Source organism: Mirounga angustirostris, unplaced genomic scaffold, assembly GCF_029215605.1.
Source record: "Mirounga angustirostris isolate CCGP_5_RB_7025 unplaced genomic scaffold, mMirAng1.0.hap1 SCAF_16, whole genome shotgun sequence".
NCBI lineage: Eukaryota > Metazoa > Chordata > Mammalia > Carnivora > Phocidae > Mirounga > Mirounga angustirostris.
In genome coordinates, this window is record NW_026991724.1 from 52104008 (window position 1) to 52222702 (window position 118695).

The 118695-nt window shown below is 50.1% G+C and overlaps 4 protein-coding genes across 14 annotated transcripts; 2 read left to right on the forward strand and 2 right to left on the reverse strand.

Moving 5' to 3' along the window:
• Positions 1-9115: 9115 nt before the first annotated feature.
• On the reverse strand, positions 9116-17622 carry BSPH1 (binder of sperm protein homolog 1). Its single transcript, XM_045890444.2, has 6 exons — positions 17550-17622; positions 13764-13784; positions 12352-12381; positions 10706-10837; positions 10206-10350; positions 9116-9330 (listed from the first exon to the last, which is right to left on the reverse strand). The coding sequence occupies exons 1-5, from the start codon at positions 17620-17622 to the stop codon at positions 10208-10210; spliced, it is 399 nt and encodes a 132-aa protein (XP_045746400.2). The 3' UTR covers positions 9116-9330; positions 10206-10207.
• ELSPBP1 (epididymal sperm binding protein 1) lies at positions 16114-44202 on the forward strand. The gene is made up of 7 exons (XM_045890416.2): positions 16114-16480; positions 29486-29579; positions 35085-35222; positions 38984-39130; positions 40179-40337; positions 42144-42308; positions 43604-44202. The coding sequence occupies exons 2-6, from the start codon at positions 29510-29512 to the stop codon at positions 42299-42301; spliced, it is 672 nt and encodes a 223-aa protein (XP_045746372.1). The 5' UTR covers positions 16114-16480; positions 29486-29509; the 3' UTR covers positions 42302-42308; positions 43604-44202.
• A 2087-nt stretch (positions 44203-46289) lies between these two features.
• LOC123855819 (calcium-binding protein 5) lies at positions 46290-94819 on the reverse strand. Of its 7 annotated transcripts, none has more exons than XM_054511486.2 (32): positions 94556-94819; positions 87642-87714; positions 85960-86049; positions 85187-85322; positions 83279-83402; positions 80735-80830; positions 78620-78724; positions 77407-77523; positions 77169-77244; positions 76453-76533; positions 76184-76240; positions 73803-73975; positions 73224-73390; positions 72764-72840; positions 71859-71950; positions 71548-71647; positions 70573-70658; positions 69700-69815; positions 68865-68960; positions 66789-66899; positions 65954-66025; positions 63684-63828; positions 63474-63556; positions 62044-62196; positions 59921-59974; positions 59221-59364; positions 57357-57449; positions 52560-52590; positions 51656-51799; positions 50703-50812; positions 48475-48622; positions 46303-46835 (listed from the first exon to the last, which is right to left on the reverse strand). In XM_054511486.2, the coding sequence occupies exons 2-32, from the start codon at positions 87656-87658 to the stop codon at positions 46810-46812; spliced, it is 3120 nt and encodes a 1039-aa protein (XP_054367461.1). In that variant the 5' UTR covers positions 87659-87714; positions 94556-94819; the 3' UTR covers positions 46303-46809. The 7 variants fall into 7 exon arrangements, with proteins under 7 accessions (XP_045746401.2, XP_064437278.1, XP_054367461.1 ...); XM_064581206.1 differs by having other exon boundaries at positions 50703-50809; positions 77407-77526; XM_054511485.2 differs by having other exon boundaries at positions 77407-77526.
• ZSWIM9 (zinc finger SWIM-type containing 9) lies at positions 94819-117815 on the forward strand. 5 transcript variants are annotated; one of them, XM_045891851.3, is made up of 4 exons: positions 94819-95025; positions 96101-96373; positions 103171-103483; positions 113360-117815. In XM_045891851.3, exons 2-4 carry the CDS (start codon positions 96111-96113, stop codon positions 115538-115540), a joined length of 2757 nt encoding a protein of 918 aa, XP_045747807.2. In that variant the 5' UTR covers positions 94819-95025; positions 96101-96110; the 3' UTR covers positions 115541-117815. The 5 variants fall into 5 exon arrangements, with proteins under 5 accessions (XP_045747807.2, XP_064437280.1, XP_064437281.1 ...); XM_045891852.3 differs by having other exon boundaries at positions 94885-95029; XM_064581209.1 differs by lacking the exon at positions 94819-95025 and adding an exon at positions 95297-95556.
• The last annotated feature ends 880 nt before the right edge of the window (positions 117816-118695 follow it).

Sequence of the window (118695 nt, forward strand, 5' to 3'; positions counted from 1 at the left end):
CATGATCAAGGTGCTGGCAGATTTGATCTCTGGGTGAAGGCTCTCTTTGTGGCTTGTAAATGGCCAGCTTCCTCCCTGTGTCCTTATACGGCTTTTTCCTCTGTGCTTGTATATAGAAAAAGAGATCTCTGGTGTCTCTTCTCATAAGGACATCAGCCCTATTGGCTTAAGGTCCCAGATTTACCACTTTACTTAACCGTTATTCCCTCCTTATGGGTCCTATCCCCAAATTCACATTGGGTGTTAGGGCATCAGCGTATATATTTGCAGTGCTGGCAACACAGTTGAGCCCCTAACACCCTGATTTATCTCTGCAAAAGGAGATTGTTGGCTGCAGCTTGTTGGAACCACAGGAAAATCTGAGATCATGGGCATGAATTGAAAGTCAACATAACAAGCAAAAGTGTCTCAATTCCTGGAAAAGTTGAGTCCTATCCATATGTAGACAACTGATAACTTACCTTCAATCGGTAGCTCTTGTGGAGTCGAGAGTTTCATGAGAACCAGAGATGGGGGGATTTGGCACGCAGAGAAGAGGAAGAGGATGCACATTTTGTTAAGGGTCCAAAACGCCTGGGTTTGAATTTAGCGTCCACCTCTTTCTCACTGTGAGATTCCGGGCACCTGGCGGAACGGATTTCAATCCTGTTTTTCTCATCCATAAAATTGGGATCATCTAAGTACTCTTTATTTTCCTCACCAAACCTGCTCCTCCTGCTGTCCCATCTCAGTGAATGACACAGCCATTCACCTGGATGCGTGGGTCACCCCTGGGATATCCCATCTGCCACCCTGTAGCCAGTCCTACGGACTTTAGCACTGAGATGGTCCTGGACCCAGCCACTTCCTGCTCCTGCCTATGCTCTCTCTTTCATCCAAGCACCATGATTCCCCCAGCACACCGCACAGCTGCCTGACCGGGCTCCCTGCTCTGCACCTCTGTGCCCCCTCTATTCTCTTCACATAGTAGCTAGAACAAGGTCATGTTGCTCCTGTGATGAGAACCTCCCATAGCCTCCACAACACTTAGGAAAAAAATGCCAAAGTCCCTGGTCCGTCTGACCTTGGACTTTCCCCATCGCTTGCCCAAACCAAGCAGCCTCCCTGCTATTTCTCCAGCTCCCCAAACAGTGTGATCTCAGGTACTGACATTGTGTGTCTGTCTGCAGAAACACCATTCCCAGAAGACATGGGCAGGACTTCTTCCCTCTTTTTCTTCAGATCTCCGTGATTCAGTGTCGACTGTCCTAGAAAGGCTGTTCTTTTTTTTTTTTTTTTTTTTTTTAATTTGAGAGAGAGTGAGCAAGACAGCATGAACAGGGTGGAGGGGCAAAGGGAGAGGGAGAAGCAGGCTCCCCGCCGAGCAGGGAGCCCGATGCGGGGCTCGATCCCAGGACCCTGAGATCATGACCTGAGCCACAGGCAGATGCTTAACTGAACAAGCCACCCAGGTGCCCCTAGAAAGGCTGTTCTAAGCCCCTCTCTCTAATGCAGTCCCTCTGATTTTGAGGAGCAGAGAGCCGTTTTCGGGAAATTTTGACAACGACATCCAGCGAACGTCTCTGGCACGTTGCTTAAGGCCGGGGGCCAAATGGCAGATTTGTCAGCACGCCCACATGTCCTCATGGTCACCATGTGTGCACAATACCATAGGAAAAAGCGTGTAGGTATTTATTTTGGACAGAAGCCATTTGGTTGGGTGGAAAATACTGTGAATCCTCTAGTCAGGTGAATCTGGGTTTGATTCCCACTCTGCCCCGGAGCAAAACCATCATCATTAGTAACTATTCATGTTAGAAACGGTGTTGGTGAGGGCGCCTGGGTGGCTCAGTTGGTTAAGCGACTGCCTTCGGCTCAGGTCATGATCCTGGAGTCCCGGGATCGAGTCCCGCATCGGGCTCCCTGCTCGGCAGGGAGTCTGCTTCTCCCTCTGACCCTCCTCCCTCTCATGCTCTCTGTCTCTCATTCTCTCTCTCTCAAATAAATAAATAAAATCTTAAAAAAAAAAAAAAGAAAGAAAAGAAACGGTGTTGGTGAATGTGCAGCGGCTTGATTCAACTCCTGGCTGGTCCTCGTACTAGCTATGTGACCCCCTATGCTTTGGGCCTCACTTTCCTGGCGTGTAAGCTAGACATGACAATTGCATCTAATTCATAGGAGTGTTGTATTACATGCATTGGTATGTGCAAAGCAATTTAAACAATCCCTAGCACAGAGTAAGTGCCATGTCAGTGTTTGCTTTGATCGTGGCTGTTACCACCACAATTATTACTGCAGGTAATAGTAACAAAGTTCTTATTTTAAGATGATCATTCTACAACCCAGACAAAACCTCTATCAGGTAAGCAATAGTGTGAACCCAATTTGTGGGTGGAAAAACCAAGGCCCCAAAGAGTTAAGTAACTTGACGAAAAAAGGTGGGGTAGGTTTCAAATTCCACGGTGTCCGATTCCAAAGTGCTCTGAGCCACTATGTGGCGCAATCTCTTTGGACAAGCCTGACAATGTTCAGGAAATCACGGTATAGTCCAAGCACGTGGAGGATGATGTTCCACTTAGGCAGAACTTAATTTTATACCTGGAACTTCAACCGTGATGGGCTCAAGCCTGACCCCTAGTGGATGCCTCAAGAAGAACGTGTGAGGGTTTGCTTTCCCTTCACCTCTTCACCAGTATTTAAGATTTGATATTTGGATGATAGCCATCCCAACAGGAATAAGATGACATCTCAGTGGTTTTGATTTGAATTTCCATGATTAGTGATGTTGAACACCTTTTCATATACCCATTGGCCATTTATATGTCTTCTTTGGAAAAACATCTATTGGGGCCCTTTTGCCCATTGGTACAGCCATTGTGGAAAACAGTATGGAGATTCTTCAAAAAAACAAAAATTGAACTACCATATGCTCCAGCAATCCTACTTCTAGGTATATATCCAAAGGAAATAAAGTCACCACCCTGAAGAGATACCTGCACTCCCATGTTCACTGCAACATTGCTCACAATAGCCCAAATATGGAAGCAACCTAAGTGTCCATTGATGGATGAATGGATAAAGAAAATGTATATATAATGTACATATGTATCATGCACCATTATCCATCCTTAAAAAAGGAAGTCCTGTGATTTGTGACAACATGAATTAACCCAGAGGACATTATGCGAAACAAAACAAGTCACACACAGAAAAAAAAATGTATGATCGCACTTATATGTAGAATCTAAAAAAGTTGAAATCACAGAGGGTCGCCTGGGTGGCTCAGTCGTTAAGCCTCTGCCTTCAGCTCCGGTCATGATCCCAGGGTTCTGGGATCGAGTCCCGCATTGGGCTCCCTGCTTGGTGGGGAGTCTGCTTCTCCCTCTGTCTGCCACTCCCCCTGCTTATGCTCTGCCTCTCTCTCTCTGACAAATAAATAAATAAAATCTTTAAAAAAAGTTGAAGTCACAGAAACAGAGAAGGGTAGTGAAAATGGGGAGATGCTGGTCAAAGGGTACAACTGGAAGACTTACTATAAAGCTAACTGATTAAGACAGTAACCAGGACAGTACAATATTAATGAAATGATAGACAAGTAGATCAATGGAACAGGATAGAATCTGGAAACAGATTCACATATATAGAGTCAGCTAATCTCTGACAAAGGAGCAAATGCAATTCAGTGGAGAAAAAGTAGTGTTTTCAACAAATGGTGTTGGATCACTGAGTTTGCAAAACAACTATCTGCCAGTGGACTGGTATCCAGAATACATGAAGAATTCTTACAACTCAGCAATAAGAAAACAAACAACCCAATTTAAAAAAAAAGAGCAAAAGATCTGCACAGATATCTCACTAAAGAAGACATGCAGATGACAACTGAGCTTATGGACAAATGATCAAGATCATGTGTCAGTAGGGAATTGCAAGTTAAAACAATGAAATACCACAACACTCCTATTAAGATGGTTAAAATCCAAACACCAACACCCCCAATGCTGGCGAGGATGTGGAGTGGCAAGAACTCTCATTCATTGCTGGGGGTAATGCAAAATGGTGCGGCCATTTTCGGGGTTTGGCGGTTTCCTACAGAGCTAAACTTGCTCTTATCATATGACCTAAATGAGTTGAAAATGCATGTCCAGGGGTGCCTGGGCAGCTCAGGTGGTTAAGCATCTGCCTTCAGCTCAGGTCATGATGCCGGGGTCCTGGGATTGAGTCCAGGGTCCTGGGATTGAGTCCTGAACTAGGCTCTTTGCTCAGTGGGGAGCCTGATTCTCCCTCTGCCTGCCGCTCCCCCTGTTTGTGCTCTCTCTCTCTCTCTGTGACAAAGAAATAAAAATGTAAAAAAAAAAAGAAAAGAAAAAATAAGCCATCAGACCTATTCTCTCTTTAAAAAACAAAAAACAAACAAAAAACTGAAAACTCATGTCCACACAAAAACTTGCACACAGAGGTTTACAGCAGCTTTATTCATAACTGCCAAAATCTGGGAGCAACCAAGATGTCCTTCCATAGGTCAGTGGATAAATAAACCAGTACATCCAGACAATGGGATATTATTCAGGGATAAAATGAAAGGAACTATCACGAGCCACATAAAAACCATTGGGGAACCTTAAATACATATCGCTAAGTGAACAAAACCATTCCTAAAAAGCTACATACCGTATGGTTCCAACTATATGATATTCTGGGAAAGGCAAAGCGATGGCTACAGTCATCCCTAGAGGAGAAATTCCACCCTAAGGGGAAAGGCGTCCTGGTGGGGATCAGAGAAAGAACTTGGAAGTACAGAGACCTGAGGTGGCTGATGGGGATGCTTTTGTAGGAGACGAGGGCAAACAGAAGGGAGAAATCCTTTGGAGGCTGGTTGGTGATAAGGGAAAGGAAGGGCACACTTTAGGACACTATGAAATAAAATAGAAGCCCCCAAAGAGAAGAAACCACAAACCTTCCCGCCATTGAGCGCCCCTCCTCCCCCGTAAAAAGCCGCCCAGGAAAGAAACAGCCTCTCATTATGTGGACGACAGAGGGCGCCCTTGAGCTACAAATCTTAAAAAACCATCAACCCCCGAGTGTGATATGCTACAAGGTGGCGGTCTTTGTGCGTGCGCGCGCGCACACACACCCCAGAAGCAAATGAAGCAAGGGAGTGAAATATCCTCAAATAAGTGTTTGGAGATAGGAAAAACATCTTGAGTTAGAAATTCAAAAAGTACTAAAATGAATTTTTAAAAATGGGGAAAAAATGGAACGAGCTGGAAATGGAGAAAAAAAATATAAAGTGTCCGAAGTGAAAACTAAATTAAAATGTGGCCAAGGGACAGTAGCTCTAAGTGCAGACTCAAGAAGGGGCATTTAAGAAAGGCCCAGGAGGATGAAAACAAGATAAAAATATAACAGGAATTATAGAGGCTGTGATTGAAATAAAGCAACTTACATGACATTTGTAATGCGTGTCCCTGAAAAAGAATAACAAGACAAAGGAAGAAAAATAGTATTTGCGATACAATCAAAGAAAACTATGCAAAAATAAAAGAAGATCAGAATCTACATATTAAAAGATCCACCACGGGCACCTGGGTCTCAAATGAACATTGGTTCTAGGATCTCAGAATGTGTATTCATTCTGAACAACAACAGTTAAACCTAAAATTTAGCAGGAAAATATTTAACTTAGGGTTAGTTCTCGAACTTCACAGCTAACATCACACACAACCATGAACACCTGAAAACTTTCCTTTAAGATCAGGAAGAAGACAAAGATGCCCATTCTTTTTTTTTTTTTTTTTTTTAAGATTTTATTTATTTATTTGAGAGAGAGAGAATGAGAGACAGAGAGCATGAGAGGGAGGAGGATCAGAGGGAGAAGCAGACTCCCTGCTGAGCAGGGAGCCCGATGCGGGACTCGATCCCGGGACTCCAGGATCATGACCTGAGCCGAAGGCAGTCGCTTAACCAACTGAGCCACCCAGGCACCCAAAGATGCCCATTCTCACCACTTCTATATTCAACATAGTGCTGGAAGTCCTAGCCAGAACAATTAGGTAAGAAAAAAGAAGTAAAAGGTATCCAAATTGGAAAAGAAGTAAAATTATCTCTGTTCACAGACAACATGATCTTATACGTAGAAAACCCTAAAGATCACACACACACACACACACACACACGGTTGGAACTAATTAATAAAATCAGCAAAGTAGCAGGATACAAAATCAACACACAAAATTCAGTTGCATTTCTCTATGCTAACGATGAACAATCTGAAAAAAAATTAGGAAAACAAACCCATCTACAATAGCACCAAAAAGAATACAATACTTAGGAATAAATTTAACCAAGGAGGTGAAAGATCTGAACACTGGAAACTATAAAATGTTGCTGGAAGAAATTCAAGACAACACCGATAAATGGAATGATATCCTATGTTCATGGATTGAAGATTCAGTGTTGTTAAGATGTCAATATGATTCCCAAATGATCTACGGATTCAATTCAATCCCTACCAAATGCCCATGAGATATATATATATAGCAGAAATAGGAAAGAGCCATCCTAAAATTCATATGGAATCTCAAGGGACCCTGAATAGCCAAAACATTCTTGAAAAAAAGACAAAGTTAGAGGTCTCCTACTTCCTGATTTCAAAAGCTACAGTTATCAAAATAGTGTGATACTGACTTAAAGACAGATGTAGACCAATGGAATAGAATAATTTGAAATTTTCTAAAGAGTACTTTTTCCAGCTTCCAGTTTTGATGTGGTTCAACACTCGTAACTACATTTGTGTTCTTCAAATTGCTGATAGCTTCAGAGCATGAAACAATGTCCTGCGTAAAATTTTGCACATAACTGCAGAACTGAGAACTGAGAACATCTCTATGGTTCTACATAGGAAATAGTAAGTGCTCCATGGAGGAAGTCAGTTCTGTAGAATGGTCCTATCACAAGATGCTCTTTCAATCCAAGTGGAATGTGTTCCAGGAGTCATGATGGAGGGCTGCTTACAGAAATCCATTCTCCCCCCATCATTGTAGCACAATGGGAGCTGGTTACATGGGGGGCGGCTACACTGTATTTGCCTGCTTCTTCTGCAGTTAGATGGGGCCATGTAATGACACTCCCTAAGTAGCTGCTTACCCAGGACCAGGGTAATGAGATGAATTTAGAACAACAGCTGCCGAAGGATCACCACTGGATTGACATGATAATATATCATGGCCACTCTCGGCAGCCTTTTATGTTGTTCCTTTTAGAGAAATGAATAGGGTTGTAACAATCTTTCATGTCTATCTTTGGTGCCATTTATCTCTGAAATTCCCAAGAGATAGAGCATTTCTCTTTGTGCCCCATTCTAGTAGGACACCAGCAACAGTGACCTCCGGTGTAATGGCTGATAGTCCAAGAGTGAGGGAACCAATGTGAATGGTAAACCTTTCTGAAAATATTTTTTCAAACTGTATCACTCCCAGGACCTGGGGAAATGATTGCAAGGCGTGTTTGGTATCTCACTGAGCCAAGAGCAAAGCGAACTCAAGTGAGGACTCTGTCTCATGTTTCTGGAATCTTCCACTCAAATTACTGGATCCCAGTGGTGGTCTGAGTCCTTGAAAATTAATCTTCACTCAGAACCAGTATTCAGGAGACCCTGGAAAGTTTATGTATTTCCCTTTCTCCTGGACACTAAACACTGTGCCCCGTTGGGGAAGTCTACTAAGAAGGCTGAGAGTGTATACCTGTGGTATACGGCTTCACAGTTGTCCAGCCTCCCAATCATTCAAGGGACATCGAAGCTGTGAACTGATTCATACCTGGACATTTGGTAGGAGATTGGCTCTTTGGCTCTTCCATGTAACCAATAGCAAGCTTTCAGCTGATTTTTTTTTTTTTTTTGATTTTTTTTATTATTATTTTTTTAAGATTTTATTTATTTATTTGAGAGAGAGAATGAGATAGAGAGAGCATGAGAGGGGGGAGGGTCAGAGGGAGAAGCAGGCTCCTCGCTGAGCAGGGAGCCCGACGTGGGACTCGATCCCGGGACTCCAGGATCATGACCTGAGCCGAAGGCAGTCGCTCAACTGACTGAGCCACCCAGGCGCCCCAGCTGATTTTCTTCCTAAAAAAAAAACACCCTATGATCTATTTATCACCACTAGATGTCTCTCTGGTCAACCACTCCCTACGATCACTGTGCACCTAAGGATTAATTGCCAACACCTGGGCTCAGTCACAGCGCGTTCTGCTGCTCTCCTGAGACAAGTAAGCCCACTTCAAAGACAGTCCTTTCTATGAGCATTCAAAGACTAGAAAAATAAGTCAAAAACATTCTTTTTAGGTTTCCTGTTTCTCATGAAAGATTACAATGAGTCTTCTGGGTCCACAAAGACAGTGCTTCCAAAGTTTTTGTAGGGGGCACCATGACCTACAGCAAGAATACATTTGAAAATATGATTTGGCAGATATACATGTATATGTTTTTTTATTGAATTATATTAACACACAACACTGTATTAGTTTCAGGTGCACAATGAAACGATTTGATATTGTGTTCACTGCGAAATGATCACCACAGTCTGGTCACCGTCTGTTACCATAAAAAGTTACAAGACATTTTTTTTCCTTGGGATCAGCTTAAAATATTAGAAATAATATTGGATACATATTGGATACACATGCAATACTCTCTGATTTCCCCTCCAGTTCTGCAGCGTTTTTATTATTTTTTTAAATTAATTTTTAATTTTTATTTTTTTAAAAGATTTTATTTATTTGAGAGAGAGCGCGAATGAGAGAGAGCACGAGTTGGGGCGTCCCAGGATAGAATTCAATTTTATAAATCTTTTTATTTATAGTACCTTTTAAAAATATTATTAATATTTAAAAATCATGGAGATCTATATATACAATAAAATTTGCTATTTTAACATTTTTAAGTGTACAATTCAGTGGCATTACTTATATTTAATGTTGTGCACTCTAAAGTAGATTACTGTCTATTTCCAAAGATTTTTATCACCCCAAACTGAAACTATATCCATTACACAGAGACTCTCTACTTCCCCACTCCTTCTAGCCCCTGGTAACCTCTGACTTACTTTCTGTCTCTATGAACTTACCTATTCTAGATATTTCATATAAATGGGACCACGCAGTATTTATTCCTTTGTATCTGGCTTATTTCACTCAGTATAATGTTTTCAAGATTCATCCATGTTGTGGAATGTATCAACTTCATTACTTTCTTTGGCTGGATAATATTCCAATGTTGGGATACACCACATTCTGTTCATCCACTCATCTGTTGATGGACACTTGCTTGCTTCCCCCTTTTGGCCACTGTGACTAATGCTGAAAAGAACATCAGCATAGAAATATTTATCCAAGTCCCTGCTTTCAATTAATTTGGGTATATCCATCCCCAGGAGTGGAATTTCTGGGTCACGTGATAAATCCTGCTTTGCGTTTTGACCTTAATACCTTTTTATATAATAAAAGTCATGACCATGGAAACTGTGAATTAATCCACTTGATTTGTAGTTTCTTTTACGTATTTATTTATTAAAATATATTTTATTTATTTATCTGAGAGGGAGAGAGGAAGCAGGGGAAGGGACAGAGGGAGAGGGAGAAGCAGACTCCCCGCTGAGCAGGGAGCGGGACGTGGGCTTCGATTCTAGGACCCTGAGATCATGACTTGAGCTGAAGGCAAACGCTTAACTGACCGAACCACCCAGGTGTCCCAAGGTAATGCATTTTTAATAGACTTTATTTTTTAAGAGCAGTTTTAGGTTATAGTAAAATTGAGAAGACCCAGAATTCCCGTATCCCCCCACACCCACACAGGTACACCCTCCCCCAAATTAACACCTCCCTCACCGGAGTGGGACATTCAATTACAATGGAAAGACCTACACCGACACCTCATTATCACCCAAAGTCCATAGACTTTTTTTTTTAAAGGCCTAATTTTACCCAATTAGTAAGTATAAGTATTAGTAAGTATAAGTCACTAGAAGAAGGTTTCCATATCAAAACTTCGTCATCCACAATCCATGGCCAAAACCCCAAGTTATTTACAGTTGGATCACTTTCAACTCATATCTCAGGGGGAAAAAAAAAAACCTTATAAGGAGGGTCTTATCTCCTCCTTTCACCAAAGAAACTGGAGATTATTTCCAATGAAAACGATTAGACCTTTTCGTGCCCCTCCCAGAAAATCTCACCATCAGTCACAGTATTTCCAAATCTTGTCCTTGTTATAATGCTGGGTCAGCGAACACCATTTTTTCCCAAAAGCGTCCCCATCTTCAGTACATTCCCGGTAGATCATGTGTCTGTACCAGAAGGGAAACACGCATTTTGCAAAGTCTACAGAGAAGAGAAGCAATCAGGAGAGGACATCTTTCTATTTTGTACCGCCTCTGTGCCATCCCTCTCATGCACGCGTGCGTGGGCTCACACACCCCATCCCATTCAGCACCATCCACTCTGCAACATCGGTGGGGGTTTGAGGTTTTGCTAAAAGCTTTCTTTTCAAGGTAACGTGGTTGAAGCTCTCATAATATGTCTTTGGTGCAATGTGATTTTCATACTGTCAGAGACCTGCACAAAGCTCGTTTTCACAATTTAATTGACTGCGGAGTCCCTTTACAGCGCCCCCTCGCGGATCTCCTTGAACAGAGATCACCAACCACCCTGGGGTGTTCAGAGGCAAGACACTTACCATCTTCAGAGCAGTATTTCCAATATCCTTGGTAAGTCTCATTTAGGGAACACCACTTGTGTTTCGTCCTGAACGTGATGCAGTCATAGAATATTTCATTTTTGTAGTGGAATGGAAAGAAACATTTGCCATCTAGAGAAAACAAAAATTCTTGGTCTTTCTCTGGGAGTCTTAGTTGAGATGTTACGAACTTACTTTTGACCTCCCCTGGTTGTACTGAAATGAGAGCCTCTGCCTGGGGTTCTGCTGAACATTATTGGGTCACCTAACAGCAGAGCTGTTCAACCCCTACTAATAAAGGTTTCTTGTTTTCAACCCTTACTCTGGTTCCCACTTTTCTCCATGATATAAACACTCTTGATATTTTGCTTAGCATTTGGCCCCCAGTTCCAGAAACCTATCCTAAGCTCAGAAACATAAATGTGAGACTTATCTATTAAACAATCTCCCCTGCATCTCTTTTCTTCACCTTCTTACACACACACACACACACACACACAATGTATATAGCCTGGTTTGTATCTATCCGTTTTCTCCATGCGTATATATGGACATTATGTATACATACCCATACATCCATACAACATACAGAGAGCCATACATATTATATATGGGCACGCATGCACAGAGTTTTTGCTCCCTCCTAAAATGAATCATAGTTTATATCCATAACTTGTTTCTAACTTAACCTATCACAAAAATCCTTTCCAACGTATCTTTTTTTCCCCCTCCTGGCCTCCATTTAAGACAGAGTTCAGAACTTTCTCTAGAATTGAACCCATCAGTCTCTTCCTCAATGAAGGACATCTCTATCCACCCACTTAAGCCAAAAAAGTTATCCAATGTATTCTTTTAACCTTTGTAGCTCTAACTCCTTTCTAATGCCAATTCATATTCTGTGATATGGATTTTGCCAAATTTACTCAGTATTTCCCTTATTCAGATTGTTTTCCCTCTATATAAAGCAGAAGCAAACTTTCCATATATGTAAATCCTTATGTACCGAAGCATTTATTTCTACAGAATGGAATTCCAAAACTAAGATTATTAGGTTAAAGCACATATGAATTGTTAACATTGTTGGGTATTGCTTCCTCAAAGGACAATAGCAATTCATCTTTCCTATCAATGTGCTGTTTTACCTGGATTTATTTACACAATTTTTAAATGTTTGCCTTTAAAACAGATGATTCCTGTCTTGCTTTAAAATAGATGGTGCAGGGTAGAATGAGCAGAGTCTGAAGTCAGCAAGCATCAGAAAAGATTATTTATTATTATTTGATGCATTCTTGGCTGACACCATGCTATTTATATTATTATAATTGTGGTTTGTTTAAATATCTGATAATACAGGGTGTTTCTCTAGCATGTTTTTTCCATAAGATTCCTAATTACTATTGTACATTTTTCCTATGTGAATTTTAAAACCAGGTATTTTCTGTTATATTGGCAGAAATTAAAGAATAGTGCTAGTAAAGTTCAGGGTGTCTTTATTTCGTGTTTTTCTTTACCTGTTTACAAATTGCTTTTATCAAATTTATGAAAAGAGAAAAAAATTTTATCAGGAAAAACCCTACTGATCTCCCCATTTTTACAAAATTAAAAGAAAATATACTTTACTCACAAAAGTTTTCTGATGAACTTACCTTTGACTTCTGGAAAGTGAATTATAGTTTCTGAAAAAGAAAATTTGAAGCTGATGTTTATTTCACTATTCTTATGTCTTCCAAACAAGAACATGGCGTGATCTATTATTTAGAATTTGCTTAATGTTCTTCAATATGATTTTATCATTTACTTATTTAAGTCCTGGACATTTCTTGCTGATTTAACCCCAAAGTGTTTTTTGTCATTGATGTAAAATAGAATGATTTTCTTTTCTATCAGTGTCTGACTGTTGTATATTTATCTTATATCCAGCCACAAAGCCAGATTCTTTTATTGAAGCTAGTAACTTTTACTAGATTTCCTAGGGGTTTTAAAGTATGAATCATACAATAATTGTACTTCTTATTTTCTCTGGTTAATGGATTATTTCCTTTTTGCAAATATCACATGCATTAGGACCCCTCCACCCCACCTCCCCAATGTCAACTAGTATTGGTCACAATAGACACATCTATGCTTTGGACAGATGGAATGACATTCAGGTTAAGAATGTTCATTTCAGCATGGCTGATAATACTTCTCCAAATAGAAATCAATCCCAGGGGCACCTGGGTGGTTCAGTCGTTAAGCGTCTGCCTTCGGCTCGGGTCATGATCCCAGTGTCCTGGGATCAAGCCCCGCATCGGGCTCCCTGCTTGGCGGGAAGCCTGCTTCTCCCTCTCCCACTCCCCCTGCTTGTGTTCCCTCTCTCGCTGTATCTCTCTCTGTCAAATAAATAAAATCTTAAAAAAAAAAAAAAGAAATCAATCCCAAAATACCAATCAGTAAGGGAATTTAAAAATAAAATATATAGCTTAAAAATTTTTTTGAGAGAGAGACGAGAGAGAAAGCGGGAGTGGCGGGAGGAGCAGAGGGAGAGGGACAAGCAGACTCCATGCTGAGTGCAGAGCCCGAGGTGGTGCTCAGTCCCACAACACTGAGATCACGACCTGAGCTGAAATCAAGAGTCAGGCGCTCAACCCACTGATCCCCCCAGGCACCCCTTAAATATATAGCTTTATAATACTGCAGACATTAACAAAGAGGAACATATAAATAGATATGAAAACATTTGCACTTCATCTTCATTTTCTATTTCATTATGTTCTGTAAGACTCCGTTTTTGCAAAAAAAGAAAATCATATTATGAAGTTGTATGGGATTATCTATTTGATCACTCAAAAATATTAACAGTAAAATTGACAGTAATATTATAATTACTTTCTTCTTCTTTTTCCTTAATTATCTTTAACATAGATTGTACTTTATCTTATATACGAGGACATAAAATAGTAGTTTCTCATGAAAAATATGATTTCTTACTAGGAAAAGAAGCACAATATTTAACAACTTTACATTTTATTGCCAAATTGAAAAAGCAACTCTAATAAAAGAGTTTTTATCAACTCACCTACAGCTGGTGGATCATCATCTGAAAAACACAATTTAATTTAATTTAATTTAATTTAATTTTATTTGTTTAAGTAATCTGTACACCCAACATGGGACTTGAACTTACAACCCGGAGATCAAGAGTTGCATGATCTGCCGACTGAGCCAGCCAGGTGCCCCGAAAGACACAATTTTTAGCAAATATTTATTTCACTAGATTTAGCCTTTAGACTAGAATAAAATACAAATATTTTACTAAATTATAATCCAGCAAGGATAATATTTTGAAGGAGATGCTTCACAATTTCAGTGGTGCTTATTTTCAGTAGTGTAATTGTGGGTGATTTGTAATTTTTCCTTTTGCTTTAACTGTATTTTCCGGGGCGCCATGTACCACGTGGTAACTATTTTATTTCAATGATAAAGGATTTGTCTCCTTACAATAATCATTATTACTTTCTGTCCAATGAGATGGAAGACTCATTCAAGTTTGCAATTGATTTTCACAAATAGAGAACTTACATCTACTAAAAATGGCTCTGGAATTCAAGTTTAGGAGACTCTTGCAATCTTGCAAGTATTGAAATGACAAGAAATCTCCCAGAAAGTGCTAAGGCATTTCATAATAAATGGACTGTCCATTGTTCGCAGATCTTCAACTGCTCTTCTCTGAGACTGGAAGAGAGACAGGCTCTCAATTGGTGTGTTTTTGCCTGTAAATGTTGAACTGGCAACCGGTACCAAACATGAAACTTTTATTTTTCCCGGAGCGGGAAATACGACATAAAGAAGGCATTTAGAAATGACTTACTTGTTCACACTTGTAAGTATGAAGGATTCCAGTGGGAGGACACATTCAGAATATAAATGGACAGTGCAGAGATGTAGCTAAAGAAATAAGCTTTCTCAGAATCTTTAGCTCAGTTGTCCCTAGCTAGCTGTGTGACTTTGGGTCCATGACCCAACCCCTCTGTGCTTCAGATTCTCTTCTACAAAATGAAGGCAATAACTGTACCTACCTCATGGGATTGTTAGGAGGAGCCTATGTATTGTGCATATCAAGTACTTAGCATACTATTCTGCTTAACACTAGAAATTCTGTCTGCCATCCATGGCGGGGGCATAGAAAATTCTTCTGAGTATGTGGGAATGTTTCCATAACACAATGGGTTAAAGGTTTTTTAAAAAAACCCTGACCTAATCATAATAGCAAAAAATTACAGAGTGCTCGTGCTGGGGATATAAAACAGTGCAGCTGCTTTGGAAAACAGCACGGAGGTTGCTCAAAAAATTAAAAATAGAACTACCATGTGATCCGGCAATCCCACTTCTGGGTATTTATCCAAAAGTCTTGAAATCAGAATCCTTTTTTTTTTTTTTAAGATTTTATTTATTTATTTTTTAGAGAGCGAGCGAGAGAGAAACAGCATGAGAGGGGAGAGGGTCAGAGGGAGAAGCAGGCTCCCCGCTGAGCCGGGAGCCCGATGTGGGACTCGATCCCAGGACCCTGGGATCATGACCTGAGCCGAAGGCAGACGCTTAACCATCTGAGCCACCCAGGTGCCCCTTGAAATCAGAATCTTGAAGAGATAGCTGTACTCCCATGCTCACTGTAGTATGAATCCCAATAGCCCAGATGTGGGAACAACCTGAATGTCCATCCCCAGATGGATGGATAAGGAGAATGTGGTATATGTGTGCCGTGGAAATATATTACAGAGAAATACATTCATTAAGTAAATAAAATTAAATTGTATCAAAAGAGAAGGAACTCTTGCCGCAGGCAACAATACGGATGAAGTTCGGGTTGGAGTCAGAGAGGTCAAGAGGGGGCTGGACTTCAGAGCCCCTGCTGGAAGGAGGTGGAACAGAGGTGGCCAGGAGGGTGCTCAGCTCTCGGCCAGTGGGGACCTCCGGGAGCGCCTGACTATCATTCCCCTCGCTCTCTGCGCCATAAAATAATGAAGTCTCTTGCAATGCAAGATTCATATTTTAGCACCAACCTTTGCTGAAATTTAGCTATCAGCCGGTGGGCAGTTTATCCCCCAGGAGCCTCAAATGATTAACAGGCAGCAGGTGACAACTCCAGAATTTTGGGTTCACGCTGCATGTCAGGGGCTGCCTGCCTGGACGGTCCTCCCTGCAAGGGACCCCACTGTCATGTCATCCCTGAGTGTGTCCCAACAACTCGTAACCATGGAGAAATTACACTTCGCGCACGGCCAATGCCTAGTGCTGGAGCAAGATCACTCAACCAGGCCCTCTGTGATGTCTTGCCAGGTCAATCACCTCCAGTCCCATGCGAGGCATGTAGGTGGTTGAGCTCGCATGGCTCATTTGTCTCCTCTCCGTCTTCCTACCAGCAGGTGGACTCATGAGTAGAGGCACTCTTGCCACTTAATCGCTCCATCACATGCACCTGGCGGGATCCAAACCTCCCATCTCTTCGCTTCTAAAATGCTAAAATGCAATGCTTTTCATGTTCTGTCTCCGGGATCAGAATGCACCTTGTTCTCGCTGGCATCTTACTGCCTGCAGGCTGGGTTGCCTGGGAATGTGGTCATTCATGCCTGCACCATGACAGTAGCCATGCGGGATGCTGTCAGTGGCTCAAAAGAAAGCCCCAGGGACAACAACGGGGCTCTCTTCACCTCCGGGAAGCAGACACTTGTGTGGGGAGATGGACAGCGTGAATAAGCAACATTTCCAAAGACTCAGAAGTGGGCTGAGCACCACGTAAGTGGAAAGACCACGCCTGGGACCCGTGGGTCTTCATTCACCAAGACTCTGGGGGGCATCGGGATAGTGTCATGTGGGAAAATGTGACCTCAGTAATTCAGGAGGCCAGACACTAAAAGTGGAGAAATTTTAGGACCGTCTTAACCAGCTTCTTGCCCTTATATTTTCTTTTTTACGTATGTACAAAAGTGATATCTCATGAAGGAATTGATGTCCGAGACAAAAGTGTTATTTTTCCATAAGCATGAAACGAATATTCTAACAGATAAGAAAGCAGTGGTCATAGTCACACTGAGGACATTTTTTTTTTAAAGACATTTGTCCACACTGTGCTTGATTTACTTTTCAATGCAGACATGTCCTGCAGAATACTTACACGTAGGACATGAAAGACCATCGTTTTGCAAAAATTTCACAAAATAACTGTTTTCACAGCTATGTGTGATCACCATCAAATGTGTAAGAAATGCCTCTGTGATGAAATTCCCTTCTTGTATTGTCATTTACAATTTTGGAAGGCCACATGATTTTGGTAAAGGAATAAACCAGACTTGCCAAAACTCAGTTCCATCTTCAGAGACTTGAATAAAGCATTTAAAATATGGTAGAGGCTCCCGCATCAGGCTCCCTGCTCAGCGGGAAGCCTGCTTCTCCATCTCCTACTCCCCCTGCTTGTGTTCCCTCTCTCACTCTGTCTCTCTCTGTCAAATAAATAAATAAAATCTTTAAAAAAAATAAAATAAAATATGGTAGGGGGGAGAAGGGAGATACACAGTTATCAAGTAACACGACTCTGTCAACAGGATTTTCCAACTTGCATTCTTATTCTTTCATTTTTATTAGTCAAAACTTCTTTTTTGCGTGTGTGTTTTTAAAGCTCACCAGTGGCTCATGTCTATTAAATGGAAATACTTGAAAAATAGAGAATCTTTTTCTCTCTTAAGGTACATGAAATTAGGATGGCTCTTACCCTCCATGGCATCTCAAGTCATATTATATATGGCAGAAGATGTGCAAGACTCGGTTTTTAAATGTCCACCCCCGACATGGTCACACTGCGACTCACCCTCATAGTCAGGACCGACCACACGGTGAAATCGGCAGACCCAGAGCAACAGGAACCCCACATGCAAGGCCATGTTCCTCCTCTCAGGAACTGCTGGTTGACCAGCTGACCCTCAGGGATTTTATAGCCAACACCGATGCCTCCTCCCTGTCCCCTCCTCCCTCCTCCTTTACTTCCTTCTTCCCTCCTCCTTCCCCTCTTTCTCCCCAGGCTCCTCCTTCTCTCCTCCCTTTCCTTCTTGTAATGCCCCTTCTCCTTCTCAGCTCCCCTTCTCCCTCCTCCTGCTTTTCCTACCCCTCCTCCCTCCGCTCCTCTCCTCCATATCCTCCCCTTCTCCTCCTCCTTCCCTCTCGCTCTTTCTTCTTCTCCTTCATCTTCCTTCCTCTCCCCTCTCTGCCCACCAAATCTTCAACTACCAAAATTTGTTGGCCATCTACAGCAATAATTTAAAAACTTGTCTAAATTCTTAGCCTCCATAGGCTCGAAAGAATGTTTTTCTCAAAATATCTTGTAAAATCTGATGCTTTGAGGTTTGATTAGTGAAAACAAAATGTATTAGGGTATCTCATTAAAAAATTAATATTTTTTATTATATCTAGAAAGAAAGATGGTTTCACATGGTTAACAGTAAGAGTACTAAAACTGTCATTATGCTTTTAATTTATGCTCATACTATTGGAAGGGTTCTGAAACAGGAGTTTTTGGAAGATGGGTGGCCTATAGGGAAGAAATACGATTCCTAAAGATTTTGCTTAATAGTATGAATGTGGAATACCAAGCAATTATGTAGATGTAGATACGCATCAACACTTAATCTCTACTATTCTGCCTTGTTTATAATCATTTAAGTCATCCCAATGTTTTACCCTAAAGAGACATAACGTTCTTCTGAAACTTAACTATCTAATTAACTTTCTTAATCTTCACATAAATAAATTCCCTTCTTCTATATGCCTGTTTAAAAGTTTTTAACAACTAATTTTTATATAAAATTAATGGCTCTTCCAAAGCTATTTTGTAACAATAACATTGATTATGATCACATTTTGCTTTCACAACAAATTAGACATAAAATTTCATTGACGTAATCTCTACATATAAAATACATAAGATTTGTTTGCTCCTTATGTCTAGAATGCATACTCGTATTTAAAGGCAAATATTAACATGAGAAATGAATCTGAAACCGTGGCTTGTTAGCATGTTTTGTATATTAAAGTGCATTCAGTGCATTTATTAACAATGAAAACAGCTGATGGGATCACAAAAATCATTGATCAAGTTGGCCATCTGTATGTCTTCTTTTGGAAAAATGAAAAGAAAAAAAACCTAATTGATCAAACGAGCATTCGGGGATTCCAGGTAAGATACTGGCTGAGGCAATTGGACTGGCTGGCCAAAGGCCAAGGTCCAAGTTGAATACAGATTTTAGCCAAATAACAAGACCAAAATCAAATTTTAGGTATCTAACTCATACCAGATGCCTCCTCGCTTTTACTTAAATTTGCATTTATCTGAACACTAATGCGATTGAGCATTTCTTCCTCTCTTGCTAAATAAGCCATTCAGCATTCATCTCCTGTTCATTCCCTTTGCCTATATTTTTACTGGGTTCTTTGCCTTTTTCTTATGATTTGCATGAGTCCCTCGAGTATGCTAGGTATTAATGTCAAGTCAGTCCTAGACACTGCAAACACCTATCCCCCTTGCCCCCACCTTAACCTCAGAGCATCCATCCTCTCATGCTTGGTCAGGCAGATGGGAGAGTGTACCAGAACTGAGGTTGGGTGTCTAGTCTCATAGCTCTGTCCATTACCAGCTGTGTGAGCCTGGTCCTTAACTTCCTCTTCTCTAAGATAGGGATAATAGTGTCTGCCTGACAGGGCTTGCTGGGGGAATTAAATGAGTCCCAGTGGGTGAAGGGCTGGCTAAGTGCCAGCTCACTGTTTTTTCCTTTGTACCTCCTCAGGGGAGAGATTTAGGAAAATTCTTCACCACAGAAGGAGGCAGGAAACTTTTCAGCCACCGTTGACACCAGGGTGTCAAGCCCATGATTCCTGGTGTTAAGCCCTGTTAATCTCTCGGTATATGGGAAGCTTGAGGAAAAGAGAGCCAGCCTTGGGCACCTGGGTGGCTCAGTTGGTTAAGCGACTGCCTTCGGCTCAGGTCGTGATCCTGGAGTCCCGGGATCGAGTCCCGCATCGGGCTCCCTGCTCAGCGGGGAGTCTGCTTCTCCCTCTGACCCTCCCCCCTCTCATGTTCTCTGTCTCTCATTCTCTCTCTCTCAAATAAATAAATAAAATCTTTAAAAAAAAAAAAAGAGAGCCAGCCTTGTCCTCAGGAAGGTGCCACCCTAAGCAGGAATGGATAGTACCAGGAAAGGCTTTTTGAAGTAGAGAGCCCTGCTGGGGTCCTAGCAAAGAGGACGGCAACTCGCTGTGTGTGTGTGAGAGAGAGTGGTGCTGGAAGACGCCCCAAGAGGGCTCGGGGCTCCCTTTCGATCATCAGTGGTTCCAATGCAGAGATGAGGTCTGTAAAGTTGTCGTTCAGTGTGTATAAAATTCAGCAAAATGAGTACGTTCTGGAGATGTGCTGTCTCTAGCTAACCTAGCGTCTATAAGCTGGAAACACTGTACTGTGCACTTAATAGTTTGTTAAGAGGGGAGCTCTCACGTTGAAGTGTTCTTGCACACAAAGCAAACACAAACACAAAGGGACAGGAGGGAGCTTTTGGAGGTGATGGACATGTTGTTACCTTGATTGTGGTGATGGTTTCACAGGTATATGCATGTCTCTAAACTTGTCATCAGACAGTAAACATGTCCAGTTATATCTCAATAAAGCTGTTAAAAAATTACAAATGTCAATAGGTCTGCGCTGGAGCCTGGGAGTCTTTATTCTTAAAATCTCTCCAGTGATTCCAATATACATCCCTATTTTAAAATAAGGGGAGGTTGGGGGCACCTGACTGGCTCTGTCGGTTGAGCACATGACTCTTGATCTCGGGGTTGTGGTTTTGAGCCCCATGTTGGGTATAGAGATGACTGAAGAATAAAATCTTTTTTTTTTTAAAGATTTTATTTATTTATTTGAGAGAGAGAGACTGAGAGAGAGAGAGCACATGAGAGGGGGGAGGGTTGGGAGGGTCAGAGGGAGAAGCAGACTCCCTGCCGAGCAGGGAGCCCGATGCAGGACTCGATCCCGGGACTCCAGGATCATGACCTGAGCCGAAGGCAGTCGCTTAACCAACTGAGCCACCCAGGCGCCCCTGAAGAATAAAATCTTAAAAAAACAAATAAAATAAGACATGGTTGAGAGAGAAAGAGAGGCAGGCTGATGGACTAAGAGAGAAAAAGAAAGAGGGAGGGGCAGAGCCAAATGCACCTATTTATGGACACACACACACACACACGTTTATATCCATGCACATGAGTGTATATATATATATACAGTGAGACATTCAAGTCAGAATGACACACAGAGACTGAACAAAATCCAGAGACAGAGAGAGATAAAGAGGAGGGAAAAGGAGACGACCCGGAGAGCAAAAGAGAGAGGGGGAAGAAAGATGGTACAGGAGAGTCTGGGAGAGAGTGGATCTCCATGACATAGAGAAAGAAGGAAAGGCAGAGACAGAGACAGGAACTGGAAGATGGGAAGGAGGCCACCATGTCAGAAAACGGAGACCTTAAACCTCTTATCCGGAAAACCCCCAAACCTGTGAGATGAGAACCTGGCACCAAAGTGACTAGAAAATGAGACCCCAGACCCAGTTGCTCCAAGTTCCACTTTCCCCACCCGTTTGCTGTATGGTTTTGGCAAGTCCCTGAGCACATCTGTGCCTCCATTTCCTCAACCTTAAAACCACGGGGTCCTATGCGTGATCAACGGTAATATTTGGTAAATCTCTATGGTGTCAGTCCTGAAAGATACCAAGACAGGGCTGTGGACTTCTTACAAAATTTTCAGAATGGTAGAACAAAATTTAAAAATGAGGAAAAATGAGATGAAGTGTCTCAGAGAGCTGGTGGTTTCGATTCACCCACGCGCCCCTTCTCACTAGAAAGTTCTAGGGCTCTTGGTCTCACATTATTCACCTAAAACCTGTCCATTTCCTTGTAGGAGCACTTTCTCCTCTGTTCATTAATATTCCTGCTCATGACCCCAGCCCCTGCAAGATCCTATTAATATACACATGATTGGATTTTATGGGGCTCATGGATATGCATGAGCTCATCTTGGGGCATCATTTACCATGCGGCTATCCCATCCAAACTACCCTGATTGTAACCACTTACAGAAAACCCTCCTTTGGGGAGTGGCAGTGTCTTTCTACAGACAGGTTGGGGCCAAAACGGTCGGGCCTGTCCTCAAATAATACAGAGATTTGGGGAGCACAACCTTAAAGAGGGCTCGTGGAGACAGCTAGGGCCAAGAAGGACTCTCTCAAAGGTACACCTCGACCTAGAAACTCGGGAGGGGTGTGAGAAGTGGGACGTGGGGGCCCCCACAGCAAAGGAGGATTTAGAGGAGCACTGTCCTCTGCAGGAAATATAAAATGAGCCATAAATATCATTGTAAGTTTTATAGTAGCCACATTTTTTAAAAAAATTAATAATAGGTGCAGTTTATTTTAATTATATATATTTTTAAAGATTTTATTTATTTATTTGAGAGAGAGAATGAGAGACAGAGAGCACGAGAGGGAGGAGGGTCAGAGGGAGAAGCAGACTCCCTGCCGAGCAGGGAGCCCGATGCGGGACTCGATCCCGGGACTCCAGGATCATGACCTGAGCCGAAGGCAGTCGCTTAACCAACTGAGCCACCCAGGCGCCCTATTTTAATTATATTTTTGTTGAACTGTGATATCCAAAATATTATCATTTAGCATATGATTAACACCAAAAAATTTAATGAGATATTTTATATGCTTTTCTTTTTCATACTTCATCTTCAGAGCCCAGTAAGCATTTCACACTTACAACATTGGGCAATGAGAACTCACCACATTTCAAGGGCTCAAGAGCCACAAATGGCTGGTGGCTGCCATACTGGACGGTACTCTGGAGCTCTGGGAAAGAAAGGCCAAAGAAAGCGGGGAAGGGGGGCACGGGGGCAGATTCCTTTTTCTGTTAAGAAACTCAAAGAGGTGGGTGAAGCCACCTCTGGATGGCTTCAGGCTGCACGAGCTATGTAAAGCTATGGAAGGCTGTCTGTACCCCAAGTTTGGGGAAAAGAGGTGGAAGAAAAGAGAACTAGCCTGGACAAATTGCCTATTAAGTTCCTGGTGGCCAACTACTATCCTCATGGTCCCATGCATCTTTGCACCATCCCTCTCAGGTAAGGCTCACTCTCCCTGTTTCATGGAGGAGAAAGCGGAGATTCAGACATCTTTCTGAGGTCCTGTCACTCTTCCCTCCAAAGGCGGCCTGAATACGTAATAGAAGGGATGCTTGTGTGTGTGTAAGGGGGTCTCACGCTGAGGTTTTGTTTCACATATGGAGTCATTCTCTGTTGCCAAGGAGTGGAAGGACTCAGTACTTTGAAACTACACTATGCCCGTGAGCTCCTGTAATACCCACAATAGTTTCCATAGTTGGATTTTTATCTCCACTTAACAGATGAGAACTTGAAAACTGGAGATCAGAGAGGTCAAATGATCTTCCCAAGGCCACCCAGTAGATAAATGGGAGAGGTGGGCTATGAACCATGGTCGGTGGGGCGCCATTCTCTTCTCATGGCTCCACTGTGACATTTTTGGCTCAAGAGAACCAGCAAGCTGGGGAGGTGGGCTAGGCTGCCCCCTGGTGACCCTTTTAGCACCTTAATACTACTTGGCGTGGCTGTTCCATGTTGGGTGACAGATATTGGTGCCCATGTCTCATCTCTGACTGTTGAGGTCAGAAATCACGTCCAGTTCCTCTTGGTAGTTGCCACTGTTCTATAGAGATGGTAGGGTTCTGGAATACTTATTAGATGGATGGATAAAAAAGTGAATGGTGAAAGAATGGATGGATGGATGGATGGATGATGAATGGGTAGATGGATAGATGGATGATGGATGGATGGATGGATGGATGGGCGGAAGGATGGATGGATGATGGATGGGTGGATGGGTAGAAAGATGGATGAATGGATGGAAGGATGCAAGAATGGATGATGAATGGATAGATGGATAGATGGATGATGGATGGATGGATGGATGGATGGGCGGAAGGATGGATAAAATTATATCAACAATGAAGAATATCATTAAGCAGAGAAAGTATTTCCTAAAGGTAACATTATAAAAAAATTATTTTAGTTATTTATTTGACGGAGAGAGAGATTGAGTGTGCACAAGCTGAGGGAGCAAGCAGAGAGAAAGAGGGAGAAGCAGGCTTCCTGCCGAGCAGGGAGCCCGATGCGGGGCTCGATCCCAGGACCCCTGGGATCATAACCTGAGCCTAAGGCAGACGCTTAACCGACTGAGCCACCCAGGCATCCCTAGAAGGTAACATTTTCAGAGAAGTTTGGAAGACAATAACAAAAAGTAAAAGAAAGAAGAAAATCATAGAACATTCCAAAATAAACTTACTTAATGAATTAATTACTGCAGGCCTAACAAGGTGAAGAGAAGACTGGCTAATACGATCATCATCATCATCATCAATTATCATTAATGGTCAACATTTACTGTGATCTTTCTCCATAGCAGACACTGTGCTAAGTATTTTATATCTTTTATCTGATTTGGTCTTTCCATAGGCTCTGTGGAGTAGGTATGATTCCTATTTTATGGATGAGTAAGTGCCTTGCTTATCGTCACTCTGCCAGCTACCAGTGAAGCATCCACGCAGGCTCTTAATCCCTGTGAAATGTGGCTACCTGGGGGCCCCTAGCACTGTGCTTTGCTCTATGCCTGTTTGCTAGATCTGGCCCATAACAGCTACTTCTGAAAATTAATCCATTCTAAAGCCAGCCATCTATATAGATTTTTAATTTCGTAATTTTATTTTATTTTATTTTTTAAAAGATTTTATTTATTTATTTGACAGAGAGAGACACAGCGAGAGAGGGAACACAAGCAGGGGGAGTGGGAGAGGGAGAAGCAGGCTTCCCGCTGAGCAGGGAGCCCGATGCGGGGCTCGATCCCAGGACCTGGGATCATGACCTGAGCTGAAGGCAGACGCTTAACGACTGAGCCACCCCGGTGCCCCTAATTTCACAATGTTAAATGGCCTCATATTGCTTAATCCAGGATGCTCTTTTTTGTTTTCCCAAATTTTGACAATCTGCACGTGAGTGTGTGAGCATGTTTGCATCCAGATACCTGTCCATATGTATATAATGTGTGCATATTTGTGTGTATGTGTATGTATACACATCTGTAATGTATACACACATATATGTATATGGATGCATATACATAATTATTATTTTTAATTGTGAAAGTCATACACATGTATGGTAAACAATTTAAATGGAGAGTCTCACAGTTGTCCTTAGCTGCTCATTCTCACTTCTCAGAGATCCTATCCATCAAAAATATGGTGACAATGGCAGGATGCCAACTCCAACTACCCCACGGCCCAGGACAAAGGGTCCTCCACAGCATTTGAATGTGCCAGTGCTCGGGGAATGACTTGGTCCTAACCTGAATGTTCCAGACGTGGGTGTCTGGCTATTACGGCTCACTTTACAGTTCAACCATTGTCTTGAACCACCCCCAAATATTTTCTATTAATATCCATGTCTTGATCCAAGGAGGCTCATTAACATTCCAGAATATCAGTCCGTCTCGGCTCCTTGCATTGTACAACATCCTTTATGGCACAAAGAAGCAAGCCATGCGGATACCTGGGGGTGGGGGGAGCATCCAGGCAGAGAGAAGAGAAAGTGCAAAGGTCCTGAGGTGCAAGGAAGCCTGGCCTGTACTGGAAGCACTGAAAAGCTTAGTGTAGCTGGAGCGGATCAAAGGAGAACAAGAGTGATAAAGAATGAGCTTTGAGGGGAAAGTTGTGGTATGGACTGTGGTTTGCATTTAAAAGTGATAGAGAATCGTGAATTAATGGATGCCACTTTCCCTCACTTTAATCTCTCCAGTGGCCTCCATTTGCATTTAGAATCTAAGGGAGGCTCTGCAGGGTCCTGCCCCATCCACCTCACCAAGCATCTCTCAAGCCTCACTCCTCCCTGCTCTGGCCCAGTTGTTCCTTAAATACACCTAGCTCTTTCTCGAATCCTGCCTCTTTGGCCCAGATGAGCTGCCACTGCCCCAGGCTCCCCTCATGTCTACATCCCACTCTTCCTGCAGGTCTGTTTCCGTGTCATCTTCTCAGAAGAGCTTCCCTTGGCCTTCTGACCAGAAGTCACCTTGCCCCAGTTATTCCTTATGGCAGCCTCGGTCCTCCTCCTTCGGAGCCACGATCATGAGCAAGAGTTCCGTGCTTGTCTCTGGTTTATTCCCTTCCTGTCGGTCTCCTTAGCAGATGGCCAGCCCCACGAAGGCAGGGCCAGGCCTGTCTCATAAGCTGCTCTCGCTCATCCCCTAGCCCTGCAGACCACGTACCGTGCGGACTCAGTAATATTTAAATGAATGCTTAAAAGCAAGCACCAAGAGAGGCCCGATCAGCAGTCCTGTGGACGGGACAGGGGAGAGCCTGGAGGCCAGGACATCCTTGACAGAACATGACCACTGTTTGGGGACTTTGTAGGAGCAGGAGAGACAGAGAGAAGGCGCTGGGTTCAAGAGCCCTTCAGGAAGTAGAAGCCATGGGGTTTGATGCCTGCTATCTGAGGGAGGAGAAAGCTTTACTCTTGGGGTGACGACTTGGGAGATGGGGAAGAACTGGGGGTGGGGGCCTTAGAAATAACAGAAATGTATTTCTCGTGGTTCTATTGTCCGGGAAGTTCAAGACCGTGGCACCAGCAGATTCAGGGTCTGGGGAAAACCCACTTTGGGTAGACAATCATCTTCTCACTGAGTCTTTGCGTGGTGGAAGGGGCAAGGGGCTCTCTGGGGTCCCTTTTACAAGGGCACTAATCCTACTCATGAGGCTTCACCCTCATTACCTCATCACTCCCGAAGACCCCACCTCCTACTGTCAACACCTTGGGGGTTAAGATCCCAACATATGAATTTGGGGGAGTCACAAACATTCAGACCATAGCAAACACAGTTCAATTAAGTTGTGTGTGGGGGGCGGTGCGGGGGGATATTTGGGGCTTTATATCAGGAGCCCAGTCTTGGAATCTGAGGTGATTGAGGGGCAATCTAGATGGACATTCGCCAGGGGGCAGGTGAAAATATGGTCTTTTTTTTTTTTTTTAAAGATTTTGTTTATTTATTTATTTGACACAGAGAGAGAAACAGCATGAGAGGGGATAGGGTCAGAGGGAGAAGCAGGCTCCCCGCCGAGCTGGGAGCCGGATGTGGGACTCGATCCCAGGACTCCGGGATCATGACCTGAGCCGAAGGCAGCCGCTTAACCAACTGAGCCACCCAGGCTCCCTGAAAATACAGTCTTGACACTCAGAAGTGAAATTTGTCTGGAGAGGTCTGGTACGAACGATGATTTCGGCTGACATTTCTGGAGTGCTTAACGCACGTGAGGTCCCACAGTAAGCCTGAAGACAGCATGGCGTAGCAGCCAAGAGCCCAGTTTCTGGAGTTAGGTTGTCAGTGGTCTGGTAGGAGCCCCCCCACTTTTGAGGTTTGTGATCCTCAGCAAGATGCTTAAGTTCTCTGTGGCTCCACTTCCCCAAATGTGCAATGGGGCTCCCACTAGGGCCCCCCACTTTCGGTTACTATCAGGATCATAATGAATTTAGAATCGTGTATAGCACTCAATGAGTATTACCTGTTATTTTTTTATGATCTCAGCGAATCATCATAACAAGTCTAAATGGTAGGTAGTATTAGTAATCCCTATTTTTAAAATATATTTTATTTATTTATTTGAGAGAAAGAGGGTGAGCAGGGGAAGGGGCAGACTCCCTGCTGAGCAGGGAGCCAATGTGGGGCTTAATCCTAGGACCCCGGAATCATGACCTGAGCGGAAGGCAGATCCTTAACCGACTGAGCCACCCAGGTGTCCCAGTATCCCCATTTTTTAGATGATGAAGCTAAGGCTTGGAGAATTTAAGTAACTTCTGAAGGTCACCCAGGTGGGAAATGGTAGAGTCCGGATTTCAACCAGGACCAGCTAGCCTCCACAATCAAAGGTGGGTCCAACTCCAGAGTCTGAACCACCAGTCGGAGTTAGTCATGAGCAGGTAGGCAGTGAATGAGACATCACTCAGGAAAAGCAAGTTTGGGGCATGGTGCTGTGGTTAAAAATAACAAGAGAAATCAGAAAATGCTCCCATATGTAGCAGGAAAGCCAAGTGAAAAGGTGTGTTCTGAGACCCGGGTGCTCAGTGGCGCCGCCTACCTGTTCGAGGACCTGAATCTACGGCTCTGGGATATTTTTTTCCTCCCCAAACCCACCATCCAGAGTTGTTGCCATCTGATGTCTCCCCTGAGCTGCCCTGATCTTTGCCTTAATTATTCATAAACAAAACTAACAATTTACAACGGAAACACACTTTTGCATCAGGATCTGCCTGGACCCTCGCGGCCTCCCCCAGGGGCAGGAATTAGTAACCTACGCTCTCTGCAGGTGAGGGAACAAAGACCCACAGATGGGAAGTGGTTTATGGAGCTTGAGAATTCTGACACTGGTGTAGACAGGTCTGTCGTTGAACCCGAGGTCCGTCACCTACCATCTGTGGTGCTTGGATAAGTTACTTAACCTCCCATATCTTGGTTTCGCTCTTCCGTAAACAGAGCTGATCATGCCTGCTCATCAGGTCATTAGAAGGTGGCATACAGTAGGCGCTCAATAACTGGTAGCCAGCAGAAGTGGTAATAGTAACTGAGTCTCAAGACAAAAGCAGACCACCGAGTCCAACCCTGAGTTGTTGTTTCTGTGGAAAATGGCATATCTATGTGTCATTAAGGAAATGGCAGAGAGGCAAATAGAAATTCCAGCTGGGGAGCATGGTAAATGCTGATCATTAAGGTACTTTCATATCCCGCTGGAGATGGGTATGATCCATGAGGAGGGTTTAAGGCTATGGTTAAGATCCCCATGACGAGTAGAGCCTTTGAAGCTATTTACGTGGGTTAGAATCCTGCCATTTCCTCTCTGTGTAACCAACTCAGACAGATCACTCGGCTTCTCTGAGCCTCAGCTTCCTCATCTGTAAAATGGGATTAAAATAGCTATCATTTCATTTGTGAGAACCAAGCGGCATACTGTGTGTTGAGCGTGTAGCCTGGAATACAGTAAATGCTCAACAAATGCAACATTTCTCCTTCCCATCACACCGACCCCTCCGTAATGACAGTATATATATATTTTTTCTTTCCTGTAAGAGTAAATTACTCTTCACTGCCCTCTAGGAGTATAAAGTAAAATGGCATGCATGACACCAAACCTGGGAGTTAGTGGAAGAAGGAACCCATAGGAGCAAAATTTTTGTCTTCCTGGGGCTCTGGGTGGCTCAGTCGGTTGAGCGTCTGCCTTCAGCTGGGGTCATGATCTTGAGGTCCTGGGATCTAGCCCCGTGTCAGGGTCCCTGCTCAGCGGAGAGTCTGCTTCTCCCTTTCCCTCTGCTCCTGCCCCCCACTTATGCACGCACTCTCTCTCTCTCAAATAAATAAAATCTTTAAAAAAATTTTTTTGGGGCACCTGGGTGACTCAGTCGTTAAGCATCTGCCTTCTGCTCAGGCCATGGTCCCAGGGTCCTGGGATTGAGCCCTGCATCGGGCTCCCTGCCCAGCGGGAAACCTGCTTCTCCCCCTCCCACTCCCCCTGCTTGTGTTCCCTCTCTCGCTGTGTCTCTCTCTCTGTCAAATACATAAATAAAATCTTAATAAATAAATAAATAAATTTTTTGTCTTCCTTCAGTCCAGAAAGAAGAGGCCTGTTGAGATGAACCCATGGTCCAGTTACATGTTGGGATGGATAACCTTCCTCCTCTACTCCCATGAGACAAGTGGAAGTGAGTATACTGGAAAATGATGGGGAGGATTTGGAAATTAGAAAGAGTGAATGGGTCAAAGCAAGGATTCCTGGATTCAGGTAAGGAGGAGATAGAGAATCATCTGCTCCTGGACCGCCTTGACCGCAGATAACTGAAAACAAGAAAAGCGAGACCCTGGATAAGCGGGTGGTCGCTGTAATGGACACAAGCACCTTTCATGATGCTCAGCACATGGAAGGGAAGTGCAGATATGTGAATTAAAAGGGGGGCTCTAGGGGTGCCTGGGTGGCTCAGTTGTTAAGCATCTGCCTTCGGCTCAGGTCATGTTCCCAGGGTCCTGGGATCGAGCCCCGCATCGGGCTCCCTGCTCCGTGGGAAGCCTGCTTCTCCCTCTCCCACTCCCCCTGCTTGTGTTCCCTCTCTTGCTGTGTCTCTCGCTGTCAAATAAATAAATAAAATCTTTAAAAAAGGGGGGGAGCTCTAGGGGCGCCTGGGCGGCTCAGTTGGTGATGCCTCTGACTCTGGATTTTGGCTCAGGTCTGTGAGATTGAGCCTCATGTTGGGCTCTGAGCTGGGCGTGGAGCCTGCTTGAGATTCTCTCCCTCTCCCTTGCCTCTCCCCCACCACTTGCGTGTTCACTCTCTCTCTCTCTCTAAAAAAAAGGGGGGCGCTCTATAATTCCAATGGATTGAGTCTTCAGACTCCAACCTAGACCCTCCACTCTCTTTCTTAAATTGTGGTAAAATGCTCAGAACATAAAATTTACAATATTTACCATTTTGAAGTGCACAGTTCCATAGAAGTAGATTCACATTGTTGTACAACCAATAGCCAGCGCTCTTTTCAGCCTGCAAAACTAAAACTCTGTACCCATTAAACAACTTGCACCTCCCCCTCCCTTCAGCCCCGGCAACCACCCTTCTACTTTCTTTCTCCATGAATTTGACTGCTCTGATGCCTCATGAAAGTGGACTCAAACAGTACTTGTCTTTTTGTGATTGGCTTATGTCACTTCGCATAATGTCCTCAAGATTCATCCATGTTGTAGCAGCTGTCAGAATTCCCTTTCCCTTTAGGGCCGAGTGATGTTCCACCGTGTGTGTGATCCATACATGTACACACCACCTTTTGTTTATCCATCCATCCACTGATGGACTTGGATGGTTTCTACATTTTGGCTATTGTGAATAACACTGCTCTAACCATTGGGTGTTACAAATACTTCTTTGAGAACCCACTTGCAATTCTTTTGGGGATATACCCAGAAGGGGAATGCCTGGGTCATATGGTAATTTTATGTTTAATTTTTTGAGGAAATGCCATACTGTTTTCCAAAGCAGCTACACCATTTTACATTCCCATCAACAGTGCATAAGGTTCTAATTTCTCCACATCCTTGCCAACACTTGTTGTTTTCTGCTAAAAAAAAAAAAAAAAAAAAGTAGCCATTCTAGTGGGTGTGAGGCTACGCTCTTAATATATCTAGGAATCTAAATCAACCACCCAAAGATCATATGGTAAGCACAGAAGCAGAACAAAGAGAGACCCTGATTATATATAGTTCACTCAAGCTAGGGTGAAACAATTCTCTACAATTAAAATCCTTTTCTGTCTCATGAGCCCTCTCCCTTGGATAGGCTCAAGAAACACTCTTTTTTTTAAAAGATTTTATTTATTTATTAGAGAGAGAGAGCATAAGGAGGGGGAGGGGCAGAGGGAGAAGCAGGCTCCCACTGAGCAGGGAACCCGATGTGGGACTCAATCCCAGGACCCTGGGATCATGACCTGAGCCGAAGGCAGAGGTTGAGCCACCCAGGAGTCCCTCAAGAAACACTCCTGTTTTCATGCCCTTGGATTCCACGAAGTCCTTTTTCAATGATCACATTCTATATTCCAGAGATTCCTAATATGAGGTCACCGGGCAAGCACCAGAGCCCATGAAACCCCAGATTGGTATAAAAAAGGGTGTGTATTTATCAGGATAGTGAGAATAGATATTGAAACAGACAAACTCCAAATTATAGCAGCTTAACACAAATCATTTTATTTCTCCTTCCTATAAAGTCCAATGAGGGTGCATCTGGTCAGCAGGGGTCCATGCACCTTCCACTGTGGGGTTCCACCATCCCCTAGGGCTTTAGGGTGTTCTGTGGATTCTTTACTTGGAGCTGATAGACAACGATCAAAAGTCTGATGATCTTGGATGAGAGTTTTTTTGGCCAGGAAGTGATAGCTGTCATTTTCTCCCACTTCCACTGGCCAGAACTCACAGGATGCTTAGCTGCAAGGGAGTCTGGGAAATGTGTTTTTTAGCAGTACATTTAGGAGGAAGATGAAGCTGGTTTTGAACACACAACAGTCTCTGCCATAGGGAGGTATGAGCATTTTCCCTGAGAGAAGGTCTGGCTTCTCAAAAGAACTGATGAGTCCCCAAAATGCTAAGAACCCACAGTTTATTCAGTCAGGGAACAATACCAGCTTTTTCAGTTCTTGTCTCATTCTAGTCATACCTTCCTGAGACCACACCCACATTCCTGTGGCAAAACTTGGCATCCCTAAGTCTCCTCTGCACATATTTATAGGCTAATTTATTTGATACACATTTATTGAGTGATTCCCAAATGCCAGGCACCATGCAATGGGCCAGAAACATAGCAATAAATAAAACTCATGCTCTATAATCAGAGAGCTCACAGCAAACAGGAGTGATAGACATGTAAACAGATAACTATATTCTTTAAATATTTGGTAAGTACATTTATAGAGATTGACTCAGAGTATTATAAGAGTGCAGAAGAGTATTGATCCAGACTGAATCAGGTTGTATGGTTGAGTAATGGGGAGTAAGGTTAGGAAGAAAGAAAAGAGCAGGATGAAGGGCATGAGCCAAATGCCAAAGACAAGAAAGAGCATGGAGGAAGGTCGAGGAAACATTAATCAGGCAGTGAGAACAGAGAGGTCAGCAGGGCCCAGATTATGGAGGATTTTAACCCAGTTAAGAAGATTAGACCATCTGCTGGATTACTTTGCAGATGGCTAATAGTATCTATTATGTGTTGGTTCTTACTAACAACTCCCAAGAATAATCTTAATCCTGTGTCAAGGGGGCATCTGCCTGCCCTCCCAGCATTGTACATACCGGTGGTGTCCATGACTGAGAATCATTGATGATAATGATGACGGTGATGGTGATGATTGCTAACATTTGTTGAGTAGCTCTTATAAGCACTTTCCAGATATTAACTGGTTTCAGCTTTATAAAATCAAGACCAGAAAGTTCTGAGACTCAGAGGTGGACCACGCAATGTGACTTAAGGGCCCCTACTTGCATCAACCCATTGGTGAAACTCAAAGCTGGAGGTCTGGCTTTTCCACCCTCTCCTAGTACATCCTTCATTCACCCTTATGGTGGCTTAGGTCAGATTATATAGGGTAGGAATCTGATCTAGAAGAGATGGGGGTACAAGGTTGAGGATAGAGAGGATGTCTTATTCATCTGTATTGGTAACAGACTAATTATCCCCAAATGTCAGTGGCTGAACTCAGTAGAGTTCACGTCAAACTCATCTAGCACTTCAATGTGGATGTTTGGTGGGAAGCCTTTTTGTTGTGATTCAGAGATGCAGGACCCTTCCGTATCATGGCTCCTCCATCCCCTAGAGCCTCAATGTTCTCTGCAGGGTCCTCTTTATCTGAGTTTCTCAACCTGGGCACTATTGACATTTGGGGCCAGATGGTTTTGTTCTGGAACCTGTGCATGGTAAAATGTTTAGCAACATCCCCAGCCTCTGCCCAGTAGATCCCAGGAGCACAGCCACCAGCTCCCCCTTCTCCCAGTTGTAACAACCAATATTTCTCCAATATTTCCAAACATTGTCTAGTGTCCCCTTCTCCTCGAGAACTACAGCTCTTATCCAGCTGGCAGAGGAAGAAAGGAGCATGGAGGTTTGCTTGGGACTTCTCTGAGCAAGGAAATGGAGAACATGATTTCCACCCACATTCCATGGGTTGTAACTGAGTCACGCGGCCCCACCTAACTATAAGAGAGGCCAAAAAATGGGTTCAAGCTAGGAGCCCAGAAAGAAAAAGAAGATGGGTTTTAGTGAGTCCATGGAAGCTTTGCCTCACCATGTTTGGAACATGAGCATGCACGCGCACGCACGCACACACACACACACATCCGTGTGTGCAAGCACATAAATAACCTATCAGAATGTCTTAGTCATAGTAAGCCTTCATTATATCTTTGAAGGAGGGAGAAAGCGAAGGGAGGAAGGAATGACAGGATGAAGGCAAAGAGAAAAGCTATGATCCTGGACCATTAGATATAAAATTCTAGTTCTCATTCTAGTTCTGCTCAAAAAAAAAAAAAAAAAAGGCATTAAGTTGAAATGATTCCTTATCTTACATGGGTCTTCACTTCCTTCTCCATGAAGAATTTGGGCTAGAATAGAATTTCTTAAGATGTGTTTCAGGGACCATTAGTCTCCAAAGCTCTCAAGGAATGGGAGGAAAAGGACAATTCAATATACTCCATACTCCTCTTGCTAATTCAATTCTCATTTACATGTTGACCCTTTTGATGAGTCCTTCATCAAAGAAACCCATTTATCTTTTTTTCATGTGGCATTTTCTGAACTTATTATCTTCATTCTGTCAGTTCTTTCTTAAGCATCTACTATGAGCAAGTCACTATTCTAGTTTCCGAGGATACACTGTATCAAGACAAAGTCCCTGCCCTCACACTGAGGAATGCAAAGGCCAAGGGTTGCATTTCTCCAACTTCACTCATCCAAGTACCACCCCCTCAGTATTTGCCACATCTGCACATCACCAGCAATATCATTTGCTCGACCTTCTTCTTTAGATGTGATCTCTTCTTCACTTTAACACCCTTATTTTAAAGAATAGTTAACATCAGCTCTGTAATCTGTAAAAATGCTACTACTTGCCATAAACAGAAATTGCAAACAAAAATAAATACTATGAAAACAAAATCCTGTTATTACATTCTACTAGATGCTATTGTCCCAATAAGGCTTTGAACCTGAGTCCTGCCCTCTTTTTGTTGTTGCTGTTAAAAAGGGAGATTATTAAGAATTAGAGACATGGTAGAGAAATACTAGCATTAAAATGAAGCTTTCTTTTTTGTGTCATCAGAAAGATTGAAAAGAGCATTGCAAAATGCAATTGCTTTTCAGAATTATTTAATGTGTGTCCTTTCATTACCTACTGTGATCTCATGACCTTTACCAAATGTGTTTTCTGTGACGTCGACGGTGCTCTGATGGTCTGGAAGAAAACTTTATCCTTGTTGCTTTCATGGTTTATGAGACTCTTTCCCTGTACTCTTGGTCTCAAAATAAACTGGACATGCCCTTGTACGTCACGAGAAAGCTGGATGCTAAGACTCCACGTGTTGCCTTCAGACCCCCCCGCCCCCGCCATGAGAACCAAACCAAGACTCATCCTTGGCTCATTCATTGTGACGAAGCCCCTTCGTTTTGTCTCTCTGTCTTCCAGATCAGAAAGATTCATGTGTCTTTCCCTTCACCTACAAGGGGTCTTCTTACTTTTCTTGCATCAAAACCAATAGCCTCTCCCCTTGGTGTGCAACCAGAGCCATTTATGATGGGCAGTGGAAGTACTGCATGGCGGACGGTAAGTGGCACCATGCTGTCCCCTCAGCAGGCCTCCTCAAATGATGGGTCACAAAAGAAAATGTGTGGGTTTGTATAATATGATCATATTTTTGGTTTTTGTGGTTTTTTAAATATTTTATTTATTTATTTGACAGAGAGAGACTCGGCGAGATGGGGAACACAAGCAGGGGGAGTGGGAGAGGGAGAAGCAGGCTTCCCATCAAGCAGGGAGCCTGATGTGGGGCTCGATCCCAGGACCCTGGGATCATGACCTGAGCTGAAGGCAGACGCTTAACGACTGAGCCACCCAGGCGCCCCAATATGATCATATTTTTGAAGACAAGTTATGATATATGTGTGTGTGCATAGAAATGCTGCGGGAGGCTAAACACTGAATACTAGTAATGGATAATAATGTTAACAACGGTAGTGTTGAAAATGGTGTTCTCTGCACCACCATATTTTTTGTCTCTTTCTTGATTTTCTAAATTGATAAAGAAAAACAGAAACAGTATAACAGAGAAGGGATTTGAGAGACTCTGTTTACTTTTTTTTCAAAGTCCAAGACATTTTTGCAATTGTATGATTTCTATCTTTTGTGCACAAAAGGCATTTTGTTTTAACCAATACCTTATTGTTGGACATTTTAATTGTTCCTACTACTAACCGGCTTTTGAATATTTAGGACTTACTTTTCCCTCTTACCACTGTTCTTGACTCCCTTAGATCAAATTCTCCCTTTGATAATAAATATAACATCCCTTTTACTATCCTGAAATAAAATTTATAAAGAACATTACCTATTCTAAATTCATAATTTCAAAATAAATCAACATAATTCCATAACTGCAGTATAGAAGTAAAATGAAGCAAATTGATAATAAAATAATTAAGCACGCATGATCATAACTAACCTAAAAGATATTAAAAAGTGGCCAGACACTTGTACCTCCAAGCAGAATCTCTTTGATTGTAAGAGCTAACAATGACTACAAAGAAGCCCCATTACACTGAAAAAAAACCAAACCAAACCTGGAAGCAATATTATCTCTGATTGAAAATATCGCTCCCGTTCAAACAATGTAAATCAGGATCAACTGGTTGAAACTGAATCTGAAAATTAGAGTGTTTTTTTTTAATTCTGGAAAAGAGGCCCCCGAACATGCATAAGATATACAAAAGGGGACAAAACTCTGCCCAAAGTGCATATACTAGGCACAATTATGGCCTAGAGAGTCAACAACCTGCATTTGATTAAACCTCTTTCAGCCATATCACCAAGGGCTCCTGAATAGATGAAGGTATGCTTTTTGCATCTCCTCCCTCAGCTCTGGCTCCTGAACCAAATACTGCTCTTTGGACCCATACTGGCGGGTATCATACTACTTGTGAATAGCTTTAGCATCTTAGCCTTACCCTTACCCTGACGTCTTCCCCTTACACAGCGGTGGAGAAGTGGTTTTTCATTGCTATTTCCAAGTAATGCCTCACAGGACACAGGATGCTTCTTCTCGTGAGTGCAATAGCGATATCAGAAACAGGTGTCCATGTCAATCCCTAACAATGCTAGCTTACGATATTCATATCACTTAGACATATGCTATTGTGCAGAGGCTTCTCTGCTCATTTGCATGCTCCCTCAATAAGGACAAGGTGCTGGGCGCCTGGGTGGCTCAGTTGGTTAAGCGACTGCCTTCAGCTCAGGTCATGATCCTGGAGTCCTGGGATCGAGTCCCGCGTTGGGCTCCCTGCTCAGCAGGGAGTCTGCTTCTCCCTCTGACCCTTCCCCCCGCATGTGCTCTCTCTCTCTCTCTCATTCTCACTCTCTCAAATAAATAAATAAATAAAATCTTTTAAAAAAATAAAATAAAATAAGGACAAGGTGCCACCACTGTGTAAATCAGAAAAACAGAGTCATCCCTAATTCTTTCCTTCCCACCCTGCATGTAACCCACCAACTAGACTTAATTTTGCCTTCAAAATAGATCCTAGCTTCAGCTTCTGGGAAGAACCTGCTTCCTCTGCTTCCATCCTTCTCCAAATCACCATCAACTCTGCCTGCCAAAATTTGCTAACTGGTCTCCCCAAATCCCCCTCACCTCCCTCCAACTGATTCTCCACACTTCAGTCAAAGAACCTTTTTTGGAATGTGAAGTCAGGCAATGCTACTTCCCTGCTCGTGTCCCTCTGGCTCACCTGCACACTTAGAAGAATATCCTGACCCCCGGATAGCCAATGCAATACTGAGAAAGAAAAACAAAGCAGGAGATACCACACTTCTGATTTCGGACTATATTACAAAACTATAGTAATAAAAACAATATGGCAGAGGCATAAAAAACAGACACATGGATCAATGGAACAGAATTGAGAGTCCAGAAATAAACTAAGGCATATATGGTCAATTAATTTATGACAAAGGAGCCAAGAATATGTAATGGGGAAAGGACAATCTCTCCATTAAGTGGTGTTGGGAAAACTGTACAACCACATGCAAAAGAATGAAACTGGACCCCTATCTTACACCATACACAAAAGTCAACTCAAAATGATTGAAGACTTGAACATAAGATGTGAAACCACAGAACTCCTATAAGAAAACGTGGGAGTAAGCTGTGAGACATCAGTTTTGGCAATGGTTTTTTGGATTTGACACCCAAATCAAAGGCAACAAAAGCAAAAATAAACAAGTGGGACTACATCAAACTACAAAGCTTCTGTATAGCAAAAGAAACCATCAGTAAAATGAAGAATCAACCACGGAATGGGAGAAAATATTTGCAAATCATGTATCTGATAAGGGGTTAATATCTGAAATATCCAAGAGAACTCCTACAACTCAATAGGAAGAAGAAGGAGGAGGAGGAGAAGAAGGGGAGGGGAGAGGAGGAGGAGACCTCTCACCTTGGTCTGCAAAGCTCTACATGACACTGCCCTTTCTATCCTCATCTTCTTCCACTCCCTTCCTTGCCTGCTGAGATCCAGCTATACTAATTGTCATGTTTCTTGAATATTCTGAACTCCTTCCTGTCTTTGAACTCTTCACACTTTCATTCCCTCTGCCTGAACCTCAATTCCCCCCAATTTTTGCATGGCTGGCTTCTCCACATTGGGAGAACCTCTTCTCAAATGCCACCTGCTCAAGGAAGACTTCCTTCATCCCTTCGTCTATGAAAACCCCTCCATCATTTCCAAATGACCCTGACTCCCTCACTCAGTGTGAGTAAATCCACCCACTACAAACATAATGTCCAAAACTATATTTGTAGTACTACATTTGTGATGGAAAATTCAATCTATCTATGGAAGTTGCAATAAGGCACCAACACCTAGATGATAATTTTATTGTATTTGACTTCTCTGATATTTGACTTCTTTTTTTTGTAATGGCAACATTCTTTTGTATGTCAAGGTCTTGACTTCATCTGTTGGTCATAAACCATCAAAATTCTTTGTCTTGATTTGATTCCTATATGTCTTCTGCTGATTCTAAGAGATTCGTTTTTAAGACACAGTAAAGTACGTTGTTTGTTTGTGCAGTATGTGGGGGCACCATGCTTGAGATTGGGAACTCTGTTGGGGAAGCTTTGAGGGTGAAAGTACAGGAAAAGGCTTTCTTTATGAAATGCTTGATGAGATGAATGAATAAAATCTCTTCCAGACTTGAAGCTTGTCCTGTACTTTGGTGGCTAATGGATGGATGGATGGATGGATGATTAAATGACTGTCCCATGAATGGCTGGAGAAAGTCAAACCACTCACGGGCTCCTTTCTGTACAGATTACCCACGATGCATCTTCCCCTTCATCTATCGAGGAAGGTCCCATAACAGCTGCATCATGGAGGGCAGCTTCCTTGGAAGGCTGTGGTGTTCCGTCACCTCCAGCTTTGATGAGAAGCAGCAGTGGAAATACTGTGAAACCAATGGTGAGGCACTAGAGCAGGGATGGGGTGTTTGGTGGGAAGGAAGGGAGATAGCAATGATCCTACTGAGGAGACAATGGCACAGGGGAGAGCAGAGCAATGGGAGTAATACTTCTAGGAATCAAGGGTCTTCTTGGAGAATACATTAGGACAACCACAGGAGACAGGAATGTCCTGAGACCAGGTTCCCCCGAGTCCCCATTGTCAGCATGGAAAATCCAGTTGTCCTAAGAACCAGAACCATGGGTTGTAGTCCTGATATTGGTTTTCAAGTATTTCTGTTGCCAGAATTGTCAATAAGCGGATTCACCAAGTGCTGGACCCTTCCTTAACATTTCATCTTAATAACCTCTTCACTTCTTAATGACCTCCATTCATTCTAGAGCCCTTTCTGTATTAGACTCTGATCCAGGACCTCTATATATAACCTCCCATTGAATCTTTCCACGGAAGCTCTATGAGATGCTATTTTTTTCCCTATTCAATAAATGGTCACAGTAAAATTAAGTCCCGCCCAAAGTCACACTCCTAGGTGATGTCGGAGTTAGGATTTGAATTCAAGTCCATATGGCTCTGATGCACGTGCTTTCTCACTAAGTAGTGTTGCCTCCATAGAGATGAAGATTCACGTGAGGCACCTATCCATGAGCATACTTATTCCTGTATAAAATCTTAATTGTGTTCTTCCCTTGGCACTCAAAAAATCCTAATCCCATATAAAACCTTAATTTTATCTTTGCCCTAGCTATCCATCACTTGTGTCCTTAACCCTACCAAACTTATCCTTAAATCTCACAATAACTCTGTTGATGAAGCCTGTGGAACACAAAGCCTTTGTTCAGGTAGACAGTAACTGTGTGGTCATTGACAGTTTGGGTTCTCACTTGTATGCAAAGTGGACATAATAACATCACCAGGAACTTGACTGGGCACGTTCAATGTTATGTTGCCTTTCATGAGATAAAACATGGCGCCTAGTTCATGTGTGATAAATGGAAGCTCTTTTCGTTGTCTCTTCTTGTCCCTGTGACCTTTCCATGATTATTTTCAGAGTATGGGGGAAATTCTTTCAGCAAGCCCTGCATCTTCCCCTCCATCTACAGAAATAGCACAATCTTTGAGTGCCTTGAAGATGAAAGCAACAAGTTCTGGTGCCCAACCACCGAGAACATGGATGAGGATGGAAAGTGGAGCCTCTGTGCTGACACTAGTAATCCGGGGAAGAGGACTGGGTGGACACGGGTGGATTCCTTCATTCATTTACTCAGCAAACATCTACTCCAGCCCTACTGTGTGCCAGACACCGTGCTGGGATGTGGGCATATGGTGATGAGTAATGCAGGGTCTCTTCCTCATGGATCTGATGAGCAAAGGGCATGTGATGGGCAAAATATGGGCTGCTTAAGATCCAAGAGAAAGAGGTCAGTATAAGATTTTCAAAATGTGAAACACCAAATACTCATTTGTACAAACAGAGTAAGCACGTGTTAAGGTTTAAAAAAAATCTGGGGTGCCTGGGTGGCTCATTTGGTTAAGTGTCAAACCCTTGATCTCATCTCAGGTCTTGATCTTAGGGTCATGAGATCAAGCCCTGCACTGGGCTCCACGCTGGGCATGGAGCCTACTTAAAGAAAAAAATCTATTAATAAGGGAACTAGAAGGATAGGTAAGCCAATTCAGGGGACATTATAAGAAATACATGAAATCAGTGAAGAGAAGAATATTGAGCGCAAGCAAGATTGTTAAGTTAGCCACAAAATCCATTAACATCTAAAGGGCAATCAAATCTTTGTGGTTATCTTGTCTACCAGACAGAAATTATTGGTATCTCTGTTGAACAAAAATCATTCACGATGTATCAGTCTTCTACAAGTTCCAGAGTTGGGGCCTCCAATCAACAGCAGGTAGTAAGTCAGACAAAGTTCTATTTCCCTAGAGCAGGGGTCTGTGAACCCCATCCTGCCTATGGGCCACATCTGGACCAATGTTTCTTTTGGCCCCTAGCCTAAGAATCGTTTTTACATTTTTATATTGTTGAAAAAATTCCGAAGAATGATCATATTTTGTGACAGACAAAAATTATATGAAATTCATATCTTAGGGCCCATATATAAAGACTGTATGAGGCATGAAGCTGAAAACACCTACCATCTGGCCCTTTCTAGAAAAAGTTTGCTGACACTGAGCTAGAGAATCAGGTGACCCTTAGGGATTGTTTAGACAATGCTCTAGGAGGACATGAAAAGGTCATGTGGCAATCTTTTGGTGCCATTGCGTGTTTTGGATAATTTTGCTTAAAAAGGAGAACAAACGTAGATTTGGTGGATGATCGGGGCAGAAGCCCTCAAGGAAGGAAAATAGACCATTTCTCTGTAAATATATTATACTATTTTCCCATAAAGCACATCCCAGAGCGCCTGCACTTCAGGACTGTGGACAGCTCTTCAGCACTGCACTTGGGCATTTTAAACACTTGTCTACAGCACGAGAGTTGCATGGAGAAGGCAGGGTGCAGCCTTGCTGGGCTTCAGCTAGGAACATGGGTGCTGTGTGTCCACACATGGCCGCAGAAGCCCCACCAGTATTGATTTGGGTTCCAAATAAATTTTAGCAAGCGGCGAATTCACACATTGAGGATCTGTGAGTAAAGAGGAGCCCCCGTAATATGTCCTCTCCATGCTTCCCACTCCACTCCCTGGTTCCCCTGGTGACATGACGTTGTCCTTCTCTCTCCCACTGCCAGGAACCCTTGTGCTTTCACTCTGCCTTCGTTCCCCATTCCACACCCCATTGAGCTAAACGCAACAAGCTTCCCAGGGAAGAAAATCTCTATGATATTTAGGGATTAGGTCAGCATTTATCTCCACTAATGGGAACCTCTGAGCAGTGGCCAAACAACACACCCACAGGCATTGTGGACCCAATTTTGATTTTAGGGTGGGCTCTGAAGCCTAAGCCTTCACCATACTGTAAAGGCACAGGGGTAACCACTGTCTTATCCCCTTCTTCTCCCTAGGAATTTCCTCCTTGGTTCCTGGCTTTCCCTGCCACTTCCCATTCAACTATAAAAACAAGAATTATTTTAACTGTACTGACAAAGGCACAAAGCAGAACCTTACGTGGTGCGCAACCTCTTACAACTATGACCGGGACCACACCTGGGTGTATTGCTGATGCAAAGGTGAGATGCGTAACATACCCGGGGCAATGCTGTGTCCTTCCAGCGGGGTGAGCTCCACGTCCCAGAGATGAGGTGAAGTGGGGGTGGGGGGAGACTAGGACAGCTTTCCGAATTAGAAGGAGGTGGGCGAACTCTTTCAGACCCAGAAAGGTATCTTGCCAAGTTTTAGGTCCAGGAGGTCTTGGGTGTGCAAGATAAGAAAATGGAATTTCTCAAACTGGAACGTAAGAAGAAAAGATGAGCTTGAGAGGAGACCACCAGGATTTCTCTGGTCCCCAGAGGACATGGCACCGGGTTGTTGATCTGCTACCCCCATCACTGAATAGCCAGAGGAGGAAAAGGTGGGGGTCACTTCTGCTCTCCATCGTGTGGGTCCCTCCCCCACCTCCACACATAAGTCTTCAACTCTCTCTGCAGGACCAACCTCACTCCCCCTTCCAGCCCTTTCCTCTGCCTTCAATATTCTTAGGCCAGTGGAAACTCTCCAGATCCCCTGCATGGGTCCACTGGCCTAATCACTCGGTGGTTCTGGGATTTAAACACAAACAGAAGCCCTTTCATCAGATGTGTGGATGGGGTGTTTCTAGAAATATTTGCCCTTACGAGGCATGTGGCTTATGGGTGACACCAAAATTAGTGACCCCTCCTGAATTTTGGCTTGGCCATGAAAATTATCTTCCCAGAACAGAGGAGAGGCAAAGGAGTGGGCTTGGGGCCCTGGGTACCATCTTAACAGGGTGGATATTTAAAAACACCCACAAGCTGGTGTGCCTGGGTGGCTCAGCCAGTTAAGTGTCTCTTGATTTTGTCTTGAGTCATGATCTCAGGGTCATGGGATCAAGCCTCAAGTCAGGCTCCATGCTCAGCACAGAGTCTGCTCATGATTCTCTCCCTCTCCCTCCTCCTCACCCCCCACTTGCACACACACTCTCTGTCTCTAAAACAAAACCAAAACCAAAACCAAAAATACCCATGAGTCATCCCCAGGCTGTGGCTAGAATGAAGAACATTTTTAGTGCCCTACTTCTGACTCCTGTCCACCAGAGCACAACTATCTTCTTCGGATCCCTCTTCCACCAAACCTATTAGTAGAGGTGAAGTTAAGGTGCTCATGGTCAGTGGCTTCCAGCCCCCGTGAGCCAGGTGAGGGGCAGCGGTGTCTAACCCCTCCTGGCTCTGCTGCCTCATCTTCTGATTCAGTCTTGAAACCCAATACAATACTTCTGTATTCACATTACATTTTGAGTCAGTGCATACCTATTACCTGAATGCTGGCTTATGATTCTATTTTCCAGGGGAGGACAAATATCTTCAGAGGAAGATGGACGCACCAAGTTTAGAACCTGCTTCATCTTTTTCATTGAGTCTTTCAAGTTTAATCGCTTTTAGAAACACCTTGTCCGCCATTTTGCTTAATCACTTGGTCCTTTGTGAAGAACAGAGGGGAAATGTGGCATAACCACCAATAAAGGAGCCCACAGTTAACCCCGGGGCTGCCCTTTGTGCTTCCTGGAATGAGAGATATGGTGAGGGACTGGAATGTGTGGTGAAGGAAGCGTTGGTGACTGGGTTGGTGAGTCTCATGGAGGGAGGTCAGATTCTCAGCCCAGGGGCCCTTGGAAGTTAACTGCAGCCTGCTCTCTCTTTCTGGGAGCCCATAGATTTGGGTGGAGCATTTATAGATACTTGTTAAATCATAAATAAATAAATTAGTAAGTAAACAGAAGGTAGAAAATTCATTGCACTTGATGTAATGAGCACTGGGTATTATATGCAACTGACAACTCACTGAATTCTACCCCTGAAACTAATAATACAGTATATGTTAACTAAAATGAATTTAAATAAAGAATTTAAAAAAAAGAAAATTCATTGCAAGACTACCTTGACTATTCCTTCCCCATGCCTGTGGCAGACATCAGTAATTAATTACAGAATCGGCTTCCCTGTGAGCCCAGATGCATCCTCATGTTGTTCTTCTCCTCCCTCTCTCCCTGCCCGCTCTCCCCCACCCCTCCTCTCTCATAAAACATTGAGCAACTGTTACCACTATCCCACACTGCACGCAGGCATCAGGGATAGGTTTAACCATTCAACCACATTTGGTACCAGTCTGATTGTCTAAAATGATGTTGCATAGACATTGGAGAAGCCCGACGATCTCATTCCGCTGTAGCTCAAGAACAACCAAATGATCAATCCTCCCTTAATCACATACAAACACGCCACAGGAAACTTGGCTCTCCTGCCCCCTGATCCCACGTGTGCCCCCCCATTGTCTCCAGCCTTCCCTCACACACTTCCTACCACTGTCCCCTCACTCAGTATACTCCAGCCACTGCCCTATTCCTGACTCCAGCCTCTGTGCCTTGCTTGTGTGGAATCCCCTTCTCCTTGACCTCCTGAAGTCATTCATAAAATCATTGTCGATAAAATGTTAACTTCGTAAAATATAAATAAAATTCAGTTTCTCAGCCTCACTCACCACATTTAAAACTCAGTAGCCACATGTGGCTAGTGGCTACCATAATAGTGCAGATCTAGAACATTCCATCATCACAGAAGATCCCATTGGATTGTGTGGCTGTAGAATACAAGCTCCGTGAGGTCAAGTACCTTATCATTGCTCTAGTTCCATCACCTGAAATAATGCCCGGCATAGAGCAGGGACTCAGCAAATATCATGTTGAATAGGTGAGTAGTGAGTGAGTGGGATGGACAGATGAACAGGTATATGGATGGAATGAGATGGAGCTGAGACAGGAGGCAGAAGCCATATTTTAAAGGATGATCTGGATTATGTCACTCCTCTGCTCAAAATCCTCCAAGGTCCTCAGACTGGCCTCTAAACATGCACGGTTTAACCCCTGATCCACCACCTACCCCTGTCCAGCCACCATGGCCTCTCACCATTCCTCCACCACAGTCAACTACATTCCTGCCTCAGGGCCTTTGCATTCACCCTACACTGTGTTGGAAGTGCTCTTCCCCTGGATATGCCCCTGGTGCTCAGTAGACTCTGATGACCCTATGTGGAATGGGGACTCCTCCTCATTCTCAGACCCCTTAAACCAGTTTCCTGCTCCATTTTTCTCCATATCTCTTACCATCTTCTACCATACTCATGTATTTTGTTCTATGTCTGTCTCCTCCCTTTATAATGTAAGCTCCCAGGAGGCGGGGATGGTGTATTTCATTCACCAAGGGAGCCCCATGTTTGGAAGTGTGCCCACAGTAAGCACTTCATACGTCGCTGTTGAATAAATGAAGTGCAGGAGGGAAAGAAGACAGGAAGGAAGGAAAGAAGACAGGAAGGAAGACAGGAAGGAAGGAAAGAAGACAGGGAGGAAGGAAGGAAGGAAGGAAGGAAGGAAGGAAGGAAGCAAGGAAGCAAGGGAGGGAGGGAAGGAGGGAGGAAGGGCAAAAGGAAATTTTAATTTTAATTTTATGAAACAAGGCTATTGAACCTGATGACCCTTTGTATATATCTACTTAGTGGGTTTTAAACGTGCGAAAAACCTGGCAGAAAGTGGGACATGAATCCTGTACTTCAGGGACCTTGTGTTCCTGGAGCATCCTGCCTGCAGATGGAGGTGAGGAGCAAGAGACCCTCCCATTTCAGGGCGCAGGTCAGCGTCAGGGTGTGAGGGCTGGCACAACGTCCCCCCTAACAGAGGCAATCTCCCAGTGTGCCCAGGGCGGACACACAGGGGGGCTGGGGTTCCCAGGAACGGTTTCCACACCACCTGGCTGAGCTGAGAATTTGAGAACTCCTCGTCCTCCCTCTCTTTACATGATGATATTTTGCAGGGGATTAACCTCCCCCCCTCCAGGGATCAGCTTGCTCTAAACCTTGGTAATCCAGATTTATGATTTAATTCAGTGGCCTGAGTATCTTACACAAGGAAAAGGAAGTAGGAGGCCGGAGGGAAAAAACAGACCGAGCTTCCGGGAAATCAACAAAACAGGCTAAGCTCACTTTGGAAGCCTCTTTAATTAACCATTTCCAAGCCCAGTCTTATCAGGAACCCCGTTTGTAGCCCCAAGATTGGCATGCCTCTCTCTTACTGACAGAAAGAAACTGAGGAGATCGGAAGCAACAACGGGGAAGGGTGGACTACAGGCTGAACTTTTTTGGGAGTTGGACCCAAGAGGACGCTGGGGAAGAGACTCTGGAGGGTCATAGGCATTAGGGATTACGCAGTCAAAAGATGTCATGAACCTTTGGAATTGGGGGAGCGGCACTGACCCTAGTCCCAATCTCATTTCCATACGTAGACTCTTCCTTCTTAATCTCATTCTAGAGAGGTGCCCCTCACCCCACCCCACCATCCGGGCAAAGCGATCACTTTCAGGCTAGCCTCAGCTCATGCTCTGTGGGGCCAGTCACCACGCACCCTCCCACCCTCTCTCCTGGAAGGGCCCAGGTGGGATTTGGTCCTCAGCAAGTGCTTGATCCACATTGGCCAGGTGGGGAGGGAACGGGGCTTCCAGAACCTCCTCAGCGAGACATCATCTTCACAAACTCTGCAAAGAAAAGTCCCCGGTGAGGCATCTATTTGTAAGAACAGCGAGCATTCACTTTTGAGGCCTTACTGCGTGTGTCAGGGGCCATGGAGGATCTTCAGGAAAGTCCTCGACGACCCCGTGTACCTTTTTCTTCATCTCCAAACTGGGAGTCACAGGACTACCATATACCTTCTATAGTCTTTCAGATGGTTAAACACGATCATGCTTATAGACACATGGACTGCTCAATAATAACTATGATTATCTGATTCCATCTTTTCAACCAGTTCTGGAGGAGTAAATATCATTTTACAGATGAGCAAACAGAGGCCAGTGAGGTTGACCAGTGCACCTGAGATCACGTGGATGGTAAGTGGCAAAGCTTGGAAGGAACACAGGGTGCCCCTGACTCTGCTCCATGACTCCATGCCAGGTGAACTCCAGGGCCCCACCCAGGTCCTGAGGTCAATCTGTCCCTCCCCTGCTTGGGGATCTGTCTCCTACCTCGTCCAGATTTCCAGTGATGCCCCCGGTACACCTGACCCTGGTGAGATCCAGCAGGCAACCAGCAATCATTTGCTAAGTTGCGGTCATGCAATAAATATCTACCAAGCTTCCCTTTTGGGAATGAGAGAACAGATGGTTCAGAGAACATCACTTACCCCCCTCCAGGATTTGACAGCCCGGGAGGTCAAACTCAACTCAAAGCAGCAAGGTCTGCAGTGATTACTCCCTTTGAAGGGAGAGGAGCAGACGATTCCCGAGGGATAGCTAAGACCTGAGAATGCACTGACGGGGAAGGTGCAGGAAGCGGAAGGAAGGTCAGGGAGAAAGGAACAGGATTTTGAGGACACAGAGCAGGGGCCAAGGGTGCCCCAGAGCACAGCGACTCAGAGAGAGGCTGTCGAAATGTGGAGTGGGTGGGGGGCAGACCATGGGTGCACTTGAATACTGGATTAAGAATTGAGCTTTTTGGGGCACCTGGGTGGCTCAGTTGGTTGAGCGACTGCCTTCGGCTCAGGTCATGATCCTGGAGTCCCTGGATCAAGTCCCGCATCTGGCTTCCTGTTCAGCAGGGAGTCTGATTTTCCCTCTGACCCTCCCCTCTCTCATGCTCTCTCTCTCATTCTCTTTCTCAAGTAAATAAATAAAACCTTTAAAATAAAAAAATTAAAGGGGCGCCTGGGTGGCTCAGTTGGTTAAGCGACTGCCTTCGGCTCAGGTCATGATCCTGGAGTCCTGGGATCGAGTCCCGGGTAGGGATCCCTGCTCAGTGGGGAGCCTGCTTCTCCCTCTGTCCCCCCCCCCGCTTGTGCTCTCTTTCTCTCTCTGATCTCTCTCTCAAATAAATAAAATCTTAAAAAAAAAAAATCTTGGGCGCCTGGGTGGCTCAGTTGGTTAAGCGACTGCCTTCGGCTCAGGTCATGATCCTGGAGTCCCGGGATCGAGTCCCGCATCGGGCTCCCTGCTCGGCAGGGAGTCTGCTTCTCCCTCTGACCCTCCCCGCTCTCATGTGCGTTCTCTCTCTCTCATTCTCGCTCTCTCAAATAAATAAATAAATCTTTAAAAAAAAAAAAAAGAATTTAGCTTTTGTCGTGGCCCCTGGGTGGCTCAGCGGGTTAAGCATCTGCCAGTAGCTGTCCCCACGCAATGTCACCTTCAAAGTCGACGGTACCGTCTCCGTTCACGTCGGCCTCCTGCACAACCTCCGAGATCTCTCGGGGCGTGAGCTTCTCTCCCAGGAGCCTCTGCATGGCCTGCTGCAGCTCCCCGAGGGTGATCTCCCCGTCTCCGTTGGTGTCAAACTGAGCAGAACAGAGCGATCACGTGATGTCAGCACAACAAGGGCACTGTTGACTGACCATTTACCGTGGGTCAGGAACTAAGCTAAGGGCTTTTGCACACGGCACACTGGCGTGTCAGCTCCCAGAAGGCGGGTCATCTGCACGGTCTTGTTCACTGCCCCGGGCCCAGCCCCCAGACAGTGCCTGCCACACGGCACGCATCGCATAAATATTGGCTGAATTAATTAACTGTTTTCAAGCCTCCACGCTGCACACCCTTAACCAATCTACCAGAAAGTCTCGTACGTTCTATGTCCCGAGCAGGGGACGCTGATGCTAACCTGGCCGAAGCCACAGTCATCTCCTGCCTGGACTATCATGCAGCCCCCCTGATTGGTCCTCTGGCTCCCATCGTGGTCCACACATCAGGGCCTTGCGTTCATGTTCATTTAAAACAAATCAGGCGCCTGGGTGGCTCGGTGGGTTAAGCATCTGCCTTCAGCTCAGGTCAGGATCTCAGGGTCCTGGGATCGAGCCCCATGTCAGGCTCCCTGCTCAGTGGGGTGTCTGCTTCTCCTTCTCCCTCTGCCCCTACCCCCTGCTTGTGCTCTCTCTCTCTCAAACAAATAAAATCTTAAAAAAAAAAAAGAAAAAGAAAAGGTAGATCCACCCACCCAAGGTTTTCCAAAAGGAATGTTTCCCAGTAACTGAATTGCATATTTGTTTTTAAATTCAAACAAGTTGAATTTATATTCTGTTGAATGTAAACGGAAATTAAATAAATAATCAAATTGAAACTAATCAAATTTAGGGGCGCCTGGGTGGCTCAGTTGTTAAGCGGCTGCCTTCGGCTCAGGTCATGATTCCAGGGTCCTGGGATCAAGCCTCACATCGGGCTCTCTGCTCAGCAGGAAGCCTGCTTCTCCCTCTCCCACTCCCCCTGCTTGTGTTCCCTCTCTCGCTGTCTCTCTCTGTCAAATAAATAAATAAAATCTTTAAAAAAAACCCCAAACTAATCAAAATTAGATAAAATGAAAAAAATGAGTTCCTCACATCTAAAACTAATGATGTAATGTATGGGGATTAACATAAGAATAAAATTAAAAAAAAAAAATGAGTTCCTCAGTCACACTTGCCATATATCGAGGGCTCGACATATATGGCCAGGGGCTGCATTTTGGACAGAGCGTTTCAAGATCCCAGGAAGTTTTGTTGGACCATGCAGCTCTGGGCCTCTATGTGAAGCTGGGACAGAAAAAAAAATCACACAGCTGGTAGGGGGAGATCTTCCTGGGACTTGGACCCATGTTTGCACAGCTCCAAAGTCTTTCCTTCCAAAGCCTACACTATTCTTTATTTTTGCCTCCTATATTGAAAGCTCTGAGGAAAGAGCTTTATTTATTTATTTATTTTTAAAGATTTTATTTATCTATTTGAGAGAGAGAGAGCGAGACGGCGTGAGCTGGGGGAGAAGCAGAGGGAGAGGGAGAAGGACAGACTCTGTGCTGAGCGTGGAGTCCGACATGGGGCTTGATCCACGACCCCAAGATCATGACCTGAGCCGAAACCAAGAGTCAGATGCTTAACCGATTGAGCCACCCAGGTGCCCCTGAGGAATGCATTTTATTAAGGGATGAAAGCGAATTTCAGCAAGACCCTTACCCTCGCTGGGTCTCATTTTCTAAGTGTCTCTACAGGTGGGTTAAACCAGATTATCTCTTTGCATTCCCCTCTGGGATCTCAAATTATTGGATTCCTTCTTCCCATTGTGGGCATGGAGATTAGAGGTCCTAACATGTATTCTGGGGATGGCAAGACCTCGGGTAAGATTTGTAAATTCCATGAGCCTCAATGTCCTCGTATGCGTAACCGTGGTAAGTGGCGGCTTACCCCTACTGTTCTTTATGATGATTAAACTAGAGAATATATGTAGGGGACCTTGTGCCTTGCAAGTGTTTGGAAGACGTCATTTTCCTTCCCTATAAATCCCATTATAGTTTCCAAAAAACTTGGTTTGGGTGGGTTCCGTCCACACTTAAAGACCAATCGTAGACCCCTGGGGTTTCCTTCAAGCACCAACACCATGAAACTCTTAACTCACTTCCTTGAAGGCGTCTCTCATCTCCTGGATACCGATCATCCCTGCTGTTTCTGCAAGCAGTTTAGGAGTCATGAGCTCCACAAAATCGTCAAAGTCGACACGGCCACCTACTGAGGACAGAAGAGGCAGGTCTAGTGAGATTCCACGTAATCAACCCCCATGACCTCGCTGGACCCTTCAAAATCTGTTCAAGAGGGAGACCTGCTCTGATCTCTCTGTCTTCTGAGAGTTTTCCCTCTCAGCCAACCCAGGCCCCAGGGTCCCTCTAATCCGAACCCGGATGGATGGGTGCGTGGGCGGAAGTCACTAGCTGTCCCTGTGACCTTAGGCAAGTCTCTTAATTGGTTCAGATCTACATTTGCTTGTCTGTTGGTCTGTAGAAGGGGGAGCATAAATTCAGTGGGAGCCAAATTGCTTCCAGATAGGAACACGATCCCATCTGTGTTCAACCTTGTTTCCTCTGTGGCACGCCTGGAAGCAAACCCCAGAGCAATTCTGTCCCAGCTTCCTTCTCGAAATGAGCTCTGAAATCCATCCCAAGTTTGTTTCCAGCAGCAAATATGGTTCCAATCTTGCCCTCTACTGATGCGTCTCAGCGGTCATGGTAGTGACCTCCATCGATCACCACTACTGGAGGCTAAGCCTGACCTGCATCAGCTCCTTTATCGAAATCCCACAAGGAGTGACATCACCTCTGCCTGACAGGTGGGGAAACTGAGACTCAAGAGTGGGAGCTGACTCCATGTTTCAAAAGCACCACAATCAGTAAATGATGGAAGTGGGTCTTGGACCCAGATCTGCCTCTAAGAGTCACCCTTTTATCCACTTCAAATGCTGTCTCCCTGAGTCCAGCCTGGATTGTTTGCTTCTAGACTCCTAGTGACCCCTACCCTCTTCCCCCTTCCACCATAGCCCACCCCCACCCCCAGTGGTTCTTCCAGCCCTGGCCTCACAGTTCATGCGGATTTGCTGGCCCAGTTCAGTCAGCTCCATCTCCGTGGGCATGTAACCCATTGTCCTCATGAGATTCCCCAAATCCTTACAGGAGATGAACCCATCTCTGTCCTTGTCAAACTCAAGAAATGCTTCCTGAAGCTCTGAAAATTAAGAGAGAAGAACTTTGGGGGAACCTGAAACAATCCATGGGGAAGACTTGCATCCCTTGAAACTATCAGGGAGGCACCAACTAGAGACTCTGCAAAGGAGAAGACATCTTTGAAAACCAAAATTTCAAAAAGGAGTGATGTATAAAATACAGGTGGAGATTGCAACGTGCAAGATCGAAATGTGCAAGAGGAATGATCCGTGAGACCGCAAAGTGACAGCACCGCGGTCCTCCAAATTCTGGGGCGACATTATGGGAAACTTCCAAACCACCAAAAGAAAAACCAACAGTTTTGATTCATCTTAAAACTCATGCTTGTGGGCGCCTGGGTGGCTCAGTTGGTTAAGCGACTGCCTTCAGCTCAGGTCATGATCCTGGAGTCCCGGGATCGAGTCCCGCATCGGGCTCCCTGCTCGGTGGGGAGTCTGCTTCTCCCTCTGACCCTCCCCCCTCTCATGTGCTCTCTCTCTCTCTCATTCTCTCTGTCTCAAATAAATAAATAAAATCTTTAAAAAAAAAAAACAAAACTCATGCTTGTGTCCCTCCTGGGTCTCTGAGACACTTAGGGATGGGCGTGCCTTCTCAACACTTTGGGAGACTCCTAAGTGACCATCAAAAGGAGTTCCGCAAAATCACGGCTGAGCGGAGGAGAGAGGGGTGTGAAGCTTTCGTGGGAAGGGTCTACCCTGAGATGCACAGAGAGCAGCCTAGTGGCGGATGACGATGAGGCGGCATTTGGGGACAGAGGTTACCTTCGATCTCATCTTGTCCCAGGGGTCTTTCCTGGAAAGGAATCAGGGGAGAGGGAATTTGGAGGAGGTCAGGGATCCAATATCCACTTCTCCAAATGCATCGTCCCCTCCCTCCTCCGAGAGACCCCTCCCCTTTCCTGTTTCTCCTCCACCTCCCCATCCTCTTCCTTCTCCCACTTCCTGACTCCTGCGCCTGACTGCTTCTCGCCCTCTTCCTCATCACTTCCCATTTCCTCTCTCCTATCCCGGAATCTTGATCTCTCCCTCTGTCTTTCCTGAACAGACATCCATCCCATTGTGCTGCAAGGGGCCAGGGCATCCAATCCCCTCCTTTCTCTGGGACAAGAAAGCGAGGCTTGGAATCACAGCTAACCCGCGCTCAGAGTGCCAATTTCGCCAATTTCGTTTAAACCCCAGAGGTAGGTAGGGGAGGTAGGACCAAACAGCGTTCCCATCTTACTTGAGAGGAAGCTGAGGAACAGAGAGATTAAGGAAACAACCTGAGGTCACACAGCTCCTAAGTGGCAGAGCCCCTCCCAGGGCAGGGAGACATTAAATCCCTCCCTCGACGTCAGGTGCAGCAAGTGCTGAGATTTGAATTCTGAGTCAAAATTCTTTCCACTACACCCCCTTGACTCTTGCCCCACCCACCCCATTCTTTCTCCCAAGGGTTAGAAGCCGTTTGCGTGGGACCAGTGTTCAGTGGCATCCAGGCAGGATGATCATTGGGTATGGGGCACGCCGCCTGGGGAACCCCACCCGCCTCTGGCCTCTCCCTTTATCCTTGGAGCCTTCCCCCCAGCTTCTCTTTCTTATTATCCCCTCCCCCGTCTCCCTCCCTCCCTCCCTCCGTCTCTCTGGTCGCCTGAAAGCCTAGCAAGGAAATGTAAGCCCCTTGGAATCAAAGCGACCTGACTGGACCCTGCCACTCAGTAACTGTATAAGGCAAGGGGCTTTGTGCCTCAGCCTCAGTGTCTGCATCTGTGAAATGGGAACGCAAGGGTGGCCAGCCTTACAAGGATGAAATGACAGCAGGAAAGCACAGCCCTTTGTGCAGGGCCGGGCCGGCCGCAGTGCCTTGGTTAAGTGGCAGCTAATGTCATCGTCGTCCTCACTCTCTCTGGGTGTCCACAGAAACGGATGGTGACGGACAGGGACATCCCAGTTGCCCTTTTATTGGTGGGTCTTCTCCCTCTCTCCTTTTTGCTGCTGACTTCTGATTTCACCCTCACCCACCTCACCGGCCCACGGAGCTCCCCGAATTCTACCTTCTCAGTCACGCGCCCCCGCCTGTGCCCCCCGCCATCGGCTCCTGGTCCCTTGCACCTGTCACGCCCCTTCTTCCCCCACACCCAGCTCCCTTTGCCCTGCCCTTCCGCCTTGTCCACCACCTCACCCGCTGTTTCTCAGCGATGCCTTTCCTCAAGAAGATGCAGGCGGGGCCCATGGGAAACTGCATGGAGGGGCACGGCAGGGTGCACCAGGCACCAGGCACCAGGCTCCAGTCGGCTCCCCCTCCTCCCTGGCCCCCTCCTTCCCGTCCCCCTCAACCTCCTTATCTTCCCTGGCACTCCTTTGCCAAGTCTTCCTGCCTCTCTGGGCCTCTCCCTCGGTCCTGGTGCCCGAGAGCTGTGACAGCTGGATCAGAAATCTCTCCCGGGGTTGGGGAGGGATCAGAGCTGTTCCTGCCTCCCCATCTGGCTTGAGTGAGGTGGAGGGGGCACCAGTCTCAGCCTCTGGCCTTTTATCCCCAGAATAGAACTGGATGGTTTCGAAACCGGGGATTAGAGCAGAGGGCACCCATTCATTCGCGTTCCAGTGAGCCTGCGGGGTTGGGAGGGGATCCAGACAGGGAGTCAGAGTTCAAATAGGGAGTGAGGGGGTGCCCACCGAGGGGCAGCGGGGCCCGTGTTGGGGCCTGGGGGGGGTGAGGATGCGCCGTGGGAGGGGAGCCCGGCGGGCCCTGCGAGAGTAGGAGCAGACTGAGGAGGTGCCTAATGCAGGTCCCAAGGATGTCCGCTCGCGGGGGCAGACCGCGTAGGGTGTGGACACGGGGTCAGGGTGAGAAGGGCGGCCCCGCCGAGCGGGATGGAGGTGCGGAAGGAGGAGTCTGTGGTGTTGGGTGGAGGCACTGGTTTGTACTGGTGGGTTTCCATACAGAGAGGGATATAACAGTAAACAGACATCACGGTGTGCACGGGGACGTTGGTACGTATGTCGTCGAGCTAAGAGGACACAGAAGCAGGGACACCTCTGGCTACCGGGGCTTGACTTCTAAATCCCATTCTCCACGAAAAGGAGCCAAGTCCTGGGAGACAGGGCTGCTCCCATGTCTGGAGCAGGACCAGCATGAGTCTAAAACCTCTTGTGCCGTAAAGCAAGGACACAGTTGTGGGGTCACGGCCAGGAACACAGAGGTCAGCCTGAAGAAGCTCCAGTGACCATATCAGGGGCAATTTGAAAATCCAAATAAATAACAACAGAGTATATAGGGTATCACAGGAAACCAGGAATCCATACAGACAGCAATAAAAAAGTGCCAAGCTTGACAATATTTATTTACATCGCACAAGGTATCCCCTCACAATATGCTAATTGCAAAGGAGGGTCACTTTATAGGGACACCGAGCAGACAGTACCTTAATGAAATGATTCAAATGAACATCATCAGTAACGTGACAAATCGAAATTATAAATTCGGTTCATGCGCAATTATGAATGAGTACTCCTGCCCCTGTCCCCTGCTGCCCTGCTCTGCACTGGGCCCATGGGAAACTGCATGGAGGGGCACGGCAGGGTGCCCTGCACACACTCCCCAGGACTCAGCTCTGAGCACCGTCTGCCCTTGATGGTTTCGACAAGTTCTAGAAGCATTTCACCAGGGGTTAGATGTTCTAGCTGCCCTCCCCCACCCCGGCCCGCTCGCCCCAGCCTCATCCCTTTACCATCCTCATCTCCAGCCATCAGCAGGATCTTGTCACTCCCAGACCTTCACTGCCTGCAGGATTAGGTTCCACACCCTCGAGGGGGCACGCAAGGCTCCCCATGAGAGGCACTCTGGGCACAGTGCCTCCTGCGGACCACCCGGACCAAATCCTGGCCCTCCATCTCTTCGATAGTGGACCTGGGGAAAGTAACTTACATCCCTGTGCCTCAGTGTCCCCATCCGTCAAACGGGGTAATAAAAATTCCTATCCGGTGGGATTGTCGAGTGTCTTTGGTGAGGACGTCCCTGCCCAGCCCTGGTGGAGGGCCGGGCAGCCATGGCTGCTCAGGGCGGGGTGTTCACAGGGGTCTGCAGGGGCGTGGGGAAGAAGAGCATGTCCCCGGCCCCCTTTCCTCAGGAAGACTGGGTTCCATGCCTAAGGGAACCACGAGGCTGTACACAGAGCCAGACAGACGTGGGCATCCCCAGACACACAGCACTCAATACCAGTGTTATTTTGCCTTAAACATGTTGAGTTTGGTAAATATGGATGCACGTTAATTTGCTAGTTCTCTGAGGTAGAACTGTATCAGTCAGAAACTCTTCTGGCTGTGAGAAACAAAAGCCATTTCACAGTGGGGTAGTCACACTGGGTTACGCATCGTAACTATTCCTTCACCCCGCACCCCACCCCAACCAGAAGCCCGCTGGGCAGCAGCTGGCCCCTGGGTCACCGGTTAAGAGAGAGTGGCTACTTTCCCTGAGTCTCCTGGCTTGTTCCTCATGATCACAAGGTGGTGGCCCAGGCTCCAACCATCACATCCACAGTAGCTGAGGCAGGCAGGCAGGCAGGGCTGCTCAGCCAGGTCTCCTTTTTGATCAGGAAAACCAGCACCGACTACATGCTGGGCATTGTGCCGGGGCTGGGGACCCAAGGATGAGCAAACCTCACGGCTCAGGCCCCAGAACCAGCAGTCCCCAGTCGGTGGGCGCCAGAGCTGGGGGGGCCTCACACAGTCATTGCACTGTCTCCCACGAGGCTGGGGCCCAGTGCCAGGCTGCTGGGTCAGAACCCCGGTGCGGGCCTGGGTGACCACTTCCCTGCTCTGCGCTCCCCCCCATCCGTGGAGCAGGGCCCCCCACACTGCCTGCCTGGCAGGGGCGCTGCACGTTACTCGAGTTAACGTTCACCGTCTAGGCCGCCACAGTCCCCTATGATAGCCACTCGCTGCGTGCGGCTGCTTACGGGAAAACTCATGAAAATGAAGTAAAATCCACAATGGCTCAGTTGTCAGGTACACTGGCCGCATTTCCGGTGCTCATCCTGCTTCCCAGCGTGGATGCAGGGTGTTTCCAGCACCGCGGAGAATTCGGGAAGGTGCTAGCACGCTGCCCGCCACACGCCACCCACGCGGGAGCTCCTGGAACCGTCCCCCCAGAGCCCAGCACACACCCTGACACGACAATGGGTGTTCAATATTTATTGAAAGAAATGAGCAAATAAATCCCAGGCTCCGCTTAAGCCATCCCCTCACACACACACACACACGCACACCCGTGACACTCCAAACCCACGCGGCCGCAACACCAGGTCCACCGAGCAACAGGACACCCCCGCGTCCCCACCTCCGCGCGCCCCGCCCCCAGCCCCTGGGCAGGCGGGAGCCTAGTAGAAATCTTCCGGGTCGGAGTCCAAGTCCGCGCCCTGCTGGTTCTGAATCTGACTCTGCTTCCTGTACAGGGAGGCCACCTGAGGACAGCAGGCGGGGGGCGGCGGTCAGAAGCCCCAGGGTTGCCCCCACCCCGTTCCAGAATCCACCACTGAGAGAAGCTGGTCCAGCCAGGCAAGCCCACCCCGGCTGGGGCCTCACCTGGGCACTGGTGGTGGCCTCCTCGGGCTTCTTGTCTTCACGGACGCGGATAAACCGAGGGAAGCGAAGGGAGATCCCCTTCTCACCATCCACCTGGGGGAGGGGGTGAGGATGGAGACCCTCCTGGGCTCTAGCCCCCAGGCCACTCACGGCAGCAGGTCCCTAGCCCGGGTCTCCTCCCCGTGCCTGCCCCTCCAGCCTCGGCTTCCTGATCCATTCAATGGGGCTAAGCATAAAGATTAAACTAAGGGAATAAAGCGCTTAGGACTGTACCTGGAGCATACTAAGTGCTTAAGGAACGCCAGTCCGGTAGCTGTGATCTAGGCTGTTGTTCTGTTCTTACCCTCAGGGCCAAGAGGCAGGGCAGTAGAGACGGGGTGTAGATTCGAGTACCAGACGGCAGGGTTCAAATCCCAGCCCCCAACTCAGGGGCTGTGTGACCCCGGCCCAGTGACCTCGGTGGCCGGGCTCTACCTCCCCAGCTGTATGCCGGGGACACTCAGTGCTTCGTGAGGACGGAATGGTGCGAGCAAGTGTGGGGCCTGTGAGCACAGCGCCTGCTTCGCACGGAAGCTCCGTAAACGCTTGCCCTGCCACTTGTCACCGGGGGACCCTAACTGCCTAACATGGAGCCTGAGTGAGAAATTTTAAGACAGAAATTCGATTTAAGAATGTGAATTCTGGGGGGCGCCTGGGTGGCTCAGTTGTTAAGCATCTGCCTTCGGCTTGAGTCATGATCCCAGGGTTCTGGGATCGAGCCCCACATCAGGCCCCCTGCTTAGCGGAGAGTCTGTTTCTCCCTCTGCCCCTCCCCTGTTCATGCTCTCTCTCTCTCTTTCTCTATCAAAGAAATCAATAAAATCTTTTTTTTTAAATTTATTTATTTGAGAGAGAGAGAGAGAGAGAGAGCACATGAGAGGGGGGAGGGTCAGAGGGAGGAGCAGACTCCCTGCCGAGCAGGGAGCCCAATGCAGGACTCGATCCAGGGACTCCAGGATCATGACCTGAGCCAAAGGCAATCGCTTAACCAACTGAGCCACCCAGGCGCCCATCAATAAAATCTTAAAAAAAAAAAAAAAAAAAAGAATGTGATTTTTGGGGTGCCTGGATGGCTCAGTTTGGCTCAGGTCATGATCTTGGGGTCGTGAGGTTGAGCCCCTCGCCGGGCTCTGCGCTCAGCAGTGAGTCTGCTTGAGATTCTCGCCCTCTGCACCCCCTACCCCTGCGCTCCCTCTAAAATAAGTAAATCTTAAAAAATAAATAAATAAAAATGAGTTCTGCCTTTAAATGGAAGTCCACTCCTCAGAAAAGTGCATGCTGGCTAGATTTTGAAGGGTCAGAAGAAATCGCGGAGGATGCGCATTTTTAATTCAAGATTTCTGTTCCGGAGGAGGGAGCGAAGAGCTGCTCTAGCACCAGGCTGACCCTTTAGCTGGTGCTGAGGGGTGAGCCACCAGAGAGATCAGCCCGGGAATTTTAAAACTTGGTAGCACGAAAATGAATTACGGGTGAGAAAGACGTGCGGCAGCTGAGGTCACTGCCCTGCAGGAAGTGTCCTAAAGCTCTTTATGCAGGAGAACTATGTTTTCAAAAATCGCTGAGGAGCCGAAGGTGAGGTTATGGTATTAAAGGAAACAATTTCACTGTTTACTTTCTACACATGGGGAATTTTTTTTTTTTTTAAATGGAGACTTTGACCCCGTTATCTGACACCCAAATAAAATGCGAGCTCAAGCTTTCCTAGTTACTATCAGCCCGGAGCACAGGCGTGGGCTCCGTGACCCCCTGCTCCCCATCTCCCATCTGGAAGGTCGGCCCTGGGTCCCTCCTGCTGCCTGCAGCCCGTGGTGCCCCGGCTACTCACCAGGCCCCGGGCAGCGGGGTAGATGGGGGACAGGGACAGATCGGCACATTTCACCTCCCACACGGCGCTGGGGTCCAGCCAGTGGTCGGGGGCCACGGCGCCGTCCGCCCGGACATAGGAGCGTGGGGTGGGCAGCACCAGGGCCTGCGGGGAACAGCAGTGGCGTGAGGAGGACAGGTCTCAGGTCTCAAAGTCAAGGCCAGGGTTGGGCAGTTGGGGAGAGAGGAAAGGAGGAGGAAAATGGGGGATGGGGATAGACATGCCTGAAGGTAAGAGCCTGGGCGGGGATGAGGGGGAACGAGGGGAAGAAACGAGACAAGAGAGCCAGAGAGAGAACCAAAGAATGTCATAGAGACAGAGGCACCAACACACAGGAAAGGGAGTCGTACCCCAAAACACCTGTGACCGTGCCACAAACACTCCCAGTTACTAGGGGCTTCCCCAGCCCTGTTGGGATTCACTCAGGGCTGCCTCAGGGACCCCTGCGATAGTGCCCTTCCCGTGACTCGCCCTCCGGCAGTGGAGGCTCCCTGACCCACATCCTGCGCTGGCAGCTGCCAGACCTGGGACTTGACCCTGGACACGTGGGGCTCCCGGGCCAGCTCCAGCACCTGCTGCCCCTGAGAGGGTGGGGGCCCAGAGCCCCGCACGCACACAGAACGAGCCGCGCCGGGAGAGGTGGAGAGGCCACGCCACTCACCTGGAGCCTCTGGTAATGCTCCTCCAGCTCCTCGTCACTGAAGCCAGTTCCGAGCTGCGGGAAGGACAGGGGACGTCAGAGGGTCGGGGTGCGGCCTGTGGCCGGGCATTTCCCCCCCTGCCCCCGCCCCTGCAGACCCGGATCTGTGCATACCGGAGGCCCTCACCCTACCCCAGCCTAACCAGAACCCAGAGACCACAGTGGAAGTGTGGCGGGGGGTGGGGGGGGGTTGCCGGGCGCAGAGCACAGGTGGGGAACACCTCTCCCAGTGGCATCCCCCCTCCCCCGCCCACCCGCTGCCCTTCACTTGCCAGGGCAGCCCTCACTCCGTCCGCTCTGCCCCCTGGCCCAGGTGCCGCTCCACTGGGCTCCCCCGCATCCCACCTGCCCCAGAACAGGGTGTCCTCTCCAATCTCCACGCCGCCGAGCATCTTCCCTCACCTACCCACATCGTCAAGCCTAACAACTCGCTGCCGGCAAATGTAGCGAGACGCACGTCTTCAAACTACGGATATAAAATGCTAACCGGAAAGCCCTTTTTGCATCGAGAGCCTTAAAGTGTCTCGGGCAGGCAGCTCTCTCAGAAAGCTGTTCTGGGTAAGCAGTGTAGATGGTGCCGGGTTGGGGCCCTGAGGTACTTGTGAATGGTTAAGACCACCTCCGTCACGGGTCGCCTGGGCTAATAAGCACTGCGTGCAGCGCAGATTCACTCGTAAGAACAATGCCGGCCACGAGGGAACCAGCCAGCCACAGGGAGCTGGTCCAGGACGCGGGGCGCACACATCTTTTTGAAAACTCTTCCACAAGCCTTTGTGAAAAATTCTGGGCCACTTCGCTAACGCAGTCAGAGGCCAGTCGAGGGAGGCCCCCTGACCGTCAGTTACAGGAAGAACCGGCCATTACAGAGGCCACCCCAAGCCTCCGTGGTGGGCTCCCACAGCAGAGGCCCCCACAGGGAAAGACGGACTCTGATCTCCTACGAGAAAGCGACCACCCCAGCAACTCAGCCCCCCAGAAACCATCCTCCCCCTGGACTGGTGCTTTTTTTCCCCAATGGCCTTTTGTTCAAAACAACCCCTCCCACTGCCTCCTTCTTCTCCATAAAATAACACTCCTCTCCTTCGTGGGAGGGGCCTATGGTTTCGCCACAGCTTGTGCATCCCGAACTGTAATTCTCTGCTATTTCTGAATAAACCCATTTTTGCTGGTAAAATAACGGATCGTTTATTTTTAAGCTTAACACATTCAAGTTGTGCTTCTAGAAGTCCTGAACACAAGGGCAAACACTCTAATGTTTTTTAACACTATGTTACTTAAATGTATCTGATGGTATTTAAAACATGGTATTTATAAGACAAAAAGCAGGAGAAAAAAAAAATCCCGACATACAAAGATCATAGCTTTGTAAAAGTATAAATAAGACATTCCCTCAAATCTTACTAGTGGTTAGCTCTAGGCACGGGAATTGTAGGTAATTGTTTATTCTGTTTCTGGGGCAAAAGCCTCACATTTGTTGGATCACGTGTATATACAGCTTTAATGTATATAGCTTTAAACAAAAACCAAAACCAATACATCTTTCAAGCTCCCCTGTGCATGGGAGTGGGCCATGGAGCAAAATTCTGACCCATGCCACAGAAGGTGCTCGCTGGCTGAGGCTGATGCGGGTGACACATCCCTCTGCTCGGGGCCTTCCTCCTTCCTGCTGCTTGGAGCGTGCATGGCCATGATGGCTGGAGCTCCTGCAGCCACATTATGAAGATGAGGTCGGAAGCACATGACAAAACCCCTGTGCGGGGAGAGAAGCCTGGGTCCCCAGTGACATCAGAGAGCCTGCCGCCGGCCCCCCCTTCAGACTTCTCATTACATGAGAGAAAAATAAATCCCTTGTAAGCCATCCTCATCTGCAGCTGAACTCAATTCCTGACATAGCTTTCTTACAACTTTTTATGATAGTGCATTTCTCTATGTGAAGCAAGAGTTACTTATAGGGTCAGAAAAAGCAAATAAAAACTAGAAAAAAAAATAATCCTACACAGGACGTGAGAACCTCTTAGTTCAGCCCCCCAGCACCTCCCACTCCGCAATTGAGTGGAATCTACTTCCCTCCTGCCTCCCAGCACCTTGCATATGGCCTGGAACTCCTCACTCTCCTCGTCGTAGGCAGCCAGCAGGAAGCCCCCATAGCGGCCGGCCCGCTTGCCACGGCCCAGGTAGGCACCGATCACCACGAGGTCCAGGGTGTCGCCCACACCATCGAGGTAGTCCTTCTTCAGCTGGGGAGGGAAGGCAGGAGGTGAGGGGGTGCTGCTGAGGCATGGACCTCCCTGCTGGAGGCTCATCGGTGGGTGGAGCAGGGTTGCGGTGAGTCTAAGGAGAACTCCCGTAGAGAAGACCAAGGATGGCCACCGGGCTGAGGCTGGACCTGGGAGGAGCTTCTGGACTTCCAGAGCGCATGGGAAAGAGACGACCCAAGTGGGAAGAGCCAGCGGGACTGAGGGGACAAGTTAGACGGAGACCTTGGGGGTCCCCCTTGGGTCCCCCCTCTCCCTCAGGACAGAGACACATTCCACTCACTCACTCCACACGGAGAACATTCATCATTTGTTCCAGAAACACTAAATGCCAGGCAGGACTCAGCCTTGAGGATGCGGCAGGGAAAGTGTCCTAAGACAGGAAAAGCTCATACCCTCCCAGCTGCTGACAGTTTGGTGGCAGAGAAAGACCACAGGCCGTTAACACCACCCGGGGAACCCAGCCAGCTCCACTCCAGCTCATCTCCTGCTGCAGTCCTCTCGCCCCTCTCCAGGCAAGCCTCCTGCTCGTGGGCTCCCGCTCTGCCCAGCACCGCCCACCCCCAACCATCCACCATTCACAGCCAGACAGATGTCTTGTGCAAAAAAGACAACCAGACCATGGGACTTCCTGCCTAAAACCTCCACTGGCTTCTCAAAACCCATAATATTTTACAACGACCCCCGAGGCACTGCATGATCTGAGACCTGCTCTCCACCCCAACCTCACCTCACACCTCAATCGCCTTGCTCCCTGCACATGCAGAGCTTGTTCCTACCTCAGGGCCTTTGCATTTGCTGCCCCCACCCTTCTCCTAGGTGTTCTGTCCCAGATCTCCACATGGCTGACCCTTTCCTCTCATCTGTGTCTCGACCCAAGCGTCCGCTCTGGAGAGGCCTCTCCCCACGACCAGAGCACTGTAAGATCCTCGCTGGCCCGACCCTGACTTGTTTTCTCCACAATGCTCATCACCCCCGACGTCATCTCCTTTATGTCGTGGCTGACTCCCTCCTTGCCAGCCCCACTCGACAGGGAGGGCAAGCTCAGAGAACAGAGACCTCATCTAGCCAGGGCAGCTCTCAACGGATTCCTGGTGAATCCATCCATGAGGGTGTGCAGAGGGGTGGTCTCCGGCTGGCTGGACTGCGAGGCGGCAGGGGCCAAGAAAAGGCTCCTGCACTCACACAGGGTGAGGTGGGGACCAGAAACCCAGATGGAGAGACGGCCGGATGCGGGAAGGGCAGCCGGGGCAGCTCACCTTCAGCCAGTTGTGGGATCTCTTGGCGATCTCGTAGGTGGCATCGACGTCCAGGGTTTTCACCATCAACCCCTCGCAGGAATCTGAAGGGACACACGGACGGGTGGCCTTCGTGAAGCCCTGGCCTGGGACAGCCAGCCGGAGCCGCAGGCTCCCAGTGAAATCTTGTGGGCTGGGGCGCACGTGGCGGTCAGCCCCAGACCCCCTCACCTTTCACAGACTGCTCCAGGAACTCGGCGATCTGCTCCGTGTCCTTGGTGTCCAGGGAGGTGGCGAAGACAAACTCGCCCTCCGTCTGCACGAAGTTCTCCCGGAGAAGCTGCCGGCGTTGGGAAAGCGGCTCACGCACCAGGGACTGGGGGCGGGGAGGGGAGGAAGGGAGCGGGAAGAGACAGAGAGGAAGGGACGTCACTGTGGAGGAGACGAAGCCCGAGCCTGGGAGAGACAGGACGCCCATGCGTCTCCAGCCACCACTCGGCTCCCGACGGAACGCCCCGCCAGGAGGAACCAGGCCTGCACGAGGGTTGTGAGAGCCGAAAGGACCGATTTCAACGGCAGGTCGAGAGCAGCGAGGGTGCTGGAGGCTGGAGCGGACTCCTGTTATCGTGGCTACGGTTCCTTGTTCAACACGGGTTGAACAGAGCTGGAAAGAAGCCGACGACCACAGGGGTGTAACATAAACGTGTTTCCGTTTTAATCCAGGGCTCGGCAACCCTGTCCCACAAAGAACCAGACAGTAAACATTCTTGGCTCTGCGGGCTACTCGGGCTGTCGCAACCGCTCACCCTTGGGCTGCCGGGCAGAAGTAAGTGGACGAGTGCGTGGTTACGTTCCCACAAAACCTTCTGTACAGACAAGACAGGCCAGTAGGCCTTCATCTACTGAGCCCTGAGGGAGACCGAATCCCTCGTGGGAAAACAGTGCTTGCTTTATACCGTAGAACAGGCTCCCCAACCTTCTGGAAGTTAATCCACGACCTGCGATCTTATTAACCACATCCTTTCATGTTCTGTACACGCTCCTGATGGACAGGCACAGCCCTGCTGGACATCACGCAAGCCAATTCGAAGCTGAATTTGGCAGGAAGCCTTGTTCTTACAAACTATCAGGCAGGCTGGGGAAGAAGTCCCCTAGCTCTCTCTCGCCATCCATCCCCGAGGGAGGTGTGGCTCTCCTCCACCAGGCCGAGGTGGGATACTTCCTCAGATGGGGAGCTCACTCCTTCTGTTCTGTTCCATCTCTGCAAGGGGATGGAACTTGTCTCAACAACCCCAAACTCACTCATTCTGAGTCTAGATTCACTCTGAGACTCTCCTAAGGGGAGACTCCAGAATAAAGGTGGTGATTGATCCTAGTAGTGATAAGGAAGCGGAGACTCAGAGAGGCTGAGTCATTTATCTGCAGTCGCACAGCCAGGAAGGGAGAGCTGAGATGTGAAAGCAGGTGGTCGGGCTCCAGATTCTTAATCCATGCCCTGGAGCAGCAGTTCTCAAACTCTCCAGTCTCGGGACCCCCTCACACTCTTGAAACCTGCTGAGGACTCACTCCAGAGATGTGGGTTATATCTCTGGATATTTACCACCGTAATGACGATGTATCAGCTACTAAATCACATGTTAATATTTGCTATACTGGGCGCCTGGGTGGCTCAGTTGGTTAAGCGACTGCCTTCAGCTCAGGTCATGATCCTGGAGTCCCGGGATCGAGTCCCGCATCAGGCTCCCTGCTTGGCAGGGAGTCTGCTTCTCCCTCTGACCCTCCTCCCTCTCATGCTCTCTGTCTCTCATTCTCTCTCTCTCTCAAATAAATAAATAAAATCTTAAAAAAAAAAAAAAAATATTTGCTATACTAGAAGTGAGAAATCTAGACATTTATTAACTCATTTAAAAATAACACCTCCGGGCGCCTGGGTGGCTCAGATGGTTAAGCGTCTGCCTTCAGCTCAGGTCATGATCCCAGGGTCCTGGGATCGAGTCCCACATCGGGCTCCCAGCTCAGCGGGGAGCATGCTTCTCCCTCTGACCCTCGCCCCTTTCATGCTGTTTCTCTCTCGCTCGCTCTCTAAAAAATAAATAAAATCTTTAAAAAAAAAACCAAAACAAAACACCTCCAATATGTTAACCCAACAATGTATTTTCACGAAATGTGCCTATGTTAGAAAAAAAATTAGTGAGAAGTGGGGGCATCAGTTTACATTTTTGCAAATTCTTCAATGTCTGGCTTTTCACGGAGCTGGGCCCTCCCGTGTGTGGCCGTCCGCATTCAGACGGCTGCCACACAGGAGAATCTGCCTGCACGGCTGCAGAGCTGGGGAAGGCAGGCAGGGCCTCACAGACTCCCCCGAGAGGGTCCTGGAGACACCCGCAGGGGTCCTCGGGCCACACTTTGAGAACCGCTGCCCGAGCGTGGCCACTCAGACCGCCGGCTCCCAAGCTCGCACACTGTCCCCATCTGCCCCCAGACATGCAGCCGGAACTCACCTGTCCATTGAGGTAGATGAGGTCGAAGGCGTACAGACACACCTGCACCTGGATCTCTGCCGCGTCCACCTCCTGGGTTGGGCAGAAAGGAGAGCAGGGGTGGGGGACGGTAGTATGAGGTGTGGTTGCTATGCCTCCCATCATGCCCCAAGCAGACACCTGTCACCTACCACTCTCCCCTTCTCTCCAGCCAATAGGCCACACACCCATGAGGATGACAATGCTCCTAGCTCTGGGCTCCGCATGGTGATGGCTCTCAGCTAATCCCAACAACCTCACTCCCCTTTGTCAAGTATTTGCTCTCCTACCCTCCCTTGTAGCTAATGGTGCTGACAGGACACAGTTCTGGCCAATGAGGGTAAAGAAGTTTGCTGGGGGGCACCTGGGTGGCTCAGTTGTATAGCGTCTGCCTTCAGCTCAGGTCATGATCCCGGGGTCCTGGGATCGAGCCCCGCATTGGGCTCCCTGCTCCGCGGGAAGCCTGCTTCTCCCTCTCCCACTCCCCCTGGTTGTGTTCCCTCTCTTGCTATGTCTCTGTCAAATAAATAAATAAAATCCTTAAAAAAAAAAAAAGTTTGCTGGGGCACAGGTTGGGGGGGGTCCTGGAACAGATCTTTCATGATAATACAGAGACACAGGAAAATGGCTCTTTCCCCCTTTGTACTTGGCATGCTGGGATGAGAATGCAATGGCTGGAGCTATGGCAGCCACACTGTAAAAGGCAGCAAGAACTGTATCCCAGCAGACACTCTATCCTTCTGGGGATGGGGCAGGGCTGGGAGGAAGAGGAGAAAGTGTGGGACTATGGCAGGCAGCGGAGGAGGGCAGAGGCTACCTTGCGTTTGCGGGTGGTAAGCACTTGGAATGGCTGGATCTGCTTCTTTTCCCGGTCCCAAGCCACGGCTTCCGTGTCCAGGATAAAGGATGTGACTGACGGGAGTTTAATCTGAAAGGTGAAGAGGGAGACCCAGGGATGCTGAGAGGTAGAGGATGAGGACAAAACACAGGTCCAGAGAAACAAATGTTCTTTTCCTTCCACAGCTCTGAAAATCCACCCATGAATTGATGCCAACTTAAAGATGCACATATGGATATATACCCTCTTCTTATTTCCCACAAGGAGGAGAAACACAAACTTTTCTGAGACTTACTACTTGGTCCCATAAGCTGGAAACCCAGTGGCCTTTGTCAGTTCCCCGTGAACTTGTCCACTTCCCCTCTGAAATCTCTAAGCCGCCCACAACTTACTGAGCCCAGTCCAGCCAAGGCCACATCATCCTACTGGTCTCCCTGCTCCTGCACGGACCCCGTGTCTAACCTGCTCTCCTCACAGCAGAGTGCTCTGAGCAAACCCCAAAGCTGATCTCAGTGCATCCCTGCTAAAAACCATCCCCAGCTCCCCAAAGCTGTGGGGGCTCTTCCCCTGGTCAGCCCCTGGCCCTTCCTCACCTCACCAGGCCCTTTCAGACTCTGCACCCCAGCATGCTAGCCTCTCCTGTTTTGTGGATTGGCTAGGCCCCTTCAACCACAGGGCCTTTGCACATGCTAATCACGCTAGAATGCCTGTCCTTATTCTTCACCTCCACAGGGAGGACTTCTTTTTCCTCAAAGGAACATTGCTGCACAACACCAGATGCCATCCTTCATGCTGCATCCTGGGGCCGTGCACGGTGGCGGCCTGCCTTGCTGACATCAGGCCTAGGTCAAGTCTGACTCTTACAGAGGCTCACAGAATGGGGGTCCTTCAGAGCCCAGGTCTCCACATACAACTACAGAGTCAGCAGCGGGACGCTCCGACGAATATCTGCCTGCCCTGCTAGGCCCGAGCTGGGTGTAGCCTGTCTAAGCTGCGTCCCCAGCCTCCTGCACGGGGCTCAGCCCGGAGCAGATGCCCAGGAAACACTTGCCCAATGAATGAGCAAAAGCAGCCAGATACAAAAGACCCCGAACTGAAGGATACCGCTCGCGGGAAGCTGGTTGCTTCTGGGAGCTGGATGGGGATGCAGCTTGGCATGGGACCCAAGATAACAATTTAGAGTGATCCGTACGTGGAGATGTCTTATGTTTACATGGGTGTGCATAAACGCGCCCAAACTCACCAAACCACGTACGCTACGATCAGAACCCTACATAGACATTACACCCACCACACTGGCTCATCCATCTGCTAGTAAAACGGACTGGAAACACCACCGCTTGGCTAACAAGAGCTCCACTACCATCTGTAATCTGCTGTTAGGTCTGTCCTTGCGGCTCCAGGAAAGCGCCAACTTCCTAATCAACTAGGGGTAGGCAAGGAGGGCTGTCTGACCGACTCCCAAAACAGGCCCAAGGCACCCGGGAGCAGAGAGGCCCCGGCCTATTCCGGCTGCGGGGCTGATCTGCAGGCCGGCTCCCTCCACCCACGTCCCAACCGCCTCTCCCCGTCAGAGTGAGATTCTGGCTTTCCTGGCCGCTGACCCCAAGCCAGAGGCGGCTGGCGGCGGGGCTGGGGGAGGGATCCAGAAAGCATTAACTCTCCTCAGGGGAGGGGAGAGCGGGAGGCTGGAACCGCTTGCCCATCTTTCTGTCTGAAATGTGGCACCTATCTGGGGACAATCGGGGGACAAGCGTTGGGATGAAAAGCCAACCAGCCAAACAGCAGAGGATAGAGACAGAAATGAACGGCTTCTGGGGGACTTCGGTGCACAGCTGAGCCAGGCTAGGGCCACCCACCCTGATTTTGTTGAGGGAAAAAAAAAAAAGCATCTGCTTAAGCCTCTGGGAGGTGGGTGTTGCATTACTTGAGGCCGAAGGCACTCCGCTCTCCTGCAGACAGTCCCGCTGCGCCCAGCTGGCCTGGACAGGCTGCAGTTTTCTGCATCCATATCTACAGCCCCCGTGAGAGGGGAAGTAGGCGGCAGACGCCCACCTTGGGGATGCGGCTGATGATGTCCGGGTACTTTCCGGTATTGTCTTCCTGATTCCTGCTGAAGATCTTCACCTCCCCGCCTTCCAGGACGTGGATCTGCGGCAGTGGGGGAGGGGAGAGGGACTCAGAGCCCAGCCCACCCCAGCTGGCCCCAGCCCCACCTTCACCGGCAGACAGTTCCAGAAGCTCTGGAGGAGGAACCGGTGCAGAGACCTGAGTAAATCATCTCCTCCATCCACACAGTGCCTCCCACCCATTCCTGGAAGCCCCTGCCATCTCCTTCCTCACCCTCCCTATCCACCACCCCCCACCACCCTGGATGCTCAAGTGCCTTGCTGTGTCTAAGCGGATTTGCCTGGGTGTTAAGTCATAAATATCACCCTGAATTTACTGTTAACTTTCATACCATCCGGTCACAGTCCGTCAGCAGGACCACGAATATGCCCCCTTACACAGGGCAGCCCCAGCTCCCTGCCCAGGACAGGAGAGCCACGAGAAGCATCCTTACAGACCCAACCAGGGACGTCCCTGGCACGGGGGCGCCTCCCACGGCGGCTGTTACAGCAGGGCACGGGCGAAGCCCACATTTTCTTCAACTCCCATGGCCGTGGGTCAGGGACTTTGCCGATTTTATCAAATAAAATGGACTTTCAGGTAAGCCCGGGAGGTGGTTATTAACACGACCGCTGCGGGACGGCAGAAAGTGAAGCCCGAGATGCACAAGGTCATACGGGCGCTCTGTGGCGGGAGGCACTCTGAGCTCAGGTCTGACCCACCCCAGGGCCCCGCTCTCGGGCACCTTCCGTTCTGCCGCAGGGAGGCGTCGCCCCCATACCTGCGCCCTCTGCCCGTCGTATTTGTACTCGCAGGTGAAAGCTGCCTCCTCGAAGCGTTTCAGGACCTCGCCGACACCACGGGTGGGGTGCGCCAGCATTGGTTTCAGGGGAACCCCTGGGAGGGGAGGAGCGAGAGAGAGTGAACTGGGGGAGGTGCCAGCGACATGTCAGATCGGTGGGGGGGGGGGGGGGGGGGCGGGTGGCAGAGACAGCCAGCTGTGCCCCAGGACCCATTCTCCCTTCTGAGTAAGAGAAGACCACGTCCTCCCGGCTCAGGCGGGCAGCTGGCCTCCCAGCTCGGCACAGTCCCAGCCTCCCTTGCAGCGAGGGAAGGCCACGCGATTAGGATGCGTGGGTGGTGGTGTGCACGAGGTCTGGGTCACGTCCTCACCCCTCTTCTCTCTCTCCCTCTTCTGTGATCTAGAAACCTGAGCCACCTCTGATCGTGCACATTAGGGTGAAAACCTCAGGACGAGAAAGTGACAGGAGGGAGGAACCTCAGTTCCCAGAGGGGTCCCTGGAGCCCAGCCACGTATCCTCCCTGATCACCTGCCTTCCTCTGGACTCTTATGTGCAAGAGGAACATTCTGTCCGGCCTGAACCACTGCCCTTGGGGTATCTCTGTCACAGCATGCACCCACACCCCACCTAATCCAGACAGGGACTCCAAACAGAAAAGGGATGGGTTTCCGCACAGGGAACGAGATTCGATTTTGGAGGCAAGAGGAGGAATCTGCAGGTTCTTAGAGGGATGGAGGAAGCTAAGGCCGGGAGGAGGGAGTGGAGGCTGCAGAAAGGCCATCCGCCGCTCCGTGGCCCTGGAGCCGGCTCTGCCCGGGGTGGGGCTGCGGTCACTCCCGAGGGGCTGGTACCTGGGCTCAGCTTGCAGTGCTCTGGGAGGCGCTCCAGGCCGTGCTCCAGCAGCACAGGGATGATCCGGTCCAGGTCGGGCACCTCGCTGGGGTGGGGGCAAGAACTAGCTGGCAGGTGTCTTTCCAGAACTCTGACAGCCTGGAAAGCCTGTGCTCTGGCTACAAGATGCACCTCTGCCAGTCTGTCACCTTGTCCAGGGGTCTGCTCTCACCCATCCCGGACTCTGGCTGTCTCTGTCACGCTCCCGCCCCAGCACCACTGCACATCGCTCTGTCTCCCTCGATCTGGGCCTGCCGTCACCCCTACCTGTCACCAGGAGACCAGTGACCCTCTACCTGAGCTACACATTAGAACCACTCAAGGATGGATTAAGAACTTTCTCCAAGGCGAGGCCCCACCTCCCAGGAGTTTGACAGAGCTGGCCGGGGACCGGCCGGGGAGCACCCCGTGGTCAGAGTGGAGACCACTGTCCTGGCCCTGGGAGGGCGGGGGTGGTCTGCAGGGTTGGTCCCTGCCCTGTGACCCAGTGAGCGGCCCCGAGGGCGTTTGCAGAAATGCTCCTGGGCCCTCCTGCTGCTGATACCCTCTCTGGGCACTCACCATCTTGCTGTGGCCGTCACCCCATGGATGTCCTAACCCCTCACTCTGCGTCAGTCACCAGCCCTGCTCTGATTCTCTTCGGACCTCTGCGCATGTGCGGTCCTGCTGGGAACTCCCAGATGTTGCGCCGCTCGCACCTGTGGCCAGCATCTCCTCCCTGCTCCCTGTGCCCTCATCCCTGGTCCTAGTCACTGTCCCCCGCCCCATGCCCGGCACCAATCTTGTCTGGGTCACCACCCCTGCTCTGTCACCAGCCCCACGATGGTCACTAGTGCTTGCTAGCCGCCGGCCCCGCCCACGTCGCACGTGGCCCTCGGAGCTGAGCCCACCACCCCTCCGGCCCTCCCACTCTGCCCACGGGCCCCGGATCTCACCAGAACGTCTGCTTCAGGATCATGCCTTGCTCCTCTAGCCACGTCTTTCGGGCCTCCGCTGTCCTGCCCTTCCCAGCATCCACGACGGCCGGGGGCGATTCTAAGACCAGACGCGCCGGCAGAGGCTTTGGGACGGGCCCAACCCCTCGGCTACCCCGGGGCACAGCGGGTGGCATGTGGGCAACAAGGAAGGGGGACAAGGCTGCCAGGGAAGGAACCTGGAGGGCAGCGGGGGCGCGAAGACCTCGGGGAAAGGAGAGCGGCCCGGTTAACTGCAGAGAGGGGCTCGGAGACCGGCCGCAGGGCCTCACCTTGGCCTGGGGGCGTGAGGCTCACGGCCTGGGCGAGCGCGGCCAGCACCGACTGCTCCGCCAGCCCGAGGCGCAGCCGGCCGCTCAAGGCTCTGGGAAGACAGCAGGGGAGGGGGAGCGGGCTGGTCGCCATCCACCCTCCCCGTCTTGCCCTCTACCCGCTGGCCCTGCCTCCCTGCCTCCCCCACCTCGAGCCTCTGGAACCCTCTCCTCAAAACCGGAACCACCTTCAGGGCTAGAAGGGACCCAAGGCATCACACGGCCCCACTGAACAGACGGGAAATGGAGGCCGGCCTCTAATAGCCGCGGCTGCTGGCCTTCCCTGGGGCAGAACTGGGGGCCTCGTGGTGTCTTCACCTCTCTTCTCAGCTGCCCTCCGGGGAAGCGGTGAGGCTCGGGGAGGGCGAGCCGGGGCACAGCGGGCCTGGAAACGGGACACGGCCTCCCCGGAAGTGCCACGGGACGTGCTGCCCAACAGCCTGCCCCGCACAGGCCCGGCTCTGAGCCAGGGGCCTCCGTCTACCCTTCCACAGAGCCGGCCGAGGGTAAGGGGCCTGCCCGGCAGCACCAGGGGATTGACCGACGGGACACCACACCCAGCTCCCAAGAAACGCTCGGTGATGGGGGCTGCCGGGATGTCATTCCCACGCTCACGGCAACCGCCTGGCCCCCCGCCTGCACCACTCCCGCCGAGGCCAAGGCACACGTTGCCAACCAATCCCAGCACCTCTTAGCCACGAGCCCCAGGCCGCGAGGAGACGAGCCGCCCGGGGAAAGGGACCCCGTGTGCCCAGTCCAGCCCCTCAGGGCCCGGTGTGCGGGCGGTCAGGGCACCAGCGGGACCCCCACGGCCGGTCCCTCCGTCCCTCCCGCCACCGCTCCCAGCCTTCCAGGCCCACGCCTACCTGGCGATGTATCGGGCTTCCGAGTGGCGGCAGGCGACAAAGAGGCCTTTGATGACGTCCATCTTCTTGGCTGTGGACTGAAGCGGGTCGAGCAGTCAGTGCCTGGGGCGAAGGAAGGGGACGACACCTCCTCCCGGCTGGCCCCCTGGAATACACGCCCCTGCCGTCACCCCACTCCCACTTCCCGCCGCGCGGTCATGCAGTAAGGAAGGCCGGCTCCAGCCCGCCTCCCCGCCTCGCTCCATTCAGCAGGTATTTCCTGTCCCGTGTCCTGTCACGCGGCCGCAGCAAAGCGGGTGCTAGAATCTCAAGAGGAGACCCCCTGGCCCACGAGCAGGCCCGAAGCGACCCAGCCCCAGAGAGTGTGACTGGAAGGCCCCCTTGCCACACGCGTGGCTCCAGGTCCCCGAGGGGAAGGGCAGAGGGTCCGGGCGCAGGGCTGCCCCCCTGCCCCACTCACAGCGCTGCCGGCCAGCCGGGCGATGTCTTGGAACTTGGTGAAGACCCCGGTGGCAGTGAGAGCGGGCGGGGGCAGCATGAGTCTCTGGGTGCTGCGGCTGTTCTCGGCCACCAGCCCCACGTCGCCCTTCTCGGCTGCCTCGGCCTTGACAGACTCCAGCTGCCGCCCTTGGGGTGGAGGGAACCGTGGTGAGGGGGACGCGGGGGGCTGTGTCTGTCCCGGGTCCTCTCTGCCCACTCCTACCACGAACACCGAGCAGCGGAGGCCCCGCTCACGGTCTCCCCGCATCTCCCCTCGGCCCTCCAGGCTCTCTCACCTCCCTGGGCCCCGGGCCTCAGTCCCAGCTCCCTCGTCCTGCTCCCTCTGCATGCCCATCTTTCCAGCCCCCCTTCCACCCCCACAGTGCTGGGGCTCCCTCACCTGAACCAGCGCCCCACGTTCCCCCATCGCACCGACCTGTCCCGTCGGCCCTCTCCCTACCTTCAGAGCCCCCTCTGCTGTCTCTCACATCCTCCCCTCCTCTGCATCTTCTCCCTCAGAGCCCCCCACCCTGGAACTGCCACCACACCCCCTGCTTACCCGTGGCCTGGGCCACCGCCTTGAGGAGGACGCCGTCACCGACACCAAGCTCCAGGCCCTGCTGGGGTGGCCCGAGGCGGTTGAGGCTGAGGTAGAGGATGGGGAGGAGGTCTGGAGGTGACAGGGCCACCACGGAACGCAGCAAGTTGCTCAGCGTCTCCACCATCCGGAGCCTGGGGGTGGAGGCAGGGGTGTGACCTCCTGGCATTTCGGGGTCAAAGTTGGGGGTGGGTGGAAAGGACCCCGGGAAAGGAGAAGAGGAGGAGCTCGAGTCCGGGCCCAGGTGGTGGCCTGAGCCACAGGCCCAGCCACAGATGCTGGTGGGAGGGTGAGCCTGCTCCATGCTTACGACGAAGATGGGGACGGCCATCCCCAGAGGAACAGTGGCTGTTGGCTGGAGCATTTTCCAGGTGCCGGACCGGGGGGCAGAGGGTGAGTCTAAACCCTCTGTATGTTTCCGCTCACCAAATGCTCAAGGCTCCACCATGAGGGAGAGACTGATAACACCCCCACTTTAGAGAGGAGGCAACTGAGGCCCAGAGAGATCATGTAACTTGGCCAAGGTCACAGAGCCAGTGAGAATCAGGCTGAGACGTGAGCTGAGGCCGTCTGCCCGAGGAGCCCCGCTCCCCACCACTACACCGTGCCGGCTCAAAAAGTAAAACCCCGTTTCTGTGTGGCTCGCAGGATCTGTGCAGAGGTCTGCGTTTGCTCTTGAGCAGGCCTCACTGGAAAGAGAAGCTAAGTCTCCCTTACAGAAGCAGCCCAATGAACACATGGAGGAGGCACAAGAGAGAGAGAAACACAAAGCACTGCGGGGCGGACGCCACAGACTGACTTCCAGGCAGACCAACAGCATGCCCCCAAAACTGAGGCCTGCCTGGAGCCTCAGAATGGGACCTTAATTAGAAAGAGGGTTTTAGGGGCGCCTGGGTGGCTCAGTTGGTTAAGCGACGGTCTTCGGCTCAGGTCATGATCCTGGAGTCCCTGGATCGAGTCCTGCATCAGGCTCCCTGCTCAGCAAGGAGCCTGCTTCTCCCTTTAACCCTCCCCCCTCTCATGTACTCTCTCTTTCATTCTTGTTCTCTCAAATAAATAAATCTTTTAAAAAAAAAAAAAGAAAGAAAGAAAGAGGATCTCAGCAAGTATAACTCAGGTCAGGATCAAGATGAGGTCATCGCAGATGGGGTGGGCCCTCAATCCAGTAGAAGTGTCCATATAAGGTACAGAAAAAGACACACAGAGAAAGAGCACGTGGAATCGAAATCGGAGGCAGGGATTGGAGTGATGCGGCCATAGGCCACGGATGCCCAAGGCCACCATCAGCTGGGAGAGGCATGGGTCAGGTTTCCTGAGAGCCTCCAGGATGAACCAGCCCTGCCCGCCCCTTGATCTCGGACTTCTGGCCTCCTGAAATGCGAGGGATACATTTCTGTGTTTTCAGTCCCCAAGTCAATGGCTATCTGTTTCGCCAACCCGAGGACACTCTTCATTCCAGGGCTCTCAGCAAGCTCGAGACGGATGATCTGTACTTTCCTCGTGAAGAGACTGAAGCTCAGAGAGGTCAGGCCACCCGCCCATGGTCACACAGCCAGGAAGCGGCGGAACTGGGCCCACTCCCAGGCCTGTCTGCCCACCCCGGGCAGGGCTTTGGCTAATGCGGCCCCCCTGCTGCTGCCGCCCGCAGGCCCCCGTGCCCTGCAATCCCACTGTGGGGCTCCTGCCAGAGGAGGTTCCTCCCATGTTCGCAAAGACACACGCTGACAAGAACAAAGCGCTGGGAACAGCCGAAATGCTCCGCTCATGTGTGAGAAGTGAAAAATGAAGGAATCCTACTGAGCAAGATTGAAAGGGCCGAGACCTACTTAAACCAACATGGAAGGATCTTCTGGAAACAAGGCTGACGTGCAGGTAGGAGGCAGAATGGGGTGGGCCCCCTGACGACACTGACTAAACACGCAGGAGTGAGGGCCGGGGCCAGGCAGCCCTGTGTGCCGGCGGCCCGACCAGCACTCGCTGGGAGTGAGATTCCCACTAGAATCCAGACCCGGACCTCCTCACACGAAGGGCAAGACAATCAGCGAGGCCGTGGTTACTTCTCACCGCTGAGGGTAGATTAAGTTCCTGCCACTGGGAGGAGGCAAAGGTTTCCCCACCTGGGGAATCTGGGCTCACGCTCACGGCTCGTTGTGACCCACAGAAACAGACAGAAGCGTGGTGTGGGCCTTCCGGGCCGGGGGCCCACGAGGCCCTGCAGCCACTCCAGGGGCCGGGGACGCGTGCAGGAGGGTGAAGTGGAAAGAGCAGAGGCGGAAGGCACCGGGCAGCCGAAGCCGCCACCCCACCTGCCCCTCCCCGTCCAGGCGGGCCTGACGAATTACCGAGCAGAAACTTCCTCAATCTTCTCAAATGTCCGAGCCACAGCCAGGTAAGGGACCCTGGGGAAAGAAGAGAGACACAGGGTGGTGTGTATAACCCACACCATCCATCTGTCTGTCCACGTGCCTCCCCACACCTTCGGTGCTGCTGCCTGTGTCCCCAAAATGGGGACGGGAGAGATCTGACTGCTTCCTCCACCGGAGGCCTCTGGGGAGATGCACCCGGTGACAGGGAGAGGCGGAGGGACAGTCGGGGGCGGGGGGAGCCTCACTTCTGGCCTGGCTTCCAGCACGCGTCGTCAATGGGATGGTAGTTGTTTTTGGCAGGATTGTAGCTGGGGGGGTCCAGGGGCCTGTGGAGGCAACAGGGAGATAGACACCTGGGTCAAAGAGAAGCCAGTCCTCCAGCTAACATTTTCTGAGCACCTACTACGCGCCAGATGCTGTTCTAGGCATGAGGGCGCAGAAGGGAATGAAAACAAAGTTGCTGAACCTAGAGCTCACATTCTAGCCGGAGAGTCGGGGAAGAAAAAAACCAAAACAAACGTAGCAACAAATAATTTTGGTATTAAAAAATATTTCCAAAACCAAAATCAAACCACGCTGGGGGAAGGCGGGATGGAAGGTGCCACTTCTGAGGAAAGGCTGGGGAAGGAGACATTTGGGCAGAATGACATGAGGAGTGAGCAGAGTGGGTATCCAGGAGAAGAGCACTCCAGGCAAAAGGAACAGCAAGTGCAAAGGCCCTGAGGTAGAGACGCACATGACATGTTTGAGGAATGGAAAATGGGGTTTCACAAAAATGACATTAAGAATCCCAAAAACACTGTCATTAGAATAATTAGCTGCAATCACCGATTGTAGCTGAAAGAATTTTTGGCGGGCATCGGTCTCCTCGTTAGAGGAATCAAATCAGGAGAATCTGGACTCACCACAGGCCTCCCCTTACCGCCCTGTCCTCTCCACTCGACAGCCGACACAGACTCACCCCTTGGCCTCCTCCTGTCTTGCTGTGCCAGGTCCCTCTTCTTTCCCTTCTTTCTTGGTTGCCGGTTTCCGGGGGGCTGGGAATGAAGTCAGGAAACTGTGGGCCCTCCTCCTGAGAGCCCCCACCGGCCCATGAAGCCAGGAGACAGGGGTCAGACCTTCCACCAAGGGGGACGCGCTCTGGGGAAGGCCCGCCTCCTCCCCAAGAGGCTGGGAGCTGGGGGGCGGGAGACACTCACCGAAGAAGCTGCTGACCGTCTTGGGCGCTTTGGCGGGCGGCTTGGCCGGGTCCTCCTCTCGAGCCTCCCGCTTCTCCGCCACCTCAGGCTCCAAGGCTCTGTCTGGCGGGGGCTCCACTGCTAAAGCGAGAGACACTGGTTGGGGAGGCCCACTTCCAACCCGAGACTTCACTCGTCACTGGTTCTGACTCCACATACGGAAAACACCTTCTGCCCCTTTCCTTTCTGTACGTTAAGTTTTTTGAGCCTCTTGGGCCCGATGCTTTTCCGTCAGTACTAACAGAATCCCCTCAAGCGTCGGGCCTGAGACCAGAGACTTTACGGACAGCGGTAGAAAGAAATCTCAGCACGATCAGAAGAAAATGTTCCCACTTCCCCGGCAGTTGCAAAAAGTGGGTAAGGTCTGCATCCTCGAAATGTCCCCACGATGCTGTTTCTCACGCAGGAGTCTCACGGACACCTGGCTGTGGGGCTTGTTCTTGGGCCTGTGAGGGTAACTAGAACCTCAAAACCCCCGCAGCTCAGCCAAGCGGTCTAACTTCATAAACTATCCCTCAGTAACATTTAGTACCTGTGATTTCTCAAAGATACAAGTATTTTGTTGGAGGATGACTGGTTCTTTCTTCTTTCCCATGTGCGGGGGCGAGGGGCGAGTTTTTTTTTTTTTTTAAAGATTTTATTTATTTATTAGAGAGAGAGCGAGAGCAGGAACACAAGCAGGGGGAGTGGGAGAGTGAGAAGCAGGCTTCCTGCCGAGCAGGGAGCCCGATGCGGGGCTCGATCCCAGGACCCTGGGATCATGACCTGAGCCGAAGGCAGACGCCTAACGACTGAGCCACCCAGGCGCCCGAGGGGGGAGATTTTAACCATAAAAACGATGACAATAAAACCTCTGATTCCCCAAGAATTTGCATTTCAACAACACATTGGAGTCTTATTTAAAATTAACTGGCCTCAGAGAGGCGCCTGGGTGGCTCAGTCGGTTAGGCATCTGCTTTTGGCTCAGATCATGATCCCAGGGTCCTGGGATCGAGTTGTTATCAGGCTCCCTGCTCAGCAGGGAGTCTGCTTCTCCCTCTGCACCTCCTCTCTCTCTCTCTCACTCTCTTTCTCAAATAAAAATCTTTAAAAAAATGAAATTAAATTAACTGGCCTCAGAAGACATCCAACCCAAAACCAGACAGCCAGGGTCCCCGGGGGAGTGGAAACTCACAGGAGGTCTCTGGGTGCTCAGGGGGCGTCACTGGCTGGCCCTCCCCTTCTGCTTCTTTCTTTTGGGTCACTTCAGGCTCTGTGAGGCCTTCCGGTGGGGTCTCAGCTTTGGATGACAGAAGTCAGATGGCAAAAAAAAAAGAATTATTCTGACCCCCAGGGACATTTCAACTCCCATCTGCTCCTCTGCAGATCAAGCACGTCTATAAAGCGGCAGGAGGTGTGAGCCCGCTCCTGGTCAGCCCCAAGCGTGGCGGGGCCTCCAACGGAATCCAAACCCGGTGTTCGCGCGCCTGGGCAGCCAGAAATGGACACAGACAGCCAGTATCTTCTGATCAACGTCTAGAATTATTCACCGCAAGATACAACTGGAAAGAGTTCCAAACGCACATGATAACTTGATATGGGTAAAAATGAAAAATGTTTTAAACTGGAGGAAAAAAAAAAAAGGTCATACTTCCAGGGTAACAATAAAAACTGTGTAGGTGAACTTGAGAAGAATCAAGCAGCTGCCCGCTCTCCCACGCACAGCCCCAGACACTGACACTGGCTAAAAAAGCACAATTTACAGTAAGGTTGGATCCGGACTAAAAACTGCCAACAGGAAGCCACATCTGCCCCGGAAGAGTTGAGCCAAATGAGGACCTTTTATTGTTATTATTTTTTTTTTAATTTTTTTTTTTTTTTTAAGATTTTATTTATTTGCGAGAGTCGGGCCTGAGACCGGAGACTTTACGGACAGCGGTAGAAAGAAATCTCAGCACGATCAGAAGAAAAGGCCCGAGGACCTTTTATTAAACACTGACAGTGGCAAAGGCTGCACACAGGTCCCAAATGACCACTGGGTCAGATCTTTGCACCAGAATGTCCCCCGTGGACCGAATTCTCGGGGACACCGCGGATAGTTCCTGGTTCCAGGGGAAACTGGGGGCATCTGCTGGTCACGGCAGGAACTACGAGCTCGAAGTAGGTCAGATTTTAGCATCCTTGGCCCGCGGGCCTAGCAATTCCTGATGTCACCTGTCTGCCAAGCAGGGCTTTCCTTGGCTGCTGTGATCAAAACTCGGCACGGGCAGGGGCACCTGGGTGGCTCAGTTGGTTAAGCAACTGCCTTTGGCTCAGGTCATGATCCTGGAGTCCCTGGATCGAGTCCCGCATCGGGCTCCCTGCTCAGCGAGGAGCCTGCTTCTCCCTCTAACCCTCCCCCGCTCTCATGTACTCTCTCTCTCTCGCTCTCTCAAGTGAATAAATAAATCTTAAAAAAAAAAAAAAAAAAAAACTCGGCACGGGGAACAGGGGATTCCAAAGGTCTGGGCGACTGTGCAGAGGGCAGGACACATCCTAGCTAGTAACTAATTGTGACTCTCTGAAGGAGGAAACAAAAAATAGTACTTTTCCTTTCAACGGACGTGCGCCATTTTCTCAAACACCCAAGTTTCTAGAACATCAACAGTTGTCTGGACATAACTACTTAATAAACGAAACTGTCTGGGCGCCTGGGTGGCTCAGTCGGTTAAGTGACTGCCTTCGGCTCAGGTCATGATCCTGGAGTCCCGGGATCGAGTCCCGCGTCGGGCTCCCTGCTCAGTGGAGAGTCTGCTTCTCCCTCTGACCCTCCTCCCTCTCATGCTCTCTGTCTCTCATTCTCTCTCTCGCAAATAAATAAAATCTTTAAAAAAAAAAAATTAAAAAATAAACGGAACTGTCGAGGTGGCGGCCCAGGGGTGCCATCAACAATTTACTACGCGCTAAGGGTGCTGTTGAGAAGCTGGGGGTCTCTGCCTTCTGGTCCCATTTCTAAGGAAAAAGAAGTCATGGAGAAGAAAACATTTTCCATCAACACAAACAGAAAAACAAAGGATAAAAATGGGAAACGGCATATGAATTCACCCTAAATTAAAGGGGCCCAAATGAATGCATTTCGAAATGCTCTCGTAACCCAAATGCCTGTGTTGGTGTGTGGGGTTCTGACGGCCACATTGAGATTCAGGGACACAGGCATTAGATCGGGGATCCTAACAGTCCAGCCTCGGGGAGAGGCCCCCATCCTTCCAGATTCCCCACGGTGCACCCTCCAAGTCTCTCTCTCTTGCCCTCCCTTCCCCTGGTGCCTCACCTTCTTCCTCCTTCTTCCTCTTGGCCTCTCTGTCCTCATCCTTGCCCTGCTCCTCCAGGACATCCTGTATTGTCCGCTTAGGAAGCTGCTTCCGAGCTGGGAAGACAAGGGGCTTGGCGTGGTGGACCTCGTGGGTCTGTCCGCCCCCCGCCCCAGTGAGCTCAGGCCGGTCAGTGACGGGGCCCCCCGAGAAGGCTGTGGGACGCTCCCCTTCTGCCCCAGGTGCGCCTCATTCTGCCAGCTCTGCCGCTTCCTGGCTGTGTGACCCTGAGCAGGTTACTTAATCTCTCTGTGCCTCCGTCTCCCACATATGCAGAATAGAAACAGTCCCGGAGAGTAAGAGATGCTACGCCGCGCTCGGCCCAGTGCCGCACCAACTCTAGCACCCCCCCCCCCGCCACATTCCAGAAGCAAGTCTTCTGGTATCTGCCGCTGTGCTGCCTCATCTCTCTCCAGCTGCCCTTCTAACTCCTTCCCCGCCACGAATCCTTCATTCTCCGGCACCGCTGAACTCCTGCTGCTCCCAAACACAACACACCCCCGGGCCCTGGCACTTGCTGTTCAGGGGCAAAGCTCAGGGGTCCTTTCCTCTAAAAAGAATTCCCTGACAGCCCCCGCCCCCCAGGGCCAATCTCAGGGTCAGCCCTGAGCGGCCAGCAGGCCCCGCACCACTCAGCTACTTCATGAGTACCTCCCCGCCGCCCCCATCCCGCAGCCCTCCCGTGGCGCCCCAGCACCCGCCAGGACAAAACCCGGGCTCCTGGCCTAACATGCGGGGGGCCCTGTGGGAGCCAGCCCCACCCTGCTGTCTCACTGCACACAGTCCTCAAACTCGCCCTGCTGCCCACATTGCACCTGACCCTCCAGAAACACGCCGGTGTATGCGACCCCCGTGTGCCACGTGGTCCCCCTGCACACTGCTCGTGGCTGCACCGCTTCCCGCCGCCCTCCCGCGTCTTCCAAGACTCAGCTCGGGTGTCACCCGCTCTGCGCTGCCTCAGTTCTGAGCCCTGTTACCGCTGCGACTCCTTTTCTTCTTGTTTTTTTAATTAAAAAAATTTTTTTAAGTTTTTTTATGCAAGTGTAATTAACATAGTCTATTAGTTTCAGCTGTGCTATTTTTCTTTTCTCTTTTTTTTTCCTAAGATTTTAAGTAACCTCTATACCCAAAGTGGAGCTCAAACTCACGACCCCGAGATCAAGAGTCACATGTTACACCAACTGAGCCAGCCAGGTGTCCCCAGGCGTGCTATTTCTTATACCAGCACCACCCGATGGAAAAATACGGTGAGACACATACCTGATCTTAAACTTGCCAGTAGCTACACTGAGAAAAGGAAGAAAAAATCCAGATACACCTCGTTTTAATAATATGGTTTATGGGGCACCTGGGTGGCTCAGTTTGTTAGGCGACTGCCTTCGGCGTGGGTCGTGATCCCAGAGTCCCAGGATCGAGTCCCACGTCGGGCTCCCTGCTCAGCGGGGAGTCTGCTTCTCCCTCTGACCCTCCTCCCTCTTATGCTGTCTCTCATTCTCTCTCTCGCAAATAAATAAAATCTTAAAAAAAAAAACCTAATGTATCCAAAAATACTACGACTCCAACGTGTTGTGTTTTCAATGCTAAAATAATTAACATTTTCTTTTCCGTGCTAAGTCTTCAAAGTCCCAACGTACTTCAGCACATCTCAACTGGTTGCTAAGTTTTCCTCAGAAAGAGCTGATCTGTGTTTAGATTTCACAGAATTTACAGTTGAAGAAGATTTGTGCACCCAAGTTATTCTAAACGTGCCTGAGAGTCTTCGGTAATTCAATCTGGCATCAGCTTGCACATCTAAATTTAACAAAAATGGCGCAGCACTGAAAATTCAGTCCCTTGGTCGCACCGGCTACACCCGTCCCCCAGCATCATGTGAGGGTCTCTCACCTGTGCCTCCCCACCCGTAGAAAACGTTCCCGATGCCCCAGGGGACAGAGGTGCCATTCCTCAGGCTGGCTTTCCACGGACCCTCTCCAGTGTCCCCACTTGGGTCCCCAACCCTGTGCACTAAGCACCAACACACCAAGCCATCAGTGCCCCGAAGGGCCTTCTCGATGCCTGCTTCCTTCTGTTGTTAACCCTCTTCCCTGCTCACTCTTCCTTCTCCTTCAAGGCTTGGCTGGGTGCATCTCTCTTCTACCGGTCTCCCTCTTTCCTGGGCTCCCACAGTGAGCTGCGCTGCCTCCCGGACAGCACGTACCCACGGTTACAATAACCCAAGCTTCCTGAGCACTTACTATGGGCTGGGCCCAGGTCCAAGCACCTTCCGCATATTTCCTCTTAATCTCTGTATGATAAATGCTGTCATTACTATCGTCTCTGTTTTACAGATAAAGCTCAGAGAAAGTAAGTCATTTACCCAAGGTCACACAGCCAGTGGATGGTGAAGCCATGCTCTCAGCCACAACGCTAAGATCAGAGCTGTCGTGAGGATGGCTGCCAGGTGCAGAAATCCTCAAGTGGACGAAGACAGGCAAGGCAAGGGGCAGGGGCCTGTATGTCCTCACCTGTGCGCCGCTTCGGGATCCCTGCTGGGGAGATGTCCACAGGAGAGCTGGAGAGGGAGGGGCTGCTCTCGGGAAATGTGACAGGGCTGGGAGGGGAGACTTGTGGAGAGCTAGGGGCAGGCTTCTGGAAAGCAAGAAAGAGCAATTCTAGAGTGAGGGGAGGAAGAAGGGGCCACCTCCTTGTCCTTTTCCAAACAGCTGGGGGTAGAGAGTTCTCCGTCCCAGTTCAGGGCCCCTCCTCTCTTAACCTGGGCCTTACCCTCCTTAACCTCCTGTGGAGTTTCGTGGCACCACTCTCCCCATCATGGACGACAATAACAACAACTCTTTTTCCTAACGTAACAGAACCTTTGATTTTTAGCTAGGCATATGATGGCCCAACGAAAAACCACATTTCGCCTCCTCCCCTGCAGCTAGGTGCAGCCGAGAGCCTGAGAACTACACTTCCCAGCCTCCCTTGCAGCTAGGTGCGGCCAGGAGCCTCACTCCTACACAATGCAATATAAGGGAAAATGATGTACACTTCCCGTGGAATCTCTTGCTCTTCTCACTGGCTTGAAAATGGACATTCGCTTGGACTAGGGCATCTAGGATAAAAGTAATGGTACAGAAGCAGCCTGCGTCTCTGACACTGAGAGACTGCTATATTAATCCTGGGCTTCTTATCCCATTAGAGACAGAAATAAATTCCTACCTTGTTTAAGCCCGTTATTTGTATCCTGGTTTCAATCCCTAACTCATCTTACAGGGCCCTCCGCCAGTTATTAAGTGACAGCCCCTCCGCTCCAAGCCTACCCCGTCCACTCTCCCTCATGATGCTCGGACTCTGAAAACCCCTTTCCCAGTCTGGCAGGAAGCTCTGTAGCAGGCAGCGCCCTAACAGGGTACAAGAAGGGCCTGTGTCAGCCGGATCCGACTTACAGCATTTCCAACACTCACAGGGCCTGCGACGTGATGCCCCTGGATGCCGGCACTCTCCGCCCAGGGCCCCTGCCTCCAAGATCTGACCAGGCCCTCGGCGCCACCTGTAAGCTCAGAGACCCCGGCGCCCACCAGTGAGCACCTGAAGGTCTGACTGTCAGCTCCACAGCTCCCGGGGCAGTAGCTGCCCCCTACAGTTGCTACCACGATGACGCCTTCGAGTTCTCTTTTCGCCCCTGCAGTGACCTGGTTGAGAACTACACACGTATTTGAGAATTCTTTGTATTAAACTCTCTCTGCTCATGTGGTTTCTTTCTCCTATTCAGACCCTGATGGATACAGGCCCCAAAGGGACGTTGTGAAGGCTGCTCAGGACCCAAAGCCACCCCTGTCCCTCTCCTGCTCAAAACCGGTCCACGGATCCCTAGCAGCCACAGGGCAAAGTCCAAGCTCCTAAGGACAGCCCCTCCTAGAACCTGGATACCTGTGAATATATTCGGTTATGTGGCAAAGAGCAATTAAGGCTGCAGAGGGAATTAAGGTCACCAATCGGCTGCCTATTGCGTGACTTTGAGTGAGGAAGGGAAGGAAGCCAACGTCTCTGGAAAAGGTAAAAAGCCCTCTGCCAACAGGAGAGACCTGATGTGTTTTTGAGCCCTAACTCTGGATCACGCATTATTCTCAGATCCATAGGTGAACTGACTCCTTTCCTGTTCAGTCACCCCGAGTGGGAGGTGCTCCCGGGAGCTGTATGTCACAGGTGAGGTGGCCAAAGCACGAGGCCCGGAGACTGCCCCAGGCCACGGGGCGCAGGTGGAGTCAGAACCGTGCAGACCAGGCCGTCCATCTGCTCCAGGGCACGACCGCTCAGATCTTCCACCTCCTGGGGCATGAGCGCCCCTGAGCAGCTGTGCTACACTCAGTGCGAAAGGCTACCGGGAATGACGGCTTCGTCCAGGAATGGGCGGCAGGCTGGTGGGGACCTACCTGGCCTTTGGAGGGCATGACGGCTTCGTCCTCCTCCTCCCCTTCACTGCCCAGGACCCGGGCCACCTTCCGCCCTGGCCTCTTCACTGGAGAATCGCTCTCAGGCACCTCTCCGTTGCGCTCCTTCAGCGCCACCCTGGAAGGTGGGAAAATGGGGGTGTTTCATTCCCTTCCTTTTCTTTCAAGCATTCCATGAGCTTTTTCTAGGCGCCTCCTTGGCATACACTCTTAATCATCCGACCATCCACTGCATCCACGTTTCTGGAGGCCTCCCATGTGCCCACCTACTCTGTGACGAGCAATGCTGAGGAGCAGACGGAGCCCCTACTGAGAGCAGGGAATGGCCTCCAACATCCATTTGAAGACCCTCTCGTTTTCAGTCATACCAGCCCCTGAGATTTAGCTGGGTCCGTGGCTCTCGGCTAGAGACTATCCCTTCCCAGCTTCCCCTGCAGCTGGGTGTAGCCATGTAAGGGGTCCTGACCCAGGGGATGGAAGGGGTATGACTGATGCATGCAACTTGCTCCTGACTGCTTGCCCACAGATGTCTTACTCCTGGAACTTGGACTTGCCAACCCCCTTTGCCAACGCCGAGGCCTTGGATCCAGCTGTGCCTGAGGCTGGACCTATACCTTTGGACTTCCCGGTTACCGAAGTCAAAAAATTCCCTTTAGGACTCCCAGACATTCTGAGCTGGGTTTGCCACACTTACAGCCAAGAGAGCCCTGACTTATAAAGGAACAAATTCACCATGTCCTCGCCCCACTACTTACTTTGGAGGTGGCTCTGTCTCTCTGACGCTGTTGGAGGTCTCCTTCTCTGGCTTTTTCACTTTGCCCTCATTCTTGGGGCAGAAAAATGACCTGGAGGAGCACAGAAGGAGGGGGAAAATGGGAATGATAATGGCACAAGAATCAACCAAGCCCTTCCTATGTGCCAGGGCCTCTCCCAGGCCCTAGGGATTCCGGGGAGACAAAGACACCAAGTCCCCACCCTCAACAGGTTGATACTCAGTAGAAGAGGCAACTGTTAAGTAACTAAATAAAAATGTCAGGAAGTGTGAAGCGCTCTGGAAAAGATCAATAAAGCAAGGTATCCTCCCTCCACTTGAGACTGGCTGGACTGAGTAGCTGGCTTCCAGAGAAGTGAGTACTGAGGAAGGACCACGGAAAGTAAGGTGGAGAGGCCTCGCCCACACTCTCCTGACCGAGTCAGGAAGGTCAGCATCACTGGTCATGTCCCGGGGGTGTCTGCACGCCAACCACAAGGGGACGAGACGCTACCTCACTTCGCTGCCCGTGACCCCAGTCTGGTTATGAGAACAACGTCAGACACACTGGGGGGCCATCTGCAGGTATCCTGACAAACAAAGTCTGAGAAACTGTCACCTGGACTGACACCAGAGGGAACCGAGGGGGCATGACAACTAAATGCAACAGGGTACTCCGAGCTGAATCCTGGGAACAGAGAGGAGCATTTGTAGATAAATCGGGGAGATCGGAGTGTAGTTAACAAGAATGTACCAATGCTGGTCTCTTACTGTGACCGACGGGCCCCACGACATCAACAGTGGAAGCTGGGTGCCAGGTACCCAGGAACAGGCTCTATTATCAGTACAACTTTCTGCACATCTAAAACTGCCCTCAAATTAACACTTAACGTACGCTCAGTCAGTCAATTAACCGATCAAGCCAAGCCAAGCCCGGGGCAGAAAGACATCTGAGGTGCTATCAGCCAAAGACAGACTATGCCCAGACTTGTCATCATGTGAGAAAAATGCAGCCTGTGATTTGTGACCTCCCAGGTCTCTGGCGGGCGGGCGGCCAGGTCTGGGTCAGTCTAGAATCCACCCCCTCCTTCCGGGAGCAGCCCCTCCATTTTCCTCTCAGGACACTCCCTCAAATTCCCAGTGAAAGGGTTTTGGCAACTGGGTCCAACCAAGCCCAAGGCCATTAATTCTGGAAGGCTTCAACTACACAAGCCATGTAATTCCCTGTCTCGTTTTCCTGAGGCCAGCTTGCATGAGGACAGGGCTTCCCACCCTGGACACTACTGAAGTTTCAGGCCAGATCATTCTTCGTTGCGGGGGGCTGTCCCATGCATTGCAGGTATTAAGCAGCAACCATGCCTGGCCCCTATCCAGTAGATGCTAATCACAAGCCCCCTTCTCCCCCTAGTTGTGACAACCAAAAACGTCTCCAGACATGGCCAGCTGTCCCCTGGGGGGGCCAAACCACCAACTGTGAACCACTGGGTCAGCATTTCTGAACCTCCAGCTAAAAAATTCTAGTTACCACACCACCCGTCCTCCAGATCCCACGCCCCATTTTCTGCACTGCTCGGCTCCTGGAAATTCCAATTGGGAGACTACCTTGTGTTCTTCCAAGAAAAGGCACAGAAATCAAGAGAGAAGCAGAGAACTCAGAGCATGTAGGACGGGGGGCCGGGTCCTTACATGATACTCCGCTGCATGATGGGTCGGAATTCTCCCTTCCCCTTTCCTCCTCCTCGTCTGCAGCCAGATGCTCCTGAAACAGAAATCCAGATCCTTGGTGAGACTACTGCTTGTGCACAGACCAAAGCACATAACCCTCCTTCTTTCAGAAAGAAGAAGAAGAAAAAAAAAAACCCCACAAAATCAGAAACATGAGTTTCCCCACCGACAAGAAACTCCCATTTTTATGGACCAACACTGATTTATGAGCGAAGAAAAAGTTCCAAGTCAGAACAAGATAAGAAGCCTCGATCGTATGGAGCCTGCTTTTCATCTAATATGAAGGCACACGGAAGACCGACAGGTTTTTTAAATTTTTTTCAGTTTCGTTTGGGGTTTTTTTTTATTTTTTAATTTATTTTTTAATTTTTTAATTTATTTTTTATTTCTTTTTAAAGATTTTATTTATTTATTTGAGAGAGAGAGAATGAGAGAAAGCGAGTACATGAGAGGGGGGAGGGTCAGAGGGAGAAGCAGGCTCCCCACTGAGCAGGGATCCCTACCCGGGACTCGATCCCAGGACTCCAGGATCATGACCTGAGCCGAAGGCAGTCGCTTAACCAACTGAGCCACCCAGGCGCCCCTTTAATTTTTTTATTTTAAAGGTTTTATTTATTTACTTGAGAAAGAGAATGAGAGAGAGAGCATGAGAGAGGGGAGGGTCAGAGGGAAAATCAGACTCCCTGCTGAGCAGGAAGCCAGATGCGGGACTTGATCCTGGGACTCCAGGATCATGACCTGAGCCGAAGGCAGTCGCTTAACCAACTGAGCCACCCAGGCGCCCCTCGTTTGGGGTTTTTTTGAGGAGAAGTTTTTTTGTTTTTTTTTTAAGTTTTAAGATCAGCAAAAAACTGGGGCACCTGGGTGGCTCAGTTGGTTAAGCGTTTGCCTTCGGCTCAGGTCATGATCCTGGGGGTCCTTGGATAGAGCCCCATATTGGGCTCCCTGCTCAGCGGGGAGTCTGCTTCTCCCTCTCCCTCTTCCCCTCCTCTCTCTCCCTCTCTCTCTCAAATACGTAAATAAAAATCTTAAAAAAAAAAGACTAATAAAAAACTGTTTTTAGGTGAAACAACCCTGACATGTGGCACTCCATTAAATTATACCCACTGCTGCTGAGCAGTTTCTAAGGTATATTTTTTACAGAAACGAGGGGCAAAAACATCACGCAGAGAACACCAATCTTAGAAAGTTACGAGTTCATTTCTGGAACATTCTCCAAATAACAAAACTTAGGATGGGGAAGAGATTGGGGTGGTCAGAGCTTAGGGACAAAAGGTGGAGGTGCGGTCAGCTATAAACGGGGAGCACAGCGAGAGCCTTTGTGAAGACAGAACTGTTCCATATCCTGACTGCGGTGGTGGTTACACAGATCTGTACATGGGTTCAAACTACGCACACATGCACACACACGCGCACACACAGCTGAACCAGCTATGTGGTCTAGCTCACGGTATTGTCCAACGCCGACTTCCTGGTTTTGATACTGGACTACAGTTATATAAGATTCCACCAGGAGAAAGAAAGGTGTACTATTTTTATAAACTTCCGGCAAGTCTATATAATCCTTTCAAGACAAAAAGTAAAAAAAAAAAAGCAGAATGAAGACATTCTCTATGTACTGATATAGAAAGATGTTCTAGGTATCTTAAGTAACATTTTAAACAGTAATAAAAAAGGAGGCAGAACAGCGTACATAATATGCTACTGATTTCGTAAGACAGGAGACAATAGGAACCTGTCTATTCTTTGGTCCTGCTTTTGTTTGCCGAATAGAAACTCTGGAAGGATAATCAAGAAACCAACAGAAGTGGTTGGGGGCACTCGAGGTGAGTGGGAGTAGGGCTGTGAACCATACCTGTCACTGCATACCTCTATCCCGATTTTATTTTAAACCCTGCATATTTATTACCCATTCATTAAAAAAAAAAAAGTAAATCTAGACCCCACATAACCGTTCAAATTTTATGATCTAGCCTCCTACCCCCTTCCTCCAGGTTCCCTCTGGGGAGTGCCCTCCGGGACCACCAGCAGCTGGTCCCCTTCTGCCCAGCTCTGAGCACTGGATGGATGTCCAGAGGCCTCCCCTGGGTACCTGCTAGGAGAGACCCTCCATTTCCTGACCTCCAGTGGTGGTTAACTGGTACTTCTCTTCTCACACGTATTGTGTTGATCCTGCGTTCTGATTATATCACAGTTCATCTTTCCAATCAGACTGGGAGCTCTGGAGCCATGGGGCTGGGTCTGGTTCCCTCCCCTCTCCTCCAAAACTTATTTCCCAAACCAGACATTCTCCATACCACCTTTGAAATTTCAACAGCATCTATGTAAAACCTGAATTTTTTTTTTCACTTAATATTTTTTCTGTAAAAAAAAAAAAAAATCAACTTTATTAACTGGGGTGCTTACTAGGGACCAGGCACTATTCCAGATGCTTTATATAAATTAATTCACACAAAATCTATTACAATTCGTTATTATCCTGATTTTATAAACGAGGCAAAGGAAGCAGAGAGGTCGAGTGATTTGCACAAGGCCACACAGCCTAATGGGTTGCGAAGCCAGGATCCGAAGACAGGTGTCGGCTCCAAAGTCTGTGTCCTTAACCACTACCTATTCTTGAGGGTGAGGAGGACAAGGGTCCCCCTGTACTGGGATTGAAGGGGTGGCGGGTGGCCCTTAGATCTTGGGGCTGTTGAGATAACCAATGTAAAATGATGTTACCCAATACTTCCCAACAACACAATCCAACATTTTCCATTTTTATCCCCATCTCGCCAATGACGAGACGGAGGCACAGAAAGATGCCTGGAATCACAGAGCTTGTTAAGTGGCAAAGGGGATGACTTGGTACAATAGCAACAGAAAACTAAGATGGTAACTAATTTTTTTAAGACTTTTTTTTTTTTTAATTTTATTTATTTATTTGAGAGAGAGAGAGGGAGAGAGCACGAGTCAGGTGAGGGGCAGAGGAAGAAGTAGACTCCCTGCTGAGCAGGGAGCCCAATGCGGGGCTCGATCCCGGGACTCCAGGATCATGATCTGAGCTGAAGGCTGATGCTTAACCGACTGAGCCATGGCACCCCAAGATGGCAACTAGCTTTCTAAACTGTTGCAGTGCCCCAGGCCCAATCCTTAGGCCCCCTCTCTGTCCCGTTTACACCCACTCCCTTGGAGATCTCATGCAATGTGATCATGGCCCCCAAATGTCTCACTCGGGCTGTCACTAGCCCTCTAAACTCAAGGTGGCACATCCTGGTTTTCTGCTCTGACATCTGGATGTCCAACCAACATCCCCACCTCAGTGGGACCAAAACCAAACTCCAGACAACACACACATACACATATTCCTTCTCCCACCTCTGCGGTGGTAGCTTTTGTCACCCAGCTGCTCCAGTCACTTGGAGTCCACTGCATGCCTATTTAACCATTAACAACAAAACAAAACACCGGACAATATCCAGTGCTGGTGAGGATGTGGAACAATGGGAAGTCTCATACTTTTCTGGAGGGAATTCAACATGGTTCGGTCACTTTTGGAGAAACCTGGCAGCTTCTCAAACGGTGAAGCATATGCTTACCATATGACCCAGCAACCCTACTCCGAGGGATTTACCCGGAGACCTCCTACGTGCACACAAAACCCTGTAAGTGAATGTTTACTGCAGCGGATCTGTTTACAGTCACCAAAAATGATCCAAATGTCCTCCCACGGGGAATGGATGAACAAACTCTGGTACATCCTACAACTTGCTGAACAGTATCCCACTGTAGGATGTACTAAAGCTTGTTTACACTCGCTTGGCAATAAAAAGGAATATTCAGGTACGCTGCAGGGACGGAGAGGGACCGATAGTTGCCGGCGGCGGGGGGAAGGGGTACCTAGAGACGAGGAACACAATCACTTTTTGGAGTGATAAAACTGTAGTATCTTGATGGTGGTGGTCTTTATACATAATTCTACACATTTCAAAATCGACAGAACTACACACCAAAAAGAGTACGTTCGCTATATGTAATTTTTTAATTTAAAAAAAAAAAAAAAAAAAAAAAAAAAACGGGATGCCTGGGTGGCTCAGTCGTTAAGCGCCTGCCTTCGGCTCAGGTCGTGATCCCAGAGTTCTGGGATCGAGCCCTGCATGGGGCTCCCTGCTCAGTGGGGTGTCTGCTTCTCCCTCTCCCTCTGCCCCTACCCCCTGCTTGTGCTCTCTCGTCTCAAATAAATAAAATCTTTAAAAAAACAAAAACAAAAACAATCCTTGGACTGTTGATTCACCTGATTCACCTCTTTTCTCATACCCCAAACTCATCGACCCACGAATCCCACTGGCACTGCCTCCCAAAGACCACGGTCAACCACCTCTCAGCATCCCACGGCTCCGAGTGCAGGTCCGGCTACCGCGACCCCCAGCCTGCTGTACTAACCCCTTACTCTCCTCCTCCCCAGCAGTTAGCACAACTGGATCTTCTAAATTAGGTTTTGTCTCACTCTCTAGAGTACTGCTTCTAACACAATTCTCCACATGATAGAAGCGTTCTATACCTGCAGAGTCCAAAAAGGTCACTCTATCCATATGTGGCTTCACGTATTTGAAATGCAGCCACTGAGGAGCTGAGATTTTCATCTGTTTCTCATGAGCTTAAATTTAAATCTCTACATGGGGCCAGCTGCTACTATTAAGCGGTACAGGGCTAAAACGCTGAGTTCCACAAAGATAAGGATTTTGTCCATTTTGTTCAGCGATATGGCCCCAGGACCTAAAACGGTGCCTGGTACTGAATGCACTGGCCCATATGTATGCCTTTACTTAAAAATCAGGGTAACAGGGGCGCCTGGGTGGCGAAGGTGGTTGAGCTCCCAACTCTTGTTTTCCGCTCAGAGCACGATCTCAGGGTCGTGAGATTGAGCCCCACGTCTGCTCCACACTGGGCATGGAGCCTGCTTGGGACTCTCCCTCTCCCTCCACCCCTCCCCTGTCTCAGATAAATAAATCTTTTTAAAAAAATCAGGGTAACAAAAACATCATTACTAAAGAATTTAGGCTCCATAAGCAGGATCTTTCAAAATCCACAGGCCATGTCACAAGGAGCACGATATCAAAGGGTCTTTAAACAGTTTGAGGATGACCAGCCAAAAGGCTCAAGTCTTTTCCTTCTCATTAATAAAAGCTCACGTTTCCTGACCTGTCTGTTCCCTTGACCACCCTCCATCCGTGGAAAGTATTTTACATCATTCCCCTAAATATGCTACTCTCACCCTCTGAAGCTCAGAACAGCTCAGCATCACCCAAAAGACAATGAGGAAGCTGGGACAGGAGAAGGAAAGTGAGTAGTTCAGGGCCACACAGCCAGCCAATGGTGGATCCCAGAAACATAGAGGGCCAGTTCTAAGAACCTCACCTGGGATTACGTGTAAAATATTCCAGCCTGCTCCCAGACCTACTAATCAGAAGCTCTGGGAATAGAAGGGGGACCTGCAGGCTTAGCAAGCTCTCAGGGATCCTAAGATAAGATGAAATTAAGGTCTTGGGGTGCCTGGGTGGCTCAGTCATTGGGCAACTGCCTTCGGCTCAGGTCATGATCCCAGGGTCCTGGGATCGAGCCCCGCATCGGGCTCCCTGCTAGCCGGAGAGCCTGCTTCTCCCTCTCCCACTCCCCCTGCTTGTGTTCCTGCTCTCGCTCTCTCTCTCTCTGTCAAATAAATAAATAAAATCTTTAAAAAAAAAAAAAAAGAAAGAAATTAAGGTCTTACTTAGACCCCACTGGCCTTTCCCTCATGCCTCCCTGAGGCTAAAAAGTCAGAGATTCAAACAGGATGAAATGGGGTTGGAGGCCAAGAAGTGATGTGTCCTTCATCCCACGTCCTGCTGTCTCTCCTCAATGATTCCCCTCGGCTTTCAGATGCCAGCCCCCCTTTCCAAATGCTCATCTCTTCTCCCAGCCAAGTGCACCCCGCCCCCCCTTGCCTTATCCCTCAAGCCTACCCCTCTCCTAAGGACATCAATATCCTTTTCTCTCCGCTCCCCAAGCTCCTCTGGCCCTCCCTCCACCCCTTAGGGCAACGATAAGCCGAGACTTTTGAGTTACTCTCTCCAGGGCCCCTTCCCTTCCCAGGCCTTGGCCTCCCAGCACTGTGGTCCAACCCTACCTCCGCTCCGCCCCCCTCATCCGGCAACCACAAAGCCAGACCTCTCCTTATACAGAAGGGTCCCGACCTTTCCTAAGGCCTTGGCCTAGACCTGGACCAGACCACTGACCTCTCTGCCCCACCTCCGTCCAGAGGGATCCTCCCCCCACACCGTCTAAAGCCGACGCCACTTCTCCCTCTCCTTAAACCTTTCCCCGGGCCCGCCTCCTAGCGTCTGGCCCCGCCCGCTAACAAACTTTGCCCCGTCCCCACCCCAGGGGGGGGTGCCCACCTCCTGCCCAGGCGCGCCCCCAGTCCAGCTGTAGCTCCCTCCTCCCATTTGCAGCTATTGTACTCCCCAGATGTGCATTCTGGTTCTAGACAGGTGGGCCTGTCTCCCCGACCACCCAATTTCCGATGGCCCCGCCCACCGAGCCCCCTGGGGACTTCCGTGACCACGCCCCTCGTGGTAGCCCCGCCTCCCAGGCCTCTCCTCAAACCCTGTCGGGTCCTACTGACTCTGGCCCTCGACTACCCTCTACCTGGCCCTCTCCTTCTGGCGGACGCCCCCCGGTGCCCCGTAGGGACCCGCTGCCGGCGCTCTCCCTTCCCCGCCGCTCTCTCGGCCGCCTGAGCGTCCCTCACGCCCGCTCCCCTGCAGCCGACCGACCCGGCGGAGCCGTGGGCCCGGAGCGTACGACACGCGCGCCACCCTCCAGTTTCCCAGCCCCGCGTCGGCGGCCCCACTTGCCTCTCGCCAGCCCCGCGTGCCACTGTCCTGCGCGTCACACCCGGAACCGCTCGGCGCCCGACCGCAGCCCTCAATTCGCGCCACGGAATTCGCGCGCAGACTTTGGCGGGCGGGGGCGGGGCCGTAACGAGGGGCGGGGCCCGGGCGTCGTCCGCGCCGCCGCTGCCTCCCGGAGGACGCTGGGAGTCGTAGTCTCCCGGACGGGAGGCTACAAGGAAAGGGGTGAAGTAGGGTGAGCCCTCCCGCAGGGCACTGTGGGAAACGGTCCGCGCCTTCCCTCGCTCTGGGTGGGCGGGTGTAGCTGCGGGTCTGAGAAGTGACTGGCGGGGAAAGAGGGAGATTCGGTGGAAGCCGCTGCGCGAGGCACGGCGGGAAGAGAGGCGGGAGGCCGCGCGGGGCATCCCGGGAGCAAGGGCCGGGCCTGGCCTCGGCGCGGAGCATTGTGGGAGGTGGACGCCGCTCCGGGGCGGGTAGGTGAGTGGGGAGGGGCGGGAAGGGTGCACATCTGGGGGAGGGGAGAGGCACAGCTGGGTGGGACAGCGGAGATGGGAGGGCCCGCGGCAGGAGGGGCTGGGAGGGCTTGGGGAGGCGGAAGCGGGTTGGGAGGGGCTGCACGGGGGCGGGGGGGAGGCGCAGCTGGACGTGGGGGAGCATCTGGGGTGATGAAGCCCATCTGAGGACGAGGGGCCATGTCTAGAACCAGAATGCACATCTGGGGAGTACAATAGCTGCAAATGGGAGGAGGGAGCTACAGCTGGACTGGGGGGCGCGTCTGGGCAGGAGGTGGGCACAGACAAGTATTGGTGACACTTCTGAGAATTGGCCACAAGTGAATGAGGCACACACTTGTGGGCGAAAAGTACATATTGGATGTGAGAAGGACATCTGGATATGGGAGCCTCTCGGAGGTAGGGGCTACAGCTGGATGTGACGACCCATGGGGTCACATCTGGGGCAACAGCTTTATATCGGAGACACATCCAGGGAGGAGGGAGCCACAGGTGCGTGAAGAATATGACTGGGGATGAGGGGTCCATGACTGGATGCGGGAGCACATCTGGACATGGAACATCTTTAGAAGAGGGCAAAAATGGATGTGAGTTACAGCCAAGTGTAGACACGTAGAAGGGGGGTTTCATATGAATGGGGGCATTAGAGGTTATGGCCAAGTATAGGAGATATATCCGGAGGGGGGAGGAGGTCTTAGCTGGAAGTTGGGAATACATTGGAGGTGTCCACCACTGAACTTAAGGGTTATATTTTGGGAGAGGGACCCCAACTGTACCTAGGGACACATCTACAGGGGCCAGAGCTGAAATCAGGGATCAGGATGACAGGCTCCAGCTGTCCCAGGAATAATGCAGAAATGGGAGAAAGCCAAAGATGGAGTGTAGATTCATATCTAGATATTAACGGGGGTGCATCCCGCCCTGGGCCCCACCTAGAAAGAGGCACCAGGACCAAAGAGGCAGGCGGAAAATGGAGGAAGTGGGATACCCCTGGTGGGGATGGGTCTGATATCCACATGACCTCCCTTCCACTCAGGCGCCCCAGGATGGAGTCCCCACCCAGCACGGCGGGGCAGGAGGAGCAGGAGCTGCGGGAGCGTGCCTTCTTCTCATGGGCCGAGTTCAGCCGCTTCTTCGACGCGTGGTGCCAGCAGCGGCTGGCGCTCTTCTTCGTCAAGAGCTCCATGCACCTGGCGCGCTGCCGCTGGGCCAGCGCGCCCCCGCTCTACACGCTCATCGACGTGCTCAAGTACAGCTACGTGCGGCTCGTGTGCAAGGACGTGCGCGCGCCCAGCCGGCCCACCGTGGGGTGCGTGAGCTGAGCCGTGCCCTGCTGGGGGGTGCTGGGGGGGAGGGGGAGGAGTAGGCAGAGAGCCCCCCACCAAGAGATGGGGAGGGAGAGATGCCTACCAAAATAGCTAAGTACACCTTGCAGAGAAGCCAAGACAGTCCCAGAGAAAGGCAGACAGCCAGTGAGCTGGAAGTACAAAGGCATGCACAGTGAGTGACAGGGCAGGCTCCAATTACAGACTTTAATAGGGACTTAGAGGCAGAGAGTGAGATGGACACATTGGAGAAAGCCAAAAAAAAAAAAAAAAAAAGACAATATTCCAGAAACATGGAGACATGGAGCCAGAGACTCCAGCCAGAACCAGAAAAATGGGTGAGAGCCAGGTTTGGGACACCTACAAAGAGGTCAGAGACAGAGCTGCAGAGTAAACCACAGGACAAAGAGAGAAAGACCCATCTGTTGATTCAGTAAATACAGGGCCAGGTCCCACATGGGGGCTAAAGATACTTCATTGGGGTGAGAAGGTGTTGAGCAGGATAGACAAATCCCCTGCCCTCCTGGCATGTTCAGACTGAACAGGAAGGCTGACATTATATGAACAAGCTCACAAATAAGCTCCCTATAAGTGTAACACTACAAGGGGCAAATGAAAAATCCATGAGAGAGCTAGGAGATACACTCAGCTGGCCAAGGAAGTTTTAATCGCGCCCCCCCCCACCCCCAGTCTTAAACCAGAGCCCTGTCCATAAAATGTTCGGTTTCCGGCTTTTCTTGAAACATGGGAAGAGGCTGAGCCCACGTTCTTGTGTGGCAGACGGCCACTGCAGTTAGATGGGGCATTGGCGCTCAGGTTTGCCCCAGACCCCACCGCTCCCTGTTACCTCACACTTAGCCCTGCCACTTCCGTGTTTCGCCTGCCTGGTCTCTATAGGTGCGCATGAGTTTCAGACCCTTGGTTGGAGAGCCATGGGCAAGAACGGGGCGCTTAAAATCAGGCTCTGCCTTCAGGCCGCTTGAGACTGGCCCCAGCACTTCCGGGGTGGGTGTCTTTGGGCAACAGAAATCACATCTCTGAGTGGGGTTTCTCCTCTCTGAAATGGGGTTCTCGCAGAGCTGTTGGAAGGTTACCGTGAGACCAAGCACAGGGAGGCACTTCCCCGGTGCCTGGAACGTGGGGCGGCTGGGTAAATGACAGCTGTTCTGCAAGTCAAGAGCACAAACTCGGGAGCCGCCAGGCTTGCCTCAAGCCCCAGGCCTGCTGGGATTAGCCAGGGACACTGAGCAAGTGACATCACCTTTCTGGGTCTCAGTTTCCTGACTTGGAAAATGGAGGAAGTGATGGTAATGACCGATCCCAGGTTTTGTGAGGATTAAATGAGCTGATACATGCAAATCGCCCTTCGAACAGAGATTCTCGCCGTAGTCACTGAAACATTTATTGAGAGATTACTGTTCTTGGTAGTTTACTCCCTGCTTATCTAGAAACAGAGACTCAGAGGTCAGGAAGCAGAACAGGATCAAACACACACATCATCACAGAGAAATCTAGAACGTTTGAGCTTGTGAGTGGCTTAGGCCCAATCTGGACTCTCTCTTTGTTAACAAAACCCAATTCGAAGTAACAAACACTTATTGAGCACCTACTGTGTGCATGCTCTTTGCTGGGCATTTGGAGCCTGCTGCTCTTGAGCAGCTGAGAACCTAATAGAGGAGAAAAAGACCAAAAAAAAAAAAAAATTGGAAATCAGGGCTCACAATTGTGAGAGAGAAGAAGTTAGAGAGTGGGAGGGAGGAGGGAAAAGAGGAGTGGTCAGCTCAGCTCCACCTGAGAGCTTACAGGGTGCTTCTGGAAGGCTTCCTGGAAGAGGTGACCAGTAAATGGAAACTTGAAGGATTCTCTTTGTTTATACATTTATATATGTATGTATTTGACTTAAACACATGGCACTTGCTATGTGCAGGCACTGTCCCCAGTGCTCTGCAATTATCAGAGGGAGACAGGAGGGGCTGAGAGCAGGGGCAGCTCTGGGGTAGGATGATCCCTCCCGGGGCCTTGTCGGGGACAGACTGGAGGAGAGAGACGGGAGGCCAGCCAGGAGGCTGGGGCCAAGGGGCCTGAGAACACACCTCAGAGCTTTCTCCCTGGCCACTCCAGCCCCCTTCCCCAGACGTTGCCCTGCAACCTCCCCCAAATCACCATCCCGCCTCTTCCCCCTCCGGCTCCAGCCCTCTGCTCTGCACAACCCCCAGCCTCTCTCAGCGCTTCCCTCTCTAGAATACACACACCAGCCTTTGAAAACACAAAGAGCTTGAGAACCTGAAAGATCAAGAAAAAATGGGTACATGGAGAGCAAAACAGCTCAAAGTGATGGTACTTTTAGAAGAAGAAAAATGGGGGAAATAGCAGGCTCGTTTTTATTAAGTGCTTACTGTGCACCAGCCCCTTGTCTAACTATTTTGCGTAACATAATCCTCTTCTGTACTCTCGATGAACCTACGAGGTGGTATTCTTATTAGCCCTAATTGCTACATGAGAAAATGAGCACAGAGAGGTAAAAGGAATTTCCCAAGATAACCCAGCTGCCAAGAGGGGGAAACCAGGATGAGGACCCACACAGTTTGACCACAAAGCCCATGTTTTTGGTCCCCTCTCTCTTCCCTCCCCTACCCCTCGTCTTTATTTCAATCATAGATTATTGATATGAGAGTCAAATGTGGTCCTAGGTGCCATGCTGTTTGTCCATCCGAGAGCTTTGTTTCAAGCACCTGCTATGTGCAAGGGTGAATGTGTTTTTAGATCACGGGAGTTTCAGTGGAAGAGCACCCCATTCAGTGAAGAGCATGCATTACAGATGGGCATCCATCAGATCCTCACCCCAATGTGTGATGAAATCTGCCTGGGGATGGTCAGAGAAGGCTTCCTGGAGGAGGTGACGCTGCTTCTGAGTTGTGAAGGAGGAATAGGAGCTAACTAGAGGAAAAGAAGGGAGAAGGATGTTTCATGAAGAAGGAAAGAACTGAGTAGGGTTGCTGGCAGTGGGAATGGGGAAACGTGGATGGTCTGATGAGTTTTAAGGCATGATAGGCAGGCCTGGGTGCTGAGTGGCCTGATGTAATGGGCGCAGTGCCTGGGTGCCTGGGGTTCCTACAACGAGATTCTGTCATTCCTCATCATCTATTTACCGAGCGCCTCCCAGGGGCCAGGGGCTGTTCTTAGTGCTGGGACTATAGCAGTAGGCAAAACAGATTCCTGCCCACATGGAGTTCACATGTAGAGGTGGGTGGCATTCTTCTCCCCAGCTGGGTGTAGAGAAATGCAAAAATAGTGTGCTGAGGCCACAGTAGACAGTTATGTGAGGTACAGGGACCCCAGGGGATGTGCTATTCTCTGGCAAGATGCACAGCTTCCCAGAGGTGTGGCCTCCCCTGAGTGGGGGCTTGTTCTAAAGCCTGAACCAAAAGAGTCAGCCAAAAGAGGCCAGGCCAGAGAGTTTCACAAGAGCCCGCGAGTTAGCCAGGGGAAACGTGTCAGGTAGAACCCTGTGAACGGGCCATGGTTTTGGTAAATCAAAAATGGCTGCATGTCGGAAATGTCTTTTGGTTCCACCTAACACCTCTAGGGTGGCTCCACATTTGTATTTTATTTATAATGATTTGGAGACTTAGACTTTTTCTAATTTCGCATTATTTTTGTTGCTTTAAATAAGGCAAAAAGTCTCAAGCTTTTTATGTAGATTTAAAAAATCTAGCAGGCTCCTGGTTTTCCTTTACCTCCTGCATGGAGCAGAAAAGGGACGTGTCAAGGATCCCCTTCTGGTTTAACAAAGACAGTTCTTAAGTATTTATACTGGAGAGTGTTGGGGTAGGTTCTGGGGAGGCTCACCCTTCTCTGGGGCCATTTGGAAACAATTTAGGAGCATTTTAGGGCATGCTACTCATTTACCGCCTGTGAGTCACCCTTCTTAATTACTTGCCAAGCCCTGGACAATCTATGTTACAAGGGCTGACAAGCTGTGAGGACCTTGGGCCAAATCCACCCTGCAGCTGTGTTTTGGTTTTTTGTTTGTTTGTTTGAAGATTTTATTTTATTTATTTGACAGAGAGAGACACAGCGAGAGAGGGAACACAAGCAGGGGCGAGTGGGAGAGGGAGAAGCAGGCTTCCCGCAGAGCAGGGAGCCCGATGCGGGGCTCCATCCCAGGACCCTGGGATCATGACCTGAGCTGAAGGCAGACGCTTAACGACTGAGCCACCCAGGCGCCCCTGCAGCTGTGTTTTGTAAATAAAGTTTTATTGGAACACAGCCAAGCCCATGCATTGACATACCATCTATGGCTGTTTTCACAGTACAGCAACAGAGTCTGTTTACCGTCTGTCCTTTTGCAGAAAAAGAGTGCCAATCCCTGCTCTATGAACATAAGCCTCCTACGCAAAATGCCAATATCATTCCTCATGGAGAAACACGGAACCTCCTTTCAGAAAGCAGATGTCAATAATAAATATTATTATCATGGAAATGCACCCTGATTCCCCTCTCCCCCCCCTCCCCCGCCCCTGCATTCTCTTTCATTTTTTACAATGCTGGTTGTAGCTCCCTGATCGATTTCAGCTAATGGGTGGGCCATGCCCTGCAGCTTCAGGGCCTCTGTCCTAGACAGGCTCTTGCTCACACACAGACAGACAAAAGAGTTGGGTGTCATCAAAGCGTTGTTTGTAAAAAGGGAGGAGAGGAGACAACATGCAGTTGGCAGAGGGGGCACCTGGCTGGCTCAGTCGGTTGAGCATGCGACTTTTGATCTCGGGGTTGTGAGTTCGAGCTCCACCTTGGCTATAGAGATGACTTAAATAAAATCTTAAAAAAAGAAAAAAAACCACCATACAGTTGGCAGAGTTGCGAGTGGCATATTAGGCAGCAAAAGGAATGAACCAATGCTGAAAAGCTGATGAGTGAGAAAGCAAGTTGCAAGAGTATATAGAGAGAGTGGGGTTAGTTTCCCATTGCTATTGTAACAAAGTATCACAAATGTGGTGGCTTAAAACAATGCAAATGGGTGATCTTAGAGCTCTGAGGGTCATCAGTCCAGCACCAGTCTCACGGGGCTAAAATCGAGGTGTCTGCAAGGCTGGTTCCTTCTGGAGGCTCTAAGGGAGAATCTTCGAGAGGCGCCGGCATTCCTGGCTTGTAGCCTCTCCTAGGCTTGCTGCCCCTCCAGCAGAGAAGCATCTTTCTCTCTCTCTCTCTCTCTCTCTCTCTCTCTCTCTCTCTCTGAGTTTGACTTGCCTCTCTGGCTTCTTGCTTCTGTCTTCCCCTTTTAAGGACCCTTGGGGGTACACTGAGCCCACCTGGATAATCCAGGATCATCTCCTCATCTCAAGACCCTTAATTTAATCATATCTGCAAAGTCCCTTTTGCAGTGCACGGCAATGTTTGCACAGCTCCAGCAACTAGGACGTGAACATCCTTGAGGGGCTCTTCTGCCTACCATTCGCTAGAAAGGAAAAGTTTCCTAAGTAAACTTTTTAAAAGCGTAACACACATGAAGAAAAGCACACGCATCATAATGTATGCAACTCAGTGAATTTCTCCCAAACAAAATGCCCATGTAACCAATACCCAGAACAAGGGAATACACGTGCCCAGTGCCAACCTCCCCATAGTGTTAACCACTCAAGGGTAACCACTCCCCGGTCTCCTAACAGCAGAGGCCACCTTTGCCTCTTATGGAACTTGCGATAAACCTGACACGGGGTGGCTTGTCATCTTTCACACAGCGGATCTGCGAGATCCGACCACGTTGCTGGCAGCAGTAATGGCTTGTCCATTCTTACTTTTGGTCAGGGTCGTATTTGAGGATATAGCCTTACTTATTTTCCTGCCCTCCTGGTGGATGTCGGGTTGTTTCAAATACCTGGCTGATATGAACAGGGCTGCTGTGAACATTCTAGTACAATCTTTGGGTGCCCATCTTCAGGCATTTGTCTTGAGTGGAAATACTGGGTCACGGGGAGACACGTGATCCGCATTAACAGATACTGTCACACGGTGACAAGTGACAAGTAAACTCCGATCGACGAGAAGTTAAGTGTGGCGCTTTCTCCACATCCTGGTCTGTGCTTTTATTTGGTCATTCTGGCGGTGGGTAGTGGCATTTCCTGGGGCTTTTCATTCGTATTCGCTAGATGACTGATGAGTTTGAGCACCTTTCCGTGTATACGAGCTTTTAAAACCTGGGAACCTACCTTCCACTGTTTATGGGTACCCAAAAACACACAGGAAAGGCTAGATACCCAATTTGGGAAGTGGCTACTTTGGGGGACCGAGGAGGACTTTGGGGGGACAGAGTCCCCAGAGGCCCTCAACTTGCCATGCTGGTCTTGCCAAATGTGAAGTGGATACAGGAGTCTCTGAAGTGTTTTATTTCTTACAGTTGTTTGAGGTAAATAAAATATCCCTTCGCTTTTGATAGAGACGGGGCGGTAGGCACAGAGGGGCAGCCAACACGGGGGCTGGCTACGTTGCAGACACAGTTAAGTGCTGTCCATACATCCACTCTTTCAATCCTCACAACAACCCCAGGAGAAAGGTCTGGTGCCGATGATCTCCCTTTCAACATAGGAGGAAACTGAGGCACAGAGGCTTGAAGGGACTTGCCCGAGGTCACGCAGCTGACAGATTCGGAAGGCCCTCTCTCTTCTCGATGCTTGCAACAGTCCTTAATTTTAGAGGAAATAATAATTAAAAAGGAAGAGAGAGAGAGAGCAGGAGGACGAGGGCAGAGGGTGATGTGACGGCGGCGGTGGTCGTTCTCCCGCAGGCCCCCCCAGCCCGGCTGCCCGGCCTTCATCATCGTCAAGCTGAGCCCGCTGCGGGACCGCCTCGTGGTGACGGAGTGCCAGCTGACCCACTCGCACCCGGCCTGCCCGCTCGAGTTCGCCTACTACTTCCGCCCGGGCCACCTGCTGGCCAACGCCTGCCTGCCGGTGCGCACCACCAACAAGATCTCCAAGCAGTTCGTGGCGCCGGCCGACGTGCACCGCCTGCTCTCCTACTGCAAGGGCCGCGACCACGGCGTCCTGGACGCCCTGCACGTGCTCGAGGGGCTCTTCCGCACCGACCCCGAGGCCAAGGTGGGGTCTCGGGAGAGGCAGGCGGGGGCGGGGGAGAGCCCCGCCCGAGCCTCACGGGTCATTCATTCATTCATTCATTCATCCGCCCACTCATCCATTCGCTCCTTTCATCCTTCCCCCTCGCCCCCATTCGGTCATTCACTAAGTGCCCACTGCGGCCTGGAGGGGGCCGCAGCCTGCCAGACACCCGTGGTCCCCGCCCGCAGGGACCCCTTGGGGGTGCTGCACCGCCCGGTAGGGTAGCCCCCGGCCACACGTGACTGTTGAGCACTCGCAATGTGGCCAGTAGGACCGAGGAACCGAATTTTAAATTTTATTTCACCTTAACTCCTTGAAATTTAAAGAGCCACTCCTGGCTATTGGCTACCTTGCAGAGGAAGCTGCTAGAATCACCTTGCAGTTGTAGTGGGGGACACCAACAAGAGACAGACACACGCAACTGTGATAAAATGTCAGGAGGGTTGGGGCGAGGAAGAAGAGGTGACAGAAAGTGCCATGTAGAAAAACCGAACCACACACATAGAAAATGCGCAGATGAGAAGTGCATAGTTGGAGGAATGTCCACCAAGTGAAAACAGCCCTTCCCCACCACTCAGATCAAGACTCAGAAGAGAGGGTCACCTTTGTCACCTAAGGAGATGGAGTGAGGAGTAGTGACAAGGAGAAGAGGGTGAGGACATGGAGAGGGGCAGTTAGTTGTAAGGGTGCTATTTTAATTTTTTTTTTTTTAAAGATGTTACTTATTTATGTGAGAGAGCACAAACCGGGGGGGAGAGGCGGAGGGAGAGGGAGAGGGAGACGCAGGTTTCCTGCTGAGCGGGGGACCCAATGCGAGACTCCATCCCAGGACCCTGGGATCATGACCTGAGCCGGAGGCAGATGCTCAATCGACTGAGCCACCCAGGTGCCCCTGTAAGGGTACAATTTTAATCTGAGTGGTCAGGGAAGATCTCGCTAAGGAAATGCTGGTGAAGCAGAGGAGGCAGAATGGAGGCAGGAGACCCCCATTCTATCTTCAGAGGGACAGGAGTTCCAGGCAGAAGGAATAGCCAGTGCAAAGGTTCAGAGGCTGGAGCACTCCCACTGTTCCTCCAAGAGGAATCTTTCTGCTGCTTTCATCCAACTTCAGAGCTGGGGTGGATGTGCAGGGAGGAAGTGGAGGGAGGGGAGAAACTAGGTTCTCCCCCTGGCTGTGCTTTTCTCTTACGTATGGGAGAATCCCAACCCCGGGTAGTGGTGCAGTGTGAACCCACTCTCCAGAATCAGGTCCAGAGCACTCCCCCCACCTCCATCTCATGCTCAGGAACCAGCCGTGATTCAAGCCACCAACACAAACCCAGCCCTCTATCCACACATCATATGGATCATTTTAGTTCACATTATCAAGCACTGACTAGGTGCCAAGCACTACCCTAAGTGCTTTGCGTGTTATAATTCATTTAAATCGCACCAAAGCGTGTTGAGGAAGGAGGCCACCATTCTCCCTTCCATTTTATAGACAAGGAAACTGAAGCACAGAGAGGTCAAGGAATTGGCCCGGGGTCACACAGCTACTTAATGATGGAGCTGGACTTCAGACCTACACAGTCTGGATCCAGGGCCGTGCTCTTCACTGCTCGGCTATTCCCCAGTTTAGAAATGAGGCTCGGGCCCCTTCCCATCAGGGCTAGCCTCCGGAGAGCTGAGGGTCCCAACCAAGTCAGTTTACTGCTCTGTAAAACGGGGCTACACGTGCCACTGGTCTTCGCTGAGCTATTCAGTTCTCCACTATCCACCGTCAAATAAATAAGCCTTGGCTGTCTTCCCCGCAGACACCTATGTAGGGCTGCCCCCGTGAGAAGCCGCTCATCGACAAACAAAAGCCTTCAAGGTCAAGGGATTGTCCTTTTAACTTCCAGTTTGGAGGCTGCCATAGAATCCAGGCTAAACCAAGGTTGCCTCCTGGGTCCGTCTTTGGGTCCACCTTAATCCTTTTAAAGGAAACAAGGAAGGGGTTCCTGAACATCAAGAGAGAGACCAGTGAAAGGATTATTCCTTTTTTTTTTTTTTTAAGATTTTATTTATTTATTTGACAGAGAGAGAGAGAGCGCGAGAGAGGGAACACAAGCAGGGGGAGTGGGAGAGGGAGAAGCAGGCTTCCCGCCGAGCAGGGAGCCCGATGCGGGGCTCGATCCCAGGACCCCGGGATCAGGACCTGAGCCGAAGGCAGACGCTTAACGACTGAGCCACCCAGGCGCCCCTCTTTTTTTTTCAACATTTAAATATTGACTTTTTGAATACGTAACACGTTCACATGCTTCTAAATCCAAAAGGTACGAAGTTTCAAAAGGTGAAAAGTCCCCTTGTCACCTCCTGTCCCTCAGGTCCCCTCCTCAGAGGCCACCAGAGTATCTGTTCTTCATACATCTTTCTATTCTATGGCTCTGGGCTACCGGGGGGAACTTTCTATGATGATAGAAATGACCTGTGTCCCCTGGACTCATGTAGCTCTCAAGCATCCACAATGTGGCCAATATGATGGAGGAACTGGATTTTTAATTTAATTTAATTAATCGCAATTTAAACAGCCACTGGCTTCACACTGAACAGCCCCACCCCATAGGTATACAGGGAAATTTGTCTTTCATTTTCATTTTATTTCCACTTGCTCCCCTCCTCCAGCATATTAGACATCCTTTTTTTTTTTGCACCTTGCTTTAGATGTTGGGGCTGGCCATATGTCAGCATCTTTCGTTTCTTCCTCTGGGGCTGGTCATCTTTAACTTCTTGCCTGCGGGGGTAAGGGCCAAGCTGCCAGCTTCTGGGAGCCACATGGGGGAAGAGCGCTGGGGACCTGGCTTTGGGGCAGCAAGATGCATGGACACCCTGTCCCTCATCAGATGGACCCGTTGTCCCCAAGGCCAGCAGCACTTCCTTTTTTTTTTTTTTTTTAAGATTTTTATTTATTTATTTGAGAGAGAGAGAACATGCCCATGAGCATCAGGGAGGAGCAGAGGGAGAAGCAAGCTCTCCGCTGAGCGGGGAGCCCAATGCGGGACTCGATCCTAGGACCCTGGGATCATGACCTGAGCCAAAGGCAGACGCTTAACCGACTGAGCTACCCAGGCTCCCCGGCCAGTGGCCCTTTCTATTCTACCCTTTTCACAGAATAAACCTCCAGCCACCTGGGAGTGAGAGGAAACTTGACCTTAGAGGTCTACCTGCTTCTTTTATTTTTTTATTTTTTTTATTTTTAAAGATTTTATTTATTTATTCATGAGAGAGAGAGAGAGAGAGGCAGAGGGAGAAGTAGGCTCCCAAGGAGCAGAGAGCCCGATGTGGGACTCGATCCCAGGACCCTGGGATCATGACCTGAGCCGAAGGCAGACGCTTAACCATCTGAGCCACCCAGGCGCCCAGTCTACCTGCTTCTTAAACAGCCATCGACTTGTCTATTTTAACCTCCCCGCACTGCCTAGCGCTGCCAATTCCTTTTGAAGATGCTACTATCCGTCCTCAGCATTTTGCAGTTGCTGGCTCAGGAATCATGGGGTTCAGGGTTTGGCTTTTGTTTTGCAGGGGATGGGGGGTGGGGAGTGGCCATCTTGTCCAAATGCTTGCCGGCTTCCCAAATTTGGTTCCTGTTGTCTCTTTTCCTATTGCTCCTGTCTTTAAAAAAAAAAAAAAAAAGTCCTTTTCTATGGAAACCTCTACTTGAGGTTCAGGGAAGATAAAGTTAGAGTCTGGCCAACCTGTCACCTTTACATGGCAGTTTCGGGTGGCTCTTTTCAGTCATGAGATATATTGAACGAGTTCTGTATTATTACTATGTTAGGATAATAATTCTTTATCTGGTCCCAAGACGAGGCTAAGCAACAACCAGATATTATGCTCTCTGCTTCCCAGCAGTCTCATGTAGGAGGGATGACTTTGTTTTTTGGTTTGGTTTGGGTTTTTTGGTTTTTGGGCTTTCTTTTGTAGTTGCTGCTTTGTTTTTGTTTGTTTCTGTTTTGGAGGGGTTACTTTGAAAAGCTGAATGCCTGGGACCCCCTGAGTGTCGGTGACCCACTTGGTCCTGGGAGGGGGTCCAGCAAGACTAGTGTACCCAAAGGCCACTGCCACAGTTTGTGGGCAAGACTGAGTAGCTGCTTCAACGAGGGAGGTGTTAAGACCTTTTATAATCTGCCCCGAGGCTGCGATGATGTGCTGCGGTGTTAGTTACATCTCCATCGCCTCGTTTGTGGCAGGCTCTAGGGTAATCGGCAAGCTTTCTGGGCAGAGATGGAGCTTGCACAGAGATGTTGGACCTTCTGTCATGGGTGTGCTTCGCCTTCTGAGAAGGAGGACCGTTGATCTGAGTGTGCCACTTTTATGAATAGTGAAAGGTAAACTGGTACAGTCACAGTGGAGGGCAACTGGGCAATGTCTATCAAAATGAGCACTTGGGCCCCTCTCCCACTGCTGGGAATTTATGCTTCACAGGTGCGGGTGACTTAGAAGGTTAATCACCTATTTTCTGGGTCCTAGAGTAACAGCTAGAAACTGGTTTTATTTATCTTGTGAGGTGCCAAGAGCTTTCTCTACATTCCAGCTGTGCCGTTTACTGGCCGTGGGACATCCAACAAGGTGCGACAAGTTACTTCTCCAAGCCTTAGTTTGTTCGTCCGTAGAATGGGGATAAGAATAGGTACTACTTCATAGGGTTGTTGTGGGAGGATTAAGTGTGTGTATGTGCGTGTCTGTGTGAAAACAGTTAAGTAGGAAGCCCTGTATGGGTAGCTATTTAGGTATTATTTTTATTCCCTCAAGTTTTTCTTCGGGCCAGTCTGGAGAATAGTACCGTTCCGATCACATGGAAACAGGGGTGTGGATGGAGAGCGTTTCGTGGCGTGGTTTCTGATGTTCACATTTGTGGAATCCACCATCTGTGGTTGACGCATCCCAGTGTCACCGATTTGTGTGTCTGAGGTGACACCTGCCCTCAGGTGAGCCCTCATATCTGCCAGCCACCTGCCCTTGAATCAGGCCTGTGGGATCACTTTCGTGAAGGCCAAGGGGGTACAGCGGTCAGGAGCGCGGACTCCAGGCCCAAGCGGCCGTGGGTTCGAATTCCAGCCCTGCCACTTACTACCTGCGAGTGTACGCCTCTCAGCTGAAGGTTGTGTGACTGGACTGTTCCTGGAGCCTCAGCCAGTCCAACAGGGCAGGACTCAGGCCTGCCTCCGTGCCTCTTCTCTCTTCAAGGTCACACATAGCGGCCCACAAGAGGCTCTCAGTCAACGCTGCTTAATGAACTAATGGCTGGGCAAGAAAAGCTTCCGTGCCCTCTTTAGAAAGAAAACCACAGGTCAGAAATCGAAATTATCCCTTAAAGAATGGAAGTCGGCTTCTAACTCATCAGGGGCTTGCCTGCTCTGGAAAAGTCTCGAGCTACATACATTTTGCTGTATTTCCTTTTCCTACTCCTGACTCCCCAGAAGAAACAGACGCGAACTCAAGACTATAGAAACGTGTCACTCTTTTTGTTATACTTAGGACTACTTTTATCTTGGCGGTAATTTCTCCACTAGTGCTGTCTAAAGGAACTTTCTGTGATGGTGCCAATGTCCTGTATATGCAGCATTCAGGAGAGGAGTCTCTAGCCCCGTGTGAAATAGGACTAGTGCGACCAATGAACTGAATTTTTCTAGGTTGTCAAATATTAATTAATTTAAATGTAAAGACGGGATGCCTGGGTGGTTCAGTTGGTTAACCGTCTGCCTTCTGCTCAGGTTGTGATCCCAGGGTCCTGGGATCGAGCCCGCATCGGGCTCCCTGCTCAGCGGGGAGCCCGCCTCTCCCTCTGCCCCTCCCCCTGCTTGTGCGTGCGCGCTCTCTCTCCGACAAATAAATAAAATCTTTTTTAAAAATTTAAACGTAAATAGCTACATGGGGCTAAGGCGACCAGCTTGGACAGAGCAGTTCTAGATTGAGACATTAGCAGAGATAAATTAAAGTAATCGTAGGTGTAAAAATTCATGATGGTTGGAAAAAAATCATAGTGGGATAGTAACTAATCCAGTGGTAGGTTTTCTAGGCTTTTTCATAAAATATAGTGAATTCTAATACGAGTTAAGATGCTGAATATAGAATTTCTGGGGTGGGAAAGCAATTTACTTGTTTTTTTGGAACTCTACTAGTCCTTTCTTTTTTTTTAATTAGAGGATTTTTTTTCTTTCCCCTTGAAAGCTGAGAATGATGCAGTGCTTTTTTTTTTTTCCTTAAGATTTATGGATTCATTTTAAAGAGAAAGAGCATGAGAGAGTGCAAGCAGGGGAAAGGGCAAAGGGAGAGGGAGCATCTCCATCAGACTCCCCACTAAGCGGGGAGACTTACTCGCGGCTCAATCTCACAACCCCGAGATCATGACCTGAGCCAAAATCAAGAGTCGGACGCTTAGCCGACTGAGCCACCCAGGTGCTCTGATGCAGTGCTTTTCAACCATCTGGTAGGATGAGGTTGGATGATGGCAGAATGGTTTGTGGCGAGATCCGTGCTTACATGATTCAGATCCTGGTTGTGCAGCTGCGGGCCAGCCCTGACAGGGACCAGCAGAAGGAGTCCAATCGCCACCTGCCTGCCCCATTCAGTGGTTTTCATGCATGATGATGCCAGAGAGGCTGAGGTCAAGGAGGATGAGAGGGACAGAAGATGAGGTCCACGAGCCTGATGGCCCAGCCCACAGCGTGGTGGGAAATCTGGGTGGTCCTTGAAGTGGGATGCGAAGTCCCAGGAGAGGAAAGGTTTTCAGCCAGGGGAGGGGGTGATCTGATCAGAAGTTTTGAAAATGAAATGGAGATGGGGCTGGTTGGGGGGCAGTGGGAATCAAGTGTGGCTCTGGGCTGCCAATCTCCAGGGACACTGGAGACGTCCAATGGGCCATGTTCCTGCCGAGGCAGTTCAGTAGATGGATCTAGAGGCTGGAGATACAGAACTGGGAGTTATCAGCTGAGAGATGAGGAAGGCCGTGTGACCAGATGAGATCACCTTGGCAGAGCCTAGAGACAGGAAAGAGGAGAAGAGAAGCCAGGACGGGCTCTGCGGCTCAGCAACATTTAGAAGTGGAGCAGAGGTGGAAGAGGACAAGCAAAAGATACCACATGGGAGATGCCTGGGAGGAAGGAAGACAGCCAGGAGTTTCCAGGGTGACAGAAGCCAAGAGAGATCAAAAAGGGGGCAGGCTCCCTGTACTCAGTGCTGCTGAGAGATAAGTAAGACAGAAATAATAGCGGGATTAGATACGCACCAAGCTTTGGACACAAATGATCTCATTTTAGCCTCTCCATGGCCGTGGTCGATAGACATTACCTCAATTTTGCAGCCAAGGAAAGTGAGACTCAGGCCAGGGTCCCCACAGCTAGTAAGAGACAAAGTGAAGATTCAAAATTAGACTCTTCCCTGGACTCCAGAGACATGGCGAGGGGATATTGCCGCACACTGATGAATGCATTCATTCAGGATGTATCGAGCCGTGACTGTGGGTGCCATTCCAAACATTGGGAATGCAAAACACAACATCCTTAACCTTGTGGCGCTTCCATCTTAGGAAGGGCAAACAGACGATAAGCAAATCAGCAAATAAAGAGGTGACATGCTCCAGGGTGGTCAAGTGCCATGGCCAACAGTGGCTAGAGAGAGCTGGGGTATTTGCTTAGAAGCGATGGTCAGGGCGGACCTTTATGAGGACATGATCTTTGAGCAGGGGTGATAATGGTAGTAATGATGAACGCTTTGAGAGCACTTACTATTGGTTGAACATTAATATATTTGTGCCAGGCAGCCAGGAGTTTCCAGGGTGACAGAAGCCAAGAGGGATCAAAAAGGGGGCATTAAGGGCGCCTGGGTGGCTCAGTTGGTTAAGCGACTGCCTTCGGTTCGGGTCATGATCCTGGAGTCCCGGGATCGAGTCCCGCGTCGGGCTCCCTGCTGGGCAGGGAGTCTGCCTCTCCCTCTGACCCTCCCCCCTCTCATGTGCTCTCTCTCTCAAATAAATAAATAAAATCTTAAAAAAAAGGGGGGGGGAGCATTAAAATGCTTTAGTGCATTTCGTCCTTCCAGTCACAGAGATACTCTCTCTTCATTTTACAGATGGGGTGGAGGTCAGGGAAGTCGCCGGAAGCCACACGGCCAGGGTCTCAGCCCAGGCAGTCTGGCTTTAGACCCTAAGCTGGACCTGACCTTCCGAGCATGAAGGAATGAATTTTCAGTTCCCAGAAGGGGAAACTGGGGGAACAAGGAGGTTGAGGAGGAAACTGAGGCTCAGAGAGGTTAAGTCACAAGGTTCGAGAGCGGTGGGGACGGGACTCAAACCTAGACGATCTGGCCTCAAAGTCCTTAGTGCTAGACCAGTGACTCTCAAACTGGAGCGCGCGTGGGAATCCCCGCAGGGCTTGTCAGAGCGCCGACTGTGGGGCCCTCAGCGTTTCTGACTCGGCAGGTCTGGCAAGGCCTAAGAACATGCATTTCTGTCAAGATCCCAGCAGGTGATGCTGCCGCTCAAGGCCTACACTTTGCGACTTTCGCTCTAGACCGCCTGTCCGCGCATGAAGGAATGAATACCCAGTTCCCAGTAGGTACAGCGAGGCTCAGAGAGGCTGTCCCGTGCGCAGAAATCACACAGCTCTTAGACGGCGGTGCCGGACCTCACACGCGGGCGATCGGCCTCCGGAGGTCGCGTTTTTTTTTTTTTTTTAAAGATTTTATTTATTCATTTATTTGAGAGAGTGAGAGAGAGAGAGCACATGAGAGGGGGGAAGGTCAGAGGGAGAAGCAGGCTCCCCGCCGAGCAGGGAGCCCGATGCGGGACTCGATCCCGGGACTCCAGGATCATGACCTGAACCGAAGGCAGTCGCTCAACCAACTGAGCCACCCAGGCGCCCAAGATTTTTTTTTTTTTAAGATTTTATTTATTTGCGAGAGAGAGAGAATGAGAGACAGAGAGCGCGAGAGGGAGGAGGGTCCGAGGGAGAAGCAGGCTCCCCGCTGAGCAGGGAGCCCGATGCGGGACTCGATCCCGGGACTCCAGGATCATGACCTGAGCCGAAGGCAGTCTCTTAACCAACTGAGCCACCCAGGCGCCCCTTTTTTATTTATTTATTTGAGAGAGAGAGAATGAGAGAGAGAGAGAGAGCACATGAGAGGGAGGAGGGTCAGAGGGAGAAGCAGGCTCCCCGCTGAGCAGGGAGCCCGATGCGGGACTCGATCCCGGGACTCCAGGATCATGACCTGAGCCGAAGGCAGTCGCTTAACCAACTGAGCCACCCAGGCGCCCCTTTTTTATTTATTTATTTGAGAGAGAGAGAATGAGAGAGAGAGAGAGAGCACATGAGAGGGAGGAGGGTCAGAGGGAGAAGCAGGCTCCCCGCCGAGCAGGGAGCCCGATGCGGGACTCGATCCCGGGACTCCAGGATCATGACCTGAGCCGAAGGCAGTCGCTTAACCAACTGAGCCACCCAGGCGCCCAAGATTTTTTTTTTTTTTAAGATTTTATTTATTTGCGAGAGAGAGAATGAGAGACAGAGAGCGCGAGAGTGAGGAGGGTCCGAGGGAGAAGCAGGCTCCCCGCTGAGCAGGGAGCCCGATGCGGGACTCGATCCAGGGACTCCAGGATCATGACCCGAGCCGAAGGCAGTCGCTCAACCAACTGAGCCACCCAGGCGCCCCGGAGGTCGCGTTTTTAACCATTCCCCGGCACTGCCTCCTGCCGGTCGGCAGAACCGGGGCGCGCAGGCATGAACGGATTCCCACTGCCCCCCGTGGGGGTGGGGGGACCAGGGACCCGGGAGCCGCCGGGCGACCCCCGGCGTCCCCTGACCTCTTTCCCTGCCTCCCCCTCCCGCTCCCCCCCCCCGCCCGCAGGTGAAGCTGGTGTTCGTGGAGGACCAGGCGGTGGTGGAGACGGTGTTCTTCCTGACGTCGCGCACGCGGGCGCTGCTGCGGCGCTTCCCGCGCATGCTCCTGGTGGACCGGCTGCCGGGGCTGCAGGGCGCGCTGGACCTGCTGGCCGTGCTGTGCGTGGACGGCGCGGGCCGCGCGCGCCAGGCCGCCTGCTGCGTGGCGCGCCCGGGCACGCCGAGCCTGCTGCGCTTCGCGCTGGCCTCGCTGCTGCAGAGCGCGCCCGACGTCAAGGGCCGCGTGCGCTGCCTGACGGCCGGGCCCGAGGTGGCGGCGCAGCTGCCCGCCGTGCGCCAGCTGCTGCCGGGCGCGCGCGTGCAGATCTGCCGCGCGCAGGGCCTCGAGACGCTCTTCAGCAAGGCGCAGGAGCTGGGCGGCGCCGGCCGCGAGGACCCGGGCCTGTGGCCGCGCCTGTGCCGCCTGGCCGGCGCGGCGTCGCCCGCCGCCTACGCCGAGGCGCTGGCCGAGCTGCGCGCGCACGGCCCGGCCGCCTTCGTGGACTACTTCGAGCGCAGCTGGGCCCCGCGCCGCGACATGTGGGTGCGCTTCCGAGCCTTCGAGGCGGCCCGGGACCTGGACGCGTGCGCCCTGGTGCGCGGCCACCGCCGGCGCCTGCTGCGCCGCCTGAGCCCCTCGCGCAGCGTGGCGCAGTGCCTCCGCGACCTGGTGGCCATGCAGTGGGCCGACGCGGCCGGGGAGGCGGCGCCCGAAGGCCCGGACGCTGGGGGGCCGTGGCCGGAGGGCGAGCCGGGGAGGGGAGCCCCCGTGGAGGAGAGGGTGAAGGGCCTGGAGAGCGGGGACTGGGGAGGGGCCCCGAAAGAAGGCAGTATTTGGAGAGGCGCCCCGTTGGAGAAGGAGTGGCCCCGAGGTTTGGAGGCCAGAGACCGGCGAGGGGCTCAGTTAGAAAGTGAGATGGGGAGAGGCTTGCAGATCCAAGACTGGAGAGAGGTCCAGTTGGAGAACCAGAAAGCGAGAGGGCTAGAAGAGAGCGTTTGGAGAGGGTCCCAGCTGGAGAACGAGCCGTGGAGAGGACCAGAGATCAGAGACTGGAGGGGGGCCCTGTTGGAGGGTGAGAAAGATAAGGGACCGGAAGGTTATGTCCGGAGAGGCGCCCGGCTGGAGGACCACGGGCTGAGAGGATTGGAAGGGTATACCTGGAGGACGGCCCAGCTGGAGGATCGAAGGATCAGGGTGCTGGAGACCACAGACCGGAAGGGGGCCCCGTTGGATTGTGAGAGGGCCAGGAGTGTTGAAGGGAGCCCCTGGAGGGGGGCCCAGCTGCATGATGAGAGGGCACGTGGGCTGAAACCCAGAGAGTGGAAGGGGCCTCAGGTGGAAGCTGAGAAGGGAAGGGGGTTGGAGGTCAGGAACTGGAGGGGGCGCCATTTGGAGAAGCCCAGGGAGTTGGTCCCTGAGAATGGAGACCAAAGGGGACCCCAGTGGGGAGATGAGAGGCAGAGAGGGCCAGAGATTGGAGAAGAGAGAGGAGTGAGTTTGGGGGTCAAAAGAAGAAGGGACCTGGAGGATGTAGTTCTGGTCCAGCTGGGGGACACAAGGATGACAGGCCTGGAGAATGGAGAGGGAGCCCCATCTGTAGGCCCCAAGAGCAGAGGAGGACAAGGGATGGAGTGTGGGGGCACAGGAGGGAGGTGTCTAGGGCTGGGGAACGGGGTCATGTGTGGCACCCCGGTGGCGACGGTGTTTGAGGGTGATCTAGAATGGGCAGGGACAAGGAGAGTCTACCTGGCCACTGGGGAGAGCCTGCAGGAAGGGGGTGAAGAAGAAGGTCCAAGGGAACCGAAGAGGCCTTGCTGCCCCTCGGCAGAGGAAGAGGTGGACTGGGAGCCCCTGGCCAAGTTCCGGGCAGCCTGCGGGCCAGAGCTGGCAGACTTGGTGGCCGAAGAGCTGGCCTTTGCCAGGCAGCACGGTACCCGGGGTTTCCACTGGACTGGAGCTGGGTTTGCTCTTAAGGATGGCACCTCGGACTTCTTCCTGGACAGGGCTCTGACCCGCTGCAGCTGCTCCATCCACGCCGCCCGGCGTCTGCCCTGCCGACACCTCTTTGCAGCACGCCTCCTCACCGGGGCAGCCTTATTCCACATGGACCTGCTCAGGGATTGCTGGGGGAGAGCCCCAGAGCCCTGACCCTTCAGGTCCCTGCCTGCCACCCTCCGCTGCGAGGTTGGGAGGGCATTCTTCGATCCCAAAGATAATAGGGCTGAGGCCAAGGAGGCCACCCCAGTCCCTCTGGCTACCTCCTGTGTCATCCAGGGACCTCACCTTGGCCGTTTACCTCTCTGGGTGTGAGGGGGGCGGCTGACAATGGTCTCCGAGGTCCTGGAGCCACAGTGTGGAAGATGGTGGTGGCCAGGATGGCTTCTGAGGGCTTCCCTCAGGAGAGGAAATGTGTGATGAGACGGGGGCAGAAGGAAGGAGGCTACAAAGCTGGGGGAGGGGAAGACACCAGGACATGGGGAGAGCCCAGGCAGGAACAGATGGTCACTCCAGAGAGTGCAGGGGTGAAGGAGAAAAGCAAGGGGGACTGTAGGAGGACAAGTGGGGGGTGGGGGGAGGAGAGAAACTAGCAGGGAGATAAGCAGAGGAGAGAGGACAAGAGGAGAGGCAGAAATGGGGAAAAGCAGAGGGAGGCAGGGGAGAAGGAGGCCAGGGTGGAGGACAGAGGAAAAAAAAAAACACACACACACACGGAAAGGAAAGGTATGGGAGATGGGGAGAGAAGGAACAAGAGGGGAGTGATTTGAGAGTCTCGAAAGCCCAGAGGCTTGGATCCCCTTGACCTTCTGGTTGGTCATTCCCAGAAGAGACTGAATGAGAGGGGGGGTCTGGGGGGATGGGCTGGAGGCTCTCCAGTGGAAGAGGGGAACAGTCTGGACTATTGTGCTTCAGGACTGGAATAAAACAGTATTATTTTGGTTTCTGCACTGAGTTCCTGGCTTTTCGGGGAGAGAGGGGAGGCCTAGACTTGGAGAGAACCTGAGGCGCTCCAACATTTCTTCTTCCATTCTATCAATAAGACCTCCTGGGGCCAGATGGAGTGGAGGGGCCAAAAGAATCCATCTCCCCCCAACAGCCCTCTTCCTCCCTCATCTGGACCAGTATCCCAGCGTGGCAAATGAGTAGTCTGGGCCAATCTCAGCCACTGTACCAGTGAATGGTTTAAGAACGGGCGTGTGACCCAATCCTGGCCAATGGGCCTGCTCAGGGTGGGGGGCTTCTAAACATGCTCTCAATCCTAAGAAGCCCCAGAATGGGATGGTCAGGCCCAGACCTGCTTGCGAGCATCTTGATAGAGCGTGAGAATGAAGCCAGTGCTGAGGGTGGCAGAGCTAAGAGATGCCCTCTATGATCACCCCGAACACCCTGGGAGGTGGGCATGGCACCCGTTTCCTAGCTATGGAAATTAAGTCGGAGAGATTCAGTGACTTGCCAAAGGACACACAACAGGGGGTCCTCCCCAACTCAAACCTCCACCCCTGCACTTTTCCTCCCTCCCTCCCTCCCTCCCTCTCTCAAGACAGATTGAGAGCGCGCATGGCAGGGGGCTGCACAGGGAGAGGGAGAGGGAGAATCTTAAGCAGGCTCCACACCCAGCATGGAGCCCTACACAGGACTTGATCTCACGACCCTGAGATCATACCCTGAGCTGAAATCAAGAGTTGGGCACTTAACCGACTGAGCCACCCAGGCGCCCCATATATGTCCCTGCATTTCCAACGGCTCTCATTAGGCAGCGAGTAGGGATGGAGTCGTGCAGGGCTGGCTCCCCATTCTGCTCTATCACAGCACTTGCTGAGGCTTCCCCTCTCTGAACCTTAGTGGCTTCATGTGGAAAATGGGGATAATACTAACTCACCAAGGCTGGCTGGAGAATTGAAAATAATGTGCTTATACTGTCTAGTACGTGCCAAGCACATCGGTAACTGGTTGTTATTATGTATCAGCCTTCCTGCTTTCTTTGAGAGACTGAAAGTGTGCGTTAACGTTTGGTGACGCTCCATGGGGAGGGGCTCCCCATTTATTTGTTAGCCCGGATCAACATCATGACAGGTATCAGCCAGGCTACCGGGAATGCGCCACGCACATTGGGGCGACCGGAAGCGCTTCTGCCCCGAGATCCCCCGGTGAATGGAGGCTCCCGTGAACCGCAGTGCACCTGGCCGGAAGGGTGAAGATCGCAGCACTAAGTGGGGTGGGGGCAGCGATAGGGAGGTGGCGAAGTCTGGGGAGACACCGAAAGGCACCAGGGGAGCCGGCGGTCTCGACCGTCCGTGGTTGAACAGGGACTCCCTTGCTGCGTCTCCCCCTCCTCGGCTAATGGTCTCGCCCGATCCCCGTTCCCGTGGGCCACCCCGGGACATACCAAGTTTCCAGCACAGGGGTGGGAGGAGTGGGCCTGGGTAGGGCAGGGACGTTTCGCCGGGCGGGACCACTGATCCGGGGGTAAATGCTGGGAGGGGGGGGAGGGGGCGCGGGGTAAAGGGATCCAAACAGTTGGAAGAGGAGAGGCCTTCAGGAGACACTAGTTTGAAAGGTGGGGCGGGGCTTGGAAGACCTCTGCGGAGAAAAGAAGGCGGGGCCTCTGGATGGATGGGCGGTTCACCGGGTGGGGACGCGGGAGGTAGGGGTGGGCGGGCTCACTGTGTGTCCGGGTGAGGGGGATGGAACTGGTTGGGAGAGACCCTTGCTTGTGTGGGGAGATTGGGGCAGTGCTTGCGGGTGACCTCTGCGTGTACGAGTAGGGAGGGTCCGGGTGAGTGTGTGCGTCGGGAACAGGTTTGAACTGTGCCTGGAAGCAGGAGTTGGATTCTGAGGCTCTGAGGGCATATCCGATGTGGAGGAACGACACGTGCTAGTGCTGCTTGGCGGAAGAGTTAAGGGCCTCCTTACAGAAGGAGAGGCTGCCGCTGGAATGTAAGGACCACAGGCACAAACATCGAGAATGATGCTGGAGAGTGTGCGGGGGCATCTCAAGGGGGACTGACGCTGTCCCAGGGTGCTGGGGAGCCATGGGATGGCCCTGATTAGGAGAGGGGGCAAGATCAGCCCTGAGTGAAGAAAGCCTTCTGGGGCCGTGTGGGGGATGGACTAGAGTGGGGAGACCGGAGGCGAGGAGGCCTGAGAGGAGTCTGGGGTGAGACGCAGAGGGAGAGGAGAGCTGAGCTGCGGCAGGGGCTGTGGGGACACAGGGGAGGATACAAGGCAGAAAGAAAACGCAAGAGAGATGGGGCTGAGGGATGGGGTTTGGAGATGACAGGTGGGGGAGGGATGGTGAGGAGAAG

Excerpts from the sequence above, each read along its gene's own strand:
- BSPH1 (XM_045890444.2), bottom strand. The coding sequence starts at position 17,622 with ATGGCCTTGCATGTGGGGTTCCTGTTGCTCTGGGTCTGCCGATTTCAC. Across the intron at positions 13,785-17,549 it reads GGTCGGTCCTGACTATGAGG|ATGATGATCCACCAGCTGTA; the intron begins GTGAGTCGCAGT and ends TGTGTTTTTCAG. Across the intron at positions 10,838-12,351 it reads TCACTTTCCAGAAGTCAAAG|ATGGCAAATGTTTCTTTCCA; the intron begins GTAAGTTCATCA and ends TGTTTTCTCTAG.
- ELSPBP1 (XM_045890416.2), top strand. The coding sequence starts at position 29,510 with ATGAACCCATGGTCCAGTTACATGTTGGGATGGATAACCTTCCTCCTC. Across the intron at positions 29,580-35,084 it reads CTCCCATGAGACAAGTGGAA|ATCAGAAAGATTCATGTGTC; the intron begins GTGAGTATACTG and ends TCTGTCTTCCAG. Across the intron at positions 35,223-38,983 it reads GAAGTACTGCATGGCGGACG|ATTACCCACGATGCATCTTC; the intron begins GTAAGTGGCACC and ends CTTTCTGTACAG.
- LOC123855819 (XM_054511485.2), bottom strand. Across the intron at positions 76,534-77,168 it reads AGACAGGAGGAGGCCAAGGG|GCCCCTGGACCCCCCCAGCT; the intron begins GTGAGTCTGTGT and ends TTGCCTCCACAG. Across the intron at positions 76,241-76,452 it reads TGCTGGAAGCCAGGCCAGAA|GGTCCCTTACCTGGCTGTGG; the intron begins GTGAGGCTCCCC and ends TTCTTTCCCCAG.
- ZSWIM9 (XM_045891851.3), top strand. The coding sequence starts at position 96,111 with ATGGAGTCCCCACCCAGCACGGCGGGGCAGGAGGAGCAGGAGCTGCGG. Across the intron at positions 96,374-103,170 it reads CCCAGCCGGCCCACCGTGGG|GCCCCCCCAGCCCGGCTGCC; the intron begins GTGCGTGAGCTG and ends GTTCTCCCGCAG. Across the intron at positions 103,484-113,359 it reads GCACCGACCCCGAGGCCAAG|GTGAAGCTGGTGTTCGTGGA; the intron begins GTGGGGTCTCGG and ends CCCCGCCCGCAG.